Genomic DNA, 115299 nt, shown 5'->3' with positions numbered 1-115299 from the left:
AAGTCCCATATTCTTTAACCACTAAATAAGTTTTAAATATTAAATGAAATCACATGTAAAACACGACACATAGTAAGCAATCAAATTTTACTTAGTCTGTTACTTTGCCAAGGAAACAAAACCAGCTAACCCTAGCTGTAAGGCTACATATATATATATATATATATATATATATATATATATATATTTTTTTTTTTTTTTTTTTTTTTTTTTTTTGAGATGCAGTCTTGTTCTGTCACCCAGGCTGGAGTGCAGTGATGCGGTATCGGCTCACTGCAACCTCACCCTCCTGGGTTCAAGCGATTCTCCTGCCTCAGCCTCCCAAATAGCTGGGATTACAGGCAAGTGCCACTACGTCAGGCAAATTCTTTTTTTCTCTTTTTTTTTTTTTCAATTATTTTTTTGAGACGAAGTCTCCCTCTGTTGCCCAGGCTGGAGTGCAGTGGCACAACCTCCGCCTCCTGGGCTCAAGAGATTCTCCTGCCTCAGCCTCCTGAGTAGCGGGGATTACATCCCGAGTTTCCTGTGATGACTAATATCCAGCCTTGACCACACCTGGGTCATTTTTGTATTTTTAATAGAGATGGGGTTTCACCATGTTGGTCAGGCTGGTCTCAAACTCCCGACCTCATGATCCTTCCATCTTGGACTCCCAAAGTGCTGGGATTACAGGCGGTGAGCCAAGCTGGCTGCAAATGTAATTCAAATGTTGAAATTTTATTGATAACAGAGATGCTGTATTTAAAACGTAATAGAATTTGTAAATAGGTACGATCTCAATGTCTGCAGAGCATGGGCTTATTAGCCTTTGAGGGACTGACTGACGGGGCTGCGCTCTGTCGCCCAGGCTGAGGTGCAGCGGTGACGACACAGCCTACTGCAGCCTCCGCCGCCTGGGCTCAGGCGGTCCTCCCGCCTCAGCCTCCCGAGTCGTGGGGACCACAGGTGCGGGCCACCGTGCCCGGCTAATTTCATTCTATTTTGTTTTTTTGAGATGGGAGCTTTGCTCTGTGGCCCAGGCTGGAGTCCAGCGGCACGACCTTGGCTCACGGCAACCTCCGCCCCCCGGGTTCCAGCGATTCTCCTGCCTCAGCCTCCGGAGCTGCCGAGAGTGCAGGTGCGCGCCACCACACCCGGCTGACTTTTCAAACGCGATTTCTGGTAGAGACGGGTTTTTTTGTTCCTGGCCTCAAGCCATCCGCCCGCCTCGACCTAAGGCTTTTTAAAAGCTCGCGGCGGATGTCAGGTAAGAGAATCATGAATTCCGAGACACGGGCTAAGGGCCCGACACTGACACAGCAGCTCAGATCTCAAGATTCTGGGCGGGGGTTTAACGGGACCCAAGGAGGCAGGATTCATGAAAAACGCCCGCAAACTTCCATTCCCCCCACGTGGAGGCGGCAGCGCCCGCCCGGGGCCCTCCCTCGGGGCAGGCAGCCAGCTCCGGGAGCAGCCTCGGGGCTCGGCCCTGCCCGTCCTCCCCCTGCAACCCCACGAGCGGCGCCGCCAGGCGGAGGAAAGTCGACGCCGCAGCCTGCGCGGCCGCTGCCGCCCTGGCCAGAGCCCGCCGCGGGCAGCGCGTGCGTGACAACCGCGAAGGCCGACGAGGGCGCCCCCGGGAGGCGGCGTGAGGACGGGGCCGGGGGCCGCCTTCTCACCCACGGCGGGCGGTGGGGTCGGCGGCGAGAGCGAGCTCAGGGACCTGGCACACTCGGAAACAGAGATTCGCCTGCGAGGCCCGTCCCGGGGCGAGCACAGGTACCTGAGTGAGCCCCGGGCTGCGCAGCAGTGGGCCGGGCCGCGGCGGTCAGCCTCCGCCGGAGCGCTCCGGGCCTCAGACGGTTGGTTGCTCGACGGTCGCCGGCCGGCAGCGGGACCCGCTCGAAGACCTCCCGCCAACCCGGAGCGCGGGAGCACGAGGGCGGCGGGGGCCAATCAGCGCGCAGAGCCGGGCGAGGGGGCGGGGCCTGCCCGGGAGCGCTCGTCGGCGAACCGCGGCCCTACCCGTCGCCCGCCCCAGCCTCGGCCGCGGGCCGCCCTCCGCCGTTAGCCCGTCCACCCGCCCGCGCAAAACTCCACTCCCTGCTCATTCGACCTCCTCCCCGGGGGCACGTCTCGCAGTCAGGCTCGCGTTGGGGCCGTTGACTTCCCTCCGACGAGACGCTGGGCTGCGGCTTTCCCTCCCTGCCCGGTACGCGCGGGCACAGCGCGGTGCCGGGGGTTACTCCGAAGAGGCCGACGGAACGGAGGCAAGCACGGCGTGTGACTGCGGCGGCTTCCTGCGAACGGGCCACTCTGCGGTCGCGGAATCTGCAGCAGGAATCTTCCTGGCTTCGTCCTAGCTTTTGGCGAAGTAGGTGCTTAATACATGCATGTTGCATTGAGAATTCTTCACGGCTTTTTGATGCCCCCATCCTTTCCTCGAGTCGCTTCTAATGCATACCCGGCTTTTTTTTTTTTCTGAGACAGGCTCGCTCTGTCGCCCAGGCTGGAGCAATGGCGCCATCTCGGCTCACTACAACCTCCGCCTCCCAAGTAGCTGAGACTCCAGATGCCGCCACGCCCTGCTAATTTTTAAACATTCCTTGTAGAGCGGAGTCCTACTATGTGGCCCAGGCTGGCCTTGAACTGGACGCAGGCGATTCTCCCACTGGGATTACGATCCTAAACCACCACACCCAGTGTAATCTTTGCTTTTTTTTTTTTTTTTTAAGTCTCCATATCACAGCTTTTTTCATGCTGCTAGTCTTTCTAAACATTTTCAATGACTGCCTAATATTCCAGAGTGGATGGACCATTTGTCACTTCGATATTTGGACTGCTTCCAGATTTTTTGGCTAATACGATTACTTTTTTTTTTTTTTAAATAAACAATTTTTTCTTTTTAAAAATAGAGACAGGGTTTTACTATGTTGGCCACACTGGTCTCGAACTCCTGACCTCAGGTGATCTCGCCTCGGCCTCCCAAAATGCTAGGATTACAGGCGTGAGTCACCGCGCCCAGCCTCCTCCCCCTCGTTTTTGCAAGGTATTGGTGTCTCCTGTGATGATTAATATCCAACCTTGAGTGTAAAATACTGACTGAACAATGAATGTCCACTACACGGAAAACACAAAGTGGAAGGCATGCAAAGTACCACAATGACGTAGACAACATGGCCTTACCCTTCTAGAACTTCCAAGCTAGACTGATAGGGACACAAACTAAAATACAAGGCATGCTGAGTTGTGCCATGAGGAAAATGCATGTGCCTGTATAATGCAGAAAGTATAGTTACAAGAAGGTTCCCAAAATCTTCACAAAGGAAATGTAAATTTGGCATATAAAAGTCAGCAAATACACATAAATGTTCATTAGGGAAGCAGCAGCTTAACTGCTTAAGTTTTGACTTCAAATAAAGTGTTACTACCAACTAGGCCTTCTTGAGTGTTCTCATTCCTGAGGTTTTTGTTGTTTTAAACTATTGGTGTATGGAGAAAAGTGAATATATTTTAGAATAAATACACTTGGTTTGAATTCAGGCACTACCACTTTACTAGCTGTATGAATGTGGTCAAATCATTTATCCCCAGCACATCTCACTAAATGTCAAAGTAGGGTGATACCACCTACTCTGTAAAAGCGTCTGGGGCAAATTCCACACTGTGAGCAAACTAGCAGTGCACTGGTCCATAGTAGGTGGTGGTAGTTTCCTTCTTGTCTCTTTCATTTGACCTGGGATTGGATGAGGAGGGCTCAAGCATGGCTTTCCCCCCATGAGGAAAGCACTGATTGTCCATAACTTGATCATCTGCACTGTGACCTGCAGTGCCTCCAGTTTGGCCCCATTTTATTTTCCTCTCTCTCCTTTCCTAAATGTCTCTCCCCACTATTATCCAGTAAGAAACGTTTACTCTGAGTTACTCATACTTGTGTTTCTCTGAATATTTTGAACTTTTCCACTTTTGACCTTGCATATACATACTGGAGTGTGTTCTTTTCATCGTGCTCATTTAAATTTTCTGTCTGGTCCCCATCCTTTAAGATCCTGCTTAAATTAATCAGCCCGCCGGGCGCGGTGGCTCAAGCCTGTAATCCCAGCACTTTGGGAGGCTGAGGCGGGTGGATCACGAGGTCGAGAGATCGAGACTGTCCTGGTCAACATGGTGAAACCCCGTCTCTACTAAAAATACAAAAAATTAGCTGGGCATGGTGGCGCTTGCCTGTAATCCCAGCTACTCAGGAGGTTGAGGCAGGAGAATTGCTTGAACCCAGGAGGCAGAGGTTGCGGTGAGCCGAGATCGCGCCATTGCACTCCAGCCTGGGTAACAAGAGCGAAACTGTCTCAAAAAAAAAAAAAAAAAAAAAAAAAAAAAAAAAAAAATTAATCAGCCCATCATCATTTGAGTACTTAGGAAATGCAGGCTCTGTGCAACTCATGGATTCCTGTAGCACTTTTTGAAATTCTCATTTATGTAATCTTATTAACCAGCAATCTTTTTAAATAGAAATGTGTATACAGATACAATTATATATAAATCAGATCATATACTTTAAAAATGTACAAAATAATACATGTAGCATATGTGGAAGCTGATACATACTAAAAATGTGAAGCCACCACCTACCAAAATACATGAACCTAACATACAAGAGACAGGATGTCAACAATTCTGTTGAGATTCTGTATGCTCCTCCTTCTCCCATCATGATCCCCAGGAGGTGACTGTTTCCCATTCCCTTGTTTTTCTTTGCATATCCTAAAACACGTTTTATTTGTGAACTTTTTTTTATTTTTATTTTTTAGTGAGTTTTGCTCTTGTCACCCAGGCTGGAGTGCAGTGGTGCAATCTCAGCTAACTGCAACCTCCGCCTCCCGGGTTCAAGTGTTTCTCCTGCTCCAGCCTCCCTGGTAGCTGGGATTACAGGTGCATGCCACCACACCTGGCTAATTTTGCATTTTTAGTAGAAATGGGGTATGAGCCCCATTTAGTAGAAATGGAGCATGAGCCACTGTGCCCAGCCTATATGTGAACTGTTCAACCTCAGTATTCCTCATAGAGTTAGCCATGCTAATGCGTAACATTGTGAATCATTTCACTGTTACTTTCTTTTCAAGAAATAGACCATAAGAAGCTGGGCGCAATGGCTCATGCCTGTAATCCCAACACTTTGAAAGGTCAAGGTGGGTGGATCACCTAAGGTCAGGAGTTCGAGACCAGCCTGGCCAACACGGTGAAACCCCGTCTCTGCTAAAAATGCAAAAATTAGCTGGATGTGGTGGTGCACCCCTGTAATCCCAGCTACTTGGGAGGCTCAGGAGGGAGAATTGCTTGGACCTGGGAGGCGGAGGCTGCAGTGAGCTGGGATGGCGCCACTGCATTCCAGCCTGGGCCACAGAGCGAGACCTCATCTCAAAAAACAACAAAAAATGCAACAATCATTCTAACAAGATAAATTTGTCTAGAAGTTTTCTTCACTGTATCACTTTCTTGCTCCTTAGAGAAAAGATATTGTTGATCTTTCCCCATACTGCTTCTGCCTAGCTTATGACATAATACTTGTGCTAGATGAGGCAACAGCCTCTCGAAGTTTGATTCCTAGTTTTAAGCACTCATACTTACTGGGTGAATTCTGGAAGATAAAGTATTACACAAACTATAAAACTTTCCAAAAAATATGTGAGGTAGCTCACTGCAAAGGTGACATTAAAATCAATAAAACAGAATCGAGACTACAGAAAAGGGGAGGCAAGAAAGTAATCCTAAGGATCTTGCAATGTGTGTTCTCAGTAACAGGCAACTTCCCCTCTGTGGCTGTCAGGTGCTAGCTGCACAAATGCTCCTTCAAGTAACTGAACACTTTTAGCTTCTTGTTTTTTCTTTCTTTGAGACAGTCTTGTTCTGTCATCCAGGCTGCAGTGCAATAACATGATCTCAGCTCACTGCAACCACCACCTCCCAGGTTCAAGCCAACTCTCCTGCCTCTGCCTCCTGAGTAGCTGGGATTACAGGTGTATGCCACCATGCGAGGCTAATTTTTGTATTTTCAGTAGAGACGGGGTTTTACCACTATGGCCAGGCTGGTCTGGAACTCCTGACCTCCCAAAGTGCTAAGATTACAGGTGTGAGCCACTGTGCCCGGCCAACTTCTTACACTTACCAATATTTTACAAAATAGGGGCCAGTTTTGACAGACCATTTATTTTGGCAGTACGGATTCAAAACAGCTTTCTCTTTGAGACTTCAGCATTCTTGTCATAAGAGACAAAAGCAGTTACATGACGATAAAGAAAACCTGGAATTGTATTATTTGTGGTTAATTTCTTCAGGTCAAGGTGTCAAAACAGTAAGACAAGTAGACATTTTTGAGACTCACTTGCCATTCATTTAAGCAAATACCTGCATGCCTCCTATGTGGCAGGTGCCACTCTAGGATGAGGAGATACCAATCAGTGAACAAAAGAGGGAAAAAATGACCTGCCTGGGTGCAATGGCTCACACCTATAACCCCAACACTTTGAGATGCTGAGGTGGGGATCACTTGAGCTGAGGAGTTTGAGCTAGCCTAGGCAACATGGTAAAAACCCCGTCTCAACAAAAATTAGCAGGTGTGGTAGCACACACCTATAGTCTCAGCTACTAGGCAGGCTAAGGTGGAAGGATGGCTTGCACCCAGTGCCACTGTACTCCAGCCTGGGCACCATTGCAAAACCCTGTCTCAAGAGAGAAGAAAACAAAAAACAAAAACAAAAACCCTGCACATAAGAGCTATATTCTAGTCACATACAAGACTGATCTAGGCCTTAAGGCTTTTAGAGACAAATATGACAAAGTTTTAAAGGAGCATTCAACATCCTAATGGATCTGTATAAGGAATAACTGATGATATTATTAAGATTAAAATAGGCTGGGCATGGTGGCTCATGCCTATAATTCTCCCAGCACTTTGGGAGGCCAATGGGGCAGGATCACTTAAGCCTGGAAGGCTGAGGCTTCAGTGAGCTGTGATCAGGCTACTGCACTCCAGCCTGGGTAAGAGATTAAGACTCTGTCTTAAAAAAATAGGATCACAACTTTTGTTAATCTTTCAGTGAGTACACCCAAAGTTTGGGGAATTCGCTAAAGATTAGGGTCTCTCACTCAAAATGAGCTTTTGAGTACAGTAATAAAGAATTTTTAACCTAGTTCTTTAATATGACAAATAAAATTCAGTGGAATTATCAAGCTCCAGTTAGAGATGTGCTACAAAATCTGAGGCAGTTATACTGGGAGGCAGAGACCTGTATTTCTAAAAGTTCTTATCCAAGTCAGGTAAGTTATAATGTGCTGCGCCCAGTTACATGTTAGAATCCTGCGTTTCACAAAAGACTTCCTGATAATTTGAATAATTCCTTATTAAATGTGATAAGCTACAATTCCTAATATGTAGCTTATTAAGTTGGTAAACTGAGTAGTTATGAGTTCTGCAAAATGTTTCCTCCAGCAACTCCACCCTGCACATCCTCCTTTCTCAGGAATTTTTATTAAACTAAGAGCTAGAAAGACAAAAGTTTATATTTATTCAAGAATGGAATAGGTGTCAGTCTGTCAATAACCTGCTGGTAAGCATCAGCACTGTCAGAAAGTATGCCAATTATCACTCTGAGTTATGTATTGGAGGTAGCATTTCATACTCTGGTTTTGTTTCCTTGCCTTTTTTTTCCCCCAAAACAACTTACTAGGAGATTTAAAACTTACTTGAAATTAAACTTGTTACATTAAGAAAGACATTCCTGGCCAGGCGTGGTGGCTCACGCTTATAATCCCAGCACTTTGGGAGGCTGAGGTGGGTGGATCATGAGGTCAGGAGTTCGAGACCTGCCTGGCCACCATGGTGAAATCCCGTCTCTACTAAAATTACCAAAATTAGCCAGACATGGTGGAGGGCACCTGTAACCCCAGCTACTCAGGAGCCTGAAGCAGGAGAATTGCTTGAACCTGGGAGGCGGAGGTTGTGGTGAGCCGAGATCGTGCCACTCACTGCACTCCAGCCCAGGAGACAAGAGCAAGACTCCATCTCAACCATTTTTTGGTTGCACTATATTACTTGCCTTTATGGCTTTGTTGAGGATCCATATTTACATGCTAGGCCACAAATTAGTGTGCCTTTAAATAAATTTGTACGATAATCTATAAAAATTCTAGATGTTTACCTATGATGTCACTGCTTTTGGAGAAAAAATTTGGCCTGCAAATCTGCTGAATCATTCCGATGAGGCAGCTGTAAAAAACACATTTTAGGCCGGGCGCGGTGGCTCAAGCCTGTAATCCCAGCACTTTGGGAGGCCGAGGCGGGTGGATCACGAGGTCAAGAGATCGAGACCATCCTGGTCAACATGGTGAAACCCCGTCTCTACTAAAAAAAAAATACTAAAAATTAGCTGGGCATGGTGGCGTGTGCCTGTAATCCCAGCTACTCAGGAGGCTGAGGCAGGAGAATTGCCTGAACCCAGGAGGCGGAGGTTGCGGTGAGCCGAGATCCTGCCATTGCACTCCAGCCTGGGCAACAAGAGCGAAACTCCGTCTCAAAAAAAACCAAAAAAAAACCAAAAACACATTTTAAGGAGCGGATCCTAGGCCAGGCTTGACTGAAAAGCCTCCAGGAACAGACCTTAGGTTCCCACCTTTTTGCATGTAACAACTGAAAGGAATGCTGAACCTATTAGCCTCAGGCAGTCAGTTTATTCTCTCTCCCTTAAATACACACACACACACACACACACCCCCTTCCTACCCGCACTCCCTGTTCACTTGCTTTCTACCCTATATACTCCAATTTGGTGTTATATTATTTCATAATCACATAAGCTAGCAAAGATCTTTAAGAGGAAAGAAACAAAGATTTATGGTCATTTTTGTAAAAATAAGGTTTAATAAAACATAGGCAATCTGCATGAGAAGGCAAATTACAATGAAAAACTTAAAAAGCTATTAAGTCAACCAATGTAGAAGGTAGTGGTTGAAGAAAACAAGCTTTGACTTTTAAGTAATTTCCTAACCAGGGGAATTTATTTAGAAATTCTGGCTTTCAAATGTACAGGTAAACTTCAATTTAACAGATCAAAATTGTTTACACTAAGTTTCACTTAGTATCTAAGTATCCAATCACAATTGTATCTGTTTCACTTTTGTTGAAGAAACATAAAGACAATTAAAACTCTAGGTGTATACTTACACGGAACTAGTTTATTTCCTATTTAACTGTTGATCATTGTGTAAAGTCTGTTGTCCCGATTTTTAGATGTTTTAAGAAATTATAAAACATTAAGATCTACTAGGAAGAGGGACAGCCTACTTCTTTACTAAGCGATACCACTAGTACAGTCAGGCTTGTATTAAGTCTCCTCTCAGGTGCAGCTTTGATTTAGGCATGGAACCACAAGGAAAACAGGAAGTAGATTTCATTAGGGAGCAACAGCAAATTCAACCTGACCATTTTCCTACTGTTAACACGTTTTCAGCATAAAGATGTAAAAAAAATTCTTTTTAGTTCAAAAGTTATGGTTGCCATGGAGACAAAAAGAATATACCTGAATTTATAAACTGAGACATATTTCAGCTCCTTGGCTTAAAATAATACATATTTATATTCTTAAGAGACATACCTCAAGATGTTCCTTGCTTTGTCTTGAATAAAAATTTTTTTGAAAAGCATATGCTTCTCCTGAATACACTCATACTTCAAATTTACCACCTATTTTAAGCTTTAAAATTCTTCTTGCCAGCATTTTTCAGTTAAAAAGAAACTTCATGAATGTTTAGGTATTTTTTTTTTTTTTTTACAATAAAGGGATATGGCAGCATGGATACTGAGTAGTTGGCTAGGCTCTAATATCTGATGACTCAATGCTTTGCACAAACCAGTCTTAGTGATGATTAAAATTTGTCCCTGGGCAAAATTAAAGCAAAGAATGTTAAAACTTCAAATGAAAGGATTCACTATAGTTGATTCTTTCAAGAATAGAAACTGACCATAACCTTGCTTTATAATCCATGTGATATACCACATTATAAAAGGTATCTACTGTGTTTCTTGATTTCTGAATGTTGTAACAACTGGGTTAAATTGTATACAAAAAAAATCACTAACCTTAGAAAATCAGAGGGAAGAACGATATAAATTAGTGACACTGGAATTACAGAATAATTTTCTCCTAAGAAACAAAGTTTTATTTATTTCAAGTAGCATTACCAAGCAAATATTTGTAAAGAACACATTTTTATGACTGGAGGCTGTTTAAGTGGTTTTAAGAGTGCTTGAATAATTTTTAAACATGATAAATTTCCACCCTTTAAATTTAATGACTAATATTAATTAGCTTAAGTAGTGATTATTTTTTCACAGTCTTTAAAAGATTCCTATTAACCAACATACTTAATCTTGACCTGGATGAATTTATAAAAGCCAGACAATGGGATGCAGACTAATGTGGTTTAACTAACACTGAGATTAATCGACACTGCCCTTTTTCCCTTGCCAAAGGCTTATTTTCTAGACCTGCTTCACTATGACTACTAAAAGAGCACAACTAAAATTTTATTAGAAATTGCTCAACTTACACACTCGAATCAGGAAGTTAATTAAATCACCTCAGATAAAAGCCAGTGTGACCTAACCTAACACATCATATGCAGATCATGAACACTTTCAGAAATGAATCATTTTAATATACATCAAGGACATAGTAACTGCGAATAAAATGTGTGTTTAAATGTCTCACTGTAAGAAAAAAAAAATCAGTCAGGCTTCATATCAATTAGACAACTTTTACTAAATGAGAAAACTACATTTAAAATGTGTTTTAAAACAAAATGGAATTAGAAAAAAAGACATATGCATTTTAAAGAACTTTTGCACTGTGCTAAAAATGAAATATCTCTTGCAGTAAGTAATACAATGCGCCAATTCATAAAATGTAAGTTAACAGGTTTCTCAATTTAACATTTTCAAAGATGATATTAAGGTCAAAAATGTCACATCTATGGTAGCACATACAGAAGGGCATTATAGATATGATGTCCATCCCTGTGCAGCTTACAAATTTGACAATGCTCAATAAAAGCTTTTAGAAACACATCCAATAGCGTCATAGCCAAAGAATCACAAATCTGTGTCCTGTAAGTTCTCTCCTTCTAAGATCTTTATGTTAACTTTTCAACTCATTGCCATTTGTTAATACTAACCCTTAAAAAAAGAGAGAATAGGAAAAGAAAGGCTGCAATAAACTCTTGATCAGGTACAGAAATTATTGCTACTATAGTTCACTACAAAGCATGTCTATACAATATCATATGACCTTTGATTATGAAAAATCAGAATAAAAATCTTTAGTGACAAAAGCCTTACAATCGTATACAACATTCACATGGCAATATTAGACAGTTAAGCACCCAATACCCATAGTTGACAAAATGTCCCACTGACCAGCATTCTTATTTAAATACATCCTTCGTATAGAGGGAGAAAAAAGAGATAGTGTCAGCTTTCCAAGGCTTGTCAAAAAAGGATTCTCATGTACTGTGGATCTAAAAACAAACAACAACAACAGTAACAAAAACTCAAAAAAAAAAAAAAAAAAAAAAACCCAATGTAGGTGAAGGTGTTACCAGGAAGTTAAGCATGCCAAAAGGTGTTCCGTGCGAATTAAAACCTAAAGCCAAGGTACCACATAATCACATTACCAACTAGTTGGGTAATACTATATGAGCCTTATCTTAAAGTTAAATGAAATGCTACTGCACAATAGAGCATCAATAAGTTAAAAATTAGAGTGCACAAATCCAAATCAGTGGCAATTTCGATATAAAGCAATATATTCACTATCAGCTGTAAAGTTTGCCCAGTCAAACTGTATGATTAAAATCACTGGATTGGACAGTGTGCGTATTTTATTTTTTTAAAAACAATCAATCTCTAAAATTCCTTTTTAATGTAATGAGGCATAAGTTTTCTTAGTAAGATTAAACAGGTATCTAAGTAGATAAGCAAGGGAAAGTAATAGTTGGTGAATGTCTTTAAAGCTCTTCCCATATTTCACTTTTAAAAATGTTTACGGAAAAAAATTAGAAGTATTTGCCATTATTCTAGCGAAAAAAAACGAACAAACAAAAACAAAACAAGCTCAAAATAATTAAACAACCAAGCAACACTAAAACCACATTACACAGATGGATCATCATGCTTTCATCTGGTTTAACTATCACATCTAGTTTAACTGGGATGCTTTTCAACTTTAAAAATTGTGATACGTGAAGATGTAACTTTAATGGATAATTTTGAATTTGGATTTAACTTTGTTGACTATAACAGAGTATACTTATTACAATACAGTGTAGCACATCTTTCTATTAGAAAAAAATTTAAGATCCTTTACCCGTCTCCTTAAGTTAAAGGTGTGACATCATAAAGGGTGTCAAATGGCTGGATGGTTTTACAGTGCACACTTATATATTATGAAGTATGTCCTTAACAAATCTGATGGTTTCTTTACAGAATTCCTTTCTTCACCTTTTCTTCGGCGGATTAGCTGTTCGAGGTGGAGTGACAGGACGTCCTGAATTCAGTCCACCATACTGGTACTTAGCTTTCTTTTCAGACGGTTTCAATATCTTAAAGTAAATTATTAACAAACAACATTATTCTTTCAAGTACATATGTTTAAGAAAATTGTTACAATTGTTTTTTCAATAAATGGCATAAATTGCAAAAGTGCAATAAAAATGTAGAACACCAAAGTTCCATAAACATTTCTTAGGTTTAAATAGTGTCCAAATGTCTGAACTCTGTTGTCACTCCACTCATATTTTATTTCTTTATTTTTAATTTTTATTATGTTTTTTGAGACGGAGTCTCACTCTGTCACCCAGGCTGGAGTGCAGTGGCAGGACCTCGGCTCACTGCAACCTCCGCCTCCTGGGTTCAAACAATTTGCCTGCCTCAGCCTCCCGAGTAGCTTGAATTACAGGCACCCACCACCACACCCGGCTAATGTTTGTATTTTTAGTAGAGATGGGGTTTTCCTATGTTGGTTAGACTGGTCTCGAACTCCTGACCTCGTGATTTGCCCACCTCAGCCCACCGCGCCTGACCTCCATCCACTGTCTAATCCTTAGATTTAAGTAAAAAACTTTTTCAAATTAGTTTTATCTCTGTTGTGAGTAAAGAACACTGGTTTAAGAGTCAGAAGATCTATGTTGTCATCTTAATTCTGATATATTAAAATTTAGGAGGGCAATTAACCTACAAGTCACAAACTCTTCAGATCTCATTATTTACATATAAATTGATCTTTTTATTTTAAAATAGCTTTATTGATATAAATCTAATTTTAGAACATTTCTGTCACCCTAAAGAGAAAGCTTGTTGCCATCGGCAGTCACTCCCTATTCCTGCTCTTCACATGTCCCCAAACCCTCCAATTCTAAGCAACCACAAATCTACTTTGTCTCTACGGAACTGCCTATTCTGGACATTTCATATAACTGATATCATATAATATGTGGTCTTTTGTGATTGGCTTCTTTTGCTTAGGGTTTCAAAACCAGTTTTGAAGTATCAGCACTTCACTCCTTTTTATTGCTGAGTTGTATATTGTACAATCCATTGTATGGATGTACCACATTTTATTTATCCATTCTGTAGCTGATGGACATTTGAATTGTGTCAATTTTTCAGTTATAAGGAATAATGCTGTTATGCACATTTATGTAACAGCTTTTGTGTCAACATGTTTTCATATATCTTGGGTATATACCTAGAGGTATTACTGCTGCATCATATGAGAACTCTATTTCCACCATTAATGTATGAAAATTCTATGCCTCCAAATCCTTGCAAAAACTTGTTACTGTATGCCTTTTTTTTTTATCATACTCATTCTGGTGGATATACATAGAGGTTTAACCTACATTATACATAAAAAAAGTCTTGATTTTCCAAAAATAAAACAGTATAGAAAGATTTACAAAGTATTTAAGTATTTAGAACATAATAGTGCCTCAGTGAAAAGAATATATTAATCCAACACCACTATGACAACTACTGGAAGGATAAGGTATGGGTACTATATTTAATTTGTAAATCAGCAATCAACCATTTACCATTCAACTGTACTAACTGATGGTAACAGTATTATATGACAATAAGAAAGAGGAATAGGAAAGCCCCAGTGCATTTTAACAGAAATATGGCGTGTGCACATCAAAGATATAGAATAGCCTTTGCAAAAGCTATTGCAAAAGTACTGAAGCTGTTGTAATCAGTAAACAAGAATTATTTGTAGTAGCACACTAAAGCTAAAACTGGCCTATTTTTAAGATGTAAATGTTGAAACCAAAAGTTGGTTCTTCAAAAGAATAAACTAGATAGACTGCTATTTAGATTAATGACGAGAAGATCCAAATAAGCATAATCTGAAATTACAAAGGTGACATTACAACCAACCCCACAGACATACAAAATATCTTGAGATTATAAACACCTCTGTGCACACAAACTAGAAAACCTAGAAGAAATGAATAAATTCAAAGACAACACACATGACCTCCCAAGAAATGAACAGATTCATAGAAACACACATGACCTGAACAGAAAAATAACAAGTTCCAAAACTGAATCAGTAATAAAAACCCTATAAACCAAAAAAAGCCTTGGACCAGAAAGATTCACAGATGAATTCTATTAGATGCACAAAGAGCTAGTACCAATCCTACTGAAACTATTTTAAACAATCCAGGAAGAAGTCCTCACTAACTCGTCTATGAAAGCAGCATCACTCTAATACCAAAATCCAGCAGAAGCACAATGAAAAAAGAAAACCTCAGGCCAATATCCCTCATGAACACAGATGCAAAACAGTAAACGAAATACCAAGAAACTGAATTCAGCAACACATCAAGCAACACTTGATTAACTTACCACAATCAAGAAGGTTTTATTCCTGGGTGCAAGGTTTCAACATATGCAAATCAACAAAAGTGATTCACCATATAAACAAAATTAAAAACAAACACCATATGATCATCTCAGTAGATGCAGAAAGGCTTTCAATATAATTCAACATTCTTTCAGGTGAAAAACATTCAACAAATTAGGTATCAAAGGAACATACCTCAAAACAGTAAGAGCCATCTATGATAAACAGCCAACATCATACTGAAAAGGGAAAAGCTAGAAGCATTCCCCTTGAGAACTGAAACAAGAGACAAGGATGACCATTCTCACCACTCCTATTCAACAGACTGCTGAAAGTCCCTGCCAGAGTAATCAGGCAAGATAAAAAAAAATAGAAGGCATCTCTTTACTTCAAACAACTCTATGCACATAAACCAGTAAATCTAGAAGAAATGGATAAATTCCTGGACACTTACACCCTCCCAAGACTAAACCAGGAAGAAGTTGAATCTCTGAATAGGCCAATTAACAAGGTCTGAAGTAAAGGTAGCAATTAATAGTCGACCAACCAAAAAAAGTCTAGGTCCAGACAGGTTCACAGCCCAATTCTACCAGATGTACACAGAGGAACTGGCACAATTCCTTCTGAAATTATTCCAAACAATACAAAAAGAGGGAATCCTTCCTAACTCATTTTATGAGACCAACATCATCCTGATACCAAAACCTGGCAGAGATACAACTAAAAAGAAAATTTTAGGCCAATATCCATGATGAATATCGATGCAAAAATCTTCAATAGAATACTGGCAAACCGAATGCAACAGCACATCAAAAAGCTTATCCATTATAACCAAGCAGGCTTCATCCTGGGGATGCAAGGCTGGTTCAACATATGCAAGTCTATAAACGTAATTCACCACATAAACAAAACCAAAGACAAAAACCACATGATTATCTCAATTGATGCAGAGAAGGCCTCTGACAAAGTTCAACAGCCCTTTATGCTAAAAACCCTCCATCAACTAGGTATTGGTGGAACGTATCTCAAAATAATAAAAGCTATTTACAACAAACCCACAGCCAATATCATACTGAATGGGCAAAAACTGGAAGCATTCCCTTTGAAATCTGGCACTAGACAAGGATGCCCTCTCACCACTCCTCTTCAATATAGTATTGGAAGTTCCAGCCAGAGCAATCAGGCAAGAAAAATAAAGGTATTCAATTAGGAAAGGAGGAAGTCAAACTGTCTCTATTTGCAGATGACATGACTGTATATTTAGAAGACCCCAGTGTCTCAGCCAAAAATCCCCTGAAACTGATAAGCAACTTCAGCAAAGTCTCAGGATACAAAATCAATGTGCAAAAATCACACACATTCCTATACACCAATAACAGACTTAAAGAGAGCCAAATCACGAACGAACTGCTATTCACAACTGCTACAAAGAGAATAAAATACCTAGGAATACAACTAACAAAAGACATAAAGGACCTCTTCAAGGAGAACTACAAATCACTGCTTAAGGAAATAAGAGAGGACACAAACAGATGGAAAAACATTCCATGCTCATGGTTAGGAAGAATCAGTATCATGAAAATGGCCATACTGCCCCAAGCAATTTATACATTCAATGCTATCCCCATCAAACTCCCCATTGACCTCCTTCAGAGAACTGGAAAAACCCACCTTAAACTTCACATGGAACCAAAAAAGAGCCTGCATAGCCAAGATAATCCTAAGCAAAAGGAACAAAGCTGAAGGTGTCACACTATATGACTTCAAACTATATTACAAGGCTACGGTAATCAAAACAGCATGGGACTGGTACTAAAACAGAGATATAGACCAACAGAACAGAACAGAGGCCTTGGAAATCACACCACACATTTACAACCATCTGATCTTTGACAAACCTGACAAAAGCAATGGGGAAAGGAATCCCTGTTTAATAAATGGTGTTGGGAAAACTGGCTAGCCATGTGTAGAAAGATGAAACTGGACCCCTTCCTTATACCTTATACAAAAATTAATTCCAGATGGATTAAATATTTAAAGATAAGACCCAACACCATAAAAACCCTAGAGGAAAACCTAGGCAATACCATTCAGGACATAGGCATAGGCAAGGACTTCATGACTAAAACACCAAAAGCAAAGGCAACAGAAGTCAAAATAGACAAACGGGATCTAACCAAACTTAAGAGCTTCTGCACAGCAAAAGAAACAATCATTAGAGTGAATCAGCAACAAACAGAATGGAAAAAATTTTTTGCAAGCTATCCATATGACAAACGGCTAATATCCAGAATCTACAAAGAACTACAACAAATATACAAGAAAAAAAAAAACATCAAAAAATGGGCAAAAGATATGAAAAGACACTTTTCAAAAGAAGACATTTATGTGGCCAACAAACATATAAAAAAATGCTCATCATCACTAGTTATTAGAGAAATGCAAATCAAAACCACATTGAGATACCATCTCATGCCAGTTAGAATGTCAATCATTAAAAAATCTGGAGGCAATAGATGCTGGAGAGGACGTAGAGAAATAGGAACACTTTTACACTGTTGGTGGGAGTGTAAACTAGTTCAACCATTGTGGAAGACACTGTGGTGATTCCTCAAGGATCTAGAAATAGAAATACCATTTGATCCAGCAACTCCATTACTGGGTATATACCCAAATAATTATAAATTGATCTATTATAAAGACACACACACATGTATGTTCATTGCAGCACTGTTTACAATAGCAAAGACTTGGAATCAACCCAAATGCCCGTCAATGATAGCCTGGATAAAGAAAATATGGCACATGTATACCATGGAATACTATGCGGCCATAAAAAAGGATGAGTTCATGTCCTTTGCAGGGACATGGATGAATCTGGAAACCATCATTCTCAGCAAACTGACCCAAGAACAAAAAACCAAACACCCTATTTTCTCACTCACAAGTACGTTTTTAACAATGAGAACATATGGACACAGGAAGGGGAACATCACACACTGGGTTCTGTTGGTGGGTGGGGGAGCTAGGGGAGGGATAGCAGTGGGTGGGGAGATTGGGGAGGAATAGCATTAGGAGAAATATCTAATGTAGGTGACGGGCGGATGGAGGCAGCAAACCACCATGGCATGTGTACAGCTATGTAACAATCCTGCAAGATCTGCCCATGTACCCCAGTACTTAAAGTAAAATAAAATAATTAAAATTTAAAAAGGAAGACTTAGAAAAAAAAAAAAAAAGAAATAAAAGGCATCTCTAAAGAGAAAGAGAGGGAGATAAACTATCTTTCCTGACGATAATTCTATACATAGAAAACTCCAAAGACTCTGTCAAGATGTGCCTAGAAGTGAGAACAACTTTGATGATGTTTCTGGATACAAAATCAGTGTATAAAAACCCGTAGCATTTCTGTACACCAAAAACATACAAGCTGAGAGCCAAATTAAGAACACAACTGTATTGACAACAACTAAAAAAATAATACCTAGGAATACAGCCAACCAAGGAGGTGAAAGATCTCTAAAACTATAAAGCAATGCTGAAAGAAATCAGAAAAGATGCAAACAAATGGAAAAACCCTCCATGCTCATGGACAGAAGAATCAATATTGTTAAAATGGCCATAGTGCCCAAATTAGTTCAGAGATTCAATGCTCTATCAAACTACCAATGTCATTTTTCACAGCATTAGAAAAACTTCTCTTAAATTCATATGAAATTGAGAAAGAGCCTGAATAGCCAAAGCAATCCTAAGCAAAAAGCACAAAGCCAGAAACATCACAATACCCAACTTCAAGGTATACTACAAGGCTACAGTAACCAAAACAGCATGGTCCTGGTACCAAAACAGACATATAAACCAATGCAAAGGGATGGAGAAGCCAGAAATAAAGCTGCACATCTGATCTTTAACAAAGTCCACAATAACCAGCAATGGGAAAGAGATGCCTGTCTGATAAATGGTGCTAGGATAACTGGCTAGCCATATGCAGAAGTCTGAAACTGGACCTCTTTCACCATATACAAAAATTAACTCAAGACGGAGTAAAGATTGAAATATAAGACCTCAAACTCTAAAAACTCTCAAAGAAAACCTAGGAAATACCATTCTGCACACTGGCCTTAGGAAATAATTTACGACGAAGTCCCCAAAAGCAATTGCAACTGAAACAATGATTGACTACTGGGACCTAAATAGAAGAGCTTCTACACAGCAAAATGAAACTATCAACAGAATAAACAGACAACTTACAGAATGGGAGAAAATATACAAACTATGCATCCAACAAAGGTCTAATATCCACACTCTATAAAGAACTTAAACAGGCAAAAAACAAATAACCCCATTAAAAATGGGCAAAGGACATGAACAGACACTTCTCAAAAGAAAAAGACAAACATGCAGCCAACCAATGTATGAAAAAATGCTCACCACTAATCATTAGATAACTGTAAATTAAAGCCACAAGATACTGTCTCATACCAGAATAGCTATTAATAAAAAGTTAATAGATGTCAGCAAGGTTGTGGAGAAAAAGGAATGTTCACACATTGCTGATGGGAGTGTAAATTATTTCAACCATGGTGGTTAAGCAGTGTGTAGATTTCTCAAAGAACTTAAACAACCACCATTTGACCCAGCAATCCCACTATTTTGGGTATACACTGCAGAAGAGAAACGGAGGGGAGGGGGGAGAAGAGAGAAGAGAGAAGACAGAAGAGAGAAGAGTAATTGTTTCCAAAAAAGACAAACACAATTGCAGCACCATTCACAATAGCAAAGACATGTAATCAACCTAGATGTCCATCAGCAGTGACCTGGATAAAGAAAATGTGGTACACACATACCATGGAATACTACACAACTACAAAAAAAAAAAAGAAACCAGGTCCTTTGCAGAAACATGGATGCAGCTGGAGGCCTTTATCCAAAGTGATTTAATGCAGGAAGAGAAAATCAAATACCGCATGTTCTCACTTATAAGCAGGAACAAAACACTGGGTAAACATGGACATAAATGTGCAACCACTGAGGACTACCAGAGTGGAAAGGGTGAGAGGGGGGAGTGGAATGAAAAACTTTATGCTCACTACCTGAGAGATAAGATCATTCACACACCAAACCTCAGCAATATGTTAGTCATACATGAAACAAACCTGCACACATATCCCTTGCATCTAGTAACAGATATAAATTATAATAATTATAATGGAAGTGAGAAAACAACACCCCGTACATGGCATACAATGTGTTTCCTCAAAAAAACAAAAACAAAAACAAAAAGCACCAAACAAAAGCCTCCTAGATTGTTTTTAATTTAGAATGTCTTTAAGCACAATGGAAGACACATCCTATCTGTGCAATATTAAAAAAGAAAAACATTAAGTGACAGATAATTATGGCCAAACACTCTCTAATTTAGACAGGAATGTTGGAAAAAGTCGATGTGACTGTGGCTCACTGGATTTGATGGATACCATGTCATGTATTAAAAAAAAAAAAGAGAGGAAAAAAAAAAAGAAGAATCAGAGCATTATCAAAAAAAAAACCCCAAATGTCCCTATGACATAAATGGGTAGTTTAACATTATTCTGAAATTTTTTTTTTCTTAGGAAACCATTTCTACTTTATTTTAATCTGAGTTTGTAATTCTGTTTTCCGAGTGTCTGTTCTACCCATTTACTTTGCAAAAGAAAACAAAAGCCTAAACTATTCATGGTGTTCACATTCTTTTAGTAAGCCACTATTCAACAGGTCAAAGAGAAATTTAACCATTTAAACATCTGAATCAAGAATGATTGACATAACTTAGGTTCCCTAAAATGATCATATTTGAAATATATCAAAAATGCTGTAAACTTTGTGACTGAAAATAGAAATAGCAAATGGGTGAGTGGTAATCACTTCTGAAATAAAATGACTTTGAAAACTTGCTCAAGGAAAGTTCACAAATCTAAAAGGAATTCTGATAAAAGTTTTTATTAGATTTCTAGTTCTTATAAATTTATATTTACATCTTACCTGAAAGGAACACATCAAAGTTTCATCCACACTCATCATTCCACCAGCATTATCAAACTCGCCACAATAATTTGGGGCTGAAAACAGGGTAACCAATTGTCGTTTAGCAAAAAATTCATATCCATCTTCCACCACCTGTCAAAGGAAATATCAGAAGAAAAAATATTTAGTGGTAGGTAATTCTGAATCATCTATACTAATTAAGATTAATGGAGCTTAAGACTTGTGCCCTACTTCCCAAAAAACGACACTGTTTTGTTTTGGAAGTTGCAATTTTTATTCTTAAACATGAACATTAAAATTGGTGTGCCTTTTCTATAATGGTAACAATTAATCTTAATTGGAATCATAAATTAATCACTCCTCAAAGCTTAAAAATCATGCCATTTCCAAGGCTCCCCACGAATCAGAAATAAAATATGCTAACAGGTATAATGAGTACAGGGAGCTGGGACACTAAGTACTTTTTTTTTTAAGTTTCAAATTTATTTTAATTAATCTACATTTTTGGGAAGGATACCAAGTACTACTTTGATGAGGGCATTATAATCCAACTACAGAAATCTTAATTAAATGAGCGACAACTAGACAATGGAAGACTTTGCAAAAAGCTTTGCTTTGCTTTAAAAATATCTATCATTGTTATATGGCTATGCAATGAAAACATTACTAAGCTGAGTTTAATTTACACAGATCATGCTCCTTAAATTAACTGCCAACACTGTATTTTTATTTTTTGAGACAGAATCTTGCTCTATCACACAGTCTAGAGTGCAGTGGCATGATCGCAGCTTACTGCAACATCTGCTCCCAGATTTAAGCCATTCTCCTGTCTCAGCCTCGCAAATAGCTGGGATTACAGGCACCCACCACTAAGCCTGGTGAAGTTTTGTATTTTCAGTAGAGACGAGGTTTCATCATGTTGGCCAGACTGGTCTTGAACACCTGACCTCAGGTGATCTGCCTGCCTCGGCCAACCAAAAGTGCTGGGATTACAGGTGTAAGCCACAGTGCCCAGCCTTGATGAATTACCATTTCTAGAACCAGTTGTCAATTTCTGAGTAATTTAAACAATTTTTCTCTCAGTTCTACAAATCTGAGGTAAGCAATAATATGTAAATATTTTATATTTATTTACAGTAGGTAAGATTACTTTTAAATCTATTTTAGATATCTTTTAATTGGCAAAATTATCCTGTATCACTTGCTAATACAAAAAAGCAATTACAAAGACATTTACTTATTAAAATAACTCCTACCTCAGTACTAGGAACATGCTTCTGTTGAAATTACCTTATGGTACCATTTAGATTATTAACCTTTTCTCCTAAGACCATAGCCACCTTACCTAAACCCTGTAACCCCCGCTCAACATAGCACATGGCACTCATATTTTTAGTGTGTGTGTGTGTGTGTGTGTGTGTGTGTGTGTGTGTGTGTGTGTGTAGACAGGGTCTCGCTCTGTTGCCCAGGCTGGAGTGCAGTGGCATGATCTTGGCTCACTGCAGTCATGACTTCTTGGGGCTCAAGTGATCTTTCCACCTCAGCCTCCCGAGTAGCTGAGACCACAGGTGTGTGCCACCATGCCTGGCTAGGATTTTTGTATTTTTTTGTAGAGATGGGGTTTCAGGTTTTGCCATGTTGCCCAGGCTGGTCATGAACTCCATGTTTTTAGTTCTTGGTTTTTCAGTTTGCTTACTTTACTTGTTCATCTTTCATTAAAAAGGGGGTATTTGTAGAATTTTGGAGATAATATTTGAAAATAACACAAAAGAATTTTGGCAGTTTCTGGAAAAGAAAAGACCAAGCAAACCAGTATAGTTCAGTAACCTGATTTTTAAAAATTGTCATTTATTTCTGAAAAGAGCACTGACTAAAGACCTGTGGCTGAAAGAAACTGATTATCACGGGTCATTTTAGTTGGGAAACTTAGCAATTCTGCCCTGTTATCTAACAGAAGGCATATTTATCAAAATCATAAACACAATTTTACTGATTTAAAAAACTACTTTGCCAAAAGCAATGGATTGGGAACATGACCTCATTTCAACGAAACCACCAAGAAATCCTGCTAACTAAAAGTGGCATGTAATATATAATATGCAAAGAATGAAAAGCCAGTCATTTTTATCACGTAGGATAAAAAAAAAAGACAGTAGTAAAGTGTCACAGGGAGTAAAGCCCCAGAAAAGAAGGGAAGTACTGTGGGATAGCATATACTTAATTAAATATGCCTTTATTAATTTATTCACACTCTGTGTGCATGATACAATATGCTACAATGTCAGCCACTGTACAAAGCAATCGAAATTCAAAAACAAGTCGTAATCCCTTCCTTAGACGGTATGCAATCTAGTAGTGGAGGATATAAAAGACAACCAAAAACCCTAAACTGTATAAATGTTTTTATAATGAAAAATTTAAATATACACAAAAGTAGATCAAGAAGATTTCAATTAACTCCCATTAACTCATCACCCTGATTCAATATTTAACAGGATTTTGCTACACTTGTTTCATTTATCTTCCCCCTCCCTTTTTCTTTCTGCTGATACGATTTTAAAGCAAATCCCAGGCATGTCATTTTACCTCTACACACTTGAGTATGCATTCCTGGAAAAATACAGACAATCTTCTTACATAACAATAACGTTTATGACACAGCTAAAATAACTGATACCAGCTGGGTGCAGTGGCTCACGCTGGAAAACTCAGCTACTTGGGAGGCTGAGGCAAGAGAGTCACTTGAACCTGGGAGGCGGAGATTGTAGTGAGCTGAGATTGTGCCACTGTACTCCAGCCTGGATGACACAGTGAGACTCAGTCTCAAACAAAAAATAAAGAATTTCAAAAATAAAATAATTGATCCCTATTACTGAGTCTACAATCAAATTTTCTTTGAGACTGGCTTTCACTCCCATTGCCTGGGCTACAGTGAAATGGTGTGATCTTTACTCACTGCAACCTCCGGCTCCTGAGCTCAAGCAATTCTCCTGCCTCGGCCTCCTAAGCAAGCTGGGACTACAGGTGCATGCCATGATACCCAGCTAATTTTTGTATCTTACGTAGAGATGGGGTTTTGCCATGTTGCTCAGGCTGGTCTCCAACTCCTGGGGCTCAAATGACACCTACCTCAGTCTCACAAAGTGCTGGGATTACAGGTGTGAGCTACCACACTTGGTCAGGATCAAATTCTTCAAGGGTCTCAAATATACCTTTTTACAGTGTGGTTTGTTCTCATCAAAATCACCATTATATACAAAGGCGATAAAAAATATCAGGCTGGGCACGGTGCTTCATGCTCATGCTGGTAATTCCAGCACTCTGGGGAGGCCAAGGAGGGCAGATCACTTGAGCTCAGGAGTTTCAAGAACAGCCTGGCCAACATGATGCAACCCTGTCTCTACTAAAAATACAAAAATTATCCGGGCATGGTGGTGTGTACTTGTAATCCCAGCTGCTCCAGAGGCTGAGGCAGGAGAACCACTTGAGCCTGAGAGGTGGAGGTTGCAGTGAGCCGAGACTGTGCCACTGTACTCCAGCCTGGGTGACAGAATGAGACTCTGTCTCAAAAAAAAAAAAATCTAAATCATGTCTACAAAGCTTCTAAGAAGCACTGAAATTTTTGTTAGGCTTGCTACAAAATTTTGTATACTACAAAAATACTTCTTTTTTTTAAGACAGAGTTTCGCTCTTGTTACCCAGGCTGGAGTACAATGGCGCGATCTCGGCTCACCGCAACCTCCGCCTCCTGGGTTCAGGCAGTTCTCCTGCCACAGCCTCCTGAGTAGCTGGGATTACAGGCACGTGCCACCATGCCGAGCTGATTTTTTGTATTTTTAGTAGAGACGGGGTTTCACCATGTTGACGAGGATGGTCTCGATCTCTTGACCTCGTGATCCACCTGCCTCGGCCTCCCAAAGTGCTGGGATTACAGGCGTGAGCCACCGTGCCCGGCATTTTTTTTTTTTTTTTTTTTTTTTTGGGGAGACTGGGTTTTGCTCTTTTACCCAGGCTGGAATGCAGCGGCATAAACATGGCTCACTGCAGCCTTCACCACCTAAGCTCAAGCAATCTTCCCACCTCAGTCCCGCATGTAGCTAGGACCACAGGTACGCACCACCACACCCAGCTAAATTTTTGACTTTTTGTAGAGATGAGATCTCATTTTGTTGCCCAGGCTGGTCTCAAATTCCTGTGCTTAAGTAATCCACCCACCTCAGCCTGCCAAAGTGCTGGGATTATAGATGTGAGCCACCATGCCCAGCCCCAAAATGTTTTGAAATGTTTCCTCTTTTAGGGAGATAAAAGGTTAACAAATCATTAGATTATTAAGTGTGGGATGATCCAGGAAGGGGCTTTGCCGCCTCTCCTACTTCTTTCCTTGTACAAGTCATTTAGCTTTCTTGGATACATTTCCTCAAAAACAAAATACGAGGGCTTATGTGAAGCTAACAAATAATAAGTGTTTAAGAGTCCAAGTATGGTGGCACATGCCTATAGTCCCAGCTACTTGGGAGGGTGAGGCACGAGACTTGCTTGAATCTGGGAGGTAGAGGTTGCAGTGAGCAGAGATCACGCCACTGTACTCCAGCCTGAGCAACAGAACGAGACTCTGTCTCTAGAAAAAAAAAAAAAGAAAAAAGAAATTAAGAGTATTATATTTCATACCTGATGAGCTCGACAAATCAAATCTAAATCATGACGATTCAGAAATTTACTGACTACATCAGCTCCAAAAGTAAAGGAAACACCACGATCATTTTCTCCCCAGCCTTGCACATCCTTATCTGGATCAGACCACAGCAAATCACAAAGCAAACCTTTAAAGGACAGAAATACAGCAATTAAGAAAAAAATTTATAGATTCATAGAACATAGCACAACTACATCACATTTCAGTTCCTCTCCTACCCTCTTACCTTTTACTAAACAATGACAATCACTTGCCCCAATATTCCAGCCTATGTAACTTACACTTTTGGTAAAGCAACCATACAAATACAATCTTCCACAGCCTCTTAAGGTAGAACTTTCCAACCCTTTCCATGTATAGAAAATATGTGTGTGGCACACTTACAACAACAATATATGGAAAAGGCTGTTCATCTTTTGTGTACAGTTTCTCCATATGAATAACGAATGAACTCAGTGGTATTTCCTCAATAGTTCATCCTTTCTTTTTAGTTCCACTGTTTCTGAGCACCAGTCTATTCCGTTAGTCTATTTTATTTATCCCTGAGCCAATAACAGACCAGAGCTTTTAACAAGTCTTTATATTTGGTAGGGGTAGTATCCTTTTTTTTTTCTTCAGGATTGCCTTGATTACTTTTTGATCCTTTGTTCTTCCACATAAACGCTAAAAACAATTTGCTTAATTCCATAAAAAACTCAATTGTGATTTCAATGGAATTGTATTCAACGTACAGATCACTTGAGAGAAAAAAAAAACGTTTTCTACTGAGGCCCTGAGGTTTTTTTTTTTTTTTTTTTTTTTTTTTTAGTGTGGAGGAACAAAATCAGATCAGATCCTTGACTTTAGTAATGTTTGGGGCCTTGGAAAAGAGGTCAGGGTTAAAAATATTTATCTGGGTATTGTCATCATATTAATGGTAACAAGTATCTTAAGGAGGAACCCAGACCACCTTGGGAATACAAAGTGAGAATACCAGTAAATTAATTCTGAGGAATTCAAACATTTAATAGGCAGGCAGATGAGGGAGAATGAGCATAAATATTGGGAAGGAATGATCTTGACAAAGGGATTAGTACAGTAAAGGTTATTCTTAAAGGGGACAGAACCGCTTAAAAGTAGGAAATGTGCCATGAACAAGCAGATAGGACAAAGATAAAAAATGTGCCACTTACAATTAGATCATTAAACTTTAATGAAAGTAGTTTCTTGGTGATTGAGGGTAAGAGAGTAGGTAAAAGTCCAATTGCAGTGATATTCAAAGAAGGGTGAATGTTGAGATGGTGACAGTAAGTGACTTTCTAAGAATTACAGTGGCTAAGAGAAGATATTTTTTAAAGAGTAAGTCGGTTTTGAGAATTATAAAGAATCCATTAAAAAAACATAGTATGGTTTAGGAGGAAAGGGCATCTTCATTTTCAGTTACATCATATCTTGATAGAGGAATTATAAAACCATTTGCAGAATTAGTAGCAATGTACTCTTAATTTCTATTGCTCTTATGTCCCAAGCTCCCCCTACGGCGTTCTAAGAAATTCACTAGCACACAAAATCCACTGGAATAGTCAATCTCAATTTGTACACCCCTTCTGACTGATGCTGACTTTTCAAAAATACGCACCCATCCAGTATGTAATAATGCTCTCACGCTTTCCAGCCTGTTTCCAGAGATGAAGCAGTAAGTAGAAAGCTAAGGTATTAAGAATCTATAACTGGCCAGGCGCAGTGGCTCATGTCTATAATCCCAGTATTTTGGGAGGCTGATGCGGGCAGATCACGAGGTCAGGAGTTCGAGACCAGCCTGGCTAATAGAGTGAAACCCCATCTCTACTAAAAATACAAAAACACTAGCCAGGCATGGTGGTGTGCGCCTGTAGTCGCAGCTACTGAGGAGGCTGAGGCATGAAAATTGCTTGAACCCAGGAGGCGGAGGTTGCAGTGAGCCGAGATTGTGCCACTGCACTCCAGCCTGGGCAACAGAGGGAGGCTCCATCTCAAAAACAACAACAACAAAAAAAACCACTATAATTTCAGTGTGACAATAAAACTGTATAAAATTAGGTTTAGGAAACACAAAATTCTGGATGCATTAAAAAAAATCAATGGTAGCAACAATAATCTGAAATTCTTTAACCTTAACAGAATCAAGGTAAGAATTTCAGTCAAGATTCATTGTTTAATGAACTAGCATCACAATCAACTAGGGTACTGTTTCAAATAATATATTAATTTATAAATTAAATTTCTAAAGGTTGCAGACACTATCAAAGATTAAAGTAACCATTTTCAGCATCTCAACAACTTCTCATTAAAATGTTAAAATAAATAAAATAGCTAAAAATAGAAGCCTAGCATATAACACTCAAAATTTATATCTGAACTATAAACAGAAATTCTGAAGAATGACTAGTAATATATATTTATATATCTTATTTTAAAAATAACATTTTAGGTGTTTTTTTAAGACAAGGTCTCGCTCTGTCACCCAGGCTAGAATGCAGGGGCACAATCACAGCTCACTGCATCCTCAACTTCCCGGGCTCAAATGATCCTCCTCCCTAAGCCTCCTGAGTAGCTGGGGGTGTCACCATACCTGGCTAATGAAAAAAAAAAAAAAATTTTTTTTTTTTTTTGTTTGGTAGAGATGGGTGTTATGTTGCCCAGGCTGGTCTTGACTCCTGGTCTTAAGTGATCTTTCTGCCTCAGACCCCCAAAGTGCTGGAATTACAAGCACAAGAATGAGCTAGTGCACCAGGCTAAAATCAGCATTTTAAGTAAGATGCCGTTTAAATACTAGTTTCTATTAGGTTTAGTCAAATGTATTCTATAATTACGATAAAATGTATACTTTAAAAAATAACACAAGTTGTGTTATATAAAAAACCTCATAATACAATTTATTATAACATACAGTGTATTACACGGCTACTGACATTACAGGATCTATACCATTTATAATGGTTGATGCGTAGTCCCAAGTAGCATTTTTTGCTGTTATTTTTCCTTTTTTTTTCTTTTTGAGACAGTTTCACTCTGTCGCCCAAACTGGAGTGCAGTGGTGCGGATCTCGGCTCACTGCACCCTTCGCCTCCTGGGTTCAAGCGATTCTCATGCCTCAGCTGCTTGAGTAGCTAGGATTACAGGCATGCACCATCATGCCCAGCTAATTTTGTATTTTTAGTAAAGACAGGGTTTTGTCATGTTGGCCAGGCTGGTCTCAAACTCCTGACCTCAGGTTATCCACCCGCCTCAGCCTCCCAAAGTGCTGGGATTACAGGTGTGAGCCACTGCTCCCCGCTTTCCCAAAGATTTTCAAATCTAAATTTTTACAGAACTGTTCACAGGTCTCTAGAGCCTAAGAGCTCTAAAAATTAAAGCAGGCTTAGCACATGCCTGGAGTCCCAGCTACTCAGGAGAATGAGGCAGGGGGATTGCTTGAGCCTAGGAATTCAAGGCCAGCCTGGGCAACAGTAAAATCCTTCCCACACCCCGTTGAAAAAGGCTCTAAAAATCTGAAATAGAGGATATAGAAAAGAATAAAAAGCTATTAGACAATTGAAAAGAAGGTAGTTGTATCTCTGTCTAAGAAGCAAAGAACAGATTATTTTAATTGAAAAATTTTTTGGCTAATTTAACAAGTTTTTGAAAAACATAACCAATGCCAATATGAATAAGAAAATTCAGAAAAATAGGAAGATATGAGGAATCAATACCAAGATCTTTTTTGTAATCAACTAAATGTTTGACAGAACCATATGATTATAAATAAAAGGTTCTGCATTTTGAGGATTAGTGCAAAGTAAAAAATTTTGTATTACTGTAAATAATCTGTGGTTAGCTTATTGACCATAAAGAGCTCTGCTATTTATTACATAAAGCAATCCTACTTCCACTGAATATAATCAGGTTCAAATATGCCAACACTTCACACAAAACAATTAATTAAACTTCTCTCTATACTTACCTGTATCAGGGACATCAGTAGGTCTCATAATTCTCCGAATCTGCTCCATAGATTGCAGGTCTGGTGACAATCCTATAAATAAAAAGATGAGACATAGTCCTGATAGCTAAACATTTTAATATTTTAATAGTTACTGAATAAAAAGCATTCATTCAAAATAGATTCACTTCGTGAAGTTAAAAACACTTCCCCTCCCACCCCTGGAATTAAAGAGCTGCTCTTCAGATTCTTAAAAATACTTAAAGTCTTCCTTTTAGTGTCTTAAAGGTCAACACAGTTATTATGAATCCCACATTGATATAATAGAGCACTATAGTTATGTTGTTTTTTCCATTTTTCCCTACCAGAGAAATGAAATTCCTTTATATTTCAAAAGACTTCGCAAGGAAAAAAGCCCACCATTCTTTTTTCCAACTATTCCCTGCCTTCACAGGAACATAATCAACTGCAACCCTTCCTACCACTTTTGCCACTTCTTACCACTGATCTTAAACATTATCACTTCCAAGTTCAAATGTCTCACTTGGTTCCCTAAGACCTTCTTTTGGAATCCCACTCCAACATGTTCATTATTTTCATGAAGTCATAAACTATTGATCAGAAGGATTAACAAGAAAAACTCATAAAAATAATTTGCAATCTTTAAAGTTGTACATAAATATAAGCTATTATTTCTCTCTGGTAGGCAATCCAAGTATGATCACAAGGAATAAAGGTAAACATTCATATCCATACTGCTACATTTCTATCCTTAGCTAAACTAATGTACAAGAACTAAAATTCATTACATGTTTAATATCTACTGGAAAACATATTTCAAGTAATATAGTGAGTTATGTTCTGCCAGAGAATAAACCATTGATTACCTCAGGCCTAGGCAAGTGCATCTATCTTTTCAGCGTTTTTTCCACTTTAATTCTTCCCGTATATTGATGAAAAACTAATTTTCTTACACTATTTCCATTAAATTACTTCCCTGTGCAAAAACCCAATATGGTTATTAAATCATTCAACAAACTCCTTTGCTCAATATTCAAATCTCCATAATCTGATTGCATCATTTTTCAGCATATACTTGACATTCTAGTCAGGCCAGTTCTTAAACATACACTATCACTAGACAACAAAGAGTGCCTCAAGTCCTTTCCACTTCTCATGCCTCACACATGTCCAGTCTATCTTTACTCTTCCTGACTTCTCATAATCACTGTCTTAGTAAGTACTGACATATTAAATACCTTTTATTACTCTATTATCTGTTTCATAAATATATCTTAGCAACAGGTTAACTCTTCAAGATGGTCAGATCATAAACTACATATTTTCATGGCATCTAACCAGGTGTTAGACATATACATTAATTTTTCAAATAAACTTCAAGCTTATTTCATAAGCCAAAGTAACTTCCAATCTACCAAAAATTATTTTATTATTAAGGCTAAAGCAGACATACTATATGAAGCCTAGAATTACTGATATATATGAATATTAAACTCAATTTTATTTGGATTCTGTTGAAAGATTTCAATACAGGCAGGAAGATAACAATCCTCTCATTTTTACTACTAAATAGCAGAGGTGTCTTTCTGTCAAAACTCGAAGCAAAGGAGACTTTCTCCAACAACTCTAGTTATCCTCTTTATATGTGAAACTATATTTAAAGCATTACATTTTCATTTATACACAAATTTATGATTATTAAAAGAGGTTTTAGCCATGTTTAAAACAGTTTTAAATCACTTGAGTTTTCACACAAGCACTGCTTTGCTTTCCCACAGTCTAATTATTGTAGGTATTTTCTGAATAATGAAAGAATAAGAAAAATCTGTAAGGCAAATTTGCTAGTCTACCTCCATGACAACAGAAGATCTTCTCATCCACAATGGCTGCTATGGGCAGACAGTTAAAACAATCAGTGAAGGTCTTCCACAATTTAATATTAAATCTTCGTTTGCCTATAAAAAGAATAGTTAGAATAAATTAAAAAATCTAAAACTGTTCTCATCAGTTATCTAACAGGCATAGCATTATGAATGATTTTTTTCTTCATGTTTATCTCCACAGAACTTTTTCTATAATGCATAAATGTTACATACTTTTTAAAAGGCAACTAATATAATAAACATTCAATACTTTTAGTAAAGTTACCAAGACTTCAAAGATTGTGCTGGGGGTAAGGGTGGGATGGGAAGATATTGGTCAAAGAATGCAAAGTATCAGTTGGGTAGGAGGAATAAATACAGAAGATCTATTGTATAACATAGTAACTACAGTCAACACTATATTGTATCTTTGCAAAATGCTAAATTATAACTGTTAACATTTTGAGATAATGCATATGTTAAATCAGCTAGATTTAACCATTCTGCAATGGTCATAGGCAGGAAGATCATCTCATGTTCGAAACATCATGTTGCACATCACAAATACATACAATTTCTGACAACTTAAATAAACCTAATCAAATCGAACAGTTTAAAAAACCCAAAGATTTTGCTAAGGGTTTATGAAATGCATCAAACAATCTGTCTTATAAGATCATTATAATATAGCAATTTTTAAACAGTCTAATAGGCTCCTAGTTCATTTTTTCCTCTCCAATGTGCGAACTAGCCAAACAAGCAAGCAAAAGTGAAAGGGTGCCTCTGGAAACTGTCCATTTGAACAGTGCATTGAGAAACACAGTATAAACTTACTGCCAAGGAAGGAAAATTTCCAAGTGTTTAACTGGTATTCTCTTTTGTGTGAATTACAACTTGGCACCATAGCAAGTATAAATAGAAGCACAAGGCTATAATTTTCCTGTAGCCTAGCATAAAAAGCTACAACAAAGACAACCTCAAGTTTATGTTCACCTTTTTAGAGCCATTTGATTTTCCTGAATTTGGTAATAAGGTACAACTAATAACCTAGGGAAGAGATGAAAGACATAAGTACTAACTGCCTGTGCTTTCATGCCACAACCTGCTCCTTTATAAGTATATAACTCAAAGTACTGTTTACAAGTTGCTCTCCCGTACATTATTTCATTTGATGTCATTTCTATCCCCAAGGACATTCTTGCCTATCTTTTATCCTCTAAAAATATACCTCCATCTCTGACGTAGCTTTAGGAAGAATGTTGTAGTTTGATGTACTCAAACCCACTTTCTCTCTTCTAGTCTGATTTAAGTAATTCAAATCACACAGCACATCTCGGAAATAAAAATACAATACAAAATCAAATACAGAATCATTCCTATTGGAATGTTAGCTCCATGAGAACAGAGATCATCTGTATTGTGTACTGCTTCATGCTCAATGTTCACAATACTGCCTGGCACATATACCCTTAAACTTTGTCAAATCTTTATATAAATCGAGAAGACAGGAGTTTGAATAGGTCTCTAACATAATTAAGGATAAAAAAAAGCAAAAGTAGATTCTATTAGGGAAAACAGCAATAAAAAGAATTTGAAAATCATTATAATTGATTCTAAGTTGTAATTAACCAAACATATACTTCTGTACTCTTATCTAATAAAACCAAAAGACCACATATGAATCTATTAGGGCATTTTAATAACAATACTTGGAAACACTACTACACAAAACCAAATCAGTGATTTCCTACTAATGAAAAAGAGAATAAAAATAAGGATACCCCAGAGTATTCAGTATCTTTGTCTTTCAAGGTTTGTAGACAGATTTACATTCTAATAATATTAAACTTTGACTTTTAAATAGTTTCATAGAACTTCTCAATAATTCTTGTGACACAGGACTAATAAGAGCTTCTGTCATACCACAGGAATGCTGAGAGCTAAAACCTTAATGGACACTAGAAAACCAGAAGCCACAGACTTCTGTTTCACCTGGATGGTTTACTAGATAAACTAATTTTGAAAGAGCCTCTTCAGCCAAGTAAGCTGCAGTCAATCCGCAACATGACCAAGGAGATCTGAAGGAACCAATTTAATTAGTAATGTTTCCCAGTTTCAGGTTCCTCTTCCTGGCCTATGCCTGATAGATCTTATTTTGAAAAAACCCTCAATCAAAGGAACTCTTCTGATCCAGAAAATTATTTGGCAATCTTTCCATGAATTACTTTTCTAAGTCTTTATATTCACTTACATTCATCATAGAATCCATAAATGCGATTGATGCTAGCACACTCATGGTTTCCTCTTAAGAGAAAGAAGTTCTCTGGATATTTTATTTTATAAGCCAATAGCAAACAAATGGTTTCCAAAGACTGCTTTCCTCTGTCCACATAATCTCCTAAGAAAAGGTAGTTGGCTTCTGGTGGGAAACCTCCATATTCAAATAATCTCAGTAAATCTGTATACTGTCCATGAATATCTCCTAAAAAGAGAAAAAGTCAGTTTTATAAAAATTGGTTACTGTTATAAGCAGTTTCTATGAAATGATTCCCAATGTTCACATCCTGTGTAATCCTCCCCTGCCCTTAAGTATGGGCTTTATTTAGTAACTTACTTCTAACAAGCAAAAGTGAGATGGGCTGTCACTTCCAAGATTAAGTTACAAAAGACTGTGACTTTCATCTTGCTTGCACTCTCACCTTCTTCCACGCTTGCTGATGAAACCAGCTGTCTAATGAAGCATCCCACGTAGCAAAGAACTGAGGGAGGCCTCTGGCCAACAGCTCATTTGAAACTGAGGCTCTTAGTTCATCAGCCTATAAGGAACTGAATCCTTTCACAGTTCAACCTTCAGATGACTGCAGCCCGTGATCACACCTTAATTGGAGCCTTGTGAGAGACCCACAGCCAGAGGACCCACTAAGCTGATCCTGAATTCCTGACCCATAGAAATTGTGAGATGGTAAATTAATGTTGCTGTAAGCCGCAAAGTTTTGGAATGATTTATTATACAACAATAGGTAACTAAAACAATCTATCTGGCAGTTTAACTTAGGTCACTTTTTAACACCAAATATGGAGACGAATAGTAAAATTTTAGAAATATGTAGTACAAATAACTTTTATTACCTTCAAGTTATTTCTACATTTTAAAGAACACCTTCAAAGAATAATTCTAATCATTTTGAGATCACTTCTAAGTAATTACATTTGCTTCATTTAAGTTTAAACAGGCAACTATTATTCCCCCTAAACTACTACCTGTTACTTTGAAGGTGTGAAATTCTATACTAATTGATCCATTCAACAAACATTTACTTAGCTAGGATCTCTTATGTGCTGGGCACTGTACAATGGACTGTTAAAAAGCTACTTGTAAAACTTAAAAGAATACAAGTTTTAAAGTAGTATAATCTTCAAAATAAATTTAACATCAAAGTTAAAGACCACAGATATTGCCAGACAGACCCCGTAAATTATTTACCTATTTTTTCCTAACCAGTGTACTAAAATGCCCTTTTCCTGACATCCTTGACAACATTAAACATTAATCTTCAGTATTTTTTTTGTAATCTGACTAGATTTGCAGACTTGTTTTAAATTGCACATCACTGATTACTAGAGAGGCTGAGGACCTCTAGTAAAGGCCATTTGAATTTCTTCTAAGATCTTCCTCGTTATTTTTATATTGCAATGTCTTTCTCTTATTTATTTCTAAGAACTCTTTATATATTATAAACAGAATTCCTTTTATCTGTTGTAAATATAGCAAGTACTTTCTTCTTGTCTGTAACTTGTCATTGGTATAAAGATTTCAATTTTTATACACTTTTATTTAGTAAAGCCTACTGATCTGTTTTATATAAAATGTTCAGAAAATGTTTTCTCTAGATCATCTTCAATGTAAACATGGGAGGAAAAACAGGATTCAAAAGAGTTTTTTGCAACTTTACCCATTTACATACCACAAATTTTCAGTGGTGCTTCCAATTCCAAAAGAATAGGCTGGCTGAGAAAGATCTCCCGAGACTTGATACATAAACCCCGAACTTCTGCTTCAGTCATCTGCACGATCTTTCCTGGTCGACATCCTCGTACTGACAAACAATAAATACAACAGTCAGTTTTCTAAAATTTACTCATATAATAACAATCTTTTAAAAAGAGTCATGCCCATATTTTAAAAATCAGAAAAGTCACACAAGGCAGCAAACTACCCTATTTGGTCCCATGGTTTAAAATAATATTAGAAATTCTATGATCTTTGATTTCTATTTCCATTGTTACTGGTTCCTGATGATGTGCCTCAAGTCTGCTGCTGATGAAATCCAGTCCTGTTCTTTGCTGTCCTGTGGCCAACTTGGGGCCTAGTAGCTGAAGAGACCTAAAAGACTTCAGAGCCAGCATCCTTTAAGGTTTGGCCTGCCTTCTCATCTTGCATGTAATAGGATGCCAGAATAGCATCACTTAGAACAATGTTCTATGAAGAAAGGGAGATTAAATAGTAATTGTCAGTAGGTGATTTAGCTTCCCACACTTTCCTGGAATGTTATCAGGAGTCCCCAAAACTTTAGCAACCATTATCTCCACTTTCTGATCAAAACAAATACAAAAAAGGTAACAACTATGTATTAAATTTTAACATATTGTTATAGTCCCAATAGAGTATCATATTAAAAGCTCTAAAGGCTATTTAGATGGAGTGAGGCATTTTTGCATTACTGAATAAGATAATATGGTTTCCAGTAACCTGTGGGATGAAGTGGAGTAGAATGGTGCATAGAGAGAACAGTTTCTTATTTGCCCTACTGAACTCAACTGGTAATCATCTCCATTCATCAACATCTCCCCTGTCTCCCTTTAACCTTAAATTTACTGCTGACCTCTCATTTGATCTTGAAATGGCATTTAAGAAAATAGGCTGGGAGCAGTGGCTTGCACCTGTAATCCCAGCATTTTGGGAGGCCAAAGCGGGAGGACTACTTGAAGCCAGGAGTTCGAGACCAGCCTGGGCAACAAAGCAAGACCCTGTGTCTACAAAAGATTAAAAAACAAAAACAAAAACAAAATTAGCCTAGCATAGTAGCAGGACTGCTTGAGCCCAGGAGGTTGAGGCTGCAGTGAGCTATGGCGGCGCTAGGGCATTCCAGCCTTGGTGACAGAGCAAGACCCTGTCTCTAAAAAGATAAAAATAATGGCTGGGTATGGAGGCTCACACCTGTAGTCCCAGTACTTTGGGAGGCTGACGTGGGCAGACTGCTTGAGCTCAGGAATTCTAGGTCACCGTGGGCAACATGATGAAACCCTATCTCTACCAAAAATACAAAAAATTAGCTGGGCATGGCAGTGCATGCTTGTGGTCCCAGCTACTCAGAGGCTGAGGTGGAAGGTTCACTTGAGCCCAGGAGGCGGAGGCTGCAGTGAGTTGAGATCGCGCCACTGCACTCCAGCCTGCGTGAGAGTGAGACCCCATCTCAACCATAAAATAAAAGTCCAAATATTTCTTGCTAAAAATTGCTGATTCCTTTGTCAGGTCAATAACAGGTTTAAAAAAAGAAAAGGCCTCCACATGCAAAAGCTATATAATCCATTAATATAAAAGTAAAAAGGAGGCAATAAAGAGGAGACACAGATAATATTCAAATGTACTTCAGCAAATACGCTAGTTTATAAGACTACCCCTGAAAATCAAAACAATGATCAGCAGAACTGCTTTTATTATGGGACTATAGCTTCTTTAGTGTTAGCTCTCAAACATCAATTACCTACTTCTGAGGCACATTTGCCTTCTTCTAACACCAAAAAGACATCTCAGCTTTAGTTTTAAATGTTTTTTTTTTTTTTTTTTTTTTTTTTTTTTTTTTTTATTTATTTTAGTTAAAGAAAAAAAAAATGTGGCTGGCCTTGGGGCTCACACCTGTAATCCCAACACTTTGGAAAGTCGAGGAGGGCGGATCACCTGAGGTCAGGAGTTCGAGGCAAGCCTAGCCAACATATCTATCCGGGAGTGGTGGTGGGTGCCTGTAATCCCAGCTACTTGGGAGGCTAAGGCAGGAGGATTGCTTGAACCCAGGAGTGGAAGTTGCAGTGAGCCGAGACGGTGCCATTGCACTCCAGCCTGAGAGACAAGAGCAAAACTCCACCTCAAAAAAAAAAAAAAAAAGTATTCACCTTGGAAGAATTAAAGGTCTCATACTGGCTTCAGACAACAAACACACAGCTAAAAGTAATTACTTATAAACGGTATTAAATTATTCAACAAATGCTTGTGAGGTTACTGTGTATTGGTTGTTTAGGGATAATAGCAATGGACAAGAAAAATGGTGAATTACCAAAACTTAGTTGTAATTTGATGGCAATCACTACACCAAGTCAACAGACTCATGTGAGTCACTTCAGCGTGTCCATTTAAAATAGCCAAATGAAAGTGATGAATATTTTACCTAGTATTTATTTTACTTCCTCTGTATAAATTTGACTTCCCAAGTGAGTAACTGTGTAACTTGAACATTTTTACAGAGCTATAAAATGTTTCAACTTGTAAGTCATGCAAATCTACAGAAACTAAAAATTTACCAAAACACGAACACACTGCACAGAAACTTTTTATATTTCACTGACTGTAGGATGCACATTTCTCCCTTAATTAATATCTCTGAAGTTGTGAGACTCTTGCAATTAAAAGCTTCTTACAATTAGAATCGGCAGTCCTCCCCCTCTGCAACTTAGTGGCACATAAAAGTGCATTTAATAATCAGTCATATCTTAAGAGTTGATGAATGCAGTGACAGAAGCTAAAGGTTCGCCCAATGGTTACAACTCTGACAAGGGTTTTAGAAATTAGAAATAAATTAGCCAAAGGTTTGACAGAATAAGGCAGATGTCTCAGGCCAACTGCCGGTGTCTTCCAGTTCAAACTTCCTGCTCCTTTATGTGTTCTCAAGATTTCTAAGGGCACTTCAAATTTCTCAATCATCTGAAAAAAGGAGGAAATCATCCGGACAACCTGTTACACAGGGCAACTAGACTGCTATCCCAACATCCAGGAGGGTTTCCAGTGTTTGGATATATCAACCTCGCTGGATTATAAAGATACTATAAATCAGCATACTTCATTAGGTGCAAAGCCCCTTCACATCAATCATTTCATTTAATCCTTTTCACATTTCAGGAACTGAAAAGGGAAGTTATTATCTCCACTGTACAATGAGAGATTAAATAACTCGCACAAGATCACAGTGCCCAGGTTTGATAAGACTGGAGGGAGTGAGAAGCAGCAGAGATGGATTCAGAACCAGTCTTCTAACTCGAAGGACAGTACTTTTTCCACTTCACCATGTAAAGTTTCTGGATCAAAAATTTCCTAGAAATTTTCTGCATGTAGTAATTTCAGGCCAGATAAAATCCCATTATAGCAAATATCTACCATACTTATTACTGCTTAGAAAATATTTTAACATATTACATACATACAGTATACTAACTTTATGGGTATAACTCAATGCATTTTTAACTATCTATATACCTGAGTAACCACCATCCAGATCAAGATACCGAATGCTTCCTGCAACCCTGAAGATTCCCTGTGTCCTAACCAATGACAGTAACGCCTCAGGTTACTATTCTTACTGCCATCAGTATACACGGATGTGTTTTTTAATTTGACTTTTAGATAAAAAGAAACAGAGTAACGCTCTTTTGCTCATTATTACATCTGTGAGATAAATCCATTTAATAGTGTTTAACAGTCATTTGAAATACAGGTTGTATCCCTAATCTGAAATGCAAAATGCTCCAAAACCCAAAACTTTTTTAGTGCTAATATGATGCTCAAAGAAAATACTTATTGGAACATTTCAGATTATAGGATTAGCGATGCTTAATTGGTAAGTATAATACACATTCAAAGATCTGAAAAAAATCCCAAATCTATCTGAGCTGCAGCAGCGCTTAAAGAAGAAATAAATAATCCCCAATCTAAACACTTGGGGTCCCAAGCATTTTGCATAAGAAATATTCAACCTGTATTCCACTGTATGAGTATATGACAGTATCTTTACTATTCTATTTGGATTATTCCAGTTTCGGGTTATTACAAATAACTATGTATATCCATGCACATATTTATCTTAGGTATATAACAAAGCAGAACTGCTCAGGTCACAGAGAAGGCTTATTTTATTAAGAAGTAGATACCGGCCGGGCACGGCGGCTCACGCCTGTAATCTCAGCACTTTGGGAGGCCGAGGCAGGCGGATCACGAGGTCAAGAGATCGAGACCATCCTGGTCAACATGGTGAAACCCCGTCTCTACTAAAAATACAAAAATTAGCTGGGTGTGGTGGCGCCTGCCTGTAATCCCAGCTCGGGAGGTTGAGGCAGGAGAATTGCTTGAACCCAGGAGGCGGAGGTTGTGGTGAGCCGAGATCGCACCGTTGCACTCCAGCCTGGGTAACAAGAAGGAAAATCCATCTCAAAAAAAAAAAAAAAAAAAAAAAAAAAAGAAAGGGAGGTGATACCATCAGTTACCCAAAAGGTCTATACCAATTCATAATCCTCCTAATACTGTAAATTATCACTATTTTTACTTTTAGTCATTTTGTTGGATGTATAGTGGTATTCATTGGATTTAATTTGATTTCCATGAGGACTAAGGTTTTTGAGTAACTTTTTCTTTTTTTTGGTGATGCAGTCTCGCTGTGTTGTCCAGGGTGGAGTACAGTGGCACGATCATGGCTCACTGCTACCTCCACCTCCCAGGTTCAAGCAATTCTTCTGCCTCCTGAGTAGCTAGGATTATAGGTACACACCGCCACACCGAGCTAATTTTTGTATTTTTGTAGAGAGAGGTTTCACCATGTTGCTCAGGCTGATCTCAAACTCCTGACCTCAAGTAATCTGCCCGCTTTGGCCTCCCAAAGTGCTGGAATTACAGGCGTAAGCCACTGCGCCTGGTCATTGAGTACCTTTTCAATGTGCTTAAGGGACCGTTTATGTATCTTTTTATTTTTTTTGGCAAAGTTCATTTTAAATCTTTTGTTCATTCTTTAAAACTGGACTTTTTCCAACTCTCTCTCTCTTTTTTTTTTTTTTCTTTTTTTTGAGACAGAGTTTCACTCGTTACCCAGGCTGCAGTGCAATGGCGTGATCTCGGCTCACGGCAACCTCCGCCTCCTGGGTTCAGGCAATTCTCCTGCCTCAGCCTCCCGAGTAGCTGAGATTACAGGCACCCATCACCATGACCAGCTAATTTTTTGTATCTTTAGTAGAGACGGGGTTTCACCATGTTGACCAGGATGGTCTCAATCTCTTGACCTCATGCTCCACCCGCCTCGGCCTCCCAAAGTGCTGGGATTACAGGCGTGAGCCACCGCGCCCGGCCTTTTTCCATCTCTTAATGCAACTTTCTGATAAACAGAAGTGCTTTACTGAATTTAAATCTGAAAAAACCTTCACTTAGTCAATTTTTTTTTTTGGTTTAGGGCAGGCGTCCCCAAACTACGGCCCGCGGGCCACATGTGGCCCCCTGAGGCCATTTATCCAGCCCCTCGCTGCACTTCAGGAAGGGGCACCTCTTTCGTTGGTGGTCAGTGAGAGGAGCATAGTATGTGGCGGCCCTCCAACGGTCTGAGGGACAGTGAACTGGCCCCCTGTGTAAAAAGTTTGGGGACACCTGTTTTAGGGCTTTTTGCATCTTATTTAAGAAATCTTTGCCTTTTCTAAAGCTATTTCCTTATATCTCCTTCCAGATGTTTTACTGTTTTAGCCCACTTCATTCTATAACCCATCTCAAATTAATTTTGTGTATGGTTTGATGTAAAGGTCAAGGTTTTTTATTCAAGTAGACATCCAGTTAATTTATCATCATTTATCATAAAGATCATCCTCTTCCCCACTGAACCACAATGGCAGCTTCTTAGAAAAATCAGGTGATCATACAGAACAGGTCTGTTTCTAGCCACTATACAGCCAATTACCCACGTATCTATTTTGGCATCAATACCACAATGTCTTAATTACTGTAGATTTTTATAAAGTCTCAGTATCTGGTAATATAAATATACCAATTTTGTTCTTTAGATTTTCCAAGTATGTTTTAAAATTGGCTTCTGTCTATCCCCTCCACCCCCAAACTTGTGAGGTTTTAAATTGGGAATAAGACCAGGTATAGTGGCTCACACCTGTAATTCCAGCACTTTGAGAGGCTGAGGCAGGTGGATCACCTGAGGTCAGGACTTTCAGACCAGCCTGGCCAACATGGTGAAACCCCATCTCTATTAAAAATATAAAAATTAGCTGGGTGTGATGGTGGGCACCTGTAATTCCACCTACTTGGGAGGCTGAGGCAGGAGAATCACTTGAACCCAGGAGGCAGAGGTTGCAGTGAGCCGAGATCATGCCATTGCACTGCAGCCTGGGCAACAGGAGTGAAACTCTGTTTCAAGGAAGAGAGGGAAGAAAAGGGGGGGTGGAGAATAAGTAGGTAAGTCTAGAGAGAGCTGACATGTTAACAATTTCAAGTCTTCCAATCCACTAATATAGTATCTCTCCTTTTATTTCTCTCAGCAATGCCCTATAGTCTTTAGTATGGCGGTCTTTCATACTTTTAAATTAAGTTGATTTTGGCTGACATCTGTGATTTCATTTCTTTCAAATTTACTGAGCTCTGCTTTATGGTATAGTACATGGTATACGTCAGTAAATGTTTCATACGTATTTGAAAAGCGCATATATCCTGCAATTATTGAATGAAGTGCTCTATGTCTGCCAATTAGGTCAGGGTGGCTGTATGGTTCAAATCTTTATCCTTGCTGATTTTTTTTTCCTGTTTGTTCTGCTAGTTACTGAGAGAGGCGCATTGATCTACTATGGCTGTGGTTTTGTCTTATTTTTAAACTTTTTATAATACCTGTCAACCTTTCCTTTTTGTTTTAGACCTATTTTATTAGATACATACAAATTTAAGATATTTTCCCATTAAATCTATCCTTTTAGCCTTATACAATGACCTTCTTTACCTCTAGTGTTATTTCTGGTTGTAGAGCTTTTTCCAGCATAAATACAGCCAAGTCAGATTTCATTTGCTTAATGGCGTGCATGATAACTTCTCCCCCTTACCCCCTTTTAAAATTTCCTCATTTGTGTCCTTAGATTTAAAACACATCCCTTGTAAACAGTATCTGTAATAGTTAGGTCTTCTGAGCTTTGCATTAATTTCAATGTCTGCTCCTTTCACATTTAATATAATCATTGATTAAGTTGGCTTTAAGTCTACCATTCTGCCATTTGTTCTGTTTGTCCCATTTGTTCTTCATTCCTTCCTCTTTCCCCGAATTTCTGTGGAGTAATCAATTATTTTTTTTACTATTCCATTTTTCTCCTCTATTACCTTTTAGTGATATATTCTTTTTTCATTTAGAGGTTGCTCTACAGATTACAAACCCACTTTCGACTGATTATTATCCTCCAGCCTTTTGTTCTACAGTTGTCATATTTTTGTTTCCACATATTTTAAATCCCACAAGCCACAATTATTAAACAGTCAGAATTTAATTTGTATCTATTAACATTTATCTTTACTATTGTTCATTTCTGCCTGCAGTTCTTTGCTTTTATCCGTTCTTTTCTTTCAACATGAAGAACTTGCTTTACTATTTTCTAGTGCCAGCTTATCAGCAATATATTTTCTCAGCTACAGTTTGTCTTTATTTTACTTTCCTATGGAAGGATATACTCACTAGACTTAGAATTCTACACCAGCCTGAACAACACGGAGAAACCCCGTCTCTACTAAAAATACAAAAAATTTGTGGGGCGTGGTGGTGCATGCCTGTGATCCCAGCTACTCGGGAGGCTGAGGCAGGAGAATCGCTTGAACCCGGGAGGTGGAAGTTGCAGTGAGCAGAGATCGCGCCATTACACTCCAGCCTGGGCAGCAAGAGTGAAACTCCGTGAAAGCAAGGACAGAAAGCCAGAGGGACGGAAGGACAAAAGAATGGAAGGAAGGGAGGGATTCTAGGTTGTCATTTTTTTTTTCTTTCAGTGCTTTGAAGAGAATGCCATTCTATTTTCTCGTCTTCCAAAGTTTCAGGTGATAGATCAGCCATCATTCTTATTATTGTTCCCTGAAGCTAACGACTTTCTTATTCTGGCAGATTTTAAGATTTTCTCTTTCTCTTGGATTTTTAGCAATTATGTTCAATATGGTTTTCTTTGTATTTATTCTGCTTGGAATCATACAGCTTCGTCAATCTGTGCTTTGGTATCTTTCTCTGTTTTGGATAACTATTAGTCAGTATTTCTATCCCATTGTATTATCTATCTCCTCTCTTTCTGGGATTCTTATACATGATAGACCTTTCCACTGTCTATCAGCAATGCATTAGTCTCTCATGCTCTCTTCTGTATTCCGCACCCCCCCCCCGCCCCCCGTCAGCACTAGATAACTTCTACTGAACTCATTTCTATTTGGTTTTTGGTCAATTCAGTTTCATTAACTTGTCCAAAATAGCATATCCTATTTTACTGAATGAAATCCCGAATTATGGACAAAAAACTGTCAAGTTTTAGATAACACCTTCCCCCAAAGAAGGTTGTTTCCTTTTAGCAGCAGCACAGCAGTAACACATTTTCCTGAGGTCTGGTTTGTTTTAGTTCTGTCTTCAGTCTTAGGAGTGGTCATGATGGCATCACAATGGAAAACTCAGGGTGGAATATGGCCCCTCTAACGTGGCAGGAAGGATCTGAACTTCCATTTTTGCTTCTCTTGCACTAGATAGATACGGAAATGTCTGCTCAGATAGCTTCTTAGCTACTGTTTTCTGCTGTGTTTCTTCTTTTGCGTATGTGTACCTCTAAAGTCTGTCAAGGACTTTTTGTTTGGGATCTATTTCCCTTATGACACAACTAGGAAATGCCTTCAAGGAAAAAGCCAGGGTGACTCAAACTTTATGCTTCCCTTCTGTCAAAGGTCAAACCTCCTCAACAATTTTCTGTGTTGGTTGCCTCTTTGACAATGCAATCAATGGCTGCTGAGAGGCACACAAAAATACACTAGAAATTCAGATTACATTAAAAAATTTGAGGAATGACTTGTCAAGGACTAGACACCATGGCTCCTAACCCCAATTTATTTCACATGACTTAATCAGTCACAGAACTTTGGTGGGAGCACCAAGGTTTCCTGACTACCAGTAAGGTTATCTTTCTACAATCATGTTTACATCAAGAAAGGCAGAAATATTACACCAGTATTCAGCAAAGTAAGGCCAAAGGGTCAAATCTAGCCCAATGCCAGTGTTTGGATGGCATGTGGCCTAATAATTTTTTACAGTTTTTTAAATGATTGAAAAAAAGTAAAACAAAAGAATCCTTTTTGACATATAAAAATTACATGAAACTCATATTTTAGTGGCCATAAAGTTTTACTGGAGCATAGTCACTTATTTATCACTGGACACTCATGCTACAATGGCAGAGCTGAGCATGTGTGATAGACTACATACGGTACTCTCATCACTTCATACTGCTTTTTGGTGCAGCACAAATTATAGAGATGCAGTTACAACCCGGCAGCGTCACGATTATTGCTGTACTGCAGCAGTTTATTTACTTTTATTACCAGTGCATTCTCATTATGTCAAAAGCAAGAAAAGTGGACTCTGAATGTTGTGTTTTTAAGACACAATAAAGGGTGGATTATTTTATTTAATTGGGTGCTAAGGCATTGTGGTCATTATGTAGCTGTGCTAAAAAACAAACAAACAAACAAACAAAAAAAACCCAAAATATATACTGATGTTACCAGATTAAGCACTCATCACAGCAATCCCAATTCATAGTAAAGCAATGGTGAGGAAAAGTTTTTAAAAAATTAAAATGAAATCTCAACACAGCAGAATTTCTTCACAAAAATAAAAATGAGTCTGCAATTGAAGTTTCCAAGTGACCCATGTGCTACCACGCCTGGCTAATTTAATTTGTTTGTAAAGACATCTCTCTATGTGGCCCAGGCAGGTCTCAAACTCCTTAGCACAACTGATGCTCCTGCCTTGGCCTCCCAAAGTGCTGGGATTAAAGGTGCGAGCCACTGTACCTGGTCAGCAAGCTGCTTTATACATAACTCACGCCGTCAAGTTAAAACAAGTGAGATCTTCATTCCCACACAATTTTGAAGCAGACATATTTTTCAAACTCAATCTAGCTTTCTTCAAATCTTGACTCAAGTGCAAAAAAAATTTCCATATATCAAAATCCATTTAACTATGCAGCTGAGGAGCTTCCATCTAACCCTCTATTGGAAGTGATTAATCTGCAATGTAATGACATGCTAAAAGGCAAATATCAGGAGAATTCTATAAATGCTTTCCAAGCAATGAATATCCAAGCAATGAAAAGACATCTTCTACGATGAAATACATAGAATCTCACTACAGATCAGAATCAAGAGATGCCCACTTGCAATCAATTCTGATGACAAAGAACATTAACTTTGAATTTCAATTAAGTAAAATGTGTATCCTCTCCCAAAAGAATTCTGTTCTTTACTCAACCATTATATTTCACATTTTGCATCAGTGTAAAAGTTTTTCCAATGCAGGTTTGTCTTTTCAATGCACATATCCAAGGGTATGTGATACACGTGACTGTGTGTTGTGTGAATACTAAATTTTATTTTTCACTAAACTTCTGCTACTTTCTCCAGCAAGTTCTTACTTATAACTGCCTTCTTTAAAACAGGATGGCAAGAAAAAAGCACTAATTCCAACACCTGGTGTCTCATGAATTTTTTTTTTTTTTTTTGGAGACAGGATCTCACTCTGTCGGCCAGGCTGGAATGCGATGGCATGATCTTGGCTCACGGAAACCTCCACCTCCTGGCTTCAAGTGAATCTCCTGCCTTAACCTATTAGGTAGGTGGGATTACAGGTGTGCACCACCATGCCTAGCTATTTTTTTTTTTTTTTTTTTTTGTATTTTTATTAGAGACACAGTTTTACCATGCTGCCCAGCCTGGTAGGATCCCTGAGGTTAGGTCTCGAATACCTAACCTCAAGGGATCCATCTGCCTCGGCCTCATAAAATCTTAGTAATCTTCACTGACCACTGGTATTCTAACTCTCACTCAACCCCCACCCCCAAGATTACATACTAATTAATGGCAGTTAAATCTCGACATCCTAATTTTCCCTAGCATTTTCTCCACACTGAGCACAAAAGCCTACTTTTAAGCAACATAAAGGCAGAAAAATTAAAATTCTACAACTGGCTAAAATGTGGAGTTTTGGTTTTAAGTGAATTAGGCAGCTGCCAATACCTGCTTCTCATCTTAGGCCTGACTGTTAAGAATAATTAATGTGAGCTGGACACGGTGGCTCATGCCTATAATCCCAGCACTTTGGGAGGCCGAGGTCAGCAGATCTCAAGGTCGGGAGTTCAAGTCCAGCCTGACGAACATGGTGAAACCCCGTCTCTACTAAAAATACAAAAATTAGCTACATGGTGGTGCACACCTGTAATCCCAGCTTCTCAGGAGGCTGAGGCAGGAGAATTGCTTAAACCCAGGAGGTGAAGGCTGCAGTGAGCTGAGATCATGCCACTGCACTCCAGCCTGGGTGACAGAGTGAGACTCCATCTCAAAATAATAATAATAATAATAATAATAATTAATGTGGACTCAGAGCCCAAAATGGCCTTTAGCAGCTCTGTATAATACCACAAATCGTAATATTGCGTATATACAAAAATATTTTTCTGAGGCGGCCCATGGCTTTCATGAATTCAAAAAGCATTAAGTCAAAATTCATTTCAAGTACACTGGTAAACAAATAGCAAGTATAATGAAAAAAGAGTGAAGAAGAAAAGTGACATAAATAGGTGAGAGCTAGACATTTCAGGAATAAAGGACTTTTTTTTCATTGCACTGACATCTACTTTGATAGTACAAAAGCAAGGATGGGTAAAATTGTTAGTGTCTCAATACATATCAAGTCAGTGGCACCAAACCCCACTGGTGGTCACTGAGTTGTTCAATGAAACATACATGCAGTGAAACACAAAAAAGGCAGCTTCATTTATGCCCTTTGGCAAAGCAGTAAAAACGATCAATTTTATGGAACTTCAATCTTTGAATACATCTCTTCAATAATCTATATGATAAAATGGAAAATGCCCATAAAGCACTCCTGCTGCATCCCAAAGTACAATGGTTGTCGCAAAGGAAGGCACTCCCGTGACTGTTTAGTTCCAAGCTGACCTAGACACTTTTTTTCACTAAATACTTTTACTGGGAAGTACGACTGACAAACTATGATTATTCAGACTTAGGTATTTAACAGATACTCCCGAAAATGAGCAAAGTGTGCCTGTCATTTCAAGGAAAACAACTGACAGTACTTGTTGCCAATGACAGAATTCAAGCTTTTAAGCTACAAACTAAAATTCTAGAAACCTTGTAATCAGCACCATGAATCTGACAGCTTCTCCATAATTAAGGACTCTTCTGATGAGATCTTGTAACATTAACAAATGTCATCTCTGGATACTGTATTACATAATAAGCTGTTTCAACATCTGGACAGCTGTATAATTCAGCTGAATCAGTATTATCCAAATGAACAACACATATTATAAAGTCATGCGTAAGAGCCATTTAAAGTACAAGAAAGATAAATGGATTTTAATGTGAGACCAAAAAAAAATTCATGGATATAATTTCAGATTCCACATCTCTTTTAAAATTAACCTTTAAAAAACCACCACTTGCTGATTTTTAGTGTAAACAACAGAGAATACACACAATTATCTAAAAAAACTATTAAAATACTCCTCCATTTTCTAAATACATATCTGTAGAAATACAGATTTTCTTTATATTCAGCCAAAGCAATGTGTCAAAACCAGACAGAAACAAAACAGAGATGCGAATTCACCTGTCTTGTTAAAAAGACATCAAATTTATGTAAAATGGTGGCACTCTTCTCATATTTTTGCTTCAGAAAAGTTATTTTCACAAAAAACATTTATGCTAAAATGTAGTAGGTTGCTACTTTAAATAAAGAAATGAAATTTTATTTATTTATTTATTTATTTTGAGACCGAGTCTCGCTCTGTTGCCTGAAGTGTAGTGGTGCACTCGCTGCTCAATGCAACCTCTGCTTCCTGGGTTCAAGCAATTCTTGTGCCTCAGCCTCCAGAGCAGCTGGGAATAGAAGCATGTGACACCATGCCCAGCTAACTGTTTTTATATTTTTAGTAGAGATGGGGTTTCACCATGTTGCCCAGGCCAGTCTCGAACTCCTGGCTTCAAGTAATCCACCTGCCTCAGCCTGCCAAAGTGCTGGGATTACAGCTGTGAGCCACCAAGCCCAGCTGAAAACAAACATTTTAAAATGCTCAGTTTTAACTTCTAATGCAATATTATTAAATACCTCACATAAATAAAAGTTCGTTTTCAATTCTTTATATATGTGGAGAATCTGAGTGTAAGCGGGTTTCAAGACTCAAAAGTATAAGATACACTGTCCTATAGTTCCTAGCCAAAAGCAAGATACAACAGCACTAAAATCACTTTTTACCATTTTATCCTACCTAGAAATACCTTTCCCTCTCAGCACTGTATGTCAAACCAGATTATAACCTCTGGATGAGGGGAATGAAGGGGTTGTTATATACACTTACATACTTATAAGCCTTCTCAAAATTAGTATGGGTAAGTTCCAGGGCTCAGTGGCACAAAGAGCTCTCTCTTACATATTTCCTAGCTCAGGTTTGTACTAAGCAACAATGATGGCTAACATTTTCTGACCTTTAATGTGCCAAGAATTGTTTGAAGGCACTTACTATCACATATGAAGAAGAAACTGGGGCAAAGCTGAAATACACCCAGAATCTGTGTCCTTAATCATTATATAAGATGGCATCACAATGTATCAAACTTACTAATATTTCTTGAGTAAACACTTAACTGAGTAAACATCTGATTATCATTCAGGTTTTACATAATTCTAGTAGTTAGGGGTCTGAAATTCACAAAGCTATCCCTTTCTGCTATTATCTAAAATCAGACCTCACTCTTTCTCACTGACAGGTTTGCAAGTTTCTCCCTCAGAAGTCTGGTCTTGGCCAGGAGCGGTGGCTCACGCATATAATCCCAGCACTCTGGGAGGCTGAGGCAGAGGTTAAGAGTGTGGGACCATTCTCGTCAACATGGTGAAACCCTGTCTCTACAGGTGGATCACCTGAGGTCAGGAGTTTGAGACCAGCCTGGCCAACATGGTGAAACCCTGCCTTTACTAAAAATACAAAAATCAGCCAGGCATGGTGGGGTGCACCTGTTAATCCCAGCTACTCAGGATGCTGAGGCAGGAGAATCGCTGGAACTCAAGGGGCAGAGGCTGAGTGAGCCAAGATTGTGTCACTGCGAGACTCTGTCTCCAGAAAAAAAGTCTGGTCTTTAATTCAAATAAAAGGCTCAATTCAAACCATATAGATGAAACACACAAGTACCTATAAAGATTCCTTCTTGATTTACTATGAAAAGTTTTAAAATAAGCTATTACAATTGTTAGATATGACATTAGTGAAAGCTATGTAATATCCGATATCCCTAACCTAAGTTAGCTTTTGATTTCTCCAAATCTGGGGAATGAGAGGTAGCATTAGGGGGAAGGTTAAAATGGTGTCAGACCAAGTACAGTCATGCATCAAAAGGATACACTTCCTGAGAGATGCAGGGTTAGGTGATTTTGCTGTTGTGCAAACATCATAGACTGGACTTACACAAACTTAGATGGTATGGTCTATTGCTCTTAGGCTAAAAGCATGGTGCACAGTATGTTACTGTACTGAATACTGTAGGCTACTGTAACACAATGGGTGCTTGTGTGTCTAAACATAGAAAAGGTACAGTATACATACAGTAATAAAGATAAAAATATTTTTCTTTCAATAGTAAATCAACCTTTGCTTACTAACTTCTACTTCATAAACTTAAAAATTTTTTAAATGTTTTGACTTTTATAATAACAATTGGCTTAAAAAACAAAGACATACAGCTGTACAAAAAAAAATTTCTTTCTACCCTTACCCAATAAGCCTTTTCCTATTTTTAAAAATATTTTTTACTTTTAAACTTTTTTTCTGTTAAAAAAAAACAAAAAGACAGACACATACATATTAGCCTAGGCCTACACAGTCAGGATCATCAATATGACTATCTTTTACCTCCACATCTTTACTGGAAGGTCTTCAGGGGCAGTAACATGCATGGATCCATCATCTCCCAGTATACCAACACTTTTTTTTCTGGAATGCCACCTGAAGGACCTGCCTGAGGCAGTTTTAAGTTAATTAGTTTTTAAAAATAAGACTACATTCCAATGAGTTAAAAAATATGTAGTAAATACACAACATAGCTGTTTATTACTATATAGTAAATACACAACACAGCTGTTTATTATCACTAACAAGTTTTATGTCCTGTATATAATTGTGTGTCATACTTTTTTTTTTTTTTGAGATGGAGTCTTGCTCTGTCACTCAGACTGGAGAGCAGTGGTGCAATCTCAGCTCACTGCAACCTCCCAGGTTCAAGTGATTCTTCTGCCTCAGCCTCCTAAGTAGCTGGGATTATAGACATATGCCACCAAGCTCAGCTATTTTTGTATTTTTAGTTTACCATGTTGGCCAGGCTGGTCTCGAACTCCTGACCTCAAGTGATCTGCCTGGCCTGGCCTCCCAAAATGCTGGGATTACAGGCGTGAGCCACTGTGCCTGGCCTGTGTTATACTTCTACACAACTAGCAGTGCAATAAGTTTACACCAGCGTTACCAAAACATGAGTAATGTGTTGCACTATGACATTATGACTATGATGTCACTAAGTGACAGGAATGTTTCAGTTCCATTATAATTTTACAGGACCACTATCTTACATGAAGTCCACTGTTGACCAAAACATCATTTGATGCAGCATATGACTATACTCAAAGCAAGAAAGTGTTTTGGTCACCTTGTAACTGACCAGACAGGAACTTCTGTTACTCAGGGATATTCTGATTAACATTCTTGGAATAAAATTCCTTTATGGTGAAATATGCTACGTTAAAACCTCCCAATTATGCAAGTGTGGGCATGCATAAAAAACCAAAGATGTGCACATAGCATCAGTATCTCCACTTGTCTTTGCACAGATGCAGGTAAATTTGGGAAGGGAGGGTTCTGGGGCCAGTGATTTTCACGAAGGTTATACATACTCTCATAAATCACTGTGCTCTACATGTGAAGAGTACAGAGGCAGAATAAAGGACAACTTTTTCCTACCGTATGACAAATACCAAGTACTGACTTCCTGTATTAAACCAGGAAAAAACCGGCTACTGGTTATTTATACTTGAATAAGCCTTGAAATGGCTATTTAAAGCTGCTGGAAGCAGTGGCTGCTACCTAAGGGCATAAATTTGTATCCAATCACAAATCCTAGAAGACTCGACTGGCAATCCCCATCTACCACACCACTGCTAAATCTATTGACATTTGCAAACCATTTCTTGCCCTTGCCTCCCTATATGCTACCAAGATTCCAGAATAACCTTTTAGAAATACATAACAATTTTAGTAAATAATTCTAAATACCTTAACATTCCTTCATACCTGCATTATTTTACTTTTGTTAGAAATGTTTGAAAATGGAGCTGGGTGCCTGTAATTCCAGAACTATGGGAGCCAAGGTGGGAGGACTGCTTGAGCCCAGGAGTTTGAGATCAGCCTGGGCAACAAAGTGAGATTCTGTGCCTACCAATTTTTTTTTTTTTTTTAATTAGTGGTACATGCCTGTGGTCCCAGCTACTTAGGAGGATGAGGTAGACGGATCACATGAGCCTAGAAGGTTGGGGCTGCAAGTGAGCCGTGTTCATGACACTGCACTACAACCTGGTGACAGAGTCAGACCCTGCCTCCAAAAATAAAAAACAGGTTAAAAATGCATGCCATTGGAATGTACACTCTTTTAAAAATAAGAAATGTGGAGAATAAGAAAGAAAAAGCCCTACTAGATGCAACCACCTTCCCCACTAATCCTGAATCTTAACATAACTCTATCTCTAGATACAATTTAAATAATGTATAAATCCCAATGAATCTTTATCTTGGATTTAGATATTTACCAGAAAAACCTCCAGGTCTGCATTTAGATAGCAAAATAAAAACACCTCTGGACTACTTCTTCAAACAGTCTCCCTTACTTGCTGAACTAATTCAGAGAAAACAAATCTCAGTAATCTCTGAATCAGTTAAAAAATATGTCACGACCTTTATGTCTCTTCTAGTATCTCATCCAGCAGAATCAAGAGGAGAGAGAAAATATTCCTTAAGTGATTTCCCCCATTCCCCAACATGCTTTTTTTTCCTATCAAGTCTAGCTGTGGAGCCACACAAAACACTTCCCGTACAACTCGAAGTTGTCAGGAACAACTGGCACTTCCTTCAAACTGCCTAACCTTTAGACTGCTGGGTCAGAATTAACAGTAAAGAGGCCTTAAACAATCTGGTAGTTCCTCAAAATGTTAAACATAGGGTTACCACGTGACCTAGAAATTTCACTCCCAGCTACATACCCAAGGGAACTGAAAGCATAAGCCCACACACACACAAAAAAAAAACTTGTACACAAATGTTGACAGCAGCACTACAAGTATTTACAGCAGCAAAAGAATAAAACAACTCAAATGTCCATCAACTGATGAATGGATTTAAAATGTGGCATATACTTACAACAGAATATTATTCAGCCATAAAAAGAATAAAGTACTGACATACACTACAACAAAGATGAATATTACAAACATTAAAAGAAACCAGTCACAAAAGACAACATATTGTATGACTTCATTTGTATGAAATGTCTAGAATAGGTCAATCTAAGAGACCAAAAAAAAAGTAGATAGGTGGGGGCCAGGAAAGAATGGAGAGAAATGAGAAGTGTCTGTTACTGGGAAGAGCGTTTTTTGGGGGGGGGGTGTGTGTGTGTGTGTGAAAACATTATAAAGTTCACTTTGGTGATGGCTGCACAATTCTGTGATATACTAAAAATCATATAAACAGGCAAACTGGTACGTGAATCACATCTGGATAAAGCTATAGTGTCAAAACGGAGGGCTTTAATGTGCTTTCATTAACCTATTTCCCTTTTCAAATCCATGCATTTATTTTTCAACCTTCAAAACGACACTAAAAGTTGGGAGTGGCAGCTTGCACCTGTAATCCCAACACTTTGGGAGGCCAAGGCTGAAGGATTGCTTAAGCACGGAAGCTCAAGACCAGCCTAGGCAACCAACATAGGGAAATCCCATCTCTACCAAAATTAAAAAAAAAAAAAAATTACCCAGGCGAGGTGGCACATGCCTGTTGTCCCAGCTACTGGGGAGGCTGAGGCAGGAGTATCGCTTGAGACCAGGAGGTCAAGGCTGCAGTGAGCCATGGTTAAGCCACTGCATTTCAGCCTGTCTTGAAAAGGAAAACTTAAAAGCGCAGTCTATCAGTCTAACTAACTCTTAAGAGTACTATACATGTTTCATAAGAAAAGGGAAGTATCGACACTAAAAGATCACAGCAGTGTCACAGTTCTGACATCTGACAGGTCAAAGTTAAGTGAAAAATGAATGAAAAAAAAAAAAAACAGGTACAAACACATCTCAAGATTTTCATAAAAGTGGGCCAAAAATATAACACAATCACATTTTGCTACAGAACTTTACACAATGCTAATATTCCACAACTCATATTGTAAGAGTCTAGTTCAGCTTTGTGGTAATATGTTAAATACTTGAAGAAAAACTTTTCTATCACACAGCAAATCGGCTTTTGGGTATTTCTGAAGACATTTCAATGACAAGGGAAAATGTTCATGATGTAATACTACACGAAAAAACTAACTCATAAAGCTACGTAAATAATATTCTAATGATGTCAAGTATGTGAATTTTACATTAAAGTATGTTAAGTATACTTTAAACAAAAATATATCAAAATTTCAACAAGGGTTATCTCTGGACTGTGGAATTACAAGGGACTTTTTTTTTCTTTTAAACTCTATTTTACAAGTCTCCTACAGTAAGAATGCTGTCCTTTCATAATCAGAAAGCAAATTCTAAACACAGTTTCATATTACCACATACATGATACATAATAATAGACATGAATCAACTGGTACATCCCAGTTTTTAAATACCTGGATCAAGACTGTGGTTGAGAACAGAGCTGGCACTATCTTATTCACCCTGCAGCAGTTTTCCATACTAACCTCCCCAATCCATTAGATTCTAATCATTCCACTTCACTTCCTCCAAAATAAACTTAGCACTTAGAGTTTGAAGTTCCCCAGGTGATTCTGCTATACTCCCATTACATCCCCTTAACTCCTCTGAGAACCACTCATCTAGAAGCTTTTACTGGATTTTCCAGGATACTCACACAACTAGCTTCAATTTAAATGATCAAAACACTGATAAGCCACAAGAATGTGGCCAACAGAGTCACTACAGGGGATAAAGCAGAAGTCTATGGTTTCTAGTTCTAAGCAAAACTTAATCCAAGAAAATATATCAAAAGAATATGCACCATCCAAATAATACAATCAATATTTCTGTTTTACATTAAGTGTCATACATGTATTAATATGTCCTTAAGGCTCTTTGAAAATACCAAGGTTGGGCGAGGTGGCTCATGCCTGTAATTCCAGCAGTTTTGGACGCCAAGGTGGGTGGATCACTTGAGGTCAGGAGTTCAAGACCAGCCTGGCCAGCATGGTAAAACCCCTTCTCTACTAAAAATAGAAAACTAGCCAGGCGTGGCAGCCTGCAACTGTAGTCCCAGCTACTGGGGCAGCTGAGGCAGGAGAATCGCTTGGACCCGGGAGGCGGAGGCTGCAGTAAGCCAAGATCACCCCACTGCACTCCAGCCTGGGTGACGAGTCACCCAGGTCCAGGAATTTTTTTTGAAATTCCATCTCAAAAAAAAAAAAAAAAAAAGTTGTATCAATAATATGCCCACCTAAAAAAGAAAAACAAAAAGCAACTCGTAAAAAGTAGTCACCAAAAGTGTATGTAGCTAATCGGTGATTTAATATAGTAAAAAAGAAAAAACAATCGGCAATATGTTGTGGGGCCACCATCAGCATTGAGATCAGGCCCTGCTGAATGTTTTCCCCTAATGCAGAAGAAATTCCTGCCAAATTTTTACTTATACTTTCATTTGACACTAAAAACAAAACACTAACCATAGTTATTCTTGCTAGGCAGCTTTACAAAATACTATTAACTCACATGTAACATCATTGAAAATCCAGGGGGACCATTTTTTTTTAAAGATTAAAAATTATTATTATTTTACCTTCAAAGCTACTGCCAATCAATAAAAATAATTATTTACTAGAAAATTCAAGTCTGTTTGGACAAGTCTTTCAACAGGTCTAGATTTGGGAAGGAGGTGAAAAACCTAGAATATTTAAGAATCCCTGGGGGGGCACTGTCAAACGAAATATGCTTCCGTAGGATGTAGAAATAACGAAACTCTACTGATAGAATACTACTCTCTGTCCTGGGATCAGCAAAGGACAGAGAGGAGGCTGAAAAAGCCTGAAAGTCACTTGTTTAGACTGGGAGCTCCTTGAGTGAAGAGACTGTGTCTTATCTTTGGATTCCTGCTGCCTGGTAAGGAGGTGGTCAACATGTTAACGCTTGCTAAATTAAGGGAGAACTATGTCTGGACTACAATTCTTACCCCCTAAAATGGAAAAAACATTGTACAAAACCAAGTATTCAATTTGAATTCACAAAAACAAATGGAATCCCTTAGGCTATTTTTCCCAGTGTCTTTTTTTACAGTAACCTTGCACAACTCACTCATGAAGTTTCTGAAATACCTATAATCATAAAAGGTGCATCTAACTCTTAAGAGAATATAAACATTTTAAAACAAAAATCTGTTTAATGCCTATAAATACATGGAAAATTAAATAAAATATAAAGAAGTTGAGATACAAACATTTTTAAAATATTTAAATTTACAAGCAAAGTTTAAAACATACAAAAATGGCACGGGTGCGGTGGCTCACGAGGTCAGGAGTTCAAGACCAGCCTGGCCAAAATGGTGAAACCCTGTCTCTACAAAAATACAAAAAAATTTAACCGGGCATGACGGTGGGGTACCTGTAATCCCAGCTACTAGGGAGGCTGAGGTGGAAGAAGTGCTCGAACCCAGGAGGCAGAGGCTGCAGTGAGCCGACATCGTGCCACTGCACTCCAGCAGAGGCGACAAAGCACTCCAGCCTGGGCCACAGAAGGAGACTCCGTCTCAAAAAAAAAAAAAAAAAAAAAAAAAAAAGTAGGCCTATTCGTCCCCAAATGTAAATAAGACATACACATTTTTAAATTAACTGTATTTCCCTCATAGAACAGTTATTACAAAATACAAATTTTTTCAAAGCAAATTTCTCAAAGAACCAGCAAGATGTTCACATCTGTTCACAAAGTCTTAGGTAGTCAACACTGACTGCAGGCACCAGGGGGCCTCCCAGGAATAACTTGATAGTAAAGGAAAAGGTAAATAAGAGTTCCTGGTAAAACTTTTGCTTCAGTCTTAAGACTGCTGGATGGCCTTCACATCTGGAGCAAATATACCCGAGTTACACAACCAGTACTCAAAAAACTTGTGTCTTAGATACCAACACATTCGTTGGAAAAAAAAGGAAATAACCCTTCCCCATCACAATCTTCTTTGATGATTTTCCAATTATAAGTACATTTTGCTTCACCGCAGCAATTATCTTAAGGTAATTTGAAAGCAAACAGTATATATGCAATCCTTGGACGGCAGCGAACAGAGGCCTCCAAATTGCTGAAAAAGGTTTAAAGGCTTTTCTACACACTCACAAAACAATTAGTGATAACGCAAATTTTAGGGTAGAGGAACTGTTTGGCAGAAGACTGCATTTAACTTTGAATAATATCCTGCAATGAATCAGTAACATGTAACTCCTGGCTAGTCCACCTCTTCGTTTTTCCCCCTTACCTTCCCACCAGCATAAAACTATTCAATCAAAACACTAGGGCCCAGAAAGTTCAAATGCTGCGTAGACTTGCAAATACCTTTTGAACATAAGACAGGCTTTAAAAATAGGTCTTCACTAAGTTTGTGCAGAAATTAAGCTCTGCTCAAATCAAACGCAAAAGCCTTCAGCAAACGCATCTCCATACTTCTCCTGTCTTACGTGCATCTTCAACCTGATCACATATTTTGTCTTACAAATTTTTTTTAGGCCAAGTAACAAATGGCGGAAAAAATTCCCGCTAATTTTATCCTCTCTTTAAGAAGAATCCATTCTGTAGCATCGTGTAAAAATGCAGAGCAGACGAAGCAGTCCTATTAATGACAGGTTTATATATACATATATATAAAATTCACTCCCGAAACGGCAAACGGAGGCAGCCAAGGGCAACGCACAAAGAGAACAGGGAAGAAACAGATTCCACCGACACAAAGCCCGGCGGCAGGCATCCTCTCTCCCACCTCGGAGGGGTCACCGGAGGCGAGCACGACGACGCGCAGAGCCCGGCGGCCTTTCCAAAAGGCTCTCCCGCAGACCCGCTCCGCAAAGCCTCCAGCCGGCGCACCTGGCCCCCAAGGGTACGCGGGGACGGTCCCCTCTCCCCCGATCTCCCCCGACCGCACTCCCGGAGGCCGCTCCCCCGCGTCCAGCAGCCTGCTCGCTCCGCCAGCCGCGCCGCGCTCCCAGAGACTCGTCTCGGGGCGGGAAAGGGGTCCCCTCGCGTTTCGGGGGCGGAGGGGGACGCTAGGGGTCGGGGGCAACGCCCAGCCTCCCTCCGTGTCGCGGCCCGGCGCGCACTCACCCTCCAGCAGCCGGGTGATGAGGCTGTCCACGTTCAACTCCCCGTCCGCCATCTTGTCGGCACAGACTCTCCTTCCCGGCAGCGGGAACAAGGGCTTCTCGGCGGCGGAGGCTCCGGCGACGGCTCGGCGTTCGCTCACCTACAAGTCACGCGGCTTTTCGACCCCGGCTCCAACTCCCCCTTTTCCCGGGCCCTCCCCCCACCCCCTCCCCGCTGGGTAGCAAGAGCGCGCGCACACTCGGAGGCACCCACGGAAAATAAATAAATAAACAAGAGGGGCCCCCACGAACAGGGCCGCGTCAGACCCAGGCTGCCACCTCCTCCTCGGCACCGCCCAACTCCGCAAAGCTCACCAGCGCCGCCGACGGCCCCACCCGCAGCGCCACTCACTCCGCACGGCCCTTGCCCGCCGCCGCGCCACGCAGGGCTCCGCGCACGCGCGCGGCGCGCTCCTCGCCGAGGTTCCCCTCGACGCCCGGGCCGCCGCGCAGCCGCACTGGAGCGGCTTCGCCCGTCGCGGTCTTGGCGCAGGTGCGTCGCCCTGTCTCTCCATGTCCACGGCGCCGAGTCTCGCCGCGGCGGCGCAGGCGCCAGGGAGGTTCCCCGGCTTTGCAGCGCTGAGGCAGCCCGGGTTACGCAGGGCGCGCTGGGGCAGGGCTGACCTTCCCATTTCTCTGCTCCACCGGCCCCGGCTTCTCCGCAGACTTGGTGGTTGAGCCCTTTCGGCCTCGCTTTTCTTTTCTTGGCTTCATCCCCTGGACCTGCAAGCAGTTCCTCGTGTTTCTTTCTTTAGCCGAGAAACGCGAACTGCAGCGTTTAGAACCCGGCTTTTCGCGTGTGGAAAGCAAGAAAGGGTTACTTTGCTGGAGTTAGACATTGCAAATAAAGATCTTTATCCCCTGCGATTCCACAAAACCAGTTCCGAAGGCATTCTGGTTGAAAGAAGCGTTAAAAGTGGGCCCTGGAGGAGTCAGCAATAATACAGTTTTCATGGGTGCAGATGGCTGCCTGTGTCTAGCGCTTTCTCATATCTTACATCTCCGTCCACGCCGTGGGTATCTTTTTTCCACGGTGTGTTTCTGTTCCTGCCTCCAGTATATTGCTTAATCATCCTACCTGGTAATTATTTATGCATTTTTCTCCCACTCTTGACTCAGCTCCTAGGGGATAAAAACACCCTAACTTATCTTTATGCCCACTGCACCCACCAAGTGTTTCCATCCCATCGTACCGCCTCTAGAAAGGCAGGAGGAAAAGTCGTCACGCTAAGGATCTAGGCAAGCCGAATCTTTTGTCCTGGTTTAGAAGTTGGCTAGCTCTTACTCATTCCACAGGTGTTTTTTTTCCAGACCTGATGTTGCCCCAAGCCCAAGGCAATGCCTCCCCCACTCACGTATCACTAATAGTAGCTGACATTTGTTCACATCTCTGGATGGGCTTTGGCACGGTTGTCTGTGTGTGCGTGTGTTTGGTTTTGTTTTTGTGACGGAGTTTCACTCTTGTTGCCCAGGTTGGAGTGCAATGGCCGTGATTTCGGCTCACTGCAAAATCTGCCTCCTGGGTTCAAGCGATTCTCCTGCCTCAGCCTCCCTAGTAGCTGGGATTACAGGCTCCCGCCACCACGCCCAGCTAATTTTTTGTATTTTTAGTAGAGCCAGGGTTTCACCATGTTGGCCAGGGTGGTCTTGAACCCCTGACCTCAGGTGATCCACCTCCCAAACTGCTGGGATTATAGGCACACTGTTTTAAATGTTGCACCCATGTTACTTCGTTTAATCCTTACAACAGGCCTGTGAGGTAGGTACTATTATTATCTCTACTTTGTAGATGGGATTAACTGAGGCACAGATGGTTAAAAACCTACCCCAAATAACACAAATAAGCAGCAGAGCTGGGATTCAAACCCAGGCACGTAGTACTAGAGTCTACATTCTTAGCAATTGCGATATTCTCCCTCTCCCTGAATGTGGGCTGAGTTGCTGTAACATACACGTGCTCTGGGGGAGAAGAAACTTCGTCCAACCAAGTGCTTTCTAATGTCCAGACGACCTAGAGCTGGACATTAGAGTTCCTAAGGCATTTTTTTCAACCCTAGTTTTCTCTCCATTTCGGGACTGAGTGTGCAATGATGGTGAACACAACAGGCAGCAAGCTGCAGTTGTGGTCCTGGCTGGAGGAGTTTTCACACTCTGCAGTCATCTGTGGAGGTGAAGTGGCAGTTCTCTGTAGTTTTCACAGATCACTGCTAGTTCATTTTCAGGCTTATAGGAGTGAAGACCTGGCTCATTATCACTCTTTGTTGTTTTGTTAAATTTATTTACACTCTACTTTATTCCAGAGGAAAGGATTTAACGTAGTTTACATAAATGTGTACAGCAGGGTAAATTAAAAATAAGTACAGAGAAAAATAGTACAAAAGAAAACTGTGAGTGGGAAAGATAAGATGAAGCCAGCAGTTTTGTATGCAAAATTCATGGTGTAAGGTCCTATTGGTTTGCTGGAGATAGGCCACATATATGACTCTCAGTTTTCTAGCAACCAAGGAGAAGATCAGTTGCAAGTAGAGTAGGTGTTTTGGCTGAGCTGGAAGTAGGACTTGAATACAGCAGCTTGTGGAGTTAAATGCCACTTGCCCAAATCTCTCCCATGAGCCTCTTTAAGTGTAACAGAATGCCTAGGAGCACATAAATATGTGCCTACTTGGCCTCTAATTTTCAGAGGGCCCAAGAATCCCATGAAAAACAGCTTTGAAGGCTGGGCACTGTGGCTCACTCCTGTAACACCAGCACTTTGGAAGGCCGAGGCAGGTGGATCATGAGCTCAGGAGCTGAAGACCAGCCTGGCCAAGATGGTGAAACCTCATCTGTACTAAAAATAGGAAAATTAGATGGGTGTGGTGGCAGGTGCCTATAATCCCAGCTACCCAGGAGGCTGAGGCAGGAGAATCGCTTGAACCTGGGGGGGTGGAGGTTGTGCCACTGCACTCCAGCCTGAGTGACAGAGTGAGACTCCATCTCCATAAATAAATAAATTAATTAATTAAATAACTTTGAACCCTGTCCACAATTAGGGTTCAAGTATATACAGACATGTTTGAAGGACAAGGAACACTCAAAGGAAATGATTGCACAGAGAGAAAGTGAGCATCTGAGAGAAAATCACCATTGCCACAAGTGAGCAGAGGGAGGCTGGTCTCAGCAGCGCTTTGGAGGTCAGAAGAGATAGGAGAGTAATTCTGTGTACTTGCCTGCTGATGTTACTTTCTCCACCCCCACCAGGTTTTCCAGTGCTTGGAGTCCTGGGCAAGAATGGGCCACTGTAAAAATGAAAGAGCTTTATCACTAGGGGCCCAGCCAACTTTTCTGTGGGATCTCCCTCCAAAATGATTAAGAGTTCAGAATGCTTCAGGTTTTGAAGTGAAGCTAGTATATATATTAAATGTTACTTAATAACCCAACAGTTTCTGGGGCAGCTCACCATAATCCCGAACATTAGCCGCCACCCTCACCCCCTTCAGAGTAAAATCTGTTTATTTAAAGAAGTTGGGAAAATGAAGGAAGAAAATATAAAGATCACCTATCATATTACCAGTCATAGATGGCAGTTTCCCTGTCTTATTTCTGAACCTCAATAATGGTTGTTAAACATTTACCAGCACACCATTAGGCTTAGGGAGGCATCTTAATTATGCATGTTAATATTCTTGGGTAATTCCAGAAATGTCTATGAAGGGAAACTCTGGTTCTTAATCTGGACTTCCTGATTGCAGGGTGTTTGGGCACCATGATTTAGGGGTCTTAATAAAATTATTATTTTATTTTTACTAATAGGTTATGTCTGCCTATTAGATAAAGGCAGAGCAGTGCTCAGAGGAACCCAACCATCTCTGTATTGAGAGCAGAGAGCTGTCTCTATGGATTGTCCTCAGAGAAGGCATTTTGGAACACACTGAACAGCAGCCTCGTGGCTCCAGTTAGTAAACACAATAAAGACTTTCATAGGGATGTTTTTCCTTTCTTTTTTTTTTTTTTTTTTTTTTTTTCTGAGAGAGTTTCACTCCTGTGGCCCAAGCTGGAGTGCAGTGGTGCGATCTTGGCTCACTATAACCTCCACCCTCCGGGTTCAAGCAATTGTCCTGTCTCAGCGTCCCAAGTGGCTGAGACTATAGGCATGCGCCACCACGCCCGGTTAATTTTTTTTTTTTTTTTTTTTTTTTTTTTTTTTTTAAGCAGAAACAGGGTTTCACCATGTTGATCAGGCTGGTCTCGAACTCCTGACCTCAGATGGCCCGACTGCCTTGGCCTCTCAAAGTGCTGGGATTACAGGCATGAGCCACCGCGCCTGGCCGGGATGTTTTTCTTAAATGTCTCTCAGTATTAGCCAGTAGCCAATCTGGTATGAAAGTGAGTAGGTTAGGTAGCAAAATGTGGAGGTTGTGATATATAGTTCTTTGCTGCTCTGGCTTAATCCAAGATGACTTTTAAATGAATGAATCAACTTTCACTGGGCTGTCTTTCCATAAATATGATTCTTCTCAATCAAGTGTTTAATAAAGTCTTAAGTAGCAGGAAGTTTAAATTTTACTAGTTGTATCTGGAGGGCAGCCGTTCTTTATGTCACATGTCTTAAGCTTTTATAGGCAGCTAATTCAAGAAAATTGAAAAACCAGACAAACATATATGCATCCGTAGGAGGCTACCCCTCTCAATACAGAGTCAGGCCTAGGTGGTACAGCCAGGCAAGGCCAAGATTTGTTCTTAAGATTTACTTTTGGTTTCATTTCAGTACACATATGAGAGTAATCCAGGTGCCAGTTATTGGTCAAGCCATAAGGCACATCCTCAGCCATTTTAGGCCCCCCAGATTATAAAGCAAATATAAATAAATGCCGTCTTCCCTGCCCTTGGTCAATAACGCCCCCTGTGGCCCCAACACACAGTCTCTCTCTCTTCTCTCTCTCTGTCTTAAACTCTCTAGTATATCCGTATCCTTCAAAATAAACTGATTGAAAAATAAATGTATAGTAATTGAAGGAGTTAATTGGCTATTTAGAACTATTAACTATAAGGCAATTAAAGCTAGATGAACAGCTATCACAAGTAATGACTACTGAATTGTTGAAGAGTTGATCTGTGGCCTTTCTTTTTTTTCTCTTAATTAGATTACAGGGCCAGTTGTCTATCTAGGGCAGCAGCCATAGTTTGTTACAATAAAACCATGTCATCTACACAGGTAAGAATGTTTCTCTTTCATTGCTTTCTCTCTCCAACACACCATCCTGTTCATTGAAACAGATACCAGGAAATAACTTTGGTGAAAAGTATACTATACGTGAATGTTTCAAATAAAACAATGTACTGTAAATCTTTTGTTTCTTGTTGCTCTGTTCTTCCTATAGTATATCCAAATCACATATAATTCACCTTTTCAGTTGGAGGTTCACTTCTAAATGGCTTAATTTTTTTTTTTTTCTTTTTGAGACAGTCTCACTCTGTCGCCCTGGCTGGAATACAGTGGCTCGTTCACAGCTAACTGCAGCTTCTCAGGCTCAAGCAATCCTTGAGCCTCAGCCTCCCAAGTAGCAGCTGAGACCATAGGCACTTGCCGCCACGCCCAGCTAGTTTTTTAATTTTTTAGTAGAGATAAGGTCTCACTGTGTTGCCCAGACTGGTCTTGAACTCCCGGGCTCAAGCAATCCTCCCATCTCAGCCTCCCAACGTGCTAGGATTACAGGTGTGAGCCACTGCACCTGGCCATAAAAGGTTTTTATAAGTCTCTGTTTCAATTGGTTTTGGTAGATAAGACAAGGAAAGCATTAATTTTTTTATGTAGTTATAAAATGAGTAGCTTCTCACAATATGTGAGACCACATTACAATTAATAGCATATGTCTGCTAAAACTAAAGCCAAACTGTTTGTGAGCTGTGAAAAATATTCATCAGAGTTACATCCATCACCAATAGATCTTTTATATAGGAAACACTGGTTAAATAGAATATTTATTAACTATTATTTAAATCTTGATTTCAACAAGATCCAGTCTATCATCATAAATTCTTAATTGAAATACCCTTGTTATTTAAGAAAACCTTACAGTGAATAGACCTCTGAAGCAAAAAGAATAATGAATCAATTAAGTATTTATGAAACACTTAGTGAGTTTGAGTGTGTTGAGGAAGGCATGACTTCCCAACTTTCAAGTTGTTTAATGACTCTCTGGCAAAGTGACCACAAAATGACTTGGATAGTGGGAAAAGAATTGGCTTAGAGGTGAGAGACCAAAGCAGCTAAATAACTATAGACAATTCTATCTTTTTGAACCTTGGGTTCATTACTTACAAAATGTGCCCATTAATAAATGATCTCCAAATCTTTCAGCTCAAACAAGTCTCTGATTCTAAGACACACAAACAGATCCTAAAATGTAACATAATATTGTACATGCCGTCCCCAACTCAGGAACTGGATCAACTCCAAAGGGTCAATTGTTTGGAACATGGAATATATTTTCCCACAGAGACTGTGGTACAAATGGTGGTTAAACTCCCAGATCAGTCTGCAAAATCAATTTAGTTCTTAATGTAACTATAGAAGAGTGTCCATGGCAATGTGGACTCTAGCCGCTAATTATAACAGAGTTCGTGGGGGGAAATCATTTGAGGATTCAATGGTTTGAAATGAAAATCTATTTGGCATGGCTGAAAACATCTCTCAGTGTTTTCTACTACCCTGAGCAATAGGTGTGAAGACAATTCTAGTTCTAATTTACGTACAGACCTGGGCCCTATGTGGGAGACAAAGGTTGGGCTGGCAGCATGAAGAGTAAAGGATGCTCTGAAACCTCTGGATCCATGGGGGGGGGGGGGTAGAGGTGGGGACACAGGATGTGGTGGGCTGAGCACAGTTCGTGATGTCTAGGAGTTTGATCGCCAGGAAGGAGCTGGCTTCCAAACCAAAGGATAGGGAATGTCAAGGCAGAAGGAAGAAAGGGAGTGAACATATTGTACTGGGAACTTTTTTTTTTTTTTTTTTTTTTTGAGACGGAGTTTCGCTCTTGTTACCCAGGCTGGAGTGCAATGGCGCGATCCCGGCTCACCGCAACCTCCGCCTCCTGGGTTCAGGCAATTCTCCTGCCTCAGCCTCCTGAGTAGCTGGGATTACAGGCACGCGCCACCATGTCCAGCTGATTTTTTGTATTTTTAGTAGAGATGGGGTTTCACCATGTTGACCAGGATGGTCTCGATCTCTCGACCTCGTGATCCACCCGCCTCGGCCTCCCAAAGTGCTGGGATTACAGGCTTGAGCCACCGCGCCCGGCCTTGTACTGGGAACTTTTTTTAAAAAAACATACAATTACTTTTAATCTCACTCACTTTGCGATTGAGGAAGTTGTGATCTGGAAAGGTTAAATTATGGCCGGGTGTGGTGGCTTATACCTGTCATCCCAGCACTTTGGGAAGCTGAGGCAGAAGACTCACTTGAGTCCAGGAGTTCAAATCCAGCCTGGGCAACATAGCAAGACCTCATCTCTACTAAAAAATTTCAAACTTGGCCAGGCCCTGTGGTGTGTACCTGTAGTCCTAGCTACTTCTGAGACTGAGGCAGGAGAATCCCTTGAGCATAGAAGGTTGAGGATGCAATAAGCTATGATCATGCCACTGCACTCCAGCCTGGGTGTCAGAGCAATCTCTAGGGGAAAAAAAAAAAAGTTGCCATGATTTACCAGCAAAACCAGGACTTGAATCTCAATCTCTCCATCTCCTTCAGATTTTTACTTGAAAGCCTTCATGCTGTGCAAGAGCCTACTCTTTTCATCCCTCTCCTTCCTGCACAAGAACACCCTAGAACCCAGGGTCCCCTGCCCACCTTTATTCCTATTTTTCATTCTCTGCTCTACAGGGCAACCTGGTCAGTGATTAGCACAGCATTTTTCTGTTTTGCCCCTGTGTGTTTTAACGGTGCCATCAGCTCAAAGAATGACTTTATTGTTGCTAAAAAGAAGTTGTTCTGGCCCCTCATATTCCAGTTCAGGCCTTAAAAAAAACACTCAGGCAATGTGATTGAGAGATCCCAAGCTGTAGGAACATTTGGGTACTTCTAGTAGTGACATTTGTATTAAGACAGAGCCCAACCCGGCTGGGAGATCCTATGTCCGAATGCCCGGGTGACAGGCATTGCTCCTTTCTCAGAAAGTTTCCTGGCTGGAGGTTTGTAAGTGTACCATGTGCTGGGAATTTTTACTGACATGATCACAACTAACCCCTCAGAAAATCCTGTGCAGTAGGTAGTTTCTCTTTTATAGATGTGGGAATGAATCAAGGCTCAGAAGCTTTGACTTGTCTCTATGCGCCAGGTCAGTCCAATTCCAAAGCCCTGGCTGGAATACCCAGGCAGTGTGATTTGGAGAGGCTGGGCTAGTTAGGTGGACTAGTGCTGGGACTCTGTGGTGAGAAAACATGAGTGGAGGTGGGATGGGGCAGCGAATGTAACTTGATGGCAAGGATTGTTAACTCACAGCAGGAAAGTGGGTGAGGCAGAGCAGAATATGGGTGGTTCTGGCAGTGGGACAGAGTCTTTAGGAATGAGAAGGAGAGGTCATCCCCAGCTACCTCCAAGGGAAAGGTAGGGAATGCCTTTCCTGCATATCTGAGGGGGCTCCTTGGCCAGAAAAACATTCACAAGAAGCAGCTCTCTTTTGTCCACATTCCATTTAAAAAAATTTTTATTTTTGGTTTGGGGATACATGTTAAGGTTTGTTACATAGATAAACACGTCACTGGGGTTTGTTGTACGTATATTACATCACACAGGTATTAAGCTTAGTACCCAATAGTCCTCTTTTCTGCTCCTCTCCCTCCTCCCACTCTCCCCCGCAAGTAGACCCTAGTTATTTCCCTATTGTTATTTCCTTTTTTATGTTTCTAAGTTCTTATCATTTAGCTCCCACTTATAAGTGAGACCATGTGATATTTGGTTTTCTGTTTCTGCATTGGTTTGCTAAGGATGATAGTCTCCAGCTCCATCCATGCATCCATGTTCCCTCAAAAGACATGATCTTGGTTGTTTTTGAGACAGAGTCTCACTCTGTCACTTAGGCTGGAGGGCAGTGGAACAATCTTGGCTCACTGCAACCCCCGCCTCCTTCAAGTGGTTCTCCTGACTCAGTCTCCTGAGTAGCTGGGATTCTAGGCACCCGCCACCATGCCTGGCTAATTTTTGTATTGTTAGTAGAGACCGGGTTTCACCATGTTGGCCAGGCTGGTCTCAAACTCCTGACCTAAGATGATCCACTCACCTTGGCCTCCCAAAGTGCTGGGATTACAGGCATGAGCCACCGTGCCTGGCTTGATCTTGTTCTTTTTTTTTTTTTTTTTTTTTTTTTTGTGGCTCCATAATATTACATGACGTATGTACCACATTTTCTTTAGCCAGTCTGTCATTGATGGGCATTTAGGTTGATTTCATGTCTTTGCTATTGTGAACAGTGCTGCAGTAAACATTCACATGTATGTGTCTTTATGGTAGAATGCTTCCTATTCCTCTGGGTATATACCCAGTAATGGGATTGCTGGGTCCAATGGTAGTTCTGCTTTTAACTCTTTGAGGAATTATCATACTGCTTTCCACAATGGTTGAATAAATTTACATTCCCACCAACAGTGTATGTATAAGAGTTCCCTTTTCTCTGCAACCTCACCAGTATCTGTTATTTTTTGACTTTTTAATAATAGCCGTTCTGACTGGTGTGAGGTGGTATCTCATTGTGGTTTTCATTTCCATTTCCCTAATGATCAGTGCTATTGAGCTATTTCTCTTAGGCTTCTTGGCCACATGTATGTCTTCTTTTGAGAAGTGTCCAGAAGTGTCCTTTGCACACTTTTCAGTGGGGTTGTTTTTCTCTTGTAAATTGAAGTTCCTTATAGATGCTGAATATTAGACCTTTGTCAGATGCATAGTTCACAAATATTTTCTCCTATTCTGTAGGTTGTCTGTGTACTCTGTTGACAGTTTCTTTTGCTGTGCAGAAGCTCTTAAGTTTAGTTAGATCTCATTTGTCAACTTTTGCTTTTGTTGCGATTGCTTTTGGTGTCTTTGTCATGAAAATATTTGTCCTCTCCTATGTCCAGGATAATATTGCCTAGATTGTCTTCCAGAGTTTTTATAGTCTGGAGTTTTCCATTTAAGTCACGAATCCATCTTAAGTTGATTTTTGCATATGGTGTAAGGAAGAGGTCCAGCTTCAATCTTCTGCATATGGCTAGCCAGTTATCCCAGCACCATTTTTGAATAGGGAGTCTTTTCCCCATTGCTTGTTTTTGTCAGCTTTGTCAAAGATCAGATGGTTGTAGATGTGCGGCCTTATTTCTGGGCTGTCTATTCTGTTCCCTTAGTCTATGTGCCTGTTTTTGTACCAGTACCATGCTGTTTTGGTCACTGTTGCCTTGTAGTATAGCTTAAAACCCAATCCAGCAGCACATCAAAAACCTTATCCACCATGATCAAGTATGCTTCATTTCCAGGAAGCAAGTTTGATTCAACATACAAAAACCAATAAATGTGATTCATCACATAAACAGAACTAAAGACAAAAACCACATGATTCTCTCAATAGATGCAGAAAAGGCTTTTGATAAAATGTAACCTCACTTCATGTTAAAAACTCTCAATAAACTAGGTATGGAAGGAATATATCATACCTCAAAATACTAAGAGCCATCTATGACAAACTCACAGCCAACATTATGCTGAATAGATAAAAGCTGGAAGCATTTCCCTTGAAAGCTGGCACGAGACAAGGATGCCCTCTCTCACCACTTCTATTTAACATAGTATTGGAAGTCATAGCTACAGCAATCAAGCAAGAGAACAAAATAAATCGTATCTAAATAGAAAGAGAGGAAGTCAAACTATCTCTGTTTGAACACAACATGATTCTATATCTGCAAAACCTCATAGTCTCAGCCCAAAAGCTCCTTCAGCTGATAAACAACTTCAGCAAAGTTGCAGGATACAAAATCAATGTACGAAAATTACTAGTATTTCTATATACCACCAACAACCAAACCGAGAGCCAAATCAGAAAGTTAATCTCATTCGCAATTGCCACACAAAAAATAAAATACCTAAGAATGCAGCTAACCAGGGAGGTGAAAGATCTCTACAATGAGAATTACAAAACACTGCTCAAAGAAATCAGAGAAGACAAGTGGAAAAACATCCCATGCTCATAGACAGGAAGAACCAGTCTCATTAAAATGGCTATGCTACCTAAAGCAATTTATAGATTCAACGCTATTTCTATCAAACTACCAACAACATTCTTCATAGGTCTAGAAAAAATATTTTAATATTTATATGGAACCAAAAAAGAATAGCTAAGGCAATTTTAAGCAAAAAGAACAAAGCTGGCCGGGCGCGGTGGCTCAAGCCTGTAATCCCAGCACTTTGGGAGGCCGAGGCGGGTGGATCACGAGGTCAAGAGACCGAGACCATCCTGGTCAACATGGTGAAACCCTGTCTCTACTAAAAATACAAAAATTAGTTGGGCATGGTGGCGCGTGCCTGTAATCCCAGCTACTCAGGAGGCTGAGGCAGGAGAATTGCCTGAACCCAGGAGGAGGTTGCAGTGAGCCGAGATTGCGCCATTGCACTCCAGCCTGGGTAACAAGAGCGAAACTCCGTCCCAAAAAAAAAAAAAAAAAAAAAAAAAGAACAAAGCTGAAGAAATTTTGTCCACATTGCTATGCCAGACCTGTGGGACAAGTGCTCAGAGGTGTGGTTCACATCCTAAGCCTTTTAGAATCCCAAAGAGGGGGAGGAAACTGAGGTCAGACAAAGCCTTAGCAGCAGTGATGCCAGTAAAGGATTTGAACTGGGTTGTGAAATATTACGAGATTTGGATCAGTGGCTTTCTTAATACATAATACTTGTATATTTATGGGGTATGTGTGATATTTTGATACATGAATACAATGTGTGATGATCAAGCCAGGATGTCTAGAATATATATCACCTGAAACCTTATCTCTGTGTTGGGAACATTTCAAATCTTCTCCTCTAGCTATTTTGAAATGTATAGTATATTGCTATTAACAATAGTCATTTCCTGTGCTATTGAACACTACTACTTATTCCTTCTAGCTAACTTTGCATTTGTACCCATTAACCAATCTCTCTTCACTGCCATCCCCCAACCCTTTCTAGCCTCTAGCAGCCATAATTCTACTCTCTACCTGAATGACATCAACTTTTTTAGCTACCACATATGAGGGAGAACATTCAATATTTGTCTTTTTCTCTTTTGGTTTAGTTCACTTAAACTAATGACCTATAGTTTTGTCCATGTTTCTGCGAATGACCCATATTTCATTATTTTTTATGGCTGACTAGTATTCCTTTACATAATATATATCACATTTTCTTCTTCCATTCATCCATTGCTGGTAAGTGATTTTTTGATTAAAGTAGCTGCATGTTTGTTGTCGGAATCACCTAGTGAGCTTTTTCAAAATACCAATGTTTGATTTCTCCTCCTCCCCCAAGAACATCATAACTTTTCTCAGCATTGGGAGTGGAGGAGAATATATTTTGTAACGATACTCAAGGGAATTCTGATAGGGACACATTCATCCCTCGCGCCTTTTCACTGATAAAGATTTCAAAAACCAAAAGACGTAAAAGAGACTGATTCAGCTAGAAGGGACAGGGGAGGGCCCTTCCTGTGAAGGGATCGTAAAAGAGAGGAGACTGAGGTGCCTGGAGCAGAGGGTGCATCAGAGGAAGTAGTAGGAAATAGGGTGGGGTAATTAAGACAGGGAAGTCAAGAAGAAAATTGGAATGCTAGGCCAGAGAGTTTAAACCAGATGTTGTTGGAAATAAGAAACTGTTCATGCATTCATTTGTTCAATAAATATTTATGAACACCTGTTCTGGTCAGGCACTGTGGCACGTGCTGGGGAAACAGCGGAGGATTAAACAACGCCCTTTCCTGCATAAAGCTTATGTTCTGGTAGGAGAGGAGAAGAGATGAATCTATCCCAGTGTGCCTGGGACGTCTCTGTTTTTAGCACTGAAATTCTGCCCAGGAATCCCTTGGATAAACCAGAATGGTTGGTTCTCTAGGAGATAAGACTGTGTGTGTGTCTGTATGTGTGTGCCTGTGTGTGCATGTGTAGCACTAAAGGCCATGAAGATAAATGAAGCAGGGTAAGAGGTTGGGATAAAGAAGGAGGCTCCTGTAATCCCAGCACTTGGGAGGCCGAGGTGGGTGGATCATGAAGTCAAGAGATTGAGACCATCTTGGTCAACATGGTGAAACCCCGTCTCTACCAAAAACACAAAAAATTAGCTGGGCGTGGTGGCGCGTGCCTGTAATCCCAGCTACTCAGGAGGCTGAGGGAGGAGAATTGCCTGAACCCAGGAGGCGGAGGTTGCAGTGAGCCGAGATCACGCCATTGCACTCCAGCCTGGGTAACAAGAGCAAAACTCCATCTCAAAAAAAAAAAAAAAAAAAAAAAAAAAAAAAAAAAAAAAGAAGGATGCTACTTTAGATAGGGTTGTCAGGGAAGATCTCTCTGAGGGAGGGACACACGAGCAGCAATCTGGCCAGGTGCGGTGACTCATGCCTGTAATCCAAGCACTTTGGGAGGCAAGGCCGGGTGGATCACTTGAGGTCAGGAGTTCACGACCAGCCTGGCCAACATAATGAAACCCCATCTCTACCAAAAATACAAGAAGTAACTGGGCATGGTGGCAGGCGCCTGTAATCCCAGCTACTGGGGAGGCTTGAGGCAGGAGAATCGTTTGAATTCAGAAGGTGGAGGTTGCAGGGAGCCAAAATCATGCCACTGCACTTCAGCCTGGGCAACAGAGTGAAATTCCACCTTAAGAAAAACAAAAACAAAAACAACCCCCCACCAAAAGCCAAAATTGACAAGTTGACTCTTAAATGTATATGGAACTGCAAAAGATCTAAGGTAGACAAGACTATCTTGAAGAGAAAGAACAAAGTTGGTGGATTATGCTATCAGATTTTAAAATTTCGTATGAAATTACAGTAATTAAGACAGTGTGATATTAGCACAAGAACAGACAAATAAACCTACAGAAGAGGGTATAGAATCTAGAAACAGACTCACACATATACAGTGGGGGAAAAGATGATCTTTTCAATAAATGATTCTGGAGCAATTGGATAGTCTTATTTAAAAAAATAATGAACTTTGGCCTTTTTTCATGCTATATGTGAAAAACTAACTTGAGATAGATTGTAGACCTAAATGGCAAAACAATAAAGCTTCTGAAGAATACATGGAAGATTATCTTCATGACTTTATGGCAGTCAAAGATGTCTTTTTTTTTTTTTTTTTTTTTTGAAATGGAGTATCACTCTATTGTCCAGGATGGAGTGCAATGGCTCAATCTTGGCTCACGGCAACCTCTGCCTCCCAGGTTCAAACAATTCTCCTGCTTCAGCCTCCTGAGCAGCTGGGATTACAGCTGCCTGCCAACACACCTGGCAAACTTTTGTATTTTTAGTAAAGATGGGGTTTCACCATGTTGGCCAGGCTGGTTTCAAACTCCTGACCTCAAATGATCCACCCGCCTCAGCCTCCCAAAGTGCTAGGATTACAGGCATGAGCCACCGTGCTTGGCCAGATTTCTTAAACAAGATATAAAAAACAAAAACCTAATCATTAAAGGAAAGACTGATACATTGGATTCATTAAAATTAAAAACTTTTGTGAAAAGGCAAGTCACAGACTAAGAGAAGGTATTTGCAATCCAGCTCTCTCTCCAATGAAGAATTCAAATTCTATAAACCAATAAGGAAGAGACAAACAACCCAACTATAAAATGGGTAAAACACTTGAACAAGCATTTCACAGAAGAGGATGTCCAAATATCCAATAAGTAGCTGAAAAAGGCACTTAAGACATCATTAGTCATCAGGCAAACGCAAATGAAAATCACAATGAGATACCAACCTACACTCTCCTGAATGGCTAAAAATAAAAAGACTGATGATATCAAATGCTGGTGAGGATATAGAGCAATTAGAACTTCCACATGTTGCTGATGGACTATAAAATGGTGCAACCACTTTGGAAAACTGGCACATCTAGGAAAGCTAGATCTAAGCCTTCTCCATGGCTTAGCACTTCCACTCCTAGGTACATACCCACCAAAATGAATGCATATGACCACTAAAAGATGTGGACAAAATGTTCATGACAGTTTTATTTTTAATAACCAAAATTTGCAAATAAGCCAAATAACTCTCAATAGAGCAACTGATAAATTATAGTGGATTCACATGGTAGAATTTTACACAGCAAAAACAGACAAAAAAATCTACTACTACATGTAACAACATGGATAAATCTCACAGACATAATGAGTGAACAAAGATGACATAAAAAGTACATATGGGCTGAGCATGATGGTTTGCACCTGTAATCCTGCACTTTGGGAGGCCAGGCAGGAGGTTTGCTTAAGCCCAGGAGTTCAAGACTAGCCTGGACAACATTGTGAGACCCAATCTATACAAAAAATAACATAAAAAAGCCAGGGAGGTAGAAGCTGCAGTGAGCTGTGATCATTATACCATTGCAATCCAGCCTGGAAAACAGAATGAGACCCTTTAAAAAATATTTCATTTTTATAAAATTCAAAATAGGTAAAACTAATCAAAAGCAATATAAGTCAGAATAGGATTTCTCTCTGAGTCATAGGGATATTGACTGGGAAGGGATGAATGAGAACATTTTGGAGTGCTGGAATGTCCTTTTTTGCTTTTCTTTTTTTTTTAAGATACAATCTTGCTCTGCCACCCAGGCTGAAGGGGAGTAGCATGAACATGGCTCACTGCAACCTCCACCTCCTGGGCTCAAGTGATCTTCCTGCCTCAGCCTCCTAAGTAACTGGGACCATAGGTATATGCCACGATGTCCAGCTAATTTTTAAATTTTTTGTAGAGATGCTGTCCCACTATGTGGAGTCTTCTTTATATTGATCTGAGTGGCAGTGAAACAAGAATATACTTACATAGGCCGGGCGTGGTAGCTCAAGCCTGTAATCCCAGCACTTTGGGAGGCCGAGGCGGGTGGATCACGAGGTCAAGAGATCGAGACCATCCTGGTCAACATGGTGAAACCCCGTCTCTACTAAAAATACAAAAAAAATTAGCCGGGCATGGTGGCGCGTGCCTGTAATCCCAGCTACTCAGGAGGCTGAGGCAGGAGAATTGCCTGAACCCAGGAGGCGGAGGTTGCGGTGAGCCGAGATTGTGCCATTGCACTCCAGCTCAAAAAAAAAAAAAAAAAAAAAAAAGAATATACTTACATAAAAGTGTACCAAAATGTATATTTAAGACTGGTGCACATTGCTATATATATTATATATCAATAAAGGGTATTACAGAAAATTTTAATTTTCTTCTTTTTGCTGTTTTCTAAATGGTCACACCCTTTTCTTGGCTATATTTCCAAAAGTCTAAACCGAAGACATAAATAAGAATGAGAAGAAAAACAATAAAGGTTACTATTTAAAAAATACTAGAGCCGAATCTCAGCTACCTATCTAGATCCCTTGGCCTGAGCCCTGGACCCAGCTAAAAATAGTTCAGAGCCTTGCCAGCTGGGAGCTGGGCCATGTTTAGCAGAAACTGGCACACCAGTGAATTGGGTGGAGCCAAGCGAACACTTTGGAGCTGGTAGGCATGGCTCTCCCTCAGCAGAATGTTTAGGCCATGCCTGGCATCAGTAACTCCGGCTGTTTCCCACACTACAGGCCAGCACTGTGGGCTCTCAGTTTATTGGCAAGTGGAAATAAGAGGGAGGGACAAAAGTCCACTGGGAAGCAGACTGGACAGAAAGGAACTCTGAGTCGCTAAACTCTGGCTAATCCCAGGGTATACTTGCCTTTTCTCTTCACCAGGTTAGACTTTTAATTTTGATTTGGTAAATTTGGATTCCCTTCTCAACAGCTCATGTAAAAATGTTATGCTTATGTTTGGGGAGGCTGGGCACAGTGGCTCACACCCGTAATCTCAGCACTTTGAGAGGCTGACGCGAGTGGATCCTTTGAGGTCAGGAGTTCAAGACCAGCCTGGTCAACATGGCAAAACACTGTCTCTACTAAAAATACAAAAATTAGCTAGGTGTGGTGGTGCATGCCTGTAATTCCAGCTACTCAGGAGGCTGAGGCAGGAGAATCAGTTGGACCTGGGAGGTGGAGGTTGCAGTGAGCCCAGATCCTGCCACTGCACTCCAGCCTGAGTTTAGACTCCAACAGAGTCTAAACAGAGGCAACTCAAAAGTTATGTTTATGTATGCTTGGGGAAATTAGGTGCAGAGTTATTAGATTGCAATGATGAAAAGTTCCCTGGGTGATTTTGCTGCGGAATCAGCCTAACCTGGGTAATTCACTTCGGGTAACCTCCTCCTCCTTTACTGTGGTCATCTAAAAGGCAGGGATGGCTAGTATAATTATCCACGTCACAGGGATGCTTAGAGGCTTAATTAACATTCATAACCCACTTTGAAGTATTCAGATGAAGAGACAGTTGATAGAAATGGTGCTGTTCTAAGTTCTACTTACAAACTCTGGCAAGTTACAAAACAAACATTTAAAGTTACTTTGTGGTACTCTACTTCCAAATATACTAGCATGGCAACTCCAAGATTCCCCCTGATTTAGTTAGAATCACTTTCACTCAGACAATTTAAAGGACTTTATTTCTACATTTTGTTCATTTTTAAATTAAAAAAAAATTTTTTTTTCAAGATGGAGTCTTGCTCTGTCTCCCAGGCTGGAGTACAGTGGCACGATATTGGTTCCTTGCAATCTCTGCCTCCCAGGTTCAAGGAATTCTCCCACCTCAGCCTGCCGAGTAGACAGGATTACAGGCATGTGCCACCACATCCAGCTATTTTTTTTTTTTTTTTTTGTATTTTTAGTAGAGACAGGGTTTCACCATGTTGCCCAGGCTGATCTTGACTCCTGACCTCAGTTGATTCGCCCGCCTCGACCTCTCAAAGTGTTGGGATTACAGGCATAAGCCACTGCACCAGGCCATTTTGTTCATTTTTTAAAAGGAAGGTATAAATATGAAGTGATTCATAACAAGTGGCATTTGGGGGAAATGACACTAAACCAATTGGTTTGTTGCTACTGTCAGCAAATAAAGAACCTTTAGCCCGCAACTAAGATGCAAAGCAACTTTCAAGATAGAGAAAAAAATGTGCCAAACTCTGAGATCAAATGTAAGCTTTAAGCCAAACACTATGAATACCATTGGAAACTTTTATTTACTTTTTCCTTTAGAGACAGGGTCTCGCTGTGTTGCTCAGGCTGGAATACAACGATGTGATCATAGCTCACTCCAGGCTTGAATTCCTGGGCTCAGGAGAGCCTCCCAAGTAGTTAGGACTATAGGCACATGCACCACATCTGGCTTTTAAAAATATTTTGGACAGTTGAGGTCTTGCCGTGTTGCCCAGGCTGGCCTCAAACCCCTGCCTTAAGTGGTCCTCCTGCCTCACCCTTCCACAGCACTGGGATTACGAGTATGAGCCACAATGTCTGGAGTAGAAATCTAAGATAAATCCATCCTGCTTCATAATTTGGAGATGGCTTAGGATACTATCTTTTCCATTCCTGAGAAGCAGAAACCCTGAAATATTGTCAATAAAAAACAATCTGGAAGATGGCACCGAGACTCTGTCAAGGATGTGGTCTCTCTTTATGTAGTAATCAATGCATTTGGCTTTGCTTGATTTAAAAAAATTAAAGTCTATGAGCAAACAAAAATGTAGTGGGCTGAATAATGATAATCAAAATGATGGACCAGGTGTGGTGGCTCACGCCTATAATCCCAGCACTTTGGTAGGCCGAGGTGGGCGAATCACCTGAAGTCAGCAGTTTGAGACCAGCCTGGCCAACATGGTGAAACCCCATCTCTACTAAAAATACAAAAATTAGCCAGGTGTAGTGGCACACGCCTCTAGTTACAGCTACTTGGGAAGTTGAGGTAGGAGAATCGTGTGAACTGGGAAGGCAGAGATTGCAGGCAGCTGAGATGGTACCACTGTACTCCAGCCTGGGCTACAGAATGAGACTCCATCTCAAAAAAAAGTGATGCTAATGGTGAAAATAATAATAGCCATCGTGTGTTGAAGGCTTACTAGGTGCTAGACACTGTTCTAAGGGCTTTACATATCTTGACTTATTTGATGCCACCAATAACCCTAGAAGATAGAACCTATTATCCTTATTTTACAAACAAAGAAACTGAGACGTCGAGAAGTTAAGTAACTAACTTCCTTACGGTTATACAGCTTACCAACTAGCAGTGGTTTTCAAAACATTAGTGTACATTACACTTCTCCAGAAAGCTAGTTAAAACTCCTATTTTAGTTCAAGAACAGAAATTCTGATTTAGAAGTGTGGGATGTGGTATAGAAAAATGCATTTTGGCCAGGTGTGGTGGCTCACACCTGTAATCCCAGCACTTTGGGAGGCCAAGGTGGGCGGATCATGAGGTCAGGAGATCGAGACCATCTTGGTCAACATGATGAAACCCTGTCTTTACTAAAAATACAAAAATGAGGCCGGGTGCGGTGGCTCAAGCCTGTAATCCCAGCACTTTGGGAGGCCGAGGTGGGTGGATCACGAGGTCGAGAGATCGAGACCAACCTGATCAACATGGTGAAACCCCGTCTCTACTAAAAATACAAAAAATTAGCTGGGCATGGTGGCACGTGCCTATAATCCCAGCTACTCAGGAGGCTGAGGCAGGAGAATTGCCTGAACCCAGGAGGCGGAGGTTGCGGTGAGCCGAGATCGTGCCATTGCACTCCAGCCTGGGTAACAAGAGCGAAACTCCGTCTCAAAAAAAAAAAAAAAAAAAAAATACAAAAATGGGCATGATGGCGCATGCCTGCATTCCCAGCTGCTTGGGAGGCTGAGGCAGGAGAATCGCTTGAAAAGGAGTTGGAGGTTACAGTGAGCCAAGATTGTGCCACTGTTCTCTGGCCTGGTGACAGAGCGAGACTTTGTCTCAAAAAAAAAAAAAAAAAAAAAAAAGAAGAAGAAGAAGAAATGCATTTTTAAATAAATCCCTAGCAGCCTGGGCAATATAGGGAAACCGTGTCTCCAAAAAAATTAAAAAATTAGGTGAGCATGGTGGCACATGCCTAGTCTCAGCCACTCAGGAGGCTGAGGCAGGAGGATTGCTTGAGCCTGGGAGGCTGAGGCTGCAGTGAGCTGTGATCATGACATTGTACTCCAGCTTGGGAGACAGAGTGAGATACTATCTCCAAAAATAAAAATAAAAATAAGTCTCTGGGACCAGGTATGGTGGCTTATGCCTATAATCCCAGAACTTTGGGAGGCTAAGGTGGGAGGATCACTTGAGGCCAGGAATTTGAGACCAGCCTGGGTAACACAATGAGACCCTGTGTCTGCAAAGTGTTTAAAAATTAGCTGAGTGCAATGGTACAAACCTGTAGTACCAGTCCTTGGGAGGCTGAAGTGGGAGGATTGCTTGAGTCCATGAGTTTGAGGTGGCCGTGAGCTACGATTGTACCACTGTACTCCAGTCTGAGTGATAAAACAAGACTCCTTCTTGAAGAAAAAAAAATAAACAAAAACAAAAATAAAATAAATCCCCAAGGCAAACTAACTGTAGGAGGCCATTAGACCACTCTTTGGGAAGTAGGGGCCTAGACCTGGGAAAAGGAGAGGCTGAGAGTTGAAATTTTTCAGTGTTTCTCCAGCATTGGCCTTTGCTGTCCAGGCAAGTAGCAGTTCATTGGCCTAGCTGGGACTGTATGTCCTTGTAGTGAAAAAAGGCTATCTCAGGTTTCCAACGCTTAAGGAAAATAGCCTTTCAAAACATCCAACTCGATTTGTTCAGCTTTCATATATAATATTTAACCTTCTGACTTTAATTTGGTTTCTTAAATAGATTTTTCCTACCAGGAAGATCATGTGCTGACCAACAGACATGAATTTCAGCCTGGTAGTTGTAATATTCACAGGTAATGAATAAATTGAATTGTATCTTATTAATCAGTCGATTATAACTCTGATTAACGTAAATCGATTCCCCAGAGCCAGCTCTCTTTTAAATAAATGGAGAATGATGAGTTTTATGAACCTGCAATCTTTGGGCCTAGCACACATTGTGACCTCATTTATGCTTTCCTTAGTGTACACCCATCACTAAACTGGAGGCACATTTTGAGACCCAGAATCCTGACACCTCCATGCCTTCAAAAGGGGAAGTTTATCAAGTTTAATAAAACAATTCATAAAACATCACTCACCTGGGTCTTTCTCCTCTACCCGTGACTTTGAAAAGCCTGTGAAAATATCTCTTAGATAATGAGGGGCATGGTGATACATTTTTAACATCTTTGCCATTTTGCTTTTTTCAAATGCCACTTGTGGCTGGCTGAGTGTGGTGGCTCACGCCTGTAACCCCAGCACTTTGGGAGGCGGAGGCTGAGGCAGGCAGATGGTATGAGGCCAGAAGTTCGAGACCAGCCTGGCCAACATGGCGAAATGCCATCTCTACTAAAAATACAAAAATTAGCTGGGTGTGGTGACAGATGCCTGCAATCCATGCTACTTGGGTGGCTGAGGCAGGAGGATCACTTGAACTCAGAAGGCAGAGGTGGCAGTGTGCTGAGGTCATACCATTGCACTCAAGCCTGGGCAACAGAGCAAGACCCTGTCTAAAAAAAAAAAACTTGCTACTCATCTGATTTGGTATGAGGTACAACCTGGTAAATCTGGAAAAATACGCAAATGAGCTTTGCCAGAGACAAAGCTGTGGAGACTAAACCAATCCATATTACACACCTAACTTTCCTCATATATTTTTTTGTAAGGGCAAAAAAAAAAAAAAAAAAAAAAAAGAGGCAAGGTAAAGCAATGACAATTTCCACAGTCTCTGTAAATGAAGAAATTGTCAAAGGTATTTGCCACTGATACATTGCACATCCTGTGCTTTTTTTTTTTTTTTTTTTTTTGAGATGAGGGTCTTGTCTATTGCCCAGATTGGAGCGCAGTGGCATGATCATAATTCACTGCAAACTCGACTGCCTGGGCTCAAGTAATCCTCTTTTCCTGAGTAGCTGTGACCACAGGTGCATGCTAGGCTAATTTTTAAATTTTTTTTAGATACAGAGGTCTCCCCGTATTGCCCAGACTTGTCTCAAACCCTGGCCTCAAGCGATCCTTCTGCCTCAGCCTCCCAAAGTGCTAGAATTATAGGCATGGGACTCCTTGCCCACCAGCCACACTCTGGCCACATTAGCTTTCTTGTTTTTCCCAGGACTCCCCAAGCCTGTTCTTCCTTTTGGGTCTTTGTCTGGGGCCTGGCCCTAGCTGTAATGTTCTTTACCTCTAGATTCCCACGATAGGCTTCTTCTTACCCCTAAGTCTGAGCTAAAATGTTATTCTTCAGAGAGGCCTTCACTGATGATCCATCTAAAGTAATCACTATTACACCATTCAATTTTATTCTTTGCATAACATTTATCCATTGCTGATACTTTTATTATTTGCTGTTTTTTAAATAGTCTGTCTCCTGTCAACTAGAATGTAAGCCCTGGTAGGGCAGGACTCTTTTGTTATACTACATTTCACTATTATATCCACAGTGCCAAAAACTATGCCTATCACAAGGGAGATGCTCTTGTATATATTTGAGGAGGAGGGAGGAAGGGAGGGAGGGAAGGAGAGAGAGAACAAGGAAGGAAGGTGAGAAGAAAGGAAACAAAGGAAGACAGTTGGGGAGGATGTTTCTGATCTGAGGCTGATTGTTGGAGGCATCCAACTGGCTATTATTTTGTTTAACAGCAAAATATTTTTATCCGCCTCCTTTGGAAACAAGAGATCTTGAAGATGTGTCGAGCTGATTACATAAGACTATTTCACAGCGGTTATGAAAACAGATGAGTTATCCTGAGAGGCTTTACTAGATATTTGTCATCATGAGCTCAGTCTTACAAGTTATTACAATAGGAAATCAGGAAAAACTGCTTAAGTGTTTGAATTCAAGTAGCTAAGTCTCAAAATATAATAAAAACAGTTGCACTACAGATTTGCTTTCGAAACAGCTCAAAAATACCGTGTTGGTAGCAAAGGGAGTAACAATAAAATATCTTCCAAAAAACCTGAAAATAGGAAATAAATTTGCCTTCCTGAGAGTTAAACCGGTCGTATACACACAAACACACAAACCCACACACACACATGCATGCACACAAATTTGCACACATGTGGACATGCACAGAATCACACAGAGATTAGGCTAAGCTCACTGAAAGAGTAAACTGAGAGATAACCAGTGTGTACTCGAAGACTTTGGGAGCACCCCTAATTTCAGTGACCTGGGGGTAATCAAGGAAGGCAATCACCAGAATGTCTGTTCATTTAATAGTTGTATGGAGAAAGTCTGGATGAACAGAGAAGGAAGACAGAGAAGCTGTCCGCCTGTAGCCTGGAAAACCTCAGCCTAAGAAGCAAGAAGTGGGTAGCGCACTTTCAAGTACTGTTCAACAGAGAAGGGGCCTCAATCTAAGGATCTGAGCTCTCAGGTCTCTGTGGCAAGTGTATCCTTGGATAAATCATCTACCCACCTCTCCTTACTCAGATTTAATGCCTCGAATGGCTCCCTGTGTGCTCAAGCCTGATGAGAGGAAGCAAAGACTGGTCTGCTGATGTGAAGGCTCACCTGTTAGCTGGCTGCGCTTATGGTTAAAACGGAATGAATTTGAATTCTGGCTATACAGCAGTCTCTGTGAGCTTGGGTTAGCATGAGTTTACCCTTGAGATAAAATGTTGGGCCCATGCTACACAGCAGAGAGTGGACCAGAATTTATACCATAAATGTAGGTTGACTCTGGGAAGACATTGTCACTAAGGGCTGATCTAAGCTCAGTTCCCCTTCAAGTTCACCAGTTGTATGACTGACATGACGTTGAGTGAGGGGAAGACTAAAGGTCAGGAGGGTGACACTAGTGGACTCACCTTCTTCAAGAACTCAAAAGGCCCCAAGGGGTAAAATGTGGATACTCTAGTCCATGGGTCAGCAGACTTTTCTGTAAAGGGCCAGATAACAAACCTGTTAGGCTTGTGGACCACATACAGCCTCTATTACATGTTTGTTAGCTTATTACTGTTGTTGTTGTTTTTGGAGACAGAATCTTGCTCTGTCACCCAGGCCGGAGTGCAGTGGTACAATCTCTGTGCACTTCACCCTCTGCCTCCTGGGTGCAAGGAATCCTCCTGCTTCAGCCTCTGAGTAGCTGAGATTATAGACATGTGCCACCACGCCCAGCTAATTTTTTATATTTGTAGTAGAGATGGGGTTTCACCACGTTGGCCAGGCTCATCTCTAACTCCTGACCTCAAGCGATCCACTTGCCTCGGCCTCCCAAAGTGTTGGGATTACATGCATGAGCCACCATGCCCAGCCTTATTGTTATCATTATTATTGTTATTATAATTATTATTTTGAGACAAAGTCTTTCTCTGTCACCCAGGTTGGAGTGCAGTGGCGTGATCTCAGCTCACTGCAACTTCCACCTCCCGGGTGTAAGCAATTCTCCCGCCTCAGCCTCCAGAGAAGCTGGAACTACAGGTGTGCACCACCACGCCCAGCTAATTTTTGCATTTTTAGTAGAGATTCGTTTTTGCCAAGTTGGTCAGGCTGATCTTGAAGTCCGGGCCTCAAGTAATCTGTCCGCCTTGGCCTCCCAAACTGCTGGGATTACAAGCATGAACCACTGCACCTGGTCTATTATTTATTTTTCAAACAACCCTTTGAAAATAGAAAAGCCATTTTTTTGCTCCTGGTACAAAAATAGGCTCCTGGTCAGATTTGGCCTGAGGGGTGTAGTTCACTGACCCGAGCTCTAGTCCTGAGCTGGCCACTCATTCATGGGGAAACCACAGACGAGCTGCTTCAATTAGTTTATTCATAAACAAACACACAAACAGTACATTCATAATTTGCCTTATTCCTCTCCAGTTAGTGTGCCCACTAACTTCGCCAGTCTGTGAGGCAAGATAATCAAATATGAAAAGTAGATGGGTCACCCTGTAGAAGCTGGGGGCTGAGAATGTGTTGTACCGGCATGGTGGGGGGTGGCCAGCCAAGGAGACCTGTGACCCCAAGAGGGGCTGGACAAGAGCTGCTTAGGAGAACAAGCATTGTCTGGATAAAGTCTCAATAAAAGATGAGACTTCTTAGAGAAAGCTAAGGAGAAAGTGCTCTTGGCCAGGAATCTAAAAGATCTCTGAGGCATTTCCTAAGGGCCTCTCAGTTACACACTTGCCCTTCTGTAAGCTTGTAAATGCCTGGCTCTGTGGGGCCCTATCAGCTCTCTACCATTCATCCAGGTAAAGGAACCTGCCTAGGAGTTTGGAGAACATACCCAAATTGCACCTCAATGGTTGAGCATCACTGGAAACTCGATCATCTGGAACCCAGCTATAGTTTTTTTTTTTTTTTTTTATAAGTTTATAGGCAGTTTAAATATATCATTCCTATTACAGCTTTTCCATTACATATTTCCTTCTTTAAAAAACTTGAATCACTTTAAATTTTTATTCATTTTAACCCAAAATATGCAGATGGGCAGATTCATGTATGACGAAAAGGTAAACCAGGATCACAGAGCAGCCGGAGAGGCCGTGATGGAACTATCAGTGGAATCCTGGGCTCCAGATTCTAACTCCTGTTTTCACTCTTTATTGCAGTGATTCTTGAATGCTACTATGGATAGGAATGGGGACAGGGATGGGGTGCAGAGCTTTGTGTAGTCTGAAAAAGATTTTATCCCTCCTAATTCCCACTAGAAATTCACTGATCTACAATTCATCTGATTTTGCCTTGGCTTTCTTGAAACCTCTTCAAACAAAACAAATAACTGCTTTACAACTCAAGCTGGAGAATGGTTCTACTTATTCAGAAGTGACCAGCAGAAGAACTATAGAGAACAGCGTGATCCCTGAATCAGCAAACCCCATGGGCCTGGATGATTCAAAGCAAGCGGCTGTGGCTGGGATCAGCCTCATTCACTGGCAAGAACCTGCCCAATAAATCGCAAGTTAGAAGCACTTTAAGTCCTCTCTTTTCGAAAATAGAAGAGAGGAGTGTGTCTCCAACTCACTGTGTTCATTTCAAAAGGATCAAAGGCAAGTAAATTTTTTTAGAATCTGAATCTGTGGCAAATTGGCAACTTGAATAAGATAAAATCATTCTCCATTAAAGAAAGGTGGATTGAAGGGGTACCACACTCTCAAAATACCCACAACAATACCTCCCCGCAACAAATAAAATGTAAATGTGAGATTTTAAGTAGGTTAATAACATAAAGAAAACGCTCAGAGGAGCCAGGAAGAGACTCTGGCATCAACATTATAGAAGTACTTTGGCTGGCCAGGTGCGGTGGCTCACACCTGTAATCTCAGCATGTTGAAAGGCAGAGGCAGGCAGTTCATTTGAGCTCAGCCTGGGCAACATAGTGAAAACCCATTTCAATGAAAAATAAAAAAATTAGCTGGTCGTGGTTTTGTGTGTGCCTGTAATTCCAGATACTTGGGAGGCTGAGGCATGAGAATCTCTTGAACCTGGGAGGGGGAGGCTGCAGTGAGATGAGACTATGCTCCTGCACTGCAGCCTGGGCAACAGAGTGACAGCCCTTCCCAACAAACAAACAACAGAAACAACACCAAACAAAGAAGTAACTGTAGCTGCATACAGTGTAGCTATTAAACACCTTATCTGAAATAATATGAGCTCTAGAATCATATACATTTTAGAGTTTGGATCAACCCTAGATAAATTATCCAGGTGAAGAAACTGAATCCATCCCTGCTGTGGACTCAGAATCTAAGGCTGGGCTGGATCAGGAGCCTTGTGCATGCACATAGTGTAGAATGCTCTATCCTGAGCTCCTGGACTGCAGACCGTATTCTTTCTCTTTCAATTCTTTTTTTTTTTTTTTTTGAGACGGAGTTTCACTCTTGTTACCCAGGCTGGAGTGCAATGGCGCGATCTCGGCTCACCGCAACCTCCGCCTCCTGGGCTCAGGCAATTCTCCTGCCTCAGCCTCCTGAGTAGCTGGGATTACAGGCATGCGCCACCACGCCCAGCTAGTTTTTTGTATTTTTAGTAGAGACGAGGTTTCACCATGTTGACCAGGATGGTCTCGATCTCTTGACCTCGTGATCCACCTGCCTCGGCCTCCCAAAGTGCTGGGATTACAGGCTTGAGCCACCGCGCCCGGCCTTTTCTCTTTCAATTCTTAACAGCTAGTAAAGTGTCTGGCACTTAGTAAGTGTTTAGCAATGTGTCATACACCACTGGAAGAAGCAAGAGTGTAAATTACAGGGCAATAGGAGAAAAACTTCAGAGAAAAAATACTCCTCTGATCTTTCAGGGCATGGTAGGGCCAAATTACCCAAAAAAGCAAAAGGGAACTTGACCTCAGTGTGGCTTTTTTTAGGTGAACATCTCAGTCACAGGTAAGCATTTGCCAGACTGCCCAGAGCGATCACTTCCGTCATGGCTATTAATAACACAGCTGGCTTATTTTGTCTTATTGGAGTATTAGAATGAGTTCACTTCAATTAAGTTCCCTGCTTTAATTACAGCAGAGATAAAAAATAGGTAGGCAAGTGACTTTCATTCAAGTATTTCAGATATGTTTCACTTTTGAAGTCTGAAGTATGAAGGGTAGATTAAAAACAGCATCTTATTTGAAGTTAAAAGTACAGATTATCTCATCATGAAAAAGATTAAATCATAATTCTATCTACCTTCTGATTAAAATGGCCTGTCAGATTTTAGTGGCTGCTGGGAAACAATCATATCTTTTCTGCATCTAAATTGTTTGATTATTTTTTCTGAAAAGACAAAAAAATACCATGAACCCTTAATTTCCATAGCACAAAGAAACGTGCCTCTGATATTTATAAACCAGCCACAGGACAAAAGGAAACAATATGGAATTAAATATTGCATTCGCTTAAGAAATATTTTCTTTCAGGGTTACATAAATATCTTTGTGCTTTTCCATTTTCTTTTTGAAACAGAGTAACCTTATGACATTTCAAAGTGAAATAGCTACACACACAATTTTTATAGAGAGGCTGGGATGACTTTTTTTAGAACAAGTATAATTAACCACACACAGCATATTATTCATTGTCCTATGACCTTTGTTATTTAATTTCATATTCTGAAAATGTTTGCTTCTAAATTTAGTCAGGAAAATGAGGAAATGTTACGGTTGCTTTGCTGGCTGTATATTACAGTGAAGTATACCCAGAATGGTATTCAAATGTGGATGTTAAAAAATATCCATTGTTTGCCTGCTTTGGCATGTGAAAGGTTTAACAAAAGCATAGCAATCTGGATTTATCAGAGAGACCCCCAGCCAAGGTCTTGACAAATTCTAAGTAACTAAAGTATGGTGCCTGGTGGGGTCAAGGAGAGGAGCACACCCACTGGAGTAGGGCACAAAAGCCAGTGGCTGTGGATGTCCCTAAAAAGTCTCCCTCCCCCAGGCCTCCCCAGCTCCCACTGCTGTCCCTCTTATTCCATTGCCACCAGGGACCATGATATGGCTGTGTGGCTGGACTAAATCAGGGGTTACACATAAATGTATATTTTTAAAGTTATACAATATCGGCTGGGCTTGGTGGTTCACGTCTGTAATCCCAGAACTTTGGGAGGCTGAGTTGGGCAGATCACAAGGTCAGGAGTTCAAGATCAGACTGATCAACATGGTGAAACCCCATCTCTACTACAAAATACAAAAATTAGCTGGGCATGGTGGCTTGTGTCTGAATCCCAGCTACTTGGGAGGCTGAGGTAGGAGAATTGCTTGAACCGAGACCAGGGAGGCGGAGGTTGCAGTGAGACGAGATCATGCCACTGCATTCCAGCCTGGGCTACAGAGCAAGACTCCATCTTAAAAAAAAAAAAAAAAGTTATGCAATATCTTCCACTAAAACAAAAATATAAACAAAACCCCTCTATTACACAGTAGGTGAAAGAGAGCTGCTGTGGTTGATCTGTGGTTTGGGGGTGGGGGTCAGAAGCACCTCAGTGGAACCTAGGAATATATGAAACGAAATTTTGGAATCTCCACTCCAATGTGCCTGCCACTAGAAGTTGGGTCACTTTCCTTACTCTAATGCAAGGCCATTGCCTAGGTCAGAGCCACATATATGGGAGGGCAGGTTGTGCCCTGAGCCAGGTGCCCAACCAACAGGGCCACTAGGGATAAAAATCCAGCCCTGGCTTCTCTTGCTGGGCCTGGCTCCCTGGCCCAGGGTTGATTCTGCAGGGAGGAAAGCGCCTTCTTTTCATTATGTCTGCCTGGAGGGGATGTGGTTTTTTTTTTTTTTTGGTTACGGAGTCTTGCTCTGTCACCCAGGCTGGAGTGCAGTGATATGATCTCAGCTCACTGCAACCTCCACCTTCCGGGTTCAAGTGATTCTCCTGCCTCAACCTCCCGAGTAGCTGAGATTACAGGCATGCACCACCACACCCAGCCAACAGGGTTTCACCAGGCTGGTTTCAAACTCCTGACCTCAAGTGATCCTCCTGTCTCTGCCTCCCAAAGTGCTGGGATTACAGGCGTGGGCCACGGCACGAGCCGGAAACCAAAACATTTTAAACAAAATGTGTTCTATACTTCAATCTTGACAAATCCATAACATTATTAAAAACATTTGCAAAGCTATGGTGTTGATAAAGTATCATGAAAGATAGCAAAAAAGATGACTGATTTTTAGTTATTATTGCACATGTTTGGAGGAGCTAGTGACATTTTGTATGATTAATAAAAGACATTATTTATGTCTTTATTTATGTATGCCATCACATCTATTTTATTTTCTCCATTTCAGAAAAACTACTATGTTGTTACAATAAAGATTTTCATGTAATTTGTATTCAATTGATAGCAATAATGTAGTAAGTTAAAAATGAAGGTAATTGTGTTTAAAATTTGAGTATATTTTCATCAAAATGTAAGTTAAAGTAATTGTAAATTTAAAAATCGTAATTACTTTGTATGCCTTCAAGAAAAGTATTGTTTTAAAATATTTATAATATCTATTAAAATAGGAAGGCAAAATAAAAAATAATTTATGAACACCAACCTTTTAAATAAAAATCATTTAAATCAAGCTGAACTTTTTTTTAAGAAGTCTCTCACTATATTGCCCAGGCTGGCCTTGAATTCCTGGCCTCAAGCTATCCTCTCACCTAGGCCTCCCAAAGTGCTGGGATTATAGGCATGAGCCACCAGCCTGGGCAATACGGTGAAACCCGTTCTCTACAAAAAAATGCAAAAATTAGTCTGGCATGGTGGCTCATGCCTGTAATCCCAGCTGCTTGGGAGGCTGAGGTGGGAGGATGGTTGAGACTGGGACGTGGAGGTTGTAGTGAGCTGAGATTGCGCCACTGTACCCCAGCCTGGACGACGGAGCCAGATCTTGTATTAGAAAAAACAAAAAAAAGTAGTAAGAATGTCCTCAGTCATAACGCACGATGTGCAACCATTGCAAATGCCACTTAATTCCCAAGTACCTCTAGAACTCGGAGTTGGAAAACAGAGAAGCTGGAAAAGGGCTCCTCAGCATTCCTAGCCAATGATACTTAATTACGCAAGAATCGATTGCATTCACATTCTCTGAGAAGAGGAATTTGACAACTTAATTAATTTGTCCTTTCTTAACTAAGAGTTTCTGCCACTCAAATCTTTCCAAAGCCATTTTTTTCCCTAATGTCAGCAGCAACACAACCCAAAAAGCTTTTTGTTTTGAAGACATAGAACAAGAGAGATGCAGAAGTGTTTCTGTGAATCCTGACTGATGTTATCTCCAGAAGAAATGTTTAGGGTCATGGGTTGCTCTGGACCAGCATGGAGGGCCAGATCCCGGGGCCAGAGGCACCCCCATGTCTTTTAATCAACTTTGTGTGTGTTTGTTAAATGTGGAATACAAGTCAGAGGTCTCTGTTGTCCGGGTGCTACAGTTTAGGAGAAATCATTCTTTTAAAAAAAACTCTGTGTCAGAATTCAGGCACAGATATTTACATGGTAGAATGCCCACCTTAATTCTCGAATTACAAACTGAACTTGTGCTGAAATTTTGCTTCTCGTTTTGTTGTGAGAGTAGTTCTTTTTCTTTCTCTCCTCCTCCCTTTTCCCACCTTTGATTCATGCCACCATGATTCTAAACTGGTTTGGGGTGGGCATGATGGCTCATGCCTGTAATCTCAGCACTTTGGGAGGCCGAGGCAGGCAGATTACTTGAGGTCGGAAGTTCGAGACCAGCCTGGTCAACATGGTAAAACCCATCTCTACTAAAAATACCAAAGTTAGCCAGGTGTGGTGGTGAGAATCTGTAATCCCAGTTGCTCTGGAGGCTAAGGCAGGAGAATTGCTTGAGCCTGGGAGGTGGGGGTTGCAGTGAGCTGAGACAGCACCACTGCACTCCAGCCTGGGTGACAGAGTCAGATTCTGTCTCAAAAAAGTAAATAAATAAAATAAACTGGTTTGGGATCAATCAGTCAGTTTGTGTTCTGACCTTCGTCCCAGTACTCTCCTTTTGCGGGGTGGAGGGCGTAACAGTTTTTTGTGACGTAATCCACATACCATACACTTTACCCATTTTAAGTATACACATCAATTTTTTTGTGTATTCATGGAGTTGTGCAGTCATCACCACTATCAACTTTAGAACATTTTCATCATTGCAAAAGGAAACCCTGTCAGTCACTCTCCCCTTCCCCTCAAACTCTCTCCCTCGCCGCTGCCTTAGGTGACCACAAATCTACTTTCTGTCTCTCTAAATTTACCTTTTCTGGACATTTCATATAATTGGCATACAATATGTGGTCTTTTGTGACTGTCTTCTTTCACTTATACTGTCTTCAGGGTTCTACCATGTTGTAGCATGTATTGGTACTTCATTTCTTTTTATTGCTGTATAATATGCCACTGTATGGATAAACATTTTGTCTATTCATTTATCAGTTGATGGACATTTGAATTATTTCCATTTTTGGCTAATATAACTAATGCTAATATGAAAATTCATATACTTTTTTTGTGGACATATGTTTTCATTTCTCTCTATACATAAGAGTGAAATCACTCAGTGATACGATAACTCCATATTTAACTAACTTATTCTTTCTTTTTTTTTTTCTTTCTTTTCTTTCTTTGTTTTTTGAGACAGAATCCTGCTTTGTTGCTCAGGCTAGAGTGCAGTGGTGCGATCATGACTCACTGCAGCCTCAAGCACCCTGGTTTAAGCTATCCTCCCACCTCAGTCTCCCAAGTAGCTGAGACTACAGGCATGTGCCACTATAACCAGCTAAGTTTTTAAATTCTGTTTAGAGGTGGAGTCTTGCCTTGTTGCCCAAGCTGGTCTTGAACTCCTGGGCTCAAACAATCCTCCCGCCTCAGCCTCCCAAAGTGCTGGGAGGTATTTAACTTTTTGAGGAATTGCCAGATTATTTTTCAAACTGGTTATACCATTTTGCATTCCTGCCAGCCAGGTATGAGGGTTCTGCTTTCTCCATATCCTCACCAACACTTTTTGTTATCTGTCTTCTTTATGATAGCCATCCTGGTAAGTGGGAAGTGGTATTTCATTGTGGTTTTGATTTGCATTACTCTGATGGCTAGTGATGTTGATAGTTCTTCTTCTTAACTAGCTATTTCCGAAGCAAGAGAAAGAATGACAATGTTTGTGAACATGTTCCTTCAAAACTGTGCTCATGCTCTTTAGATATAGGTTAAATCATAGAATGTAAGCATTAGAAGGGACCAAGGGACCTGAGACCCAGGTCAGGTACCTGCTTTTTTTTTTTTTTGAGACAGAGTTTCGCTCTTGTTACCCAGGCTGGAGTGCAATGGCGCAATCTCGGCTCACCGCAACCTCCACCTCTTGGGTTCAGGCAATTCTCCTGCCTCAGCCTGCTGAGTAGCTGGGATCACAGGTACACGCCACCATGCCCAGCTAATTTTTTGTATTTTTAGTAGAGACGGGGTTTCACCATGTTGACCAGCATGGTCTCGATCTCTTGACCTCATGATCCACCCGCCTCAGCCTCCCAAAGTGCTGGGATTACAGGCATGAGCCACCGCGCCCGGTAGTTACCTGCTTTATAGCATAGCTCACCTGCAGTGCTGGGTGTCAACTATTTCCACTTGTCAGAAAGTTCTGATCTTTAGTGAGTGTTATTTTTGTTTTTTGAGATGGAGTCTTGCTCTTGTCGTCCAGGCTGGAGTGGAGTGGTGTGATATCAGTTCACTGCAACCTTTGCCTCCTGGGTTCAAGCGATTCTCCTGCCTCAACCTCCCATGTAGCTGGGATTACAGACACCCGTTTCCATGCCAAGGTAATTTTTGTATTTTTAGTAGAGACTGGTTTTCACCATGTTGGCCAGGCTGTTTCTGAACTTTTGACCTCAGGTGATCCGCCTGCCTTGGCCTCCCAAAGGTCTGGGATTACGGGCATGAGCCACTGTGTCCAGCTGAGTTTTTTCCTGTTTTTGTTTTTAATATGGAATCTTTTTCTGAAACTTTTTCCCAGAAATTTTTAGTCACTAAGCCAAGCTTTGCTCTATGAAGCAAGGCAAAGCTATCTTTTCAACCTCAGCGTGCTTCTTCTTCACTCGGCTAGATCTACAGATTATATATATATATAAAATTTTTTTTTCTCCCTCAGATTTATTTGTACAAATAGCACAGGAGGACCCAGCCCCATGCAGATGGCAGCCCCGGGGGGGAGTCGCACCAGTCCTTCTGTCCTCACGTTGGCAGAGATATCTACTCTGAAGCCTTTGTAGGGGTCTGGGCACCTTTGGGAGACTGAGCTGGAACTGAAGCTGGAGCTGCAGCCTGGGCCTTGTTTTGATCCTTGGCCTTGGCCTTGACCTTTGGCCGGCAGAGCCTGAGCCCCTTGGCAATGCGAGCACGAGCACGCTTCCCAAGCTTGGGGTGGGCAATGTAGGCAAGTCAATCCAGCTTTCAGCTGACACCCCGCTTTGGGATCTTGGGCTTAACCTCCTTGGGCTTTCCGACGGCCCTGATGGCCTCGACGCGTGCACGCATGGCCTTGGCGTTGCTGGCCTGCGTCTTCTTTAGGCCCTTCCTCCTGTGCTTCTTGGCAAAGCACGTGTTCCTCAGGAACTTGGGGTCCACCCCCTTAAGAGATTCTTATCTTTGTGATCGGGGTTTCTTGATACCCTTTCTGTGCCATTTTCGAGACTGGTTGTGTGTGGTGTGGTTCTTGGACTTGGCCATGTCTGCACCGAAGCCGTGGTTCCCTACAGATATATTTTTAAGGATAGTTTTGGGCTGGGCGCGGTAGCTCACACCTATAATCCCAATATTTTGGGAGGCCAAGGCAGGTGGATCACTTGAGGTTAGGAGTTCAAGACCAGCATGATCAACATGGCGAAATCCCCTCTCTACTAAAAAAAAATACAAAAATTAGCTGGGCATGGTGGTGGGTGCCTGCAATTCCAGCTACTAGGGAGGCTGAGGCAGGAGAATCACTTAAACAGGGGAGGGGGAGGTTGCAGAGAGTGACATCACACCATTGCACTCCAGCCTGGATGATACAGCAAGATCCTGTCTCAAAAAAAAGACAGCAGCTTTGGCAGCCCACTAAGTTGTGGCCTTTTTCTTTTCCTTTGGCGTTAATGAGCCCAGCCCGAGGCTGCTCTGCAGATCTGGCCACACTTACCAGGTTGTAGCTGGGATTCACCTGGAAAGCCGTAGATCAGAAGGTTCCAGAACAAAGTCTGGGGGAAGGAGGCTTAAGTAACTTGAAGAAACATACTCTGAAACTTCCTGCATGTTTTTAACAGTCACTCTATTTCGTTTGAAATTTCAAATCATTTTAAACAAGGGTATGTGGCTTTTATGTTTATTGTAAAGGAACAATTTATTTTTATTTTTATTTTTTTGCAATAGAGTCTCACTCTGTTCCCCAGATGGAGTGCAGTGTTGTGATCTCAGCTCACTGAAACTTCTTCTCCCAGGTTTAAGCAATTCTCTTGCCTCAGCCTCCCAAGTAGCTGGGAATACAGGCATGAGCCACCATGCCCAGCTAATTTTTGAATTTTTTTTTTTTTTTTTTTTTTTTTTTTGGTAGACACGGGGGTTTTGGGCTATGTTGGCCAGGCTGGTCTTGAACTCTTGACCTCAAGTGATCCTTCTGCCTCAACCTGCCAAAGTGCTGGGATTGCAGGCATGAACTACTGCACCTGGCCAGGAACAAATATTTTTAAAAATGTTGAGAATCTAGTTTGTAAAAACAGGGCTCTGCCCTCCTGCTTACTGTATACAAAATATACATTTAGGTCATTTCACTCAACCTGGTATACTTCGAAAAGGCGCCTGCTATTGTTTCATGCACATGCTACTGCATAAGTGTGCGTCTCTGTCTGCGTGTTATTATCAGTCCATTCATCCCCCACTCTTCCTTAAACTTGGCCTTGCCTCTCTGAGTTACTGGTCCCCAGTTCCCACTCTTTACACCTCTAAAGAAAGAGAAGAGCCGGGCGCGGTGGCTCAAGCCTGTAATCCCAGTACTTTGGGAGGCCGAGGCGGGTGGATCACAAGGTCAAGAGATCGAGACCATCCTGGTCAACATGGTGAAACCCCGTCTCTACTAAGAATACAAAAAATTAGCTGGGCATGGTGGCGCATGCCTGTAATCCCAGCTACTCAGGAGGCTGAGGCAGGAGAATTGCCTGAACCCAGGAGGTGGAGGTTGCGGTGAGCCGAGATCGTGCCATTGCACTCCAGCTTGGGTAACAAGAGCGAAACTCCTTCTCAAAAAAAAAAAAAAAAAAAAAAAAATAGAAAGAGAAGATTCTCTCTCCTGCTTCTACTCAGACCCTGGAACCCAACCATGAACTTTGTCCCTTTGTTCTCTCAAACCTTCCTCCATCTGGTGGATCCAGAGGAATCTTTCCTTTGTTGTGGACAAAATTACTTTCACCCTAAGCTAATTTCTCTCTCTCTCTCTCTCTCTCTCTCTCTCTCTCTCTCTTTGAGACACAGTTTCACTCTGTCACCCAGGCTGGAGTGCAGTGGTGCGATCTCGGTTTACTGCAACCTCCACCTCCTAGTTCAAGTGATTCTCCTGCCTCAGTCTCCCGAGTAGCTGGGATTACAGGCACGTATCACCAGGTCTAGCTAATTGTATTTTTGATAGAGATGGAGTTTCACCATGTTGGCCAGGCTGGTACTGAACTCCTGACTTCAAGTGATTCGCCCGCCTTGGCCTCCCAAAGTGCTGGGATTCTATCAGGCATGAGCTACTGCGCCCAGCCATAATTTCTCTTACTTTGTATTCCTGACCCCCCATCCTTCCTCATCCAAACTGATGCTTTTCCCTTGAAGGCACCATGCCTCATTCCTTCCTGTCCCTGGAATGTACCGGGTAGATGCTCCTCCTTTTTGCTGGGCTGGTCTCTCTGGTTGGAACACTCTTGCAGCTGTTCTCCCCTAGGCTCACTCCTCTTCTTGACTCAGATCCCAGCTCAGCTATCACTTCCTTTGAGAGGCCTTCCCCAGTGGCCCTCAGACAAAGCTCAGTGACAGCTGGGATTTCTGTCTGTTTCATTCATGGTAGTATTCTCGGCATCTAGAACAGTGTCAGTGCATGGCAGGTACTTGATGAATCCTTGATGAATTACTATGCTAAAGGAGCTTCTGTGAAAAGTACTAGGTTGCATAATTTCTGCCATCTTGAGTGAAGCCAGAGAAGAACTGAGAAATGAATAAAGAAAGGAGAAGCAAACAAGAGGGGAAAAGACGTTGCCGCAGGGCAAAGGACAAAAGTGGGTAGCTGGAGAGCGAGCAGGGGACAGGGTTTACAGCCTGTTCTCTACTTTCCCTGACGTGGAAAATGCTTTCCGCTATGATTAAAGCAAAAACCAGGCTTAACTTGAAGTAAAGGACATCAAAAAGAAAAAAAATAGAGAGAGAAAAGAGGGCAATCCCCCCATCCTTCTAGCTTCCGCTTCCAGTTTTCATCAACAAAATAAAAATTGGTTAGAGACGTGTCAATTCCCGCTGCACCCGAGAAAATTGCTTAGTTAAAAAGATCAGCATCATGAGAACCAAAATCAACGGGCACAGTTTTATCCAAAAGAAAGAAAAAAAAGCAGTCCCTTCTAAATTGCACATTATTCTGCTGGACTAGGTATCAAAGGGGAAAGAAAAAGAAAAAAAAAAGTGCACATTATTTCCTAAAACTTTTTGGCTACTCTGGAAGATGTTTTGTTCACAACTGAGGGAATTACCTGCCATGGTAGAGACTGACAACATGTAAAGGACTCTCCCAGCTCAGCCTGTTGTGTAACCATTCTTGATTTCTTTTGTCAAACTGGATCTTCTGCTTCCCTTGCCAACTGAAAATCAAATGGATGCGTTAAGTCATAGCACTGCTATGAAACAGTTTCCACACTTGTTTTTCTTTCTCCTTTCTCACCTCCTGTTTATTACACGTAACAAGTCAGATTGTAATTATGAAAGTGAGAAACTAAGGCAGCTTGCTAGCATGCTGAGGCTGAGCACGCTGCTGGTATTGTTTAGATCTTTTGGTGACAGCCAAAGGGTATTAGTCACATGATTGTTTGGGATGTGCAATCATCCGAGGCTAAAATGACATCACCACAGTGCATTACACTGGAGCTTAGCAAATCTACACTGCAGGATTTGCCAAGGAAAATCAAACTGGTAGCTTTCTAAGCTCCTCCCATCCCCCCATGTGATTAGTAATATTTTTCTAGGGACTTTTAGGCTGAAGAGGAAGCTTGTCCAGTTCTTCTTTCTGATATGTGTAAATGTCACTGAAATTAAGGCTTCATGCATGTGAAATCATTACCAGTAAAAATGTTTTTTTCTTTCTCAGTGCTTTTATCCAATGCTTTAGACCTCTGAACATGCTGTGCTTCCTTACCTTTCTGGCTTTTGGTGTGTTGTTTCCTCTGTCTGGCATGCTCTTCTCCCTGGTCCCTCCCCTCTGCCCTTTGTCTATCTGGTGAACTCTTACTCATCTTTTAAGATGATTTCAAAAGACTTCTCTGTGAGTTTTCCTTTAGCTCCTCCTTTTCTGATTGAGACAGTAACTTCCTTCTGTCTTCCATCATTCATTATAAGAGTATATATCTCACTGTTATAACCTTTATCACATTATACATTATTTCCATATGGAAGTTTTATGGGGGCAGAAACTATGTCTCCACATCCTTGTTTCACTAGCATTCGGCACAATGTTGGCAAATAGTAAACCCTCAACATATGTTTCTTCTTGTCTATCTTCCTCAATTATTTATCCTCATCACCATGTATCTTTCAATTTGAAACATAAAGTTTTATCAATTTTGGGATTACATACTTTGAAGATATGTTATTAAGGACACATAAATTTAGAGTTGTTATAACTCTCCAATGAAATTTTTATCAAATGTAGTAACTCATTTCATCCCTGAAAATGCTTTTTGTCTTAAAGTCTTTTGTCTCATATTAATACAAACCACATTAGCTTTTTTGAAGGGGTGGATATTTGCCAGATATACTTTAGTTTTACTTTTATTCTTATTTTCTTTCAGAGTCTTGTTCTGTTACCCAGGCTGGAGAGCAGCGGCATTTGGCTCACTGCAGCCTTGAACTCCTTGGGCTCAAACACTCCTTTTGCCTCAGGTTCCCAAGTAGCTGGGACCATGGGTGCATGCCGCTATGACCAGCTAATTAAAAAAAATCATTATTATTATTATTACCCTTTTTCAGGCAGGGTCTTGCTCTGTCACCCAGGCTGGAGTGCAGTGTGCCGTCACAGTTCACTGAAGCCTTAAACTCCTGGGCTCAAGCAGGTCTCCCGTCTCAGCCTCCCCAGTAGCTGGGACACATACCACCACACCTGGCTAACTTTTGTATTTTTTGTAGAGATGGGGTCTTACTGTGCTGCCAGGACTAGTCTTCAACTCCCAGCACCACAAAGTACTGGGATTACAGATGTGAGCCACTGTGCCCAGCCTCTACTTTTTATATACTTATGCTTTCTGTGATTCTGGATCCTTACAGTTTAGCAAGTCTCTTATAAAAAGTATTTATCTGGATTTCTAATTCTTAAAACTCGAACTCTTTTCGTACTTTTAAAGGCCTATTTGATCCGTTTGCATTTATTATGATTACTGAAATTTGGATTCATTTCTATAACCTTATTTTGTGCTTCCTATCTGTACTGGTTTTTCTATCTTCTTCCTCTCCTACTTTTTATATTGTTGTAACAAACTGAAACTTTGTGATTCTTCATTTTTCATAAATGAGTTTGATGTGCTACTCATATGGGAAGATTGATCTAGCAGGCTTCTGTCTTTCCGTTTCTTAAAAGTTCCTTCTTTTAATTAGGAAAGTGAAAGGATTCCAGAGAATATTTATGACTATGTATTGCATCATTGAGAAAGAAAAACACTGTAGTCCCAGCACTTTGGGAGGTTGAGGCGGATCCATTGCTTGAGGCCAGGAGTTCAAGACCAGTGTGGCCAAGATGGCAAAACCCCATCTCTACTAAATAAAAAAAAAAAAAAAAAAAAAAAAAAAGAAAGAAAGAAAGAAAGAAAGAAAGAAAAGAAAAAGACACTGGGTATGCACGGTGGTTCATGCATGTAATCCCAGCACTTTGGGAGGCCGAGGCGGGTGGATCACGAGGTCGAGAGATCGAGACCATCCTGGTCAACATGGTGAAACCCCGTCTCTACTAAAAATACAAAAAACTAGCTGGGCATGGTGGCGCGTGCCTGTAATCCCAGCTACTCAGGAGGCTGAGGCAGGAGAATTGCCTGAGCCCAGGAGGCGGAGGTTGTGGTGAGCTGAGATCGCGCCATTGCACTCCAGCCTGGGTAACAAGAGCGAAACTCCGTCTCAAAAAAAAAAAAAAAAAAAAAAATACAAAAAATGAGCTGGGTGTAGTGGTGGGTGCCTGTAATCCCAGCTACCTGGGAGGCTGAGGCAGGAGAATCGCTTGAACCCAGGAGGCAGAGTTTGCAGTAAGCTGAGATCATGCCACTGCACTCCAGCCCGGGTGACACAGAGTGGGACGGTTGAAAGAAAGGAAGAAAGGAAGGAAGGATCGAGGGAGGGAGGGAGGGAAGGAAGAGAGAAAGAAAGAAAGAAAGAAAGAAGGAAAAATAGCTAAGGGAAGACTTGGGAAAAAATTTTACTTTTTAACAATTCTCATTAGAGACTGGGGCAATTCATCAGCCAAGTAGCTCATTCTCAAAATGATGAGTCAACATGGTGTGCAATGTTGGTTACAGAATAATGAGATATGTGTAATATGTCTGCTCCCAGTGTGAAGACTGCACCTAAGGGAAGCTCCTTCCGTGCTCAGTGAGCCTGTACTGCTGTGTGCTGCATGACTTCATGGGGAAACTCCATGACTTGCCTCTGTTCAACTTACCGTAAAACTCTCAAGTCTTTTTTTTGAGACAGAGTTTTGCTTGTCACCCAGACTGGAGTGTAATGGCAGGATCTCAGCTCACTGCAACCTCTGCCTCCTGGGTTCAAGCAATTCTCCTGCCTCAGCCTCCCGAGTAGCTGGGATTACAGGTGCTCGCCAGCACACCTAGCTAATTTTTGTATTTTTAATAGAGATGGGGTTTCACCATGTTGGCCAGGCTGGTCTTGAACTCCTAATCTCAGGTGATCCACCCACCTCAGTCTCCCAAAGTGCTGGGATTACAGTGTTAGCCACCACACCTGGCCAACAGACTGGCTTTCGAATCCTGGTTTTTTTCATGTATTCGCTGTAAGGCAAGTTACGTAATCATGCTAAACCTCAATTTCCTTATATTCTAAGTGAAGCTAAGTCTAACCATAGAGTTTTTATGAGAATTTAATAAATTAAAACATATAAAGCCTTTGGCCTAAAGTTAGAACTAAAAAAAAAAAAAAGTAGCTATTACAATGATGTATTTAAAATGGATAAGAAGCTCCCTGAAGGAGTTCCTTCTGCAACTCCCCGTTTCTCAGCACAGAGTGGTGCACATACGATGGAGTTTTGGGGTGGAGCTGGGCTAGATGGGTATCGATCTTTCCACTTCAAGATTTAACAAGCTGAGTATGGTGGAAATCTCTTTGGAGTTTTAAGATGTTTTGAGGCGGTCAGGAGTGTGACTTGTACCCGCACGTGTGTCATCCTGAACCAACAGATATCAGGGTGTCTCTGGATCATCGCTGCAGTGATTGTGTTGCAAGCCTGTTCCTTCTGCAGACATGACTTCCTTGATAAGGCTGACATGATCTTACAGCCTCAAGTTCTGATCTCTTCTCCAAACCCAGCTAGAAAGTTATGAGGTAGCAGAGTGCTGCTAATCTCACTCTCAAGAATCGCTCCTTCCCCAGGTAGGGGAAACCCTGTCCTGGGTGCTGAGTTAGAATTAGGAATATATTAGGTTGGTGCAAAAGTAATTGCGGTTTTGTAATGGCAAGAACTTCGATTACCTTTGCACTAACGTAATATATTTTTTTCTATTATGAACATGATTATTTGTAGGTGATAAGTACTGTCAGACTCACTACTTTTAATAACGGGTAAAGGTTGGGCACAGTGGCTCACATCTGGAATCCCAGAACTTTGGGAGACTGAAGGGGGAGAATTCCTCGAGTCCAGGAGTTCAAGACCAGCCTGGGCAACATAGCGAGACTCTGTCTCTAAAAATAAGAAATTAAAAAAATAAATGAATAAATAATGGGTAAAATAAGACCATTAGGACATAGCCTGAGATCCTAGCCTCTTTAAGTAACGTGATTTCCTATGGGAAATGTGTTATCAGTTCCAAATAATTGATTTACAGGTAAAACATCAAAACATAAGACGTTGGAAAAAAGGGCTGCAATCCTTCACATCTTCAATATAGGAAGAGGGAAAAAGTCCGCAGAGCAAAGTGTCGAAACAGTTGGGCACTGCATTTTTCTACATTCGAGGTAATCAGAACAACAGTTGAGCAATTTGTTGCAAAGAGCAACCCTGGCTTCTTAGTGATCACAGAGACAGAGACATTGAGTGAGGTTGGGGTCCATAGCCACCCCAGGCCCTTGCTATGTCTGGATGCCTCCTTATTCCTTGGATACTCCTCCTTGAGAAGAGAAGGCCACCTTCCTGCCCAGGACTCTGGAAGCTTCTGAGTACTGCCTAGAGGGGCTCTGTGCCTACACTCCCTCACCTTAAATCAACCTGGCTATAAGCAGCTCTCCAAATTTTCTTTGCCAAATCCCTCTCTAACTTCTTGTCACCCTCATTTCTTGTGTCCGACTGCTGTGGGCATGGATCACTCATCAGTCAGTCAGAAAACAGGTAGATGCTAAGAGTCCACTGTTGCTCAGGATTCCTCTAGGCTCTGCGAGTACAGAAAAGAAAGAAAATCTCTGCTCTCTTTTCTTTTTTTTTTTTTTTTTTGAGTTGGAGTCTCGCTCTGTTGCCAGGCGCCAGGCTGGAATGCAATGGCATGATCTCGGCTCACTGCAACCTCCGCCTCCTGGGTTCAAGCAATTCTCCTTCCTCAGCCTCTGAGTAGCTGGAACTATAGGCACACGCCACCACGCCCAGCTAATTTTTGTATTTTTAATAGAGACGGGGTTTCACCATGTTGGCCAGGATGGTCTTGATCTCTTGACCTTGTGATCCACCTGCGTTGGACTCCCAAAGTGCTGGGATTACAGGCTTGAGCCACCATGCCCAGCCAAATCTCTGCTCTCAAAAGAATTTATAAACTAGTTTGGGAAGCAGTGTATGCTAGTTCAAACACAAGATTCAAGTCACCCCAGCCCTGACCAGAATCTCAGGTCTACCATTTCCTAGCTGTGTATTCTGAGTCTCAGTTTTTTCATTTGTAAAATGGGGATGATAAAAGTGCTATCTCAGAGGACTGGTATGAGGCTTGTGTTGTAAGATAAAGTATTTAGCAGAGCCTGTACATAGTAAGTGCTCAATAAATGTTAGCTGTTGTTATGGTCATCATTCAGCAAGTCCCAGATGGAGTATCAACTAGTCTAGGCTGTGCAGGAACCTAATAACACCCTCCTCGGTCTTCTCAGACCTGGGGGAGGAGGTACTGCTTTGTGGGCCACAAAAAGATACAGAGATGGACTGGTTCCCCCCAAGAAGGGCTTTGGGGATGCACCAAAGTGCTGTTCTTGATGCCCTGGTGAAGGCAGTCTGCCTGTCTTGGCTCAGTTCAGCACCAGTCACCTTGTTAGGCTTGGAAACCAAACAATGGGAATTTCCCCTGCCTTTGAAGAATTTGCCAGCTAGGTGGGGGTTCAGGATATGCACACAAGATGTAGCTTTAACATAATGAGGAAGAAGCGTATTAATTAACAAGAACAGCTGGGCACAGTGGTCTGTAATCCCAGCACTTTGGAGGCTGAGGAGAGCTGATCACCTGAGGTCAGGAGTTTGAGACCAGCCTGGCCAACATGGTGAAACCCCTGTCTCTATTTTTTAAAAAATACAAAAATCAGCTGGGTGTGATGGCAGACACCTGTAATCCCAGCTACTCAGGAGGCTGATGCAGGAGAATCGCTTGAACCTGGGAGGTGGAGGTTGCAGTGAGCTGAGATCATGCCATTGCACTTCAGCCTGGGTGACAGAGCAAGACTGTTTCCAAAAGAAAGAAAAAGAAAGAAGAAAAAAGTGACATGGTAAAAGCTTGATATGCCTATGATAAATGTTTAGGGCAAGAAATATTTGTTGATACATGCGCATTCTGGACTTCTGGGTAAAATATTCTGACGGTGTTAATACCGCCGGTAGCTCTATGGCAGTAACAGCAGAAAGGCTCTTTTCTCACCAACCTTCCCACTTCCGTCCCTTTGTTCCCTGTGTCTGTTTCTCTTCCCAGACAGACCGCGGCCTGGACCAGTTGGTGAAACATAATTCTGAATCCTGCCCACAGCCTTTGGTGGTGTTGGATGAAAGGCCAGAGCCTTGGGAGCCCTGAGTTTGATTTCAAGTTTTAAGGCCAGCACCAGTGGAGTGATGAATGGTGAAAGCTGTCCCCTTAAAGGAGCACAATTGCCTTTGGGTGACTGCTAACTCCGGGCTTTTGCTGAGGACAGTGTTTACTTTGTGAGCTTAATGACAGGGCTGGCTTTCTGGGAGTGTTGCAATGAAACAGACTCAGACAGAGGCCATCATGGACCTCCTCCCTAGCAAGGCCATTATGGCTGGCACCTCAAGAGCAGTTCCATTGAACTTGGGATTTGGGTGTGAGACACAGTTTCATCAGAAGAATTTAAACCAAAGTCTACATTTGCCCTCTGGATAAATGTGTGTGTTCAGCAGCAACCACAACTGCTTGCCTCATTCTCTTAGTTAATTATGTGACTGTGAGAAGAAAAGCAAAAGCAAAACTGAGAAGCATAGCTATGAAGCTATTTTAGTATGAAACATTCTTGTGGAATTTGAAGGTACCATAGAAATCACCTACAGATGGAAACAACTGAAGCTCAGAGAAGGCAAGTGCCTTGTCCAAGATCACACAGCACATAAGGGAAGAAGTAGGACTGAAATCCACATTTCTCTGTTCCTAGTCCTGGTTTCTCTTTTCTTTTTTTGAGACAGGGTTTCACTTTGTTGCCCAGGTTGGAGGGCAACGGGGCAATCTCGGCTCCCTGCAACCTCCAACTTTTAGGCTCAAGAGACCCTCCCACTTCGGTCTCCACAGTAGCTGAGATGCCTGGCTAATCTGTATTATTGGTAGAGATGGTTTCACAAGGTGGGCCAGTCTAGTCTTGAACACCTGAGCTCAAATGAGCTGCCCACCTTGGCCTCCCAAAGCATTGGGAATATAAGCGTGAGCCACCGTGCCTGCCTGGTGCTGGTCTCTTTTCACTATTATACAGCTGTCAACGATCATGGAAAGTTCTTTTTCCCGTTTGTTGAGTTCTTCTTCCTTTGCAAAGCCTAAAAAGAACCAAGATGATCCAGGAAATTCAGGGACTCCTCATTCACTTCCAAAGGCAGTTTGTTGTCTGTTGGCTATGCTGTATGAATTGCTGTTTCAATTAAGTTTTCCAGCATTTCATGTGAAGGCATGCAAATGACCACTGATTCTAAATAAACCCATTTAGATATTCAGGGTTTCTAAATACAGAGACTCTTGCTTTCTGTCTCATTCTTTCTCTCTTCCCTGGCTTTCTTCCCTCTAGCCACCTCCATTAAGATGCATTTTTTAAAAAGGCTTTACTTAGGACACATATTTTGATGAAATCCTGCACATTTTTCTTCTTTCCCGATTTTTATATTGTCATTGTTACAATGTATTATGATAATTTATATTTGCAAAATTTGTTTTAATATGTTAATTTTGCAATGTGACTATCTCAAGGCTTCTAATGAGGAGGAGGAAGAGGCTACAGATAGGACGAGGTAGAGAGACTTTTAAAGATGTGGGTAGGGTGTTTGGGAATGCCTGGGCAGTGGACTATTTATGCAGCGCTGTGGGTGTTTTGAACCCTCTGGAAACTAACAAGCAAGCTCCACACGTAAACTTGATGGAAGTCCTCCAAACTTTGGACAACACAGAGACCTTTCAGAAGCCTGAACCAAGGCCAAGTCAAATTATAGCCCAGGGCACTGGTGCAAATGAGAGGCTGAGCAGATCAGAGGAAATGACACTGGTCCAGGACCCCAGGAAACCAGGGCCTGGTGCTGGGTCTACCACTTAGCAGTCATTTCCTTGTCGGTAAAAAGGTATGATAATAGCTCTTATCTCATGGAGTTGCATTGATGGGAAAAATCGAATAATGTCTGCAAAATCCTGAGCACCATGCCTGTCCCGTAATAGCACTTACTCTTTGTATGAGATGCCAATAGGCTTTTGGAGAAAAATACATGTGTACTGACAGTCAGTCAACTAGAGACAGCCCCCACTCGAGTAGTGAGGCAGCAGGATCACGGCCACAGGCTTTGGAGAGAGACAGGTCTGCTTTTAGATCCCAGCTCTGGCATTTTCTAGCCGTGTGGTCGTGGGCAAGTTACCTAACTTCTTTCCACCTCAATACCCATCTCACAGGGTTATGGCGTGGATTAGTGAGGTAACCCATGTGAAGCACTTGCCTCAGTACCTGGCGCGTAGTAGGTGCTCAATAAATGGTGGTTAGTGGTCCAGGTCCTTAGAGAAAGGAGCTGTAAGAAGCCAGCCAGAGGAGTGAGGCGGCTGAGCCAATTATAAAACTAGCAGGATTAAAACAAAACAAAACAAAACAAAACTAGGAGAGCAAGGTCAACCCCTCTGGAGCCTATATTAGTTTCCTGTGGCTGCTGTAACAAATTGACACAAACTGGGTGGCCTAAAACTACAGAAATTTATTTTCCCACAGTTCTGGAGATGAGAAGTTCAAAATCAGTATCGCTGGGTCAAAAGCAAGGTGGCAGCAGGGCTGCACTTTCCCAGAGGCTCTGGGTAGAAGCTGCTCCTTGCCTTTTGCAGTTCCTGGTGGCTGCTGGCATTCCTTGGCTCATGGCTGCATCCAGTCTTTGCCTCTGACTTCACCTCTCCCTCCCCCGCCACCCCGTAATGTTCCTCATTCTCTAACTTGTAAGACACTTGGGATTACATATAGGGCTCACCTGGATAATCCAGGATAATCTCTCCATCTCAGTATCCTTAATCAATTAATTAATTTTTTGAGACAGGGTCTCACTGTGTCGCCCAGGCTAGAGTGCAATGTTGGGAACATGGGTCACTGCAGCCTCAACTTCCCAGGCTCAAGCAGTCCACCTCACCTCAATCTCCTGAATAGCTGGGACTGTAGGTGTATATCACTGTACCCAGCAAATTTTTTTTTTTTTTTTTTTGAGACAGGGTTTCGCCACATTGCCCAGGCTGGTCACGAATTCTTGAGATCAAACGATCCACCCGCCTCAGCCTCCAGACCTGGACTTAACATCCTTAATTGAATCATCACATCTGCAAAGGCCTCTCTTTCTTATTAGATCACATTTATAGGTTCCAGGGATTAGGGCATGGTGTCTTTAAGGGCGATTATCCTGCCTGCCATAGGGCCTAATGCACCAGTAGCTGGGAGAGGATTTCAGTTTGCTTTTCCCTGGAGTGATGTGGCAGGGATAGGAGTGTGATGAGAAGGAGAGGAGCGATGCCCCCAGAGCCGTGACAAAGTTAAGCCAAGTCTAGCCTGTATGGTTAGGGACAGAGCAGGATAGATGAGGGATATGTGGGACATATGGAGACCACATGGAGATAGGCAAGGGGACATCAACAGAGCCACAGAGCAGAGCGGAACTCAGCACCAGCGTCTGAGCAGGGACACGTTAACGGCCTCTAGGGAAAGGCATGAGTCACTTGGACATCCAGCAAGGGGAGGGAAGAGACCAAGGTGTACCTGATCGCACTGGTGAAGTTCAGAGCCAAGGTAGACAGCACCGAGAGCCTTAGACCCAACAGCTCTCGCCTAACCTCCCTGAGCTGGGCCTGGCTGGGCCGCAAGGAATAAGATGTAGTCCATGTCTTTGAGGAGTTCACATCCTAGTGCCGGAGACAAGCATATTAAAGTGCTTTATTAGCAATGTGCGTATGCGTATGGTTCTGAGGGAACATGTATAAAAACAGTTACTCTATCTGCAGCTGGAAGGCAGTGGATCTAGAAAGTTTCAAAGAGAGGAGGCATTTGAGATGGATTTTTCCACCTTTTTCTAGACAAGGTCACATTCATAGGTGTTAGCATGTGGGCATAATTCTTGGGGCCATTGAAGTTTGAGAAGGAGTTTTCCAGGCAGAGGTGTACAAAGCTGGAGTTGAGGGACAAAAAGGCAGGCAGGGTTGGGGAGGCTAGTGACCTTGCACGTTTCCTGACTTCACCTTGATGTGAAACAAGCTCACTCTTCTTCCCACTGAAACAGGCAATCAAGCATTGCCAGGGTTTTATAATAAAGGACGAACTGCAATCTAAATTAGAGCCCTGAGATTGGAGTTAGAAGACAGACTCAGATCTCAGCTTTGCCATTACTAGTTGAGTGATGTTGGGCAAACCACTCCAGCCCTCTGAGCTCCATTGCCCTATCTGCAAAATGAGGGGAGAAACGTCTTTCTCTGAGGAGGAAGTGAAATAACGCAAGGGAAATAGTTGGAAAATCTACATGCTCAAATAAATGTTAGTTTCCTGCCTTCTTTATAGGTAAGGCAGTTTAGTCTTGACAGACCACCGGGCAAATTGTTCTTCCTGCTAGGGAGGGACAGTAGTGTTACCCAACACCTTCATGAATGTCAAAGACATCTCACCTTACCAAGAGCGAGACTTATTTTCTCAGTTGTACTTTCTTCTTGCTTCTCTCTGCCCCACCTCCATACTCACAGGAAAACTTCAGATTCTGCTCAGTCCTTTTATGCCTCTGTCCTTCTATATTTTGCCACTTTGAGACTGTTCACTTCTAAAGAGAAGGCAATTTCTTAGTATGGTAGGCACTAATCAATATACATGTATACTCTCCATCTCAGGCAGCAACCATCACACTCCATAATCCTTGACGTTCTGGGAGCAGAACCAGCGGCTCTGCATCGCAGCTCACTAGCTTGTGTAATTCTCCCTTGGCCACTCCCATCATGCTTCTGACGGCCCACTTCTGAGACAAATGCCATCTGAAGATCCACAGGAGGTACATCAGTACAGTGGTTCAAAGGATGGGGTTTGGAGTGAGAGAGCCTGGGTTCAAATCCTGCCTCTGCCATTTCACATCTAAGCTTCAATTTCTGTCTCTACAAAGTACAAAAATGATAGCACCCACTTCAGAGGGAATGCCACAGTGATTAAATACGAAGCTTGTAAATTGCTTGGCACAGTACAGAGATTCTATTAACTAGTTTTAAAGGGAAGGATTAGGACTAGGAAGATGCGAAACTTATTTAGAAAGCTAGGAAGAGATGGAATGCTCTGTCAGTACTTCCAACTCTCCCATGATTTCCAGTGACCAAATGACAGGGGCAAACTGTGAGCTGACAGAAGGGTTGATGATGAGAAAGAAACAAAAGCCTCTTCTCCAAGCTAGCCTCTTCAGAGGCCCGGGTGGGGCCTGAAATCCTAGCCCCTAGACAGCTGATCTCTTGACCATACATCTCTTGGAGTTCTCTGATATAAAACAGAAAGTAAACACATGATATCATTAACATTTTCTGCTCAAAATCTTTTTTTTTTTTAATTTTTAATTTTGAACACAGAGTCTCTCTCTGTTCCTGAGGCTGGAGTGCAGTGGCATGATCTCGGCTCACTGCAAGCTCTGCAGTTCTGGGTTCAAACGATTCTCATCCCTCAGCCACCCAAGCAGCTGAGATTACCAGCATACACCACCACACTTGGCTAATTTTTGTACTTTTAGTAGAGACAGGGTTTCACCATGTTGGCCAGGCTGGTCTCACACTCCTGGCCTCATGTGATCCACCTGCCTTGGCCTCCCAAAGTGCTGGGATTATAGGCATGAGCCACCATGCCCGGCCTAAGACAGGTAAATTTTGACAGGGAAGGTGTAGTGGGTTGAATGATGGCCCCCAAGAGCTATGCCTACATGCTAGAACCTATGAATGTGACCTTGTCTAGAAAAAGGGTCCCTGCAAATATAATCAAGTTAAGAATCTAGAGATTATCTTGGATGATTTGGGTGGGCCCTAAATGCAATGACAAGCATCGGTATGAGAGAGCTACTCACAGAGCAGAGACACTTGGAGAAGATAAGGCATGGGGGGGAAAGCAGCCCTGTGAAGATGGAGGCAGAGATCTGAGTGACGTAGCCACAAGCCAGAGGACGTTTGGAGTCACCAGAAGCTGGAAGAGCTGTGGAGGACTTTGACCTTACATACCCTCCGGAGGGAATGTGGCCCTGCTCACACCTTGATTTTGGCCCTAAGATACCGATTTTGGCCTTCGGGTATCGAGAGAATTCTAATTTTTCTTTTTTCTGAGACAGAGTCTCACTTTGTCACCCAGGCTGGAGCGCAATGGTGGGATCTCGGCTCACTGCAACCTCCGCCTCCTGGGTTCAAGTGATTCTCTTGCCTTAGCCTCCCAATTACCTGGGAATTACAGGTGCCTGCCACTCCTGGTTAATTTTAGTACAGACGGGGTTTTGCCATGTTGGCTAGGCTGGTCTCGAACTCCTGATGGCAAATGATCCATCCACCTCGGCCTCCCAAAGTACTGGAATTACAGGCATGAGCCACGGCACCCAACCCATTTCTGTTGTTTTAAACTAGAGACAACAGAGGTTTGTGGTCATTTGTTATAGCAACCACAGGAAACTAATACAGGCTGTCAGGAAGGAGAGGGGGAAGGTTTGAGGTACATGAGATGAAAAGGGTTGGATCCCAGCACTTCAAGACAGGTCAGGGCACTCACTGAGACGGGCTCACTTTCAGAGGTTGTGCACACAATGTAGTCCATCCCTGTTTTCCTCATCTTGTTCATTCATTGGCTTCTGCCAATTACCACAATGGCCTGGACAACCAGTGTTTATGTAGGCCTTGTGTCCTGCCAAACACTGCTCTGGGCTCTGAGCACATGGCACTTAGCAAGTCGGCTGGGCCCCCTGCCCTCACAGCATGTCCGGTCTGGAGGAGCTGTTCCCGCACTCAGCCCGGCTTCTGGACTCTCTTCTTGCTGTCACTCACGCTTGGATTTGACAATGGAGGTTCTGACCTTGACCTGTTCTTGTTCTACTTGTTTTCAGCTTTGGCTCTTTTCTGGTTGCTGCTCCTCTCCCATCTGTTCCCCTCCCTTTCCAGGGTTGGCGCTTGGCTCCTGCTGCATGCCTGGCCCAGCCTGGCACTTTTGGATCAGCTGACACTGACTGCTCCATTCAGCCAGCACCCCACCCTAGGCCTCATCCACTGTTTACAACTCCGTCTCCTGACCTGGGCTCTAACATCCTGCTTCACCTCCTGAATATAGCTTCATATTTGCTCATGGATTTAACCACTGCTTCAGCTCTCCTGGTTCTGACGTGAGCTTGAAAGGCTGCTAGTGATTTATAGTTACTGACCTGCCTCATCTACCTGTCTCTAGGAGAAGGGAGTTGTCCAGAGCAGGCTAAAGAAGGCTCTGATGAGCTGAATGAGTTTTCTGTGGTACTGTGATCTTCAGATGAATGTCAGCCATACCAAAGGCTTAATTGTCACAGTGCCTCCTTAAACACGGAAACTTTGCTGGTTCTTTTTTGTTTGTTTATTTGTTTGTTTGAGATAGGGTCTCACTCTGTCACTCAGACTGGAGTGCAGTGGTGCGATCTCGGCTCACTGAAGACTTGACCTCCTGGGTTGAGGTGATCCTCTCACCTCAGCCTCTAAAGTAGCTGAGACTACAGAGGCACACCACCATGGCTGGCTAATTTTTGTAGAGACAGGGTTTTGCCATGTTGCTCATGCTGGTCTCAAACTCCTGAGCTCTGATGATCTGCCTACCTCAGCCTCCTGAAGTGCTGGGATTGCAGGTGTGAGCTACCATGCCCAGCCCTGGTTGTTTCTTATACATTGCAGCTTAGGTCTGGTTAATAGTTCCACTTTATAGACTGTAAATAAACTCTCTGTTCAAAGCAATCTGTTTATTTTCAATGTGTGTAACACAATGATTATCACACATAGCTCTCCACAACTTTTCTTCAGTTGATCTTTTATTTTTACTTTCTTTTTTTTTTTTTTTTTGAGACACTCTGTCACCAGGCACCAGGCTGGAGTGGAGTGGCATGATTTCGGGTCACTGCAACCTCCGCCCCCCAGGTTCAAGCAATTCTCCTGCCTCAGCATCCTGAGTAGCTGGGACTACAGGCGTGTGCCACCACACCTGGCTAATTTTTGTATTTTTAGTAGAGACGGGGTTTCACTATGTTGGTCAGAATGGTCTCAATCACATGACCTCGTGATCCACCCGCCTCGGCCTCCCCAAGTGCTGGGATTACAGGCGTGAGCCACTGTGCCCGGCTTATTTTCGCTTCTTCTCTTTCCTAGTAAAGAGTAGAAAGAGTGAAACTGAACCCTTCAACATTTTTCAGACAAAAGGATTTTGCATTTATGGTTTTTAATGATCAAATGTATCTCCTTTTGGAACACACAGAACTGGAGAGCAGTGAATGTATCTTCTTGTTTATTTCTCTGCAGTGCTATGTAGCAAAGGGTGGGAATGTGGGTGAGGAAGAGAGAAAGGAACTAACTTTTACCCAGATTCTCTAAGTACCACGCACAGAGGTAGGTATTTTGCAGATAATAATCTCACTTAAGGCTCACAACAATTTCAGGAGTTAGGTAGTATTATCTCATTTTATAGATAGGGAAATTGAGACAGAAAGTTCAAAGTCCTACCCAGAGTCATACAGTTGGAATTGGGAGCTGAGCCCCAAAGTTTCTAAAGTCTGATTGGGGCTTGAGCCCGTATGTTGATGTAGGTGCCTAATACAAATGGAATAATGACAATGAAATTGTTTTTAGAAATCAGCTGGGAGCATAACTAAAACTATAGTCAAATCACCAGGGCATAATACCTCTTTGCTAGAACAAGGGCTGACATGGACTTTAATGAATTAATTTAGAGATGGAGTCTTGCTCTTTTACCAAGTTTGGAGTGCAGTGGCATGATCTTGGCTTACTGCAACCTCCGCCTCCTGGGTTCAAGTGATTCTCCTTCCTCAGTCTCCTGAGTAGCTGGCATTACAGGTGTGCACCACCGCACCTGGCTAATTTTTGTAATTTTAGTAGAGATGGAGTTTCACCATGTTGACCAGGCTGGTCTCGAACTTCTGACCTCAGGTGATCCACCTGCTTCGGTCTCCTGAAGTGCTGGGATTGCAGGTGATACAGCCTTTAGAAACTTTGAATTTTTGAATGGAGGCTCGTGAGTATAAAAGGAACTACATTTGTAGTTGGAGATTGTCACCTGCCTTATAGCTGCTGCGAATAATGCTGCTGTGAATGTCGGTGTATACGTATCTCTTTGGGAACCTGCTTTCAATTCTTTTGAGCATGTACCCCAAAGTGGAATTGTGAGATCATATGTTAATTCTATCTGGAATTGTTTGAGGAGTTGCCATACTGTTTTCCACAGGAGCTGCACCATCTCCATCAGGCCTGGGCGTTGTCATCCCTCAACAATCTCCATCCGACGTGTTGATGGTGGAATCCTGGTTTCCTGTCTTTTGTTCCTCTGATTTCCCTATTTCTCAGTGCCCCATTATCTTACTATCCTAACTTCCCAGAGTCCGATACTGGGAGGCAAGTTGTAATGTCTTCAGTTCCCCAAACTTTCTTTCTTTATTTTTAGACACGGTCTTGCTCTGTTGCCCAGGCTGGAGTGCCATGGGGCAATCATAGCTCATTGTAGCCTCAAACTCTGGGACTCAAGAGATCCTCCTGCCTCAGCCTCCCATCTCCGGGATTATAGGCATGAGCCACCATGCCTGGCTCCCAGCTCCCCAAACTTTTACCTCCTACTTTTACCTCCAGGAGTACTTGGCATAAAGAGACCTGACCGAGGTTGAAGGGACATTTGCATGTCAGATACCTGGGAGGTTGGTGTGGTTACCTTTAAGATTACCCTGTCTCCAAGCAACTATTATAAAGCAAATACACAGAGCTAGTGTGAGCGAGGCCTAGGGTAGGGAAACAGGGTTGAAGGAATGTTTACCTGGAGGCTCCTGGTCACAGGCAGGTCCCTGCTCCCTCATGTATTGGAAGCATCAGGCCATGAGGCTTCACATTTGATTTCCAGGATTAAACTGTCCATTCCAGACTTTGGAGAGTAAATTAAGCCCCGACTCCTGGGTTTCTGGATGTAATGCAACTCTCCCCATCCCCATTATCTGAATGTATTTAAGAAGCTACAGGTGCTGGTAGTCAAGCCATTCGGTGATTTATTTTTTAAAGTTACTTTATTGTTTTTATTTTATATGTTTTTCTATTTTTGAAACAGGGTCTCGCTGTGTCACTCAGGCTGGAGTGCGGTGGTGCGAACTTGGCTCACTGCAGCCTTGACCTTCTGGGCTCAAGCAATCCTCCCACCTCAGTCTGCCATGTAGCTAGGACCACAAACTCGCACCGCCGTGCAATGCCCAGATAATTGTTTTTTAAATTTTTGTACAGACAGGGTCTCATTTATTTGCCCAGACTGGTCTCAAACTCTGGGGTTCAAGCAATCTGCCCACCTCTGTCTCCCAAAGTGTTGGGATTACAGGTGTGAGCCGTTGTGCCTAGCCCAAAAAGCCACTTTGGTTACCCAGGGCAAACCCAGAATAGTAGAGCTCCAGAAAAATCCATGGCTTAAACACACATTAAACAGTGATTGGAGCCGGGTGCGGGGGCTTACGCCTATAATCGCAGCACTGTGGGAGGCTGAGGTGAGCCGATCACCTGAGGTCAGGAGTTCAAGATCAGCCTGACCAACATGGAGAAACCCCATCTCTACTAAAAATACAAAAATATCTGGGTGTGGTGGCGCACACCTGTAATGCCAGCTACTTGGGAGGCTGAGGCAGAAGAAGCACTTGAACCCAGGAGGCGGAAGTCACGATTGGCAGAGATCGTACCATCATACTCCAGCCTGGGCAAAAGAGCAAAAAAAAAAAAATGAGTGATTGGAACTTGTGACCCCCAATAGTGGTGGAGCAGTGGTGGGCTAATTGCCCCGGGAGAGGAGCGCATGGCAGCCTGGTATGTGGCCACAGTGAATAATAGACCAGGCACACGCCCAGCTCACCCGTGAGTCTGGGGATGCGGAGGCTGCCTTGTGATTGCTGCCTTGAGTTCTAATAGGCTATCTCAGCTTGTCACAGTCTGGGCACTGAAACTTCTCTCCCTGCTGTGGCGCTGCAGGGTTTGAACCCTGCAGGTCCTGCCTGGAGGTGGAACAGCTCTCTGTCCCCACCCTGCACAGGGCGAGGCCTGGGGCTCTGGGCCTGGAGGAGGGAACAACTTGACTGATTACACTCACCTCCCCCAAAGCTCCTTTTAGCGAGCACAGGCTGTTCCACTTTCCCTGTAGCTTAGCAACCTGAGCCCCTGACAACTGATTTATTGGAAAAAAGCTTAACTTTCTCCAAGCAGGTTTTCTTTCTTTCTTTCTTTCTTTTTCTCTCCCTTTTCCCTCTCTCTTTTCCCTCCTTTCTCTCTCTCTCTCTTTTTTTCTTTTTGGTACATAAGCAAGCCTTGAATGTAACACGGTCCTTGCAAATTCCTCTGAGGGATGCTGATTTCACCCTCTGTAGTGTGGACTCCTGCCTGGACATAAGCTTTCTCCCCAGTCTTTCAACCTCAGGTCTCACCTCCCATCCCTCCTCCATACTGTAGCCAGAGTGATCTTTCTTTTGTTTGTTTATTTGTTTTTGAGACAGGCTCTCCCTCTGTGGCCTGGGCTAGAGTGCAGTGGTACAGTCGCGGCTCACTGCAACCTCTGCCTCCCAGGTTCAAGCGATTCTCCTGCCTCAGCCTTCCAAGTAGCTGGAATTACAGGCACGAGCCACCATGCCTGGCTAACTTTTGTATTTTTAATAGAGATGGTGTTTCACCATGTTGGCCAGGCTGGTATCAAACTCCCGACCTCAGTTAATCCACCTGCCTCGGCCTCCCAAAGTGCTGGGATTATAGGTGTGAGCCACTGTGCCTGGCCCAGAGTGATCTTTCTGAAGTTGAGTTCTGACAAGCTTCCTGCTATGGTCTGAATGTTTAAGTCCTTCCAAAATTCACATGTTGAAATCCTAACTCCCAAGGCGATGGTGGTAGAAGGTGAAGCCTTTAGGACATCATTAGGGCTCAGCCCTCAGGAATGAGCGTGGTACCCTTATAAAAGAGGCCCAAGGGAGCTTGTTTGCTCCTTCTGACATGTGACGACATGGTGAAAAGATGCCGTCTATGAGGAAGTGATCCCTCACCGGACACCAAATTTGCCAATACCTTGATCATGGACTTTCTAGCTTCTGGAACTGTAGGAAATAAATTTCTGTTGTTTATAAGTCACCTAGTTTGTGGCATTTTGTTAGAGCAGCTTTAACAGTCTAAAACACTTTCCCTCTTGCTTAAAACACTTTGGTAGCTCCCAGGAGAAATATTCTCTTATGGCCCTCCAACACCAGCTCTGCTTATCTCTCTGATATCACCCCGTCTCTCTCTATGCCTTCACACTCGACTCCCCTGATTAGAATTCTTCTCTTTCTTGCTTCACGTCTTGGCATAGGCTGTTCCTTCCGCCAGGAATGCTCTACTTCTGCTCACTTCGTCTTCAAGATTCAGCTGAAACTTTGGTTCCTCTGCCAGCTTTCTTGCCCACCACCCAGGCAGAACTGCCCACTCCTTTCTCTGTGCTGCCAACCACCCAGGACCTACTTCTGGGAGTGCACATATGGACCTGTGCCGTCAATGTGAAATTGTCCCTAGACTGCAAACTCCTTGAGGGCAGGGAGTATTTCTCATTCTCCAACATGTCTCCTGTGCCTGGCCCAGTGTCTGACACATAGAGAATGATCTGTGTGATCAGGTGATCATGTGAATGAATGAGAAATATAGGAAGGAAAGAAGGAAAGAAAGAACAAATGGTGTGATGGAAACAAGTCTGAATATCCAGAAGCCAACATCCAAGGAGGAGGATGATGCCCACAGTGACATCTGCCCAGCAGGATAAAAATGAACGTCTCCTTGACTTCCAGGCCCTAACCCTGTGGCTCAAAGGCAAAGAAAGGTAGGCTTCTGGAGGCCTGGGAAGGTACCTGGGAAGAGAAAATGCAAAGCCAGGCCATCTGAGCCCATTTGCTCCCAGATTCATTTCTTGCCCATCTCTTTCCTGGAATTAGGGAGGCT

The 115299-nt window shown here is 41.4% G+C and overlaps 1 protein-coding gene, 1 long non-coding RNA gene and 1 pseudogene across 2 annotated transcripts; 1 reads left to right on the top strand and 2 right to left on the bottom strand.

Moving 5' to 3' along the window:
* Nucleotides 1-8873: 8873 nt before the first annotated feature.
* PPP1CB (protein phosphatase 1 catalytic subunit beta) lies at nt 8874-58955 on the bottom strand. Its single transcript, XM_039474149.2, has 9 exons — nt 58736-58955; nt 58383-58521; nt 35442-35573; nt 33728-33958; nt 31465-31569; nt 29615-29686; nt 25629-25780; nt 20958-21092; nt 8874-12630 (listed from the first exon to the last, which is right to left on the bottom strand). The coding sequence occupies exons 2-9, from the start codon at nt 58432-58434 to the stop codon at nt 12526-12528; spliced, it is 984 nt and encodes a 327-aa protein (XP_039330083.1). The 5' UTR covers nt 58435-58521; nt 58736-58955; the 3' UTR covers nt 8874-12525.
* Nucleotides 58956-75141: 16186 nt separating this feature from the next.
* On the top strand, nt 75142-102812 carry LOC120360533 (uncharacterized). Its single transcript, XR_005577007.2, has 2 exons — nt 75142-75320; nt 102361-102812. It is a non-coding gene; the product is annotated as an uncharacterized LOC120360533 (long non-coding RNA).
* On the bottom strand, nt 92264-92740 carry LOC101048718 (large ribosomal subunit protein eL29-like; annotated as a pseudogene).
* Nucleotides 102813-115299: the final 12487 nt, after the last annotated feature.

Source organism: Saimiri boliviensis, chromosome 1 (genome assembly GCF_048565385.1).
Source record: "Saimiri boliviensis isolate mSaiBol1 chromosome 1, mSaiBol1.pri, whole genome shotgun sequence".
Classification (NCBI taxonomy): Eukaryota; Metazoa; Chordata; class Mammalia; order Primates; family Cebidae; genus Saimiri; species Saimiri boliviensis.
Note: the sequence above shows the minus strand (reverse complement) of the source record. Positions and strands in the feature narration are given on the sequence as shown.

Coding starts and splice junctions, on each gene's coding strand:
- PPP1CB (XM_039474149.2), bottom strand. CDS start 58,434: ATGGCGGACGGGGAGTTGAACGTGGACAGCCTCATCACCCGGCTGCTG. Junction 31,570..33,727: donor TTATGGATTCTATGATGAAT/GTAAGTGAATAT, acceptor TTCTTTTTATAG/GCAAACGAAGATTTAATATT. Junction 12,631..20,957: donor CTTTGATGTGTTCCTTTCAG/GTAAGATGTAAA, acceptor ATTTACTTTAAG/ATATTGAAACCGTCTGAAAA.